The sequence below is a fragment of the Dreissena polymorpha genome, chromosome 12 (assembly GCF_020536995.1).
Source record: "Dreissena polymorpha isolate Duluth1 chromosome 12, UMN_Dpol_1.0, whole genome shotgun sequence".
NCBI classification, from domain to species: Eukaryota; Metazoa; Mollusca; class Bivalvia; order Myida; family Dreissenidae; genus Dreissena; species Dreissena polymorpha.
This window is the reverse complement of record NC_068366.1, coordinates 73,138,203-73,273,426: the sequence shown is the minus strand read 5'-3', so window position 1 is coordinate 73,273,426 and position 135,224 is coordinate 73,138,203. Positions and strand designations below refer to the sequence as shown.

At 35.0% G+C, this 135,224-nt stretch overlaps 1 protein-coding gene and 1 long non-coding RNA gene across 4 annotated transcripts; both read right to left on the bottom strand.

The window, feature by feature from the left end:
* Window positions 1-4,300: 4,300 nt before the first annotated feature.
* Window positions 4,301-10,847, bottom strand: LOC127853973 (uncharacterized). The gene is made up of 4 exons (XR_008036815.1): window positions 10,680-10,847; window positions 8,004-8,159; window positions 7,590-7,649; window positions 4,301-4,818 (listed from the first exon to the last, which is right to left on the bottom strand). It is a non-coding gene; the product is annotated as an uncharacterized LOC127853973 (long non-coding RNA).
* Window positions 10,848-59,645: 48,798 nt separating this feature from the next.
* LOC127853972 (uncharacterized) lies at window positions 59,646-101,844 on the bottom strand. 3 transcript variants are annotated; one of them, XM_052388865.1, is made up of 4 exons: window positions 101,748-101,844; window positions 67,874-68,030; window positions 61,459-61,666; window positions 59,646-60,337 (listed from the first exon to the last, which is right to left on the bottom strand). In XM_052388865.1, exons 1-4 carry the CDS (start codon window positions 101,760-101,762, stop codon window positions 60,292-60,294), a joined length of 426 nt encoding a protein of 141 aa, XP_052244825.1. In that variant the 5' UTR covers window positions 101,763-101,844; the 3' UTR covers window positions 59,646-60,291. The 3 variants fall into 3 exon arrangements, with proteins under 3 accessions (XP_052244825.1, XP_052244827.1, XP_052244826.1); XM_052388867.1 differs by lacking the exon at window positions 101,748-101,844 and adding an exon at window positions 84,395-84,499; XM_052388866.1 differs by lacking the exon at window positions 101,748-101,844 and adding an exon at window positions 84,198-84,455.
* Between the last annotated feature and the right edge of the window lie 33,380 nt (window positions 101,845-135,224).

Genomic DNA, 135,224 nt, shown 5'->3' with positions numbered 1-135,224 from the left:
TGCGTTTTCACAAAATTAAATTTTCAAAGCAAGTCGCAATATTTAGCTTACCAGGATCAGATTTCTTTTTTATGTCCCCCACTATAGTAGTGGGGGACATATTGTTTTTGCCCTGTCTGTCTGTTGGTCTGTTGGTCTGTCTGTCTGTTTGCGCCAACTTTAACATTTTGCAATAACTTTTGCTATATTGAAGATAGCAACTTGATATTTTGCATGCATGTGTATCTCATGGAGCTGCACATTTTGAGTGGTGAAAGGTCAAGGTCATCCTTCAAGGTCAGAGGTCAATTATATGTGGCCAAAATCGCTCATTTTATGAATACTTTTGCAATATTGAAGAAAGCAACTTGATATTTGGCATGCATGTGCATCTCATGGAGCTGCTCATTTTGAGTGGTGAAAGGTCAAGGTCATTCTTCAAGGTCAGAGGTCAAATATATGTGGCCCAAATCGCTTATTTTATGAATACTTTTGCAATATTGAAGATAGCAACTTGATATTTGGCATGCATGTGTATCTCATGGAGCTGCACATTTTGAGTGGTGAAAGGTCAAGGTCAATGTCTTCCTTCACAAGGTCAAGGTCATCCTACAATGTCAAACATCATATAGGGGGACATTGTGTTTCACAAACACATCTTGTAATTTATAAAAACTTGTATACAATATATTTTGCTAGATAAAATATAGAAAATTACTCCCAATATTGTGCTATTTATATAGATATTAAGTCTATGTTTTTTGTTCCATTATTTATGCGTGAAAAACGCATGGGTAATAATACACGTTTTATAAAATCGTTACCATGCGCTATTTATAGGAATACGTGACAGACCAATTTGCTTACAGCGCAATAATTTATATGGTAACGTACATCGACCAAATTATAGAATCCTAAGTCTAAATTCTATTCAAGTACGTGTTCATCCATAGACCTGGAAATCTATTAATTGGGACTTAGGATTCTACAATTTGGTCGATGTACGTTACCATATAAATTATTGCGCTGTAAGCAAATTGGTCTGTCACGTACACCAACTTTGCAGGGACTTGTGTTAGTCTTAAGTCCAGGATCTCTTAGACACATGGGCAATATGAACATTAAATACTAGATAAAAAGTGAAGCCGGATGCATTTTCACGTACAGTGACTTTGTTTCAATTAACAAACGACACTAACATAAGTACGTGTAGATGAGACAAACAGTTTCATGGTGATTAAGTCACGTGGCTGACATGTGTTCTACCGGCACATATAAGTTGATGGTTTGAAAACTCTTGTATGAAACTGTTGGCAACTGAAACATTGGCACTAAACGTTTAGATAAAAAAAAAGAAGTCTAACGTGCATTAATGGTCACGTGCATGTGAAGAATTCAGACGGCACGTCACTATCAGCGTGGTGGTTGTCTGTGTTCTATACAAGAACCTGATAGTCAATTGTTCGAGAAAAATCTTGATTCGGACTTTTGGCTACTCAACTATGGGCGCAGGCCATGAACTTAATAAAAGCGACAAAGTGATATGCATTGGATGTGTTACCTATATCTAAAAAAAATTTGAAGTGGTATTTTAGCCAATTATGGAGACTCGGACGAATCAGTTGAATATTTTATTCCAATTTAAAGAGACATGCTTCAATAACGGTATATTACTTCAATCGGATACATTGGTAACTTCATTTACATGCAAGCTTCGTGCTTACATACCAAGCTAATTTGCGTTACTATGTGTGTGGCGCTCTAGAAAGCGAATGGTACATGAAAATCCACATCAAACATAATATAAGACACGCCTAAATGCCACGCCAGTTAAAACACAATACAATCAAATTGACGTGCAATAAAAGTGGAATGAGCATCCAAAAATGGTAAAGCCTGTTCAATACTATTACAAGGTTGATGAGACAAAATACTACCATAATTGCGATTAAAAATTAGTGACGTGATTAGGAATACCTGACGCGACCCGAGATGCATATTACTACTCGGATTTTGTAAATTAAGTAGTTAATATTTCTATAAATAGCGCATGGTAACGATTTTATAAAACGTGTATTATTACCCATGCGTTTTTCACGCATAAATAATGGAACAAAAAACATAGACTTAATATCTATATAAATAGCCCAATATTGGGAGTATTTTTCTATATTTTATCTAGCAAAATATTGTATACAAGTTTTTATAAATTTAAAAAAAATCTGATCCGTGTAGGCTAAATATTGCGACTTGCTTTGAAGATTTAATTTTGTGAAAACGCATAACAAATCTATGTTTCCTCAATATATAAAGATAATTTTTCAAAACCACTTTAAATCGTGGTTAAATACCTAAACGTCAATGCATTAGCAACCCTGAATATTAAAATGATATTACATACAATTTAAGGGTTAACTTAATGTATGCAAGTACAATATGTAAATTCTCTCGCAACCCTGGTCATAAGACTTAAAGGAAATTTATTTAAATACTAACAAAAAAACTGACCATTGTGATTGAAGTCGGCCCAAAGAACCTCGTCGGGTAATCTAGATCAAACCTAAAGGTTTTAGTAAATTTTACTTCAACTTTTCATTTTTAACATGACTCACAAAGGTGTGTGACATTTATTGTTAATGTTGCGACATCTATCGGCAGTTGAAATTTGTGACATATATCATCAGTTGGATTTGCGACATTTATCGTTCCTTGCGACATTTATCGTCAACGTTGCGACAAATCTCGTAACCTGCGACATATAACGGCGATGCGACATTTAACGGCGCTACATGCATTTCAATTCAAAATATGCCGTTCGCTCGCTTTTCTGGCAGAACAAAGGTTTAACACGAAACTCCTGTGCATTTCAATTCAAAATATGCCGTCCACTCGCTTTTCTGGCAGAACAAAGATTTAACACGAAACTCATGTGCATTTCAATTCAAAATATGCCGTTTGCTCGCTCTTCTGGCAGAACAAAGATTTAACAAGAAACTCATGTGCTTTTCAATTCAAAATATGCCGTTCGCTCGCTTTTCTGGCTGAACAAAGATTTACCAAGAAACATGCTTTGCATCAGATGCTGTTGCTTTGTTTGACTATCCAAGCATGTATCAAGCAGTCGATTGATATGTTGCGGGCATGCACGTGCAGGTTCTTTAGTTCACCTGCAACATATGTGTAAAGCAGTTGTGTATATTGTGTAATTCTAAGGCTTGCATGTGGCAATACAATGTATATGCTGCCTAATCAAAACGCGTGTAAATTGTGTGTGACATGTTTGTAACAAGGACCGTTTATATATCGCATACTCTTAATTGCGTGGGAAAACAAGATTGAAAAAAGTGTATGGCTGTATCGGAATTTTACGTCACTCTAAAAGCGACCTTCTTATGACAAAATTGACATAAACCGGAAATATCATATTATGCGTCTATTTCTTGATGTAGGTTTTGTTGACGTTGCGTAATTAAAATATATAGCAATCGAAGTATATTGATTTTATTTCATTCACAATAATCATGTGATAAAATCTGGGATCATGTGCAGAAAATTGATCTGGCAAATACTGCTTTTTGAATTGTCGTTATCAAATGTTGGCAGATTTGTTTCAGCCTCTTGAGCTGTTGCAAGTAGTTAAATCTCAGTTATTGAATTGAGTTTGTCGTAAGTTGATAAAATTAAATATTATATATGGTAGTTTACGCCATGTAGAAACCAGCATAAACTATGCACATAATTTAATAAACCCAAACACAAACGTGTTGTTTTAATCGGTTGTTTTTTCCGCATAATACCAGGTTAACAAGAGCGTCCAACACAACCGGGAAATATTCGCATATGTTTGAAAATATTGTTTAAACTTTTGCAGTAGATACAGTGAAATGTGGTCGTAAATTGTAGAATGAAGTGTTTACATCAATGTCTAAAATAGGATATTTATCTTTATATATTTATTTATATATTTCAATATCTGTTGACCTCAAAGTTATGTGTAAATATTAACTTAAGTCAATAGGAAAATCACAGATGTATGAGCATGTTACTAACAAATCGTAGCCATACTTTTTATCAGATGTATTCGTGCAACTCAAACTATGTAATTGATGATCAAGCAAAAATGGATTAACTGTGTATGTACTTGTCACACTTTTTCGCACGTGGTTATGCGCATACTAAACGTACAAGTACAGCGCATTAAGTACACATTTAATGTGAGAATGTTAACCGATAGCGTGTGGTGTATTTTAAATTTCATTTATGATTTTTTATAAACATTAGTTGATACAACAAATAAAGAACAAACTTACATACATTTAAATACAGAATCAAGATAGTCTTAAAGTTGCATTATTGTAGTTCCCATTATTGACTACGGCAATGCAGAAAAGCATCAAAAATTTACAACTCTTACAAGGGATAATGTAAATCAAAGTAGAATGACAAAGTGAAAAAAATCATACAAGTACTTGTGAAAAACACATTTGTATGGCTATAAATAATGCCTTTTTTAATTTTCATTGTCTAAATGAATACAACGTCTACAAAAAATTGACCATATATAATGTTTACATGAGTAAAAATTATACAATTTGAGATACTTGTCACGTTAATACATGTTTTCGTATTCTAATAAAAGTGAACATCGGCGTAGATTGTTATTTTTCAGTTAACAAAATACATAACAAGGGCTGTTTGTAAAACATGCACGCCCCATATGCAAAACAATTCCGGTGTAATTCAGATGTGGTAGCTATTCGCATTTAACCACATTCAACATCTTCGTCAATTCGAGCCTGGGAGAGGCTCAAACACCTGCACGGTTTGCTTCCATGTCACCTATATAAAAATATATTATAAAAGGCATGTTATTTTGTTATAAATACATGTAAATAAATGTTAGAATTTTTATAACTAAATGGAAAAAGAAGAAAAGGATTGATTTCTTTAATTTGATTTATCTAACTATGCTGATGAATTTACATTACAGTATACATGCTGTGGTTAATTAACTCTTCCAGTGCTGGAACCGAATTGTGAAGGCCTTTGCAAACAGTTTGGATCCAGAAGAGACGCCACAAAACGTGGCGTCTCATCAGGATCCAAACTGTTTGCTATTCTGACGGTATTCTTTGAAAAAATCGAAGAAAATGCTAATTTAAGAAATTAAGCAGACGACATTTTAGCAGACGACAAATTTCCCAGCATGCAAAGGGTTAAGAGTGGTCATATGTAAATAAACGAAAATGATTTAATACATTAATAGAAAAGGTTTTGCATTACGTCTTGTGTTAGTTTCCCTAAAAGAACACACGTCTCAATTTGATTGTTCTGATGTCAGCGATAGTTTAAGGTTCATAAATGACACTTACGTATCCAATATAAACATGATTGAATTTATTAGTTGTTTTTATCAACTGGTTATAGTAGTGATTATTAAACGCGGCCGAATTATGGGAAAACCTGAGCGGTCGGGCGGGTTGATGGGTTGGCGAGCTGGCAGACGGGTGGACCGCGGATAATATTTGACTGGACCATGATTTTGTACAGCACAGATGAATTTTGATATAAAGGAATATTAAGGATGCAGACAAATAATCAAGTGATAAATGCTTATTTACAACCGCTAGTCCTCTATTTTAGCAGACGTATACTCTAGGTAGTACAATTTGGTTGATGTCGAGCTTAACAAATAACAACTGTTTAGAACTGTCTTCCAAAAGAATTAAAGCATATAGTATTCAGCATGTTTAATAAATAATGCTTGATTATATTTGTTGTTGTTTTTTTTTTTGTTAATGACTTACAATTTACTTTAAAGGGGCATTTTCACGTTTTGATAAATTGACAAAATTAAAAAAGAAGTTGTTTTAGAATAGCAAATTTTCGTTTTGGTTATGATATTTGTGAGAAAACAGTAATACTGAACATTTACCATGGTCCAATATAGCCATTATATGCACGTTTTGACGATTTAAAAACCTGAAAATTATAAAGCGTTGCAACGCCAATCGATTGAATAATTTGAAAAGTTCTGTTGTTATATATTTTTGAAACTACGAGGATAACTTATATAAAGTATAAAATACATCCTTCATTGTATGAGCACTGGTGGCCGAGTGGTCTAAATGGTAGACTTTTACTCCAGGAATCCATGGATCAGTGGTTGGAGCCCTGTTGAGGCTTACCTTTACCTTTATTTTCTTCTTTTTTTAAATTTTATTCTTGATTTTTAACTGGAGCTTTTTAGATCCAATGTTTACATTTATCAATATAAAGCATTTAATGACAAACTTCAATACATACTAAAATCTGTGAAAAGGTCCCTTAGTGTAAACTTCTAGTGTAATTCTAATTCCACTGCTCATGTAAACAAACACTCACCAATTTCTTATTATCTAGTGGTACACCAATGGGTTAAATGAAACATTGTACAAATCCTTATTTTTGGTAGGTACACCTGTTATGTCTGAACATGTCATATACAAATACATGCTAATGAAAATCAGTATTCATTACCATATTAAATGGTTTAGTAATGGGTCATGTTACTAATCAAATCAGGCTGAATATATCCAAACAGACTTACAGCAGGAAATCATTAGTATTGATGTTTAACTATGTTTTATGATTAATCAATAACTTGGCAGTATACATTCTTAATAAATTATTCAATAAAAGCCGTTATAATTTACCTATATTAACATTATCAGAAAAATAAGACAGAAAGAAATTCAACATTTTAGGTCATAGAACAACGGTCACAAATCGTCGCTGTCGTTCTCAAACCTCGTAGCTCCAAAATTTTCAAAATATTTTTTTCGTCTTTTCCGAATATATGAAGTCTGGCGCGTGTTTTGTGCTATATCTCGTAGCTCTACGCCAATCAGAGCCCTTGAAAAAGCCACGTGACGAAATGTTGTAGAATGATTGTTGGCTTTTTTTCCCGGCGAAAAGTCGTAGCGACGCCATTTCACCTACAGGTACGTCGTTTCGTTTGGACAAATTTGACAAAAACGTTTTTATAATTTTGTTTATTTGCAACTACGAGGTTTCCTATCAGGACGAATTGTCGTACCTCATAAAAATGACAAAACTGTGGTGACAAAATATCGTAGCTCCCATGTCTGACTGTCAGTATGACTTATCAGTATGACTTACGCGTCTACGGCTTATACCGTATTTTGCAGCTTCATTTGTTTGGTATTTTTACAGAATTTCAATTTCTAAAACATCGTTATAAAAAAATGAGACGGTTTTTTCCCTCTCCTGAAAAGTTGGCATTTTGTAGCTACGAGGTTTGAGAACGACAGCGACGAAATTAAGCTTAATGATCAAAACATAGCCTTTAGCTAATTAAGAACTTTGAACCATTTTTACATTATTTAAAACACACACACTCATACCACGTCCCTTTGTTGAAGGTAAAGTTGAAGGTTTAAGTCAAAGGCACAACAGAGTAACCAATTGAGACGTTTTCATTTCTAAACGTGATTTTGTAAACTGAAGGGCGTACTTTTACAACAAAGACATTCTTGTTTATATGTTATAGACCTAAACATCGTCGTGATCATCGCGAAACAGTTTTATGCAACTTTCTTTTTACGTACCCGATCATTTATGATTCTGTACAGCAGGATATCCATGCGGTAGTTCGTACCTGCAACGACCTGTAACGCCATTTAGAATTCATTAACCAATTGTTATTAATAATACCAATAATTGATATTAATTATGTATTATTTATTATAATAATCATCATATTATCATCAAATTATACATATTTGTTATGCACAATGTTAAATGTTAACCCGTAATTACCGACCTATTTTTAGACTTAATCAACGACAACGAATAACAATATAAGTTTATTTCAATGCCGCTTATATCATACTTATATTGTATTTTACATTTTAATATGTAGTTAGAGTAGGCAAAAACCTTATACAATTGCAGTTTACAGTTCTTGACCGCACCAACGGTTACCATATTATATGCGCAGATAAGAAATAATACTTAAGTACCTGCGATTCAGCCTTTACTACTCGGTCCATGAAAAGATCTGGCCATAATGTATGAGCTGCTTTCGTCGCCATTTTTACGATTGTTGGATCCTCTGGGTTTTGGGGGGGTCCAACCACCGGGCTTAGATTTAGTTGAAGCCATTGTTTTTCAGGTTTCTGGAAATGTAATTAACCGATTACACATTACAACGCACGAAAATGAAACTTGTGTCGTGCAACTTAAAAAAAATATCACGTATTACTAAATCTTAACTTAACCAATCTCGTACTTCTTTCCCTCATAAGAAGTGTTCACAACGTGTGCGTTTATTTATTTATTTTTCAAAGAGATGTGTGGGTTGGACTTCTAATACCCGGATTTGTATGTACAATACATGATCCATAAAGTCGTTTGTAAAGGTACTCAAATGAATGTGAATTTTCTTCTTATTTCTACTTAGAATTAAAAAAAGGCATAAACCAAATACAACGTGGGATAAAGAGTTATTATGTTTTAGAAATAACTTGTTATTAGTTAGTTTTATTTTGACACTGATACACAAATCATGATAAGATACAAACAAATAGATACATACTAACAAATGCTGATGAATGACTAGCTAAGTAATACATGGCAAAATATAACAAATATAAGTTCAAATAAATAAATATTACCATGAAATGCTAACCATCACCAGGGATAACACACACAAGTGAAAATGATTTCACTTATTTCCATTGTGGTCCCAGACATTGGCAGCATTGCACAGAAAGTCATGTTACTTGTATCAATGGTAATTACCATGTAAGCACAAAAGTACTAGTTCAGTTAGGAATGCTTAATTGGATCACATTAATTTCCGTTTTATCAATTTCATCGTTAAGCTGTACAGAAAATTGTTGTGATATATGTTTTATCTTAGTTCATATGGACATGTGTTATAGGCCAATGGTAACTTGTCTTACATAAAAGACTATCGGCAGGTTACAGGAATTTATCAAGTTTCTTAAGTTTTATTTTTTTCTTTATTTACATCACGATACACGCGTTACTGGAATGTTGCAATATGTTTCAAACTAAATTAAGAACCACATTGTGTGTCTCTCAGGGAGACGTAGAATACTCATTTATTTGCTAAATGTATATGTTGAAAACGTTTGTAATCGTCATGAATTCCAGCAAAAAAAATCATAATTATTGCTATATCCAAAGCTTATTATAAATGAAATCGTTCTGTACATTCAAGCATGTTCATCACAAACGGATATACCTAAACTAATCATATTATTGTCGACATTTTGTTTAAAATTAGCCCGATGTATCTTAATTAATGAACAGTAAGGCGTTTGACATTTATAAAAAAAACGGATTCCGCCAAAATTAGCAACTATGGGTTATCTCATCTAATATTTAAATTTAACGAGGACATTTTTACATAACGATTACAAAACAATGGTTATTTTCAATCAAGGAACGTGTCACTTGATTGGCATGGTAAGAACTAACTTAGAAGTGGTCATAACCATGCTGATGTCATTTGGGTTTATGAGCAGTGAATTCACTACAAACTGCAAACTGCAAAAAACAAAAACACAAACCATGCTTTCTAGCCCTCAAAATGGCTCACTTTATGTAGTCATCTTACAAAACCAATTATGGAAAGCATTTATATTGAGAAAATCAAAATAGGGTTTTTTATGAGAAGTATGACATTTCTCTTTTGTATCGATATATATTAAAAGGGAAATATCAGTTCATTTTCAAAACACAATAATATTCATCTCGTTTTCAATTTGTATTCGTTGCATATCTACATGTTATCATATATCCAATTTGACCAAACTTTTCAAACAGGAATGAGGATCGGCAATTTTAACATTTAAAATGCAGTTGATTTAATATTGAATAAAGTAATTGTAGAGCAAATTTACATGTTTAATTTATCTCGCACTGCTGACTGCATGGGAAAAAAGTCATAAGCATAATTCGGTAAACATATCTTTCAAATATTAGTTATTTATATATTACGGCCATCATGTGCTACAAACAAAGCAATGAACTATTATAGGTCAAAGTGTCTTACAATTGTTAATTTAAATCATGTCTGCTAAGACTCATCTAACGAAATATGCCCTTTTCTAAAAACGCAAGATCTCCTAATTTTTACAATTTATTTAATTATACGTTTCCCCATCCCGTATATTTTATCTATAGTACTATTGACCCACAAAGACGGAATATCCAACATTAATACATACAAATAGTGAATGATTCACCAACTATGCACCTTCAAGTTTGAACTTGTTTCATGTATATATAATACTTCAACATTTTTAAATGCAGAGACGCGATGTGCACTGCCTTGTGACATCATGCGCATTGTCTTGTGTATTTCTATTATCATATGCACAGACAATTTACCCCTCAGCTATGTCATATAAAATCAAGGTTAAATGCAATAATATGTCACAGATATACTGTAATAATATAATACAGGTGTAAAATATACGTATGTAGCGTCACGGCTAACATAAATAATTGTGAATTCCCGAGGGTATTAAAGAGAGTAAATCATTAATAAAGTGTCGAAATATTCGTCAAACACTTATCAAATAAAATAAGCGTTTTTTTTATCTACGATATCAATTAATTAAGCACAAATAAATAGCAAGCAAAAACATAAAGTATCAAGTCACCTTAAAAGTCAGAAGTTCTTGTCAGTCGATGAACAAATCCAAAGTCACTTTCTTGTTTTTATAGCTAAGCTATGGCTGAGAAGAAGGCGTTTTTAATTCTGCGGATGTGCGCAGACACTTTCTGTTCGGATGTACGCACTCTCTTGAATTTGAATTGTTATTGTAGCCATGACCTAAGTTTGGATTATATCTGTGCCCGACTAAGATCATGATTGTTAGCTACTGCAAAACAAAAAATAATGAACTAGTTTTCAAAACCTCTGATCTAGATTCACAGTTTAGTGTCCCCTCATTAATGTTTCTTAGTCAAAAACTATTTTTGAAAAAATGATGTGAAGTTATAAAACAAACATAGCGTTGGCATGAGTTGCTTTACATCCAGATACAGGACAACAAAAAGTGGTTTGATTGCACACAGATACAGAAAAAGTAAAAAGTAGTTGGATTCTTGAAACAATCGGGCATCTGACAATCTGAAAAATATAAAAAGGAAAATGTTGCATATTATTATTTTCCGAACTTTGTTTTACTTTTTAAATTGTTAATTGTGTTCGTTATCTGCTTGATTATCAAGTTAAATTATGTTATTATGGAAATGTATCATACCTAAAAATATATCACACAATAACTGGTGTTTATCGCATAACAATGTTTGCTTATGTTGTTAATGCTGTTAAAGAAAGGAGGCTTACTTTACAAACATATTATATACACACAATAACTATTAAATTATCATGTATACAGTGCATATAGAACAGTTATTGTGTGTTTATTAAGAGTTATTTTGAAGGCATTTAATAAATTGATTAAAATATGAGCTAAAGCGGCCCATACTATACGCCGAATTTTTAATGTGATCCTCCATAATTACATTTGTTCAAGCTCCCAGTATGCAAAAGATATTAAACGTATACTGCGACTCAGGAAGTTGGGCAAAAGACACCAAACACTGGTAAACAGCCCTTAATTGTCAGAGTAATGCAGCATATCAAAGATTGTACAAACAAGGGACAAGAGGGATGGCTTTAAAGGCTTAATATGTCCGTAGGGATAAAGCATATACATTAGCAGTGCAATGCGGTATGGTGATGGATCCGTGTCAGTCCACTCGATTTGTTTAAAATGGGTTATGTTCGTTTAGTGGGCATGTTTACATGGTCCCGTTAAATAAACATATGCTTGACCACGAAAGATTCAGCTCCCTGTGCGGATGAAATCAATACCAATAAGATTAAATAATTGATTTAGTGTTTGCTAGTACCAGCAGTTTGAGTTTAAGCATGTCAACGCGTGTCTATTAAGTTGTTGATGAAAATTAAGAAGATGGAAACATATGGAGTTCAACGATTAGTTTATGGAAATGACAGATCATGTATAAGTCAAAACAAGTATGAATATAATGGTAGCCTGAGAAGCAGACAAAAACAGTAAGCAAAGTCAATATAAGTACATTGTTAAATGTTTATTTTGTGGTAATTACGGTAGGACATATACGGCATCTAAAGCACGATGACGTCAGTATTGTCTGCTATGAGCAGTTTACCTTTGCCAGGATCAGAGGAGATGGCTGAGAAGAAGGCTTTTTAATCGTCATCGGGGTCTGTTTCGTCAAAGCACGTTTGTTTATCTGGTTCTGACGCAAGAGCGATGTCCTTGGACATCTATCATTGTCTGACTCCACAGCTGCTATAGAAGGCGTTTCCTTCTTCGGTCTTTATGTGGCCCTCGCCTGATTTTACTTCCTGCATTCTGGAATGATGTCGCGTGGTGGCCTTCAAGGAGACAACCGGCACCTTAACTAAAAACTGACGCAGAGTCACTTGATGTAGTTGGATTAGCAAGTTGAAAGGTTGGATGGAAATCCGTTCAATATAATGTTCAATGCATGTTGGCATTGCGGGACCGTCTGCAAAATTAGCGTGATGGCAACTTTGTCTCCCCCTGCTGGATGAGGGTGCTTGTCTGCTTCAGATATTCAGGGCCAAAGTGTTGTAATCCTATTACCAAATGATCAAATCAATTAATGTTATTTACTAACACACACTGATTGGTATGGCTAAAAAGTTTGAACACATATAATTGTTAAGTAAATTTTCATTACAAAGAATAACATTTATGTTTTTATTGCACATCAAACAAATGTGCTGTACTAACGTTTGATCCTGACGTACATGTGCAAAGACACCGGGGATGAATGCATTTTATCACGTGAAAGCAAAAGTCAACGCCGGTTTGTTTTTATTTCATATGATCGAAATTTCAGTTTAACAAAAGCCTATGACACAGTTTAATAAATAAACTTTAATTTCATATGATTTGATTGTCTTGACTCCTTCCACTTTCCGAAAACACTTCGACACAAAATTCTGAAATGCAATGCAAACGCTGTTTGTTTATGTGGTTTTGATGATTTAAAAAAAACAACAAATATTGGTTTAACGACTGAATAAGTATAATTTTACTCTTCATTTTAATATATTTAATAACAATTATGAAAAACATAGCGGTAAAATTTGAAAAATATGTTATTATTTTGTTTTGTTTTGCGAACGAAAGTTGGTATTTCTTGAGCAATAAGAAATGGCAAATGCAGGTTTCGAGAATATTCAACAATGATGAAACGCACACTGTCCACATGTTTGGAAGTCTTCAAAATGATGTTAAGTTTATAAAGACGAAAACAATAACTATACAAAACAAAATGTTACTAAAAACAATCCTAATCGTTTTTTTTTCAAGTTTGCTTGTCACCAAAGACGTATCTTAGGTGACACAAAATACGTTGCTTTATTGTTATAGTGCTCTATCTCCACTTTTTTTCAAAAATGAGTTTTTAATATCGCTGTGTTTGTGAGAACGAGATCTTTAATATGACGTAATCGGATTCAAGATTCAGTCGTCACCGAAGAAGTTTTTCGATTCCATTTTGCTGTATCTCCTACTGTTTGATTCCTGTTTGCTCTATCTCCCACATTTTTACAAACGGGTGAATGCTGTACTGCACCATCTCCGGGACTTAGACCAAAGTAGAATTCACACTCAGATTAGCCTATCAATTGCCAGAATATATCTCCATACATAAAATTGCAAATTACATTAACATATGATTTACTAAAGTAAATATTTAATTATATGCATATTCTCCGTTTGCTGATAAACACCGCGGCATATTTTGTCCACATACGTGCATAAATAAGTAAGAAAATAAAGGTTAAACTTTTACACGCGTTTTTCTACGAAACATGAAAATGGTTGTTAGAGCACTAAAGCAATCAAGCGACGACATCTAAACAACAAGCAGTGAACGACCGTTCTCATTTTACACCTCATTATAATGTTATCCGAAGTGTCAAAGACTTTTGTAGCAATAGTTCGCACTCGTTGCTGAATATATAAGCATTGGATGCAAAGCTCTGTCACAACAAATCCTCATTTCTGTCGACTTCATACACAAAATATCATATATTAAACTAATATGTAATCAACATTTTTTTAGGATTTATCATATGCATTATTGTTTTTTTTTATCTGTGATAAAAAGTTTATTTGTGTCCGTCAAAATACGAATGGAGTTATTTTTACAAATATTGTGTCACGTCCAATCACTTGTGTTTCTTATGCTTTTGGTGTGGTCATTTTAACTTAAAAAAATTTAATTTTAGAAATATATTTTAACAAATGGTTATACTTTTATAACAGAAACCGCTCGTGTGTGAAATTTATGGAAAGACATTTAAATCGGAGTGGGGTTTAAAGCTTCGTGATACGCGCCACAGAGGGACTGGGCGATTCGCCTGTTGTAGAAATACATTTTACACAACACAGGCATTCCACAGACATAGGTTTGTATTTTTCAAGTACAACGCTAGGTTCTAACGGTTTACAAATGAAAATGCAAGTCAACATACTAGGTCAATGCATTCTTAGCGAAAAGATTTTTTGATAACCTAGTTACAAAGCACAGTAGTAAGAGCGATACAATTTTGCAGAGCTAGTGAAAGCGATATAATTTTGTAGTAATAGTAAGCGCAATATAATTTTGCAGCACTAGTAAGCGTGATATAATAGTGCAGCGCTAGTAAGCGTGATATAATAGTGCAGTGCTAGTAAGCGTGATATAATAGTGCAGCGCTAGTAAGCGTGATATAATAGTGCAGTGCTAGTGAGCGTGATATAATAGTGCAGCGCTAGTAAGCGTGATATAATAGTGCAGTGCTAGTAAGCGTGATATAATAGTGCAGCGCTAGTAAGCGTGATATAATAGTGCAGCGCTAGTAAGCGTGATATAATAGTGCAGCGCTAGTAAGCGTGATATAATAGTGCAGCGCTAGTAAGCGTGATATAATAGTGCAGTGCTAGTGAGCGTGATATAATAGTGCAGTGCTAGTAAGAGTGATATAATAGTGCAGTGCTAGTAAGCGTGATATAATAGTGCAGCGCTAGTAAGCGTGATATAATAGTGCAGCGCTAGTAAGCGTGATATAATAGTGCAGCGCTAGTAAGCGTGATATAATAGTGCAGTGCTAGTGAGCGTGATATAATAGTGCAGTGCTAGTAAGCGTGATATAATAGTGCAGTGCTAGTGAGCGTGATATAATAGTGCAGTGCTAGTAAGCGTGATATAATAGTGCAGCGCTAGTAAGCGTGATATAATAGTGCAGTGCTAGTGAGCGTGATATAATAGTGCAGCGCTAGTAAGCGTGATATAATAGTGCAGTGCTAGTGAGCGTGATATAATAGTGCAGTGCTAGTAAGCGTGATATAATAGTGCAGCGCTAGTAAGCGTGATATAATAGTGCAGTGCTAGTGAGCGTGATATAATAGTGCAGTGCTAGTAAGCGTGATATAATAGTGCAGTGCTAGTAAGCGTGATATAATTGTGCAGCGCTAGTAAGCGTGATATAATAGTGCAGCGCTAGTAAGCGTGATATAATAGTGCAGCGCTAGTAAGCGTGATATAATAGTGCAGTGCTAGTGAGCGTGATATAATAGTGCAGTGCTAGTAAGCGTGATATAATAGTGCAGTGCTAGTGAGCGTGATATAATAGTGCAGTGCTAGTAAGCGTGATATAATAGTGCAGCGCTAGTAAGCGTGATATAATAGTGCAGTGCTAGTGAGCGTGATATAATAGTGCAGCGCTAGTAAGCGTGATATAATAGTGCAGTGCTAGTGAGCGTGATATAATAGTGCAGTGCTAGTAAGCGTGATATAATAGTGCAGTGCTAGTAAGCGTGACATAATTTCGCAGGGCCAGTAAGCGCTAGTAATCGCGATATAATTTTGCAATGCTAGTAAGCGCTATATAATTTTGCCTTGCTAGTGAACGCAATATAATTTTGCAGCGCTGATAAGAGCGATATAATTTTGCAGCGCTAGTAAGCTCGATATAATTTAACAATGCTAGTAAGCGCGTTATAATTTCGCAGAGCTTGTGAGCACGATATTATTTTACAATTCTAGTGAGTGCTTTATAATTTCTCAGAGCTAGTTAGCGCGATATAATTTTACAATGCTAGTAAATGTGATATAATTTTGCAATACTAGTTAGCGTGATATAATTTTGAAGCGCTCGTAAGCATGACATTGGAGTTCGTTGTGCATAAAAGTAAATTAATGCAATAAATGCATTTGTATATACAAATAGTGCCAAGCGCGCCTGGTTACAGCTAAAAACGCAAAATATAAAAAACTAAATAGGAGCGTTTTCCTTGCCAATTGCAATAGGCTTTAAGATTTAAATTAAGATAATTGGACAGAAAACTTTAGGGGATATATTGAACTAATAAATAATACTAAAATAGCGTCATTACAACTTTACCGGCATTTACAGCATAGTAGGCGATGCAACAACCGTGGTTCGTGACCTTCTTTTTTACCAACATTACGGATCTCTTAATCACGATTGTTTGTCCGGATTTACGCACACAATATACTTTATAATAATTGCTTTTTTGTTTGCTAAATAAAATCAAAGCGAGAAGAAAGTTACCTTAGAACAACAAAGGTCTATAGAACACGAGGTACTTAAGTGGTTAGGATCTTGTTGTACTGATGTTGCGAAATAAAAGTGCATCCTATTAGTTACCGATGTCAAGAAGCACTTATAGTAGCAACAGGATTCGAATTGATTGATATCTGTGTTAACATCGAGTTTGTTTGTTTGGTACTTACAAACAAGATCATGTTTACAAAGCTAAAAAACAAACACTTATGAAAGCTCTGATATCTGGGGTCGTATTCCAGAAGAATCTTAAATAAAATTTTATTCGTATCCTTAAATTGGGAATTTTTCGTAAGTGTTTTATTTCCTATTGCAATAGTTTGGCATCAAGAATTACAACAAAATAACATAATTGTGTCAATGTTATTTTAGGAATAGCAAAGTAAACATGTGATTTCTTATCTAGTAAAGAAATTAAAAAAACATTGTAACTTTGACCTTAAGTGAAATTATTTAAGAAAAGACGTAATATGTTTCTGCAATACCACCCCTGATCTCCCAAAAAAGGACTCATAATCATCTGCATATGAGTTTGTTTTTTATATATAACTATTTTATAATAAACATCGATTAAGAGATATGGTGCGTAGGAAGGGGCTTTAATGACTAAGTTTATATTATACAAGCACCATTTCCTTTCTTAGATACTTTGCGTTGAGCGTGCGAAGGTAGGGATCCAAATTGCATCTTTCTGCTTGTATTTGCTGCCGTATGTCTATGCCGTATCTAGTCAGTCTGTGCTGTATCACACGGTTAAAGGGACCTTTTAAAAGATTTTGGAATGTTTTGTAAATTGTAATTAAATGCTTTAAATTGGTAACTGTAAACATCGGAAATAAAGAGTTCCAGTGTAAAACAAAAGAAATTTAATTAAAGAAAAAAGTAATCCACACCCATGCTCGAACCACTGGAGTAAAAGTCTAGCGCTTAAACAACTCGGCCATCTGTGCTAACGTAGTACCAAATGCATTTTATACTTTATTTAAGCAATCCTAGTAATGTCACAAAATATAACAATAACAACAGAACTTTCCAAATTATACAACCGTTTCGCGTTTTTAACGCTTTATAATTTGCATGTTTTTAAATCGTCACAAAATGCATATAATTTAGAGCACGGTAAATGTTTAGTATTATTGATTCGTTGCAAAAACTAACTATAACGTAAATGTGCAAATCTGAACCATTTTTTTCTATTTTGTTAATTAATCGAAATGTAAAACGGCCCCTTCAAGAGATGGTTCACTTTCCTTGGGTAAGGGATAACGTACTATAATAATGATTCTCTTCTGCTGAATGTAAGATGGATAATATCTAATAACTAATTTTGCAGTTGGAAGTTCTTACTTTCGATATTCGAGATTCAATATAACTTGTTAATCAATTTCAGCTGACTGAGCCTTTTTAGTGTAATTTTAGTGCACGAAAGTCACCATACATGGTTTGATACGCGGGTGTAAATCAGTTCAAATCCTGGTGATTTTAATAATTGTCATATACTCCGGAAATTATCCTTACTAAATAAATAAAGATAAAAGAGTATGTGATCTTGTGAAGTGGCATTTATTTTTATCTTACTTCCGAAATTACGCGGGGTGTACATGACACTTAAGAGTGAAGTAAACTAGATCTCGAATACAGTCCGTAGGACACGGAGAGCCTCACATCAACTTTTGTCAAATAAAATATTATTTGGGTGCACGGATTTACGTACTGGTTGATATTTCTGTATAGTTTCGTCTCTCTTACATCAATACTTTTCGAATAAAAAATTTGGAAAAAAGGACAAAGTCAGTTTAGCTTGTACCAACTCATTTAGCAAAAAATGTATCAAAATAATTTTTTCAACGAGGATTACGTGACGTTGTTCATGCACAATGTCATACCCTTAGCCAGGGTGGATGCGTTGGTTGGCACCTGTTCCGCTCCACAAACAGAACTTCCCACAATGTTTTAATTATGTCAAACTTGACACTAGGAAATGTTTTACTTTTAAACAGTCCTTATAATAAATTTAAAACGTAATAACATATGATCAGGTGGGCGTTGACGTTAAATGATCATAAACTGTAACGGATCTTAAGCATAATGGGCAAATAAGTCCATCTTTTTCTTCAACGCCCTGGTATACATTGTTAATGACTTTGAGACCATATACCAATAGTTTGTGGTTATATGGTCTTTATTAAGCCTTAATTGGTATATGTTTCTGAAATTCGTTTAGAAAAAGATAACTAATGTGTTAAACTTTGTTTACAAAATAAAAGTGACCAGTTATACATTTTGATTTCTGTTTAGTATAATATTGATGCAGATTAGAGAAAACCCAGTTTTGTTAATCAGTGTTTGTTTTATTGTTGTACATTATACTTTAAGCACGTTTATAGCAATGATAGGCCATGGTATCAGGCAAACAATTGTTTAGACAAAAAGTCAAATATTTCCTTTTAATTTGCTTGATTAATGAATGATGGAATTTTGGGATGGTAAAATACACCAATTTAATCGAGATTCCATGCTTCCAATAAATAATGATATTTAATACCGTTCTTATTGTTGATTTTACATTCTATACATTTGTTGTTGCATATGTAAACAAAATGTGTGCGCGCATACTAGTGTCGGGTCGAACACCGTACAAAATAATGTATTTCCGTGACTGAACGAAAAAGGTGGTTTTTGAAAAACGGTAGTGCGGAATGCATGTATGTTATATCATATTCATGTCGATAAGTCACTTTATATAAAAATGCTCAGTCTCTAAATACAAATGATAAGTCACCATAATGCAGGATTTCACGTTTCATTTTCAAAATTTTCTAGGGGGAGGACCTAAAAAAACGATTGCAGGAGGGGCACACCACTCCCGAACCTACCCCCTTCGCCACTTCGTTGCTCAATAACAATCGTTGATGGGAAATTTCGACCCCCCCCCCCCCCCAACCCTTTTCAAAACACTGGCTACGGGCCTGAATATCGTTTGCTCGCTTTACTTGTCGAACAAAGGCTAAACACGAAACTCATATTCATTTAAATTCAAAATAGAAATCGTGTTGAAGTAATGTTGCATGTATTCGATAATCTGACACCTCTAACAGATTGATAACATTAACAGCTTATAAAAGAGGAGCAATCTTTGAAATTGCGTATTTATGTGAAGACGTATCGTGAGTACAGGTGCGCGCCCAAAAATTATTTATTTTAATGTTCATCCTTTTTAAAAAAATTTCATCGAGGCCCCCCATACAACTGTTGGGTCGGCGCATTTTGGGAGAGTCGCTCGTGTTATTCTAAACAAACAATTTTTAAGGATGGCCTTATGTTTAAAGTGTATCACTTGTTTACAGTTTTCCACAGTTTATGTCATTACGTTTATCGCAAATATGTACATCTTATACAAGAACAAATTACAGTCCGTCTCACAGTATGTCACGGTACCATAGTTGGGCGGATTGTTGAATAGCTGTCCAAGCAGTCCGGTAAGTTCACGCAATAGAAAACAAACTTGTTAGCGGGATGGCATGAGTTTGTTTAACGGACTGCATGCACACTTTTACTACTCGTCAAAAATGGCTCCAATTGTGGGACCATGGTATACTTATTTCTTTACATAATCCCCTTGGGTTCGAAGGGTCGGTTATAGTCGGGCTCGAGTCCCTGACTGGCCGCACACTTTTCAAGTCCCGGCAAATAATGTCCCTTAAATATGCTTTAGAAATTATTACCATCCCAGTTGAACTTAAATCGCAAAAAAAAAATTGCAGGCAGTTTGGCCAAACTTCTTTTCATTACTTTCATTTCTCGATACGCGCTAGTTCCCACTTAAATAAGGACGTTTGTTGTCAGAAATCGTCAACATTTTTTGCAACATATCTATTTTTATAAGTAAAATGCAGCAAAACTGATCTTAATATCAACATGGCATGCAAAAACAATTTAGGAATGGCAACGCGAATTAGAGTCGGTCGTGTTTGTGGAAACAAACAACTTTGTGTTGGTCTAACTGTTAAATTTAGGATTGAGAACAAAGAAAACTCTCTGTTAGGTGATGCAAACGTTTATTATATTTCGTCTTAATATGTTACAGTATATTTTATAAACATAACACAGTGCCACACGGCTCACGGCATACATCGCCGATGTACGAAACAATTAACTTATCATAGTTTTTGTGGAAAAAGCTTTATATGCACCAACACAACTTAAATACGTTTGATTTAGCTAAAGATGTTCTTCTTAATTAGTCCATGTACGTTAGGCCAAAAAAATAAAGAGTTTGTTTCAACTGGCATCTACAAAAACAGAGAAGTAAGGTCGGCCGAACTTTTTTTCGTTTACTTTTTTGCTATAAACACGTTGTTTTTTTGCGGATATCTAGGAATGTTTAAAATATTCTCGAAAACTCCGACCTGAAATACACAATATGTCTTCACAAACATCAGGGTCGGTCGATTTATCGGAAACATACAACTTTTTTACTACTTAACATACGCGCATTAAAAGTGCAAACTCTGTTTAACTTGTAGTCCACACAACAGCGAAGCACATTTCATTTTGTACATATGTGTCGTGTTCTGATAAAACTGGGCTTAATTCATGTGCGTAAAGTGTCGTCCCAGATGATCCTGTGCAGTCCGCACAGGTTAATCAGGGACGACACTTTCCGCCTAAACTTGTTTTTCGGTAAGGAGGGACTTCCTTGAAACTAAAAATACCATAAAAGCGGATAGTGTCGTCCCTGATTAGCCTGTGCGGACTGCACAGGATAATCTGGGACGACACTTTACGCATATGCATTAAGCCAAGTTTTATCAGAACAAGACACATATAATGATTATGCAATGACCATGCGTAGACTTGATTAAAGTATATATATATGGTTAAACAGAAGGACGTCTGTGTGGTTTTCGTTGGGTTGTCTAAAGTGAGTATTTAATAGTCTCTGTCCATTCCTCGCAGAATTTGGACAAGCTCCGAAAGGTCAGTCCCCTCTACATAGTCATCTGTTGAATTGGAAAAGGAAAGCAACATCCCGAGATATGATAAAAAGAGAAATGATTATTCACTTTCAGTGATATTTTATTAGATGACCGAATTGCAGATGAAAGAAAAGAAAAGGAAACTACGGTTTGGTTATCCTCTCCATCGAGTTTGAATATCCTCCCTTGCGGTTAGACATTCATTTCTTTAGGCTAGTCGGCACGCACACTTAACATATAAGTTTATCAATCCTTTTAACTTATACTAAGTTGTATTTATTTAAGGTTTTATAATTCTCGCGTATTGCTGTATTGATTGTTTTTAAGATTAAGTAAGGAAAGATGGAAGCAACGCAAAAGAAAAGGGCTCTTCGAACCTGTGGCTGTCGTTTCGAATTGCCTGTCTGGGTGTCTTAGGCTTTGTCTAGGATTGTTCCGCAGGACCATATAGTCCAATGTCCTCTTCCAAAGTGCATAATCCTACACTAAGGAGGTGTTGCAAGTAACAAAAAATGCAATTCGATTGATAAAAGAATCGGTACATACGAACTGCAGTTACAGATGCAATGATCATAAGTGTGGACATTATCAACCTCTTCAAATGTAGGAACAGTACCTATATGTCAACGACACACATACATCAAAAACGGAAACGCATTAAAGGGGCCAATTCACGTTTTGGTAAATAGACAACATTAAAAAAGGGTTGTTTCAGAATCGCACATTTTCGTTTTAGTTATGATGTTTGTGAGGAAACAGTAATACTGAACATTTACCATGCTCTACAATAGCCATTATATGCATCCTTTTACGATTTAAAAACCTGAAAATTATAAAGCGTTGCAACGCGAAATGATTGAATAATTTGAAGAGTTCTGTTGCTGTCGTTATATTTTGTGAAACTACGAGGTTTGCTTATATAAAGTAAAAATACATCTCACATTGTATGAGCACTGATTGCCGAGTGGTCTAAATGGTAGACTTATCAGCTGGACTCCAGGGGTCAGTGGTTCGAGCCCTGTTGAAGGTTACTTTATTATTCTTTTTTAAATTTTATTCTTGATTTTTTACTGGAACTTTTTAGATCCAATGTTAACATTTATCAATATAAAGCATTTAATGACAAACTTCAATACATGCCAAAATCTGTGAAATGGCCCCTTTAACCAATTCAGACGTAGTATTTAACAGCCAAGTGGAGTTTGGGCTCGCTGAATATTCCGGATGTTTTTGCGACCAACGGCGTACACATACCAGAGTTCGGAAACGCGATGTAGACAGGTGCGCTTTAAGATGTTTCACATAAATAAATGTTGAAAATACTATTTTAGACCGCTAAAGATTTGAGTCTCTGAATAACTTCAATCATTGCATCTTCAGAAATTAAGTGGATAGATTTGGTAGAATAAATTGATAAAATGAAATTCTTGATGCAGGATAAAATAAGTACCGTTATATAATTAAATCGCCTTTAAAGATAAATTGGGAAAAAAAACAATATACAAATGTTATAAATAATATTTGCTGTTGGTTATCACTCAAAACGAGGGTAATGAGCTAAACGGGACAGTCCTTTGTGTATGCACTGTGAATAGTGTCGTGCTTTGTAATTATTTTCGAAACGAAGATACGTATTTAAAGGTTGTTTGAAATATGTGATTGTATGCTGGTGGTGATGCTTTGGTTCACTACTCGGAAATGTGTCAATCAGATGTGTGAAATGCGTCTTTGTGATGTTGCTTTGATTGCTTTTGTTAACTAGCAGATCATGTGTCAAGCTGTCGATTGATGTGTTTGCGTGCATGCAGGTGCATGCTCTTTGGTTCACCAGCAACATATATGTAAAGCAGTTGTCTATAATGTTTGATTCTATGGCTTGCATGTGGCAATAAAATGTATATGCCGCCTAATCAAAACGCGTGTAAATTGTGTGTGACATGTTTGTGACAATTATCGTATATATATATATATATATATATATATATATATATATATATATATATATATATATATATATATATATATATATATATATATATATATATATATATTGCATACTCTTAATTGGATGGGAAAACGAGATTGAAAAAATGGTAGGGCTGTCTCGGAATTTTACGTCACTCTAAAAGCGACCTTCTTATGAAAAAATTGACATAAACCGGAAATATCGTATTATGCGTCTATTTCTTGATGTAATTTTTTGACGCTACGTAATTAAAATATTAAGCAATGGAAGTATATTGTTCTTATTTCATTCACACTAATCCATGTGATAAAAACTGGGATCATGTGCAGAAAATTGATCTGTCAAATACTGCTTTTTTAATTGTCGTTGTCAAATGTTGGTAGAGTTGTTTCAGCCTGTTGAGCTGTTGCAAGTAGTTAAACCCGCGTTATTGAATTGTGTTCGTCGTAAGTTGATAAAATTAAATATATGGTAGTTTACGCCATGTAGAAACCAGCATAAGCTATGCACATAATTTAATAAACCCAAAATCGTTTTTTTTTCGCATAAGACTAGGTTCACTAGAGCTTCCAACACAACGAGGAAATATTATTATGAATAGTAGTATAGTTTTCGGCATCGATTGTTTAATTCGCATATGTTTGCAAATATGTTTGAAACTTTTGCAGTAGATACAGTGAGATGTGGTTGCAAATTGCAAACTGAAGTGTTTACATAAATGTCTCAAAATATGATATTACGTAGAAAACTGTACATGACTTGGTCTTTCGTTCTTGTCCATTTTCGGAACATGTAAATCAATTTATGTATGTATGCATACTTTGTATGTAATACGATTGTTCTTGAAATAAAATATGTTAAAGCTTAAAATATGATATTTATTTATATCTATTTATATTTTTATTTGAATATCTGTTTACCTCAAAGTTATGTGTAAATATTAACTTAAGACAATAGGGAAGTCACAGATAGATGTGCATGTTACTAGCAAATCGTAACCACACACTTTTGCAGATGTATTCGTGCAACTCCTCAAACTATGCGATTGTTGATCAAGCAAAAATGGATTAACTGTGTATGTACTCGTCACACTTTTTAGACACGTGGTTATGCGCATACTTAACTTACAAGTTCATCGCATTAAGTACACATTTAATGTGTAGAAAATACCATCGGATTTTCATGTGAGAATGTTACCGATAGCGTGTGGCGTATTTTAAATATGATTTATGATTTTTATAAACATAAGTTGATACAACAAATAAAAAACTTAGGTTTGATAACGAACACGTCAATGCTGGTCATTTATTCAAACTGACATTCACTTAAATACAGGAATCAAGATAGTCTAAAAGTTGCATTATAAAATAAAGTACAGTAAAAATGCATATTTTGTTATTGTAGTTCCAATATATGGCAATGCATAAAAGCATCCTAAATGTACCACGCTTACAAGGAATAATGTAAATCAAAGAAGAATGAAAAGTGAAAAAGAAAGAATTGCATACATGTTACGTGTGAAAATCACATTTCGTTTTTGTCTATATAAATATATGTTTGATTCCATTTACAAATAAAACATGAATGCTCGTGTAACATCCAGTAAGGCCTATTTATGCAGTTGAACTGTCCGTCAGTCCGTCCGTCCGTCCCTTCAAAAACTTTAACATTGGCCATAACTTTTGCTTTTTTGAAGATAGCAACTTGATATTTGGCATGCATGTGTATCTCATGAAGCTGCACATTTTAAGTGGTGAAAGGTCAAAGTCATCCTTCAAGGTCAAAAATAAAAAAATACAATCCAAGGAAAGTTATAAGCTTTAAAAGGAGATAATTTCTAAACCTTCCAAATGATATATTGAAATGTTATTTCAAAGAAGCGCAATAGGGGGCATTGTGTTTCTGACAAATACATCTCATGTTATAATTATCATTCAAACAGAAATTATGTGTACTCTTGTCTAAATGAATACAACGTCTACAATGAATTGACAATATAAACTGTTTACAGAATTAAAATTTATACAATTTAAGATACTTGTCACTGTAGCGCCGTTAAATGTCGCATCACCGTTATATGTCGCAGGATACACGATTTGTCGCAACGTTGACGATAAATGTCGAGTGAACGATAAATGTCGCAAATCCTACTGACGATATATGTCGCATCGTTAACGATAAATGTCGCACAAATTTCAACTGCCGATATATGTCGCAACATTAACGATAAATGTCGCACACCTTTGTGAGTCATCTTAAAAATGATAAGTTGAAGTAAAATTGACTAAAACCTGTAGGTTTGATCTAGATTACCCGACGAGGTTCTTTGGGCCGACTTCAATCACAATGGTCAGTTTTTTGTTAGTATTTTAATAAATTTCCTTTAAGTCTTATGACCAGGGTTGCGAGAGAATTTACATATTGTACTTGTATACATTAAGTTAACCCTTAAATTGTATGTAATGTCATTTTAATATTCAGGGTTGCTAATGCATTGACGTTTAGGTATTTAACCACGATCTTAAGTGGTTTTGAAAAATTATCTTTATATCTTGAGGAAATATAGATTTGTTATGAGTTTTCACAAAATTAAATCTTCAAAGCAAGTCGCAATATTTAGCCTACCAGGATCAGATTTTTTTAAATATATAAAAACTTGTATACAATATATTTTGCTAGATAAAATATAGAAAATTACTCCCAATATTGAACTATTTATGTAGATATTAAGTCTATGTTTTTGTTGTTCCATTATTTATGCGTGAAAAACGCATGGGTAATAATGCACGTTTTATAAAATCGTTACCATGCGCTATTTATAGAAATATTTACTACTTAATTTACAAAATCCGAGTAGTAATATGCATCTCGGGTCGCGTCAGGTATTCCTAATTACGTCGCTAATTTCGAATCGCAATTATGGTAGTTTTTTGTCTTTTCAACCTTGTAATAGTATTGAACAGGCTTTACCATTTTTGGATGCTCATTCCACTTTTATTTCACGTCAATTTGATTGTATTGTGTTTTAACTGGCGTGGCATTTAGGCGTGTCTTATATTATGTTTGATAGGTGGATTTTCATGTACCATTCGCTTTCTAGAGCGCCACACACATAGTAACGCAAATTAGCTTGGTATGTAAGCATGACGCTTGTATGTAAGTGAAGTTACCAATGTATCCGATTGAAGTAATATACCGTTATTGAAGCATGTCTCTTTAAATTGGAAAAAAATATTCAACTGATTCGTCCGAGTCTCCATATTTGGCTAAAATACCACTTAAAAAAATTTGATACAGGTAACACATCCAATGCATGTCACTTTGTCGCTTTTATTTAGTTCATGTCCTGAGCCCATAGTTGAGTAGCCAAAAGTCCGAATCAAGATTTTTCTCGAACAAGTGACTATCAGGTTCTTGTATAGAACACAGACAACCACCACGCTGATAGTGACGTGCCGTCTGAATTCTTCACATGCACTTGACCATTAATGCACTTTCGACTTCTTTTTTTTTTAAATTTAAACGTTTAGTGCCAATGGTTCAGTTGCCAACAGTTTCATACAAGAGTTTTCAAACCATCAACTTATATGTGCCGGTAGAACACATGTCAGCCACGTGACTTAATCACCATGAAACTGTTTGTCTCATCTACACGTACTTATGTTAGTGTTGTTTGTTAATTGAAACAAAGTCACTGTACGTGAAAAGGCATCCGGCTTCACTTTTTATCTAGTATTTAATGTTCATATTGCCCATGTGTCTTAGAGATCCTGGACTTAAGACTAACACAAGTCCCTGCAAAGTTGGTGTACGTGACAGACCAATTTGCTCACAGCGCAATAATTTATATGGTAACGTACATCGACCAAATTGTAGAATCCTAAGTCCCAATTAATAGATATCCCGGTGTATGGATGAACACGTACTTGAATAGAACACGAACAACTATAAAGCTGATATAGGCACACGCCATCTGAATTCGTCACGTCTACATGATCATTAATCCAATTTAGCGTTTTCATTGTTTTTGTTAACGTATAGTGACCATTTTTAAATGGCCAAAAGAAGCAACTGAGCGTTTCAAGACTATGGCCCCTTATTTGATTGCTTGTGTTCGTCACAACTCAAGTTCCTTACCAGCGAGCGTTAACTACTTTACTTCCCACGGCTACTAGCGATAACCACTGCCATCACAAGAACATCCTTCCAGATCTGACAGGATTTTTTTTTTAGTATTTATTATGAAAAGTAGTATTATTTACTTTTACAATTTGAAAATAGTTCAATACAAAGAAAAAACTTAATTCAAAGAAAAGTAAAAATAACAACTGGTTAGTCGTTGATACTGTAAGACGCAATTATTGTACCATGTTGCTCGGCTATCATCACGTAGCTGGCTTTAACGGCAAGATTTGATATACATTTATGCTCGGAACCTGTCAAATCTCCGCGTGGAGGTAGAATATGCGGGGCTAATATCTGCAGTTCTTAATTTGGATCAAATTAGCTTTGGTTTGATTTTTTCGAAAAATAAACGTTTCATATGTGACAATTACGTGAAGAAGATAATACATGAATACACGTGATTTCAAGTTAAACGTGGTAAAAATACCTAGGTAAAATAAGTAATTAAATTAAACGCCATAACATATATCATATTTCATTATTTTGCAAGTAGTTTGTATTTACCAGGGATATTATTTTAATCAATGTGAGAAAATAGTATAATTTTTACCAGGAACCTTGAAAGTGTTCTAGATTTGGGATACCTATAATATGCGGTTAAGGTCGGCCTTGAGTTGAAGAAATGCAAACTATATTTTCGGTAATCTCACTAGTCAGTAATTATATCTGGTTTGTGCATTGAACTTCACTTTATGGCATGTTAATTGGTTCGGGATAGGTGGGTTTGTTAGGAGAGAATGTTACACAATATGTTTTTTTCTGTTGATATTTTTGGATTTCAGGTATTTTGTAACCTTTTAGGCGCTGTGCATGTCACTATTATTACGATAGCAACTTTAAATGCTTATACATGTAATAAAATAACCACACATTTACCATATTTATTTGAAAGCTTTTATAAATGACGCATGCGTGTCTGAATTAATCAGCTTTAAAGTCAGCAATACTTCAGGTCATCAAAATGTAAGTTATGTATTTTATTGTATGTTTAATATGTTCTTTGGGTAAAAATACTGTGGGAAAGAAAACACATTTGTGTATTGCCTTTTTGCAAATGTGAATATTCCTGAAATCATTCTAAGTTAATAGAACATTTAACAGTATTTATCACTGCTCCTATATGTACATGCATATAAATGTATGTCCTTATCAACAGATATTTTTTTTCGAACGGTTAATAATGTATTTGCGATTTTAAAGTAACGTGACACAAATGATTACCATGATGAGACAAAACACATGTGCCTTAAGCTCCTATGGTCAAAATGAAACATAAAGATCAAAGCGAAAGAATGGCAATTCTACAAGAGAATTTAATCCCGTGACGAGTCCGAGTTCAATTCCAAAGGGATCGGGAATCTAATAAAACAAAATTACTGTGTACGGGGGATGATCTTTGACACTGTAACTCACCAAATACTTTTATATTCACGAAAGTAAAGGAAATAACTAACAGAAGGCTCAGTTCACTGATAAACGGTGATGAGGTATTTTTGGATAGATTGATACTCTGCAGCGAGTCAGTGAATCGGCGATATAGAATACCACTGCCTGTATGTTAAGCAATAATTGAAGGCAACGATATTGAACAAATAAAAAGATCATATCAGTCTTCAGTCAGTTCATTAGTATGCCAGTACAAACTACGGCATATGCCAGTGCGTCTGCAAAATAGTAATAAATTAACTGTACGTTAAAAAAACAATGAAAACGCTAAATTGGATTAATGATCATGTAGACGTGACGAATTCAGATGGCGTGTGCCTATATCAGCTTTATAGTTGCTTGTGTTCTATTCAAGTACGTGTTCATCAATAGACCGGGAAATCTATTAATTGGGACTAAGGATTGTATAATTTGGTCGATGTACGTTACCATATAAATTATTGCGCTGTAAGCAAATTGGTCTGTCACGTACACCAACTTTGCAGGGACTTGTGTTAGTCTTAAGTCCAGGATCTCTAAGACACATGGGCAATATGAACATTAAATACTAGATAAAAAGTGAAGCCGGATGCCTTTTCACGTACAGTGACTTTGTTTCAATTAACAAACAACACTAACATAAGTACGTGTAGATGAGACAAACAGTTTCATGGTGATTAAATCACGTGGCTGACATGTGTTCTACCGGCACATATAAGTTGATGGTTTGAAAACTCTTGTATGAAACTGTTGGCAACTGAAACATTGGCACTAAACGTTAAGCTTTAAAAAAATAGAAGTCTAACGTTCATTAATGTTCACGTGCATGTGGAGATTTCAGACGGTACGTCACTATCAGCGTGGTGGTTGTTTGTTTTCTCTACAAGAACCTGATTGTCAATTTTTCGAGAAAAATCTTGATTCGGACCTTTAGCTACTCAACTATGGGCGCAGGACATGAACTAAATAAAAGCGACAAAGTGACATGCATCGGATGTGTTACCTGTATCTAAATTTTTAAAAGTGGTATTTTAGCCAAATATGGAGACTCGGACGAATCAGTTGAATAATTTTGTCCAATTTAAAGAGACATGCTTCAATAACGGTATATTACTTCAATCGGATACATTGGTAACTTCACTTACATACAAGCGCCATGCTTACATACCAAGCTAATTTGCGTAACTATGTGTGTGGCGCTCTAGAAAGCGAATGGTACATGAAAATCCACCTCAATCCACATCAAACATAATATAAGACACGCCTAAATGCCACGCCAGTTAAAACACAATACAATCAAATTGACGTGCAATAAAAGAGGAATGAGCATTCAAAAATGGTAAAGCCTGTTCAATACTATTACAAGGTTGATGAGACAAAATACTACCATAATTGCGATTCGAAATTAGTGACGTGATTAGGAATACCTGACGCGACCCGAGATGCATATTACTACTCGGATTTTGTAAATTAAGTAGTTAATATTCCTATAAATAGCGCATGGTAACGATTTTATAAAACGTGTATTATTACCCATGCGTTTTTCACGCATAAATAATGGAACAAAAAACATAGACTTAATATCTATATAAATAGCACAATATTGGGAGTAATTTTCTATATTTTATCTAGCAAAATATTTTGTATACAAGTTTTTATAAATTAAAAAGAAATCTGATCCTGGTAAGCTAAATATTGCGACTTGCTTTTAAGATTTAATTTTGTGACAACGCATAACAAATCTATATTTCCTCAAGATATAAAGATAATTTTTCAAAACCACTTTAAATCGTAATTACCTAAACGTCAATGCATGAGCAACCCTGAATATTAAAATGACATTGCATACAATTTAAGGGTTAACCTAATGTATGCAAGTAAAATATGTAAATTCTCTCGCAACCCTGGTCATAAGACTTAAAGGAAATTTATTTAAATACTAACAAAAAACTGACCATTGTGATGGAAGTCAGCCCAAAGAACTTCGTCGGGTAATCTAGATCAAACCTAAAGGTTTTAGTCAATTTTACTTCAACTTTTCATTTTTAACATGACTCACAAAGGTGTGCGACATTTATCGTTAATGTTGCGACATATATCGGCAGTTGAAATTTGTGCGACATTTATCGTTAACGTTGCGACATATATCATCAGTTGGATTTGCGACTTTTATCGTTCCTTTCGACATTTATCGTCAACGTTGCGACAAATCTCGTAGCCTGCGACATATAACGGCGATGCGACATTTAACGGCGCTACAAAGCTTTCTTTGATACCTTACATGGGATTTCCATTTTAAACAGCTGTGTAAAGATCAATTTAAACTATGAACTCCTGAATTGTTTATAAATATGTCTAATAAAATATTATTAAGTTGAGATGATTTGTTTGACTCATATTAAATTAGAGATGTCTATTGTAACACAATAGTGTTTTATTTGACAGTTCATAGCGGTCACTACAAATAGTTCTTTTTATTTTGTTGCCTCCGCTTGTGTGAAAGCCTGGGGTAATGTCTTTAAAATCAATGACTTTTGCATAGTGTGGAAGGTTTGCTTATGATATCTCCCTGGAAACAATATTTCCATATTGCAACATTTCATTTGATACCTGGAACACAGATTCTTTGGAATAATTTTTTTTTATGATGATCCATTGAGTCGCGTTCTGAGAAAACTGGGCTTTATTCATGTGCGTAAAGTGTCATCCCAGATTAGTCTTGAATTCCGCACAGGCTAATCAGGGACGACACTTTCCGCCTAAACTTGATTTTCGGTAAAGGGGGACTTACTTGAAACTAAAAATACCTTAAAAGAGGAAAGTGTCGTCCCTGATTAGCCTGTGCAGACTGCTCAGGCTAATCTGGGATGACACTTTACGCTTATGCATTAAGCCCAGTTTTCTCAGAACACGACTCCATTATGTTCATTTTGCGAACACAAAGTGAGGACAATGTAGAATGTGTATCCTGGGAATGTCAGATATCCAAAACACGCAATCTATCATTTTATTTAAATGACACTTTTTTCTAATTTGATATTCAACCAAATCTGATAGAGCGATAAATAATATAAGCTGTTCATTAAAATATAAATTTAAAAATTTAAGTTTAAATTTAATGCCTTCACTTTACATCACAGGGTCTATTCTACACATGTGCACCTTTTTGAAAAAAACTCTCTTTCTTCAACAGTTGAAATTTTATTTCCTGCCAAGCATTTCCCATTACCGACCTCATGAAATTATCAGAAGATGCATTTTCTTGACACTCTTTAGCTATCACAGGGGTGCTAGAGGAACCAAATATATTATACATAGGGTCTGTTTGAAGTTTCTCTAAGCTGGTTTTAAATGCGATTGGAAATACTTGATTGAACCTTAGATTTTCAATATTATCAGAATGGCGTTTGTCACTTGAAGAATGTGGACTCTTTTTAAAGTCACCATCTGCAATAAAAACGAAACTTGCATTCATATGAAACGTATTTGTGACAAATGAGTTAAAGTAGAACTGTCATTGTGTATATCATTATTTTATGTAATAATGCATTTTCACATTTCGTTGAACCATTGCAATACTGTTATATTGTTTGTATATAACAACTATTATAACCATAGGAGTCATTCTATTTTAATGAAATATTGTGATCCATTGTTACATAATTATAATACAATTTTCATATTCTAAAAGCGTATTTGATGAGCATCATATGTAATATGTATTAGTTTAGAAACATACATATCAATTTTGACTGAGTACAACATTCGGATCATGTGTATCATTTAAGTATATGATTTGTGTTACTAATTATGATTTGCTGTTAATTCTGGCTATGAAAGAGTCATGAACCTTATTTTCCTATCTTGTTGTTCATTTAATCATGTATAACTGTATCTAAATCTAAGCAAATATTGAATATCGTTCGTTCAAGAAGATTGTACCTCTGTAACTTATAGCCTTTTCATTTTGCCAGAGCTTGCATTTTCAATGCAGCAATTATTACTATTTTCAAATGTAAAATACCTTTGAGATTTTTGTCGTGTTTTTTCATGACATGACCACGGAACCCAGAAATACTTTTAAACTCTTTCGAACAATCTGGGCACACATATACAGATTCCTTTACTACTGTAGTATGCAGCGCTTCTTCATCTTCAGTATATTCACCTAAAATTTCGTCTAGGTCTAAGTCGTCATCCCACGAAAAAAATCGTTCTTGTTCCTTGCCGTGTTAAATATGTTCAAGCGTAAGGTACAACTGTTTTCGAAAACTAAGAATAAAATACTCTGTGATCGTATTAAAAATTGTTAGGATGGATGTACAGAGACCAATCTTTGACCACAAATGTGTGGAATCTGACACCAATATGCATGTGAATCCCTGTCATGGCCTGTGTATCTCAACCCGAGACAGCAGGGCCACATCGGTGCTTCTCAACCAAAGACAGCTGCCGAGCAGGCGACTGACTGTCGTGTAATCAATTGTTACCTCTTCCGTAAGAAAGATATATAAAATAACACAAATAAAATTCGTTTTAAGTGGTATATATTTTTCAATATAACAGGCGTGAAAAGCGTTACAAACATCATTACGGGTCAACTCTGTCTAATGAGTTTGCTGTAAATTGGGTGTGTTTTTGTGGCTAATTTCAATTTATGTTTCTTTAACATCAATTACTTTTTAGTAATTGACAAAACGCCATTTAAACTTTTATTGTGTTATCGTGCTTTTATTTTGTTCAGGTTTTAAAACAAATGCAATAACATTCGATAATTGTTTTTAACCCGGACATAACAGCAAAAGTCGGGTTATTTCGTTGCTATTTACACAATTTATACAATATCTCAACAAGCCGACGAGATAATGTAATGTCTTTCAAATAAATGAGACTTCAAATGTTCGTTTCTTTTATTTGAAAATTCGTGCAACGCAAATATCTCAAAAATGAGTATAACCAGGTATGTGTATAAACGGTATCCGCAACTCCATGCATAAATCCAATAACGGCGAAAATATGCTGTCGTGGCTGATATCCAGTCAGATAAATAGAGAATAATACGGGCAAAAGCCCGCGAAGCGGGCGTTGACCGTTCATACATATCAGGGCCGTACCCAGGATTTTTTTACTGGGGGGGGGGGGGGGGGGGCAACCGGGTAGGGTTTGGGAGGGGTCCCCCCTCCATATATATATACTTTTTTAATTTGGCACTTTGCAAGGTGAATTTAAATGCTTATAAAAAACGTATTTTGTGATATGAATTAATGGAATATAACAAGTAAATCAGCACATTTCGGAAGTCTTAAACTTAAAACATTGGTGTGAATTCACAACAATATTAAAAGCTTTAGATTTCCGAAACTTACAGGTTTAAACTGACAATTATCCACATCAACTCTCGTATTGCTTCCACCATATTTTTCACAAATCAATAACGTCACAGGTTTTTTTAATCTGATTTTTTGGGAAAGACCTTGTCATTTTTTAGGAATAAAATGCGCGAAACGTCTAATATTTGGGGGAAATAATGAAAGTCTTAAATAATCAATTTAACATATTTGACTGTTTTCAAACAAATTCAAGGAAAGAGATGATTTAATTATACAATATTTTTCTACACTGGAGTGGATCAGGTTAACTTATATAATGAGATCAATTTGTTGTTTCAATTTTCATTTTATTTACCAATGAGCCATTAATAGGTTGATATTACTCAATTCTCGGTACTCAATTATTTTAAATACTGAATTCTGCCAAATTCTTATCTGTTGCTCGGCAAATTTATGAATTTGTTTTTCTTTTAAACAAACATGTTAACTATCTCATCGTAGTCTTTTTCAGTGATTTCCTTTCAAAAATTATAAATACTCAGTTTTAATACCTTTGTCAGTGTTTTTGTTCCGGTTCAAATTCAGGGCCCTATTCTCAATGCAAAAAGTATATATATATAAAAAATCCCCAAAAAAGGTATTAAAAAAACTTTTAGAAGGGAAAAATACGTCTAGTGCCTTCTCAAAAAAGAAAAAACTTGCGACGGCAATTATCAGACCATAGTCTACGAACTCCTATAGCAGTTGCTTCCATTCACTGCACGTATCAAAATACATGTTACATCAACCATCGATAGATGAAGTATTCATGATCACAATGGGGGACTGATCGGGGATGTGTGTACAAGGCGATACGAAAACATTGCCTAGAGGCTTATCTCGATTGGCGAGCGTTAATCCCCTTGTTTATCAGGGACAAAAAACAGAGCTGCTCTTTTGTTTTGAGGGAAAGTATACTGTGGGCCCTTGCACGAGAGAAAAATTTGCAGTGGGCCGATTATTAAAAAAAATCATAGTTCGACAGCCAGCTGGAAGGGCCCGGGCCCCTGGGCCCATGGCCTGGGTACGGGCCTGCATATGAAAATATAGACATATAATTACATAAGAATACCACATAGGGATGGGTCTCAAAAAATATTGCCACGCGACATATATTTTTGCGATCTATTTATGACCTTGAACAAATAAAAAACACTTTGAAATATGCTAAATTACATGTAAATACATACCTCAGGAAAAATTATATCAATGACATCATAATTGGGTGTACGGAAGAAACCCCCTTCGGGAGAAACCCCCTTCACAAAAAACGGCATAGCGGAATTAATCCAGAATTAAGTCATTACTCAATTATCTCCCCTTTATACTTATCTTCAGTGGGTATAAGCCGAAGACTGGTTCACTACACATAGTGACAGTCTTTACCAAACACAATTTTCGTGAACATAACCCGTCTTAAATATATTGCCGAATCTAAGATTTCTGTCGAATTTATTTGCTTTGATCTTTTCAATATCTTATTGTTATTACAGTGGAACCCCTCTAAACCGGACACCCCCGGGACCGAGAGGAAATTCCGGTTAAGAGAGGATTCCAATTTAGAGGGGACACTGAATATTTAAACATTTTACTTTCAGAAGGTAAATCACATAGTCCAATTTGAGGAAAAAACACTTTAGGCAAATTGTAATAGTTTATTTACATATAACATTCATTCACCCTTCATCACATTATAAAAATACATGTCACTTAATCTGTTATTTTGAAAGCTAAAACATAAATCAAACAGTGCATCCTGAAAAACAAACAATGGTATATGTATGCATTTGTTAGTTTAATTTAGTTCCGTTTTACACTGAAAAACATGTCAAGAACGACCTGCTTTTTCAAACATCTACCACGCATTATAGTCTTCTCCACCTTGTAAATCATAGCCTGAATGGCTTTCTACATCAAAAACAAAACACACTAAAGAACTCTTTGTTTGTTATCAGTAATTATAATCAGTATTAACACCTCTATTGATTGATATGTACATCACAGGACAAGTATCTTTAAATTGTTTTGCTATATTTACAGTTTGCAAATTTTTCGACCACCTTTATCAATTTCACGCGTCTTTAATCCGCTATTCACAACTTGTTGACACTAGGTCTGAGGTGCGATAAACCAACCCTGAGCGGTTTAGAGAGGTACAATTACGTATGGAATAACCTAATTTTGATCCAAAGAATGACCTGTATTCGGAATTGAGGGGATTCCGGCCTTGAGGAGATATTTTACGCATGGTTTTATAGTAAAAAATTTGGGACCGGACAATTTGTCCGGTTTAGAGAGGATTCCGGTATAGAGAGGATCCGGTTTAGAGGGTTTCTACTGTATTATCCTGACAAATCACAACGCTTGTTAAAAAATATTTTTTTTAAGCATTATAGTTGGCATCTCTATTCTTCCAGTATTCTCGCGGTATTTCAATAACGACACCCTACTGTTTATTTGTCAGAATTCGTGACGCATTTTCCATTCGCTCTCAGAAAGAAGTTTTACGTGTGATCATGAGCAATATTCTGGTCAGTTGTCGTTGTTATCCATCAGAAACACATTTATTCACAAAATTTTAAGATATTCCGATCTAACTTTTTAGTCTTTTAGCTTTAAGTTTAAACGTATTTACACCTCGTCTGCTCGCACTTTACCGATATTCCGAAAGGTTACATATCACTATAATAAGTTTAGGCCTTAAACCACAAAATCCGATACCGTTGGATTTTCGTACCACAATCTTACGTAATAAATCTTTCAGATTCGAAATCAACAAAGAACATTTATAAATAGTCTGCATTATTGATCAAATTTTAAGATATCTGTTGTTTTTCCGTTTTTAAAAGCTGTTCTGCCAAAGCAAGAGCTGGGCATCACACAACCCATTCTATCCAGCAAAACTGACAGTTTTGGTTTACAGAAATCAACAAAGGAGGGATTCCTGAACTATCAAAATTTCCAAGCTAAACACACAGTTATTATCTGTGGTGATCTTTATTGGTTCTGTTGGTTTACTTGGATGGAACATGCGTGAACTTTTATAGAACTTTGAAAAGTCTATATCTGTCTTCCTATAAACAAAAATCAGCTATGGTATAATAAGATCAGATGTGCAAACAATGTCAAAGGGTTGTTAAATTAACAATTTGAAGGCAATTATGCTAAAAAATATGAAAGTTCCCATGCAAATTTAGTCTGTCTGTCGACAAGTGTCTGCCAATAAATGTCAAACTAGTAATACAAATCTTACCACAAGTATGTAAAAGCACTAAGTACCTGTTGTGATCATTTTTAGTAAGATAGTGTAATTCTAAACAGTAGCAAATAGCTTGTTTAGTAAATGCCTAATGCAATTAATATGATTTCCTTTCTATTGTGTTATTAATAAATTGGTAAATATTCTTGTACTGTAGGTTGATGACAGTGTTTTAGTATTACTTATTTTGTAACTATTATTTTATGTGCAAATAAATGATGTGAAGTGTTTTGTATCTCCACACAATACCAAATACCTTTTTATATATGTACTGTGTTATGTGTTATTTGAATGTTTAAATAAAAAATATGGATGATATAAAATGATGCATTCTAATATTTGCATTCAAATTGTCACTATAGAGCTAAGTGTATGCAGTTTAGACTGTGATTTTAGAATTGCTACAAAATGGCTAGTTTTTTAGTGGCGACAAAATTAAAACCATTCGACAATAGTTTGCGAAAGAAAATTAGAAACCTGCAAGATACCTGTATTTATTAAATATTTAAATTGCGAAACAAGTATGTTGTTATGCTGTTACACATAATTATACATTGATAATAAATAAGAAGACAATTAGCGTTGTTAATGTTTCCCAACAGTAGAAATCATTCTTCTGATGAAGTCAGTGGTATACAGACGAAAGCTCCAGGCATGGCTTTCAATACGTAGTGTGTGTTATTTGACAGTCTAAAACTTATCGGATTAAAAAAAAATCCTGTCAAATTTGTCAATTAAAATTGATTTGACACATCACATGATTTTGATTATGTTAAATCAGTGTACTGTATGCTAAATGCAACTGCTTTAGCAAGCTGTCAAGTTGAATTGAGACATTTGATGAAACAAACTGTTTCCTGGGTAGGACCTGTACTTAGTGTCTATATGACGTACCATGACGTCGAAAGTCTACAAGACCTTCTAGGTAGAACGAGAAATATACTTCGATGTACAATTTTCACCGACCCTTGAGTGTTAGCCAATCAGAAGACACCTTACATCTGTTGCTTTTAGAGATATTTGACATTGAACATTATTATTATTATTTATACCAAATTATGCAACTATCGACCGCTTACTCGTAGATATTGTGCGTATTTATTAAACATTATTATTTTTATAATTTATTTTTTTTTTTTTTTTTTTTTTTTTTTTTTTTTTTTTTTTTTTTTTTTTTTTTTTTTTTTTTTTTTTTTGAATTTATAGCGTTTATTCACCTCCATACATTTACGTTACAAAGTGTATCGTTAGTTTACATGTTATTTTGTTAGTATACATTAATATAGGATTTTAACAATTGAACGAGGTAAATAAAATCTATGCATTTCATTATATAGACACAATCATACAGTTCACACACACACACGCACACACAGACACATACACAAATGAATGCCATGTTATGATACAAAAAGGAAAAGTATTTGGACTTCAGAAAAACATAATCTTTAATCAAACATTTGGATTTCAGACAATTAAAAACATTTATCAAACGACCATGGTATTACATATTTTAAGCAAACAACGCAATTTACAATAACACTATTCTATTGATCTACAAAAAGTTTTACAATTGACCAATTAAGTAGTTCCTTTTCTTTAAATTTAGTATTAAATTGAATCTCCCATGCTACGCACAGATAATTATTCAGCCCTCTTACTGAAGGTAATGTACCCTTTCTCTTGCATACAAAGATATACTTTTTAATTTCAAGAATAAGAATATTAATATCAGTCATGTTAATACTTGTACAACCAAATAACATTGTTTGACATGAAATATCAGTACATTTTTGCACATTATGGGATCTTAAAAAATCTACAACATAATTAACAATTCTCTTTGTGAAAATGCAGTCCCAGAATAAATGTAATAGGGTTTCTTCATTTTCATTACAGAAGGAACATAAATTGTCATGAACAATGTTCATTTTAAATAACAAAGATTTGGTTCCTAGGATTCTGTGAACAATTCTTGTCTGGAACCACTGAGTGTATGTGTCTTTAGATATAATAAAAACAAGTGCGTGCACTTTTGTCCATTCAACGTTATTAAAAAGTGTATTCCATTTTAAATGGCAAGTTGGTATATCTGTATTATTGCTAAAACAGTTATAAACAAGTTTGTTTTGTTTATACCCTAATACTATGTTATTCAAGTAAAAAGATATAAATGCACATTGTGTATTTGGCTTTTTTATAAATTGAAGTCCTGATAATCTGATAAATGCATTCACAGTTCTAATTAAACCTTCATAAAAAAGGAAGTTTATTTTAACGCCAATGAGATTTTCTAATACAGATTGTTTTAGAAATTCTCCAGAAGTGCACATTATATCTCTTACATATCTAATTCCCCTGTCATACATATTTGTATTATATATAATATTCATACCTATCTTAAAATTGTGGTTATAAAATAACGGCATATCAAGAATATCTTCACACTTACTGACATTTTGTTTATTAATATACTCAATGTAACATGTAAGGACATCTCTCCAAAAACAATTTTTTAAACTTATCATAATTTTTTCTATGTAATTTTTTCCTAAATTAAACATTTTTTTCACATCAAACATAGAATATACTAGTTGGAAACATTTTCCGTTACTTGATACAATTTTCCTTAACCATGTCATTTTCATAGTTTTTTCAAAAGCATATATATCAGTCATGGCAACTCCTCCATCATTATATGATTTAATAGCAATAGTTTGTTTAATTTTTGATGGTCCATCCCATATAAAATTGGAAAAAAGGCTATTTATTTGTTTTAAAACTTTTTCTCCTGGGCTAGGGAGAGATATAAACAGGTGTGTAAAAAGGGGAAGTAGTAGTGATTTAACAACAGTTATCTTTCCTAGGGGTGTTAAAGTTCTCCTTTTCCAAAAATTTATGATATTGCGCAGCTTTTCAACTTTACTCGAGAAGTTTATTTCTATCATTTTCTTTAAATCAACATCAAATAATATTCCTAAAACTTTAAAGTTTGTTGTGCCCCAGACTAGTTTATATTTAGTTTTTATCGAGTGTATGCTATACTTTTTGGAGCCAATCCATATAAGATTTGTTTTGTCATAATTTATTTTTAATCCGGAACATAATGCAAAGTTATTTAAAAGATCAAGGGTAGCATTTAGGGAAACATCGGTGCCATCCAGTAAGAGAGATGTATCATCAGCAAACTGAGAAATTTTATATTCAATATTGTCTATCACTATACCTTTAATTGCATTACAATGTCTTATTTTAATTGCCAAAATTTCAGCACAAAGAATAAAAACATAAGAACTAATTGGATCTCCTTGTCGGCAGCCTCTTTCAATTGTAATAAATTCTGATAAAAAACCATTAATTTGAATTGCCGTCAAGGTATTATGTAGGAAAAGTGAAATCCATTTTTTCATTGTTGTACCAAAATTAAAATAATCTAATGTTTTTTCTATAAAATCGAACTCAAGGGTATCGAACGCCTTTTCAAAGTCTATGGTCATCAATAGTCCAGGGATATTGTTATCTTCTGTATATTTCATAATGTCATATAAAAGTCTGGTATTCTCACCAATATATCTGCCTTTAATAAATCCTGTCTGGTCTTTAGAAATAAGGGTATCAAGGATAGTTTTTAATCTGTTAGCAATAGTCCCAGATGCAAGCTTGTAAATTACATTTAAAAGCGTTAGTGGCCTTAGGTTTTTCAGAAAATGTCTGGGTTTATTATCTTTAGGTATACATGTGATTATACCTTGTTTTTGAGTAACTGACATGGTTCCAGAGGTAAAACCATAGTTGAGGCTTCTCACTATGAAGTGACCTAAATCTTTCCAAAATACTTTGAAAAATTCTGCTGTAAAACCATCTGATCCTGGGCTTTTGTCATGTTTCATGTTTTTTAAAGTAATTGATATTTCCTTAAGTGTTAGAAGACCTTCTAACGATTGGGATTGTTCAGTGTTTAATTTAATTGTGTTTATGCCTTTAAGGTCATCCTGTATATTGTAAGAGTCATTAATAACAGTCTTTGTATACAATGTTTTGTAAAATTTGGCAGTTTCTTTTAAAATACTATGATTGTCGAAAAGCCGTTGACCTTCATCGTTTTCAATAAAAGGGATGTTTTTACTAGATGCATAATGTGTTTCTAAATTACAAAAATATTTTGAGGGTTTTTCGCCTTCATCAATCCATTTTGCCTTGGCTCTAATAAAAGCGCCTTTCATTTTAATATTCCGTATGCCTGAGAGTTCGTGATGCAATAGATTGAGCTCTTCAATGTTTTCATTAGTTAATTGTTTTTCAATGTCTTCAATTGCTTTTAAAATATAATATTCTCTTTCTTTTCTCTTTTTGGATTTGAAGCTTGAATATGATATGGTTTTACCTCTGATTTCCATTAATAAAGTTTCTAAAAACAGTTGATCATTTATGGTAAACTGTATTAAATCATTTTCTATAGTATTAAGATATTCAATGTTATACACAGGTAAGACATATTGCTGCTTAATTTCTTCGATTTTTTGTTTCATACATTGAATATATTCTAGGTCATGAAGTAACGAATTATTAAATTTCCACAGTCCCTTTCCATGTTCTAGTTTGCTGAAATTCAATTCCAAAGTAATAGGGGAGTGATCTGATTTGTAACTTGCATGTATTTCCGATTTCCTGATAAACTGACTAAAATCATTAGTTGTTAAAAAGAAGTCCAGTCTGGCTTGTTGGACAGTGTTAGGCTTTCGCCAAGTGAAACATTTTGCATCACCGTTTATGGCTCTAAAAGTGTCTACTAGGTTTTTATCATTGATTACAGAAGATAACAATTCCCTTGACTTCTTATTATTATTCAATGTTTTATAGTTGGCATAATCAATGTTGACATCAAGAACTAAATTAAAATCTCCACATAAAATATAAGACTCATTTCCTATGGTCTCTATTACATTAAACAGTTTACTATAAAACAAAGGAGTATCATTATTTGGTCCATAAAGAGTACACAAAGTAAATCTATGGTCATCTATTGTTAAGTCAAGAATTAATAAATTTCCCTTTGTATCTTTTTCTTGATTGTGCACTTTAACATTCAGATTTGCCAAACATTTATTAAATAAAATGCATACTCCTCTTGAATTAGAAGTGCCAAAACTAAAATAGCATTCACCATCCCAATTTGAGTAGATTTGTTTTTCCATTGAAGAAGTGAAATGGCAATCCTGTAAACAATATATATGGGCATTTAGACTTTTCAGATATTTAAAAACATCAGCTCTTTTCGAAACATCATTAAGACCACGACAGTTGTATGATACAATCTTTAAATTACTCATTTTCAATACAAAAGAGTACAGTTTTGTTAACATACCATAGACAACACAAGCCATTATCAATTACCGCAGTCAATACATAATACATAATCTCATTCAATACACAATACAAAGTCGCAGTCAATGCACAATACATGGTCGCAGTCAATGTACAATACAATTTATCTTCGTCCAAACAAACAAAAAGGCAATAAAAATATGATAAAGTTCTGAAAACTTTCCTTAACCTAACACACAGCATGGCAAACATAAACATATTAACAGAAAAGGATAAAGAGAATGACAAGAAAAGTGAGAAATAAAACATATTCAGTGTACAAACGGTGCACGAAAAATTGCCCTAAATATAAAACAGTAATGTTCGGTACATCAGGTAAAAAAAAAAACATGCTATAGATAAATATTCAATTTCTCAAACTGATCATTCAATTGTCTACCCACTAATTGTCTAATCCAATATTATTATAGGCAGCAATATTTAGACAACACACAAAAAGTCATAGCAAACATCGATAAATTATACAGTTATGTAGGCTGAGCAATAGTTCAATTAATTGGAGCAAACACGGGGTGTTTGTATCAACAAAGAGCTTAAATAGTTATTGTGTTTATTTAGATCTTTTCATTTTGTGGGTCGTCTCCAAAGCTTGTGCAGACGATGCAAATTGTAAAAACACTACAACAAGCGATATAACAAACAATTTCAACACGGCAACATGTTTTTTTTCCCATTATCTTTATGTGTTAGTAATATCTACTAATCTCATTTAGTATATTGTATGTTATGTCTTAAAAATCTATATTTTTTTGAATGAGTATTATTTTCTATGGTAGAAAACATGTTATATAAATTACCCTAAAGAAAGACATTTCACATCGATATCATTCTGTAGAGTACAGTTGTTCACGGAATCCACGAGAAAAACGTTATTACGTCAACTGTATATTGATAGAAAGAGTGGTCTTTAGTTTATGATATATGGATTAAAAGTACGTTTGCGTAAATACCTCTGCGTTCCACGAGGAAGACTAAACAAAAACACTATTGGTCATCTTACTATCTAGTGTTAACAAGAGTTAATGAATTACACATGTCTGTTCATTGTTAAAATGCTATTTAACACAGCAAAAACAAAAATAAATTAATACTGCGAGTATATTTTTCACAAACACTTTCAAATAAAAATAAGTGTTAACATCCCATTAATATGTTAACAATTTCCAAAAATAACAATGATAATGGCCTTATTAATATTATCACATTAACTTCTTAATTTGGAACATCCACATTGTTATGGATGGACAATCAACAGGTGGACGGACATCTTATGAGATTAAAGACGGTAAAAATCTAGCATGATAGTTATGGATGGACAATCAACAGGTGGACGGACATCTTATGAGATTAAAGACGGTAAAAATCTAGCATGATAGTAACCACATTAATCTAGCCATCAAATTAGTAATTTATGTATCAAATAATGTAGCAAAGAGCGATAAATAGGTTAAATAAAATCAGTCTAATCCCCAGCAAATTAGTTAATCACATTATGTGATATGATAAACTTTGATATTGTACACATACGGAGTATGATCGGAAACTTATGCAACATAGTATAATAAATATTTAGATTGAGAAAAAAAACAAAACGTTTATGTTATATACAAAGAGTTTGTAACTAAAAAGGCAAAAAAAAACCTTTTGTGTACAATGTTAATCTAGAGTATGTGTATACGGTATATAAAAAGACAAACAATGCTTTAGACTATTTGATGTCTTTTTCACGGCAATCGACAAAAAAGTACACAGTGAGAAGTGGTTTACATACCGGTTAAAAATGTGCAGTACAAAATCTACAGTTTGTAGAGTTTCCATGATTGTCACACCACTAATCACTGACTCCCGTCATCGGCTTCCTGTTTCTGTTCCGGAAAGCACTGATAGTATTGTCGATATTGTCGAAAATGTCAAACTTTATGCGTTCCTCAGAGTTGGTTTGACCGAAGACTGAACCATTGAAAAACCATGCGCTCTTTATGTCTGGGTGTAAAAATAGCCTACTGATAAGCCCTTGGTTCCGCTGGGTAACATCATCGACTAGCCTGAATCCTTTCGCCTTCATCGGTGTTCGTTTTCTCATTATTGACGATTTTGCATTGTTGTTTCGCAATTTCAGGAGTATTGGTCGAATGTTGCCCTTCTTGGTTGGAATTCGGTGGATTGCTATAATATCCTCTGGCTTCAGTTCGACATCTGCGGTTGTCTTTAGAATGGAAGAAATGGTTTGGATAAGACTGGTTTCTGATTCTTGGGGTGATTCTTCGATATTCATGATTTTCACATTGTTCTTTCTAGAATATTGTTCATTGTAATTAGCCAGCTTAAGTGCATCTCTGCTGGTGTCATAATTTTTGTCGACTTGTGTTTGCAGCTCACTTATTGCTTTTGTGCTACTGCTCTTGAGTTCATCCATTTTTTGTTTTAGTTGTTCATTTTCAAATTCAAGGCCTGCTATTTGTTCTTTGAATTCCTTTGTTATATTCTTCGTTTCAGTTTCGATACGTTTTATCATTGTTTCTTCTATTTTCCCCATAATTGTGGTGACTGTGTTCATAATAAGTTCTTCTATTTCTCCCTTTTTTAACATGCTTTTGAGATCATCCCTCAAATGGCATATTCCCTCTGTCATGACTTCTAGTTGGGTGTGAATACTTGACAACTCTTCCATGCTGTTATTGTTGCTGTTATTAGAGTCAGCACGCTGTTTCTTTGTTGCTGGCTTAGTTTGAGGCTTTTGTCCTTTGAAATTTAATTGAGCTTGATCCGATTTACCGTTAGCACTCATGATGAGGTATACAATTGCACAGGTAAATGCTAATTGAATGTACAGTTATTTTGCTAATCCAATATATCTAAGGTGTCCAGGGATCTTCTCAATGCACTTAAAAATCCATGTTTTTTACACATCAAGATACAGATTTTCACTAAATATCACTATTTATATCCACTTTTTGAAGAAACTAATTCATCCCATGCGTTCCAGATATATTCACCTAATGTTTAGCACCAAACATTACTATTTACTATCACTATTTCTTATAAAAAGAGCAATTTGAACAGGAGCTGAAATCAGCCAAACATTACTGATCAAAGCGACCTTGACCCTTTACTTTGACCACTTTAAATTGCACTTTTATAATTTATACCAAATTATGCGACTTTCGACCGCTAACTCATAGATATTGTGCGTATTTATTGACCTGGCGTGGCGGAATTAACCTCTGACTTAAGCAAGTTATGGTTATCACAAAATACGACCAACGGGGAGGTTATTATACATTATTTATCCCGTTAATTTTTGGTAACTGTTTGGTTACCGTTGGGAATTTTCTTCACAGTAATGCACTGGACGGTCGTGATACTCCGCCCCGCATGTTCAATAAATACTCTCAATATGCTGAATAATTTTAATTTTAAAAGGTAACAATTGAATCTTCTTCAAATTTATATATAATATATTTCAATGCATTAAATTCTTGATTGGCTGTTCAGAAAATGTGTACGTCGAAGTACAAACATGTATGTCGAAGTACAAATTGTACTTTGACGTACAAATATATACTTCGAAGTGTACTTTATATGTGTATGTCGACGTACAATTATTGTACTTCGACTTACATTTCTCTTTTTACCTTGTAGGTCTTCTTGACTTTCAACCCAAATGGTACGCCATAGTAAATCTTTATGGTTATCTTAAGAATTCACCCACTCAAGGGATCAATACAGAGACCCCCCCAGTGACTAAGCCAGTTAGCAGACACCCCATCCACTATACCACAGCCACCGAACCAGCTTTAAATTCCTGTGGCTAGAAAAAAAATAAGATGCTAAATCTTTAAGCTAGGAACATGTAACTCGTTTTAAGATTGATTTTTTTGGATTCATTACTTCATTATTGCAACATTTATCCTGTCACATTTGTTTATATCTAATAATAATATCGTTAATTGGATCACCTGTGATCACCGCGGATGCTGCGCAACCACCGTAAACACCTGTCTGCGAGGGTCATTCACGCGTTTTAAATGTACATGTACAAAAGAAAATCATATACTACATGTATATATTATAATATATGTATGGGCACACGTATGCGTACTTAAATTTTTACAGTAAATAACGTCGGAAACGTTAATAAAGCGTTTAAATGATCAATTACTATTAACTCTTAATGGCAATGCCAAATATTTCGCGAGATATTTCAACTTTAGATGAAATTCACAACAAAACTTTTAATGGAAATCAAATGATCTCAATGTTGTACCCGCTACACATTTTTTATTTAAAAATAAATACACCCACGCCAATTTTCGCGCGCATTTTATCAGGACAAAGAAATTCATTTATTTCATCTAGAAGTTGTAACCGAAAATAGCTGTACCCGGCGCGTGCAAACCGTGTAAGGTGATTTTCGCATGTTTGAATACAACTGTCTTGATTGGGCGCTTATTTCATCAAATCTTTAAATAGGATCATATGCCGAAATTCATTTGATACTTTCGAAAATTGCGAACGTTTTATGTTTATGACATTCTTGAGCACTCTTATTGTCTATATTACCCTCACATAATTTGCTTTAAAAAACTTGTTTGATTTGCAGACGTTTCAACTTAAAAAAATATGTTTGGAATACATTTAGCAACTCGTCTGTCAACATTTCTTAACTCCCACTTGCAAAATCACTGTAATGCAATGGTACCAAACGCTGTGAATTATCAAGACGTGGCTGCTTTCCACAGAAAATTGATTGAAATGAGAGTATTTCAGAATGAAAGTCTTGAAATAAGCTGACAGGACTATTTTTTTCTCCTGGAGCTACACAAAGCACCTGGTTAAATTCTCTGAAATCGAAGGGCTGTAGACATGTGTCTAAATTGCCAAATAATCGATCATTAAAACTATCATCTTCTGTCCAGGAATCTGAGTGATTGTCATTATCAACTGTATCAATATCATCCTTTCCTTGCTGGCACATAGAATCCGGAGGGATAAAATTTTCTTGTGGCTGCTCAAGCCAAGTTTCATTTACAACAATTCATTCATTTCTACAAATGCTGCTATTTGCAACTAACCATTTTGCAGCCTCAAATACTTTATTGGGCCTAATATTTTCAAATAATACATGGTGTTTGTAAGCCAATTTACGCTTCAACTTTATCATTATAGTGTCACGTTCACTCATTATTCTAGGCAGTGACTTAGTTGTGCTGTTTACATCAGCAGGGACATTTACAATATTTCCCTCGGGTTTAACTGACCATCCCCTTTGCATTTTACGGAGCTGCATAAATGGCAATCTTGGAGAAACCAATCTTTCTTCCAAATTTGATAATTTCAACTCATTTGGTTTAACAGGAAATGCCAAGCCATTGTGTTTGCAAAAAGGAGGTGTTTTACCTTTGCATATAATTTTATAGCAACCATTGCAATTCCACTCAACATGATAAACACTTTTACAATCTGACAGGTAAGGGCAAACTTTCTCCAAATTACTTTATATTTTTTTGCAGTTTTTCATAGAATACCTAAAAAAGGTTTGAGAGCTGCTTGAACAGACATAATCAGGCCCTTCACTTACAAGATAGTGAAACTTTGAAGCAAGATCTACAAACTTATCCGGAACAAATCTATCATCTATGCAACCCGTGAATGACTTTCCTTTCATGTTTTCCATTAAATAAGGCCATTTCTGCCCAACACTTGAATTTGCCTGCTTTCGTTTAGAATTTTTCTTAAAACTCTTTTGATTGTCCAGTATATGCACTGCATTTGACTTTGGCTGATAGCGGACAGTTAAAATGAAGGAGTGCATATCATATTGTACAGACCTGGGGCATTGTCCACAAGAAGAAACCAAATTCTCAATAAAAGTGCACACATTTTTTAAAGAATGCATCTCTCCTAGAACAGAAGTTTCATCGTGACAACAAAGACCATCTTCATTTCTACCATGACTATCGAACACATAAAAACATGTTTTTTTCTTTCATACTGAATAGCAATAGCAAACCCACCAAAAACTAAAATTACGTCATTGCAACTTGCAAAACTTTTTGTGAATGCAACGTCTAGTGAAAATAAACCGGCTTCTTCTAAGTTAATATCACCCAAGCATCTGATAACCCCAGACATCACACCTTTATGCTGAACATACACATTTTTACCCCTATAGACAATTCTGTCAGGTAAATTTGTGGATTCACAAAGCCAGAAACAGTCTGTTCAGTGTTCACTGGCATGTATAAGCTACTACCATCCTGAATGATATGATTAAGATCGTCAGTATTAATCTGACTAGCAGGCTTTTACATTTTTTACATAAACTAAGAAAATCATACAGCATGGAACACACTGTTTACCCCTTGCATCGCAAGGCAAGCGTTCATCACTTTGACAGTACTCAGCATGTGTAAACAGCAAGTAAGCCATGTTGATACTTGACATGAGCACACTCCAAACAATAATGATGACAAAAATTGGGATTTCTAATGTTTGTTATTATTATACTTCAGCCTCATGCTGGATCATTAAACTTCATGGTATATCACAAACTATATAGATAACGCAATCTAACAGTCCATGCAAGTAATTACGTGTATCCTGTAAATTTAATATTACAAATCCAGGCCCAACAGAGTGAATATGCCATTATTGGTTCATTTCCTAGTATATAGATATACTGATCATTAACAAGTATTTAACTTAAGTCAGTGCCAGTAAAACAACATTTTAAAGCAATTCCAGCAACGAAATATTGCAACTCCAGCCTCAACAGTGTGGATATGCCATTATTCTATCACATTCGAGTATTCAGATATATGGATCTGTAACCAGTGTTCAACTCCAAGTTAATACCAGTATAAGCTCCAAGTCAGTTTCAGTCAGTGATAAACATTAAAGTGAATTAAATATAACAACTACAGCCACAACAGTTTGGGTATGCCATTATGGTTCCAACTCAAAGCATATAGATATGTGGACCAGTTATCAGCGTTAAACTCAAGTCAATGCCAGTAAAATATCAACATTATGAAAGCAACTCCAGCAATGAAATATTGCAACTCCAGTCTCAACAGTGTGGATATGCCATTATGGTTTCAACTCTGAGTATTCAGACATATTGATCTTTAAACAGTGTTCAACTCCAAGTCAGTTCCGTTGAATGATCAAAATTTCGAAAGCAACTCCAGTGAATTAAATGTAACAACTCCAGTTTCAACAGTGTGGGTATGTCATTACGGTTTCAACTCCGAGTAAATAGATAAATAGATCATTAACCAGTGTTCAACTTCATTGTTCAACTCCAAGTCAGTCCCAGGAAATAATCAAAATTTCGAAAGCAATTCCAGTGAATTAAATATAACAACTCCAGTCTCAAAAATGTGGGTATGCTATTATGGTTTCAACTCCAAATATCTTTATGGATCAGTAATCCGTGTTCAACTCCAAGTAGGTGCCACTTAATATCAAGATAGGGAAGCTTGCCTTTAACTTATTATTTCAGTCTGAATAAAATTTCTTTGATACCAACATTTAATCTGTCTCCACTGATTAAAGTCAATTACAACTAAAACTCCTATAAACAAATGGAATAAATCTCAATGAAAAAAAACCCAAATACATCTACATAAAACAAATACAAATTCAAAACAAAATCTCAATAAAACGATCACTCACATAACATCAATAACAAATCAACATACAAATAATCTTGACCAACACAACGCCAAAATCTAATTTCAAAACAAGCCAGCAAGTGCATTTGCACAACAACGTTAACTAGCCCTGTAGTGCTATATTACGTTTACAAAGCATACCATACATGTATTACATTATCGTCAGTTTTCAACAGATCAATGTAAAATATGAATGTACTCACTTTTAAAGTGCGTTCTTCAGACAACAATCCGGAACTTGCTTAAAGCTGACTGTTCTGTTCAACTAAACCGAATGTTTTGACAGTCGGTGCGCGATCAAACGTCCCTCTTTTTTTCAAACCAATTTATGCATGAACAACAAATACATACTTTAAACATAAACCCATACGTTCACAAGCAATTCATAATAACAAATTACACCATGCATTTATCAAACAGTCTGGACAAAGTTTATCAAAACAAAAAGTTACAAATGAAAACATGTTAACCATGAAAATAAAATAGCATGACGCTAGTACGTGCACTTTTCTCAAACACTTCCCATTAATCGTTTACTTGACATTAATGGGAAAACAAACTGGCTGTTATTCAATTCCATTTTATAAGCCATTTGACACCCGAAGGATGATAGACATGTCAGAATAATTGAAATTTAATAGCATTCGCTGGGTAAGCTCCGGCGGTCTAGCAAACCGGGACTGGACTCATGGACTGGACTGGACTCGTGGACTGGACTCATGGACTGGACTGGACTCGTTGGCTGGACTGCAGCACATCTTTGTAAACAATGTTGCCTTATTGAAAATTATAAAGTTATTATTCCCTTACTGGTCTGTGATCAGAGAGGATTTAAGGTTTACCCTCTGTTTGTGGGTGGATGTTCGGATCCATTTGTTTGTGTGACCGTTGAGTTTAGGTTTATGTTTTTATACTGGACTTCAGATAAACATTAATTTATGGTAATGTATAAGACAAAATATCTGAATAAGACATTACTTGATCAGTTTAACAGAATGCTCCGAATAATGATTTATAAACGAATGAAATGTTATAGCACTTGTAATTGAAAACAATCTATACAGTGATTTATCATTATAATTTTTTTTCTGAAAATAAAAAATGTAATGTAAATGAAGATTTTATGTGTCATGTTTATGTTGCCCAAATATACTAGATGAACTCAAGTGTGCTCTAGTTTTCTAAGAAAAAAAGTCGAATTATTGTCGTAAATTACTCTTCTGTGTATGCTCTGCGACGGTCAAGTTTTCCGTGCGAATCATTTTCTCTAATTACCCAGTCTCACTATCGTAGCTTCGTAGGCTCAAACCGGGGCTCAGATGTTAATGCCCAGGTGAATGCCGGCAAAGTTCTGGTTAAGCTACAGTATATCGAAAAATCAGTGCTCAGCCAGGACGCTTCCGGATCTCACAAAGACTCAAGCTTGGTGTAACCGGCGACAACCGGGACGATACGGGGCTAATGCGATAGATCTGCCGGGGTCTTATGCCGAAATAGTCCCAGCAAATGCCAGCATAGAAACGGTATATGGGACTGCACCGGAAAATATTTGATAATGCTTAGAATATCAACGAATCATATCGAAGTGCCACGCAAACTTAACACTTAAATACAATTTATAGTGGTTTTCTAAAGGAGCATAATTTTAATAAAATACATTTCAGAGTTATCTTCTCTTGCCTCCGGGTTGGGGTTGTGATCTGCGCAAGTGCAAAACAATATGGAAATGGACTTTGAAAGCATTAAAACACCAACGCACTTGTGTAAGAGAGTGCGCCATATTCTTTATATAGTTGAGCTCGAAATATTTCCACTGATATCGAAACTGTGCATGCTTTCCCAGACCCAGTTACTATAGTATTTATGCTGATATCTCAAAGGGAGTTGTCTATTAAATGTTTCCTCGTGGTGAATCAGAATGTTCCATGACCTGAGGACAAAAACACATGTCCCTAAATCATGTTATTTCAGGACAACCCATCCTGCTTCCTGATCCTGAAAATTTAGGGTCATCTCCGAAGAATAGTAGGCAGTTAATGCCCGAATTCACCCCTGATACTGAAGATAATACGACATGTGTTATGACATAATGTTTTTGACTAACTTTTGCTGAACAATTAATATAAAATGAACAGGTTTATGTTTTAAAGCGAGAATATACGATTTTGTCAAATATTTATAAATTTACATATACATGCGTAAACAACGTATCAAACATATTTTTCAATATAAATTAAAATAAAACTTAAGAAGAACATGTGTCAAAAAATGCGAAATAAGCCAGATATTTTATTCTGAAATCGAAAATGTCTGTACAGTCGAATTCGCCAGCATGTAAAGCATGCATGCACGATGTAAATCTAAATTTAGTTTAAAGTGATATTATGTGCATCTTTTAGTTTATAGGTGTCTATCGCAACCGTTATTTATTTTTGGTGTTTTCACTTCATATACGTTATAAGTCATGTCTCACATTGTACTACAAATAAACATTCCACGTGACACACTTGAAGTACCAGTGTGATTTCAAATCTAACGTGACAAAATTCGATTCCGAATGTCCCATTTGTTATTCAAATCTAAAAACAGACAATATTTAAAACACTGAATAATAACTTTATTTGACGTTAAATTTATGTATTTTTATTATGAATCAAATAAATAATTTGCACTTTTACACATAGACATCATTTTCCTCTAAGATTACTGTTTTTCCTTGCTCTTCTGCAAGTTACTGGTAATTTCTCGAAATTGCATATTTAATCAACAGCAATCATTTTTTATAATATCTTTAATTACATCTGAATACATAATGCTAGTAGAAGTGTCAATTTACTAAATTAACAAACTTTGAATATTAAATTTACACCAATATTTGTCTGCATTTCTTTGGAAACTCGAAACAAGTTTTGCATAATTTGATGAGATGAAAGTACACCATAATAATGTTGTTTCTGCACTCAGTCACATTGAATACCCAGTGGTGATAATCGTTCCCTGTCCACAGGTTTCAAATGAGGTTTAAGATCTGCCGGACAAAATAACAAGCTTGGAAGGAAATATGAATCTTTGTTCTGAATGCAGTTCTCATTGAAATGAAAATACACGTTACTTGCAGGACTTTCCATCTGGATGCCATCTTTAAAGAACGCTCGCTTCATTTTCGATATTATTATCATATCACCAGGTGCTTGTGGACACTCATTATTTGTCTTTAGATGATCTTGACATCCAAAACACTTAGACACGTTTGCATTACAAAATTGCATTAAAAATACAGTATATGATCCACAACTTTGTGATGGAACGGAAGGCTTTGGAGGAAGTTCAGAATGATCATCATCCATGTATGAAAGAGGTTAAGGTTTTGATTTTGAAGCTCCCTTGCGTCTTGAAGTACTCTTTGTATTTTTATTACCTCATTTAGCTGGTAAATTATGGGTATTCATTGTCAGAAGGTTCATACCAGGTTGATTAATTCTTTGGAGTAGCCCAGGTTTACTTTCTGCCGCAACAAGGATGTGAGCGAATATTTTCCATCTTAAACACTTTTCGTCACACACTAAATTTCCATTTGACTGTTCAATTGTCACTGCATGTGGCGAAGTGGGGTCTGATAAACTCACTACAAAGTACTGGTTGTCATTACAGCCTGGAGTACATACAATAGATCTTTCAACTTGTTATATTTTGGATGCGTTGTCATATATTTTCTGCACTATTTTGAATTGTATTTTTGTTATTCCGCACTGAGATATTGCAATTGACAGGGATTTTTGAATGAGACTATTTGATGATTTTGATGATTGTTGTGTGTTGTTTCGAGTGAACACTATTCAATTACATGCTAATTTGGCGTTAATTCAAACAACAGTTTGAAATCATTAAATTTCTCAGGCATTTTTCGGACCCTGAACGGTCTGTCATTTTCCAGCGAATGAAACATTAGTTTGACAATTTTCACTGGTAGAATTGTTTACATTTGAGTCTGTTTGAATCAAATATTGACATACGATATATTTCGATGATGAAGAAATAAACCCTAATTAGCCATGTGAGGACACATTATGGTGTTCGTTCCCCTAGTATAATTTGTATCTACTTATGCTAATGTATGGTTTTACTATTATAACACACATTTCATGCGGTGAATATGCGACTAACAAGTGAAAACAAGTTTGATATCAACACAAGCCATTCAAATGTATAAAGAGTGTGTCCTGATGCACGGGTCCAGATGTTTATGCACTTTTTACCATCCTATTTATTTTATAGAAATAACTTAGACAAAATAACAAAAACGTGGCCCTTTTGTTGACGTTCAGAAAGCATAGTAAGTATGATGAAAATGGTGATGAAAACTGAATATAAACATAATTTGCAACAATCATTTTAAATGAATATTGTTTGAATATCGAATATCTATCTTACTAAAAATATAATTTCATTATGGAAATTTCCTGTACAAAACTTTTGATTTTTGACACCATATACAAATCTAAATATACAATAACATAATTGATGAAAATAAATTTAGAATAATTCTGCGAGCAATACTTTTTACTCACGAATAAGATAGTCATAAAGACAGCCCTTTTGACCCGTACTTTGTTGTTTATGCATTACTTGTTACCTAGCAGTTCACACGGTGTCAACAACTCTGACCTAAACATAGGTATAGAGCACTAATGCGATTTTTCGACATAGCTGTTTTACCCAGCTTTTCACCTTAAATGACGTTTACATAACGCCAGCAGACACGCATGAATGCATTCGAATATTTCAAAGGCTGATTCGAGATGAAACCACTGAACTTTGGCGACATCAGTTGTGTCTGGGGTCAGCGCAAAGGATGTATCACTATTCAGTGTAATGAATTCCGGACTGCTCTCTTTATGTTCAAATGACACAAATTGTGGCCCAGTTACAATTACGCGACAAACTCCATCTCACTGAATTTCAGAATCAGTACTCGTTCACTAAATCGTCAGGAGAATATATAAATAACTTTCGATAAGCACAGTTTTGCTTTCAATATGAGCAAACAAACAAATAGTATAGTGTCACGATAGGAGGAAAATCGTTTAATTATCCACCCATAAATGGTTGCCGTACTCGGTCAGCACGTCTAGAAATCGTTCCTAAACGCCTGGATAGGCTGCTTTTATTTGCAAGTTTGCTATTTTAAATACAATTTTGTATCGAAAAGCAAATCAGGAGATGCATAATATAACCATAACACATTGGGTGATTTTATTGCGAACAGCATTGCCAGCAGACTGCGCAAATGCACAAGTCGGGCTTAACATACGCTTGCCGAAACGCATAAGACCCATTTTTGCATGACGCGGCTATGAAATTGTGATTAAAACGTGTCGAAAGAAAACTGCGTGTAAATCAAATATTAACTTACGATATTTTTCGATGGTAAAGAAATACACGCATAATAAGGCAAGTGAGGACACATATGATGTGCACTCTCGGTGTATAATTGTTATGTACTTACACTAACACGTGGTACTTCCGTAGTATAATTTGTATCTACTTACACAAATGTGTGGTTTCACAATGATAGATTGATAACACACATTTCATGCGGTGAATAATGTGACTAACAAGTTAACATACACAATAGTTAAACTTTTTGTTTTCAATTTAATTTTAGAAACGTAAATTGCAAACTTTATTTAAAAGTCAGTATTTACGCTGACTACCTTTTAAAAAGATATTTCTTGTTATATTTAGATGTTTATTATATTGGCTTTTAGCGGTTATAGAGCATTTTTGTTGTTTTCTATAATATACCTGTATTAATTGGTGAGAAACATAAATTGCAAACTTTATTTCAAAGTCTAGCGATTAAATAGCATTTTTGTTGTTGTCTATAGTATACCTGTAGTAATTGGTGAACTCATGTTTAACGTTTTATTAATTGAGAACTGTGAATGTAAACACTTTTACTATTGCATGGTTAGCATCCGTGAATACAAAAGATCGCCGCTATCTGTTGAGAACAAATGAATGTTTCCCAGGCATATCAAATTTCACCTCAATGAAGCAACATGCACTATGAACGAGATTACACCACATTCCACTATAGGCTACTATTCCGTCTGTCCGCATCCGCATATCCGCATCCGCAAAAAATAGAACAAGTTTAAATGCACTGCGCTTATTCCATTCATCCGCATCCGCATACCCGCACGCGCAAAAGGCGTTTGCAAAAGAACGTTCACGTGAGCATTCTAATGCGGATGCGGACGAGATACGAACGGCATTTAGCACGATCAGGGAAGCTGTCATCTCAAAAATCAACTGAAAAACTAATCGATTTCGTGAAAAATTACCCATAATTATATAACCAACGCAGTTCTGCATATCGGGCCTCTGATGTTACTTCAAATGTTTGGAAAAGCATAGCCAAGACACAAGAAGAAGATGTTTCATGTATTTATCATTTGTATTCTTTTACAGAAAGAATGATGATTTGTACTATATATCCACTTAAATTCACGCTTGTCCTTCATAATAATTACCTACATTATAATTTTCAGTTTCAACTATATATTTTATTTTATGCTTTCCGGTGGTTTATAGAGAAATATCAGTGAATTAAAACTCATAATTTCACTGTATCAAAAATGAAAATTATCAGTGAAAATTATCGATAATTTTCACTGTTTATATTAAATGACGTCATCTTTTTGACGAAATGACGTCATTTTCCCAGCGAAATTATTTAGTTAAACCCTTTAACAATGTATATAAACTGTGAAAAAAAGCATAAAATAAAAAGAAAATTTGTTGGGTTCGGTGGATTATCGAATATTAATTCACTCGTGATCATATAAAATATATATTTTCACTCGTGGCTGTGCGACTCGTGAAAATATTATTTTCTATATTTTCTATGATCACTCGTGAATTAAAATCGATAATCCACCGAATCCAACAAATATCCTCTATTTTATCCCAAAAAAGAAAGATACGCTCGACGTATGCGGATAAATGGAATATAGCGTCCGTATTACGATTTTGCGGATACGGATGCGGATACGGATAGATGGAATACTAGCCTTATTTGTTTATCAACATCTATTAATGGCCTCAGACGGCCACTGAAGTTGTTTGCTGTTGTCGTTCTTGATTAGCTTGTGCGCATTATTCTTATTTGATTATCCTATTATTTCTTCCTTATTTCCAGTAATAATGATCAAACATCGCACTTTTGGACGATTTTGAGTTTCCGTAATTGACATAAACAAAATCTCCAATTTTTGGAAAAACCCATTTCTGATCTAAAAATATCGATAGTATAAACCTCAATTTGATATCGATCGTTGTGAACAGCTCGTATGAAACTTCTTTGATTGAACGAAAGTCCGAATGTATGTTGGGAAAGTAACTAATAACTGATATTTTTTTTTAAGTGATTGCGGCAAACTACCGATTGAAAATACATTTTTTATTTCAACAATGGAAACTGTTAAAGCAGACGCCATGCTGATTTAAGATAAACATAATACCACATAATTTGATTGGTTAGCGTGGTCAGCTGAAAGAGAGCAGAATTACGAGTTTTTGCGAATATTGCCGATCGCCTGGTGGAATGGTCTATAGGTCAGAATACACTAAATAGTTTCCCTATATAATTCAATGTGAAAGCGACAACTTTAGGCCAAAATAAGTGCAACATTTGGCACATAGAGACCCCGATAACCATACCTTTTCTTAAAGGCCATTCTAAGCGGAATCGATTTATGCAATAAAAAAGATATGTCATATTCAATGCAAGAAAGAACTTGACACAAATCAAAATCGACTGTTTTTGCAACTTTTTTTTCGGCCGTTTCTTAGTGGAGTGTAACCTTTTTTAGTGCGATGGTTTACTATAGTCTTCAAGTTTATCATATTTCAGGGATTCAGTAGTGAACACCTATTCATGCCCTACCATTATCTCCGAAAGATAACACCCGAATACTAGATTAAAGTGTAAAACATGCCTTCCTGTCAACTATGGTATTTTTTTTTAGAGAGTACAGCCCTTCATGAAACGGTTATTTAGTGTACTGTAACCTATATCAGCTTGTAAGTATTCGTCGTCTGCAGTGCAGACAGGCAGCGGTAATCGTTCCTAGCAAAGTGAGTTGCGGTTCTTACGCGTACTTAAGCCTTCTAACCACATACTGATTTGCAAAATATGCTCTGTAAATTTAGTCGGCCGCTAACGGGACCAACTAAAAATACATCCCCGCATAGCATGAGCACCGATGGCCGAATGGTCTAAGCGGATGACTTTTATTCCAGGACTCCAGGGGTCAGTGGTTCGAGCCCAGTTGAGGGTTACTTTTTTTTTACTTTTTAAGTTGTATTCCTGTTGTTGCTTTTTTACTGGAGATATATATGTCAAATGTTTAAATTTATGTTATTGTGTTACTATGCCATACCTCTTTCTTAACGAATGTACCACATGAAATATATCGAATACCACCATGTACGCATACAATTCTTGTTTCATAGCAGGGAATTGAGGCATTAATTCACAGTCCTGAATGTGAGTGAATGCTTACGAAGATCTGCATCGCGTTAAGCCGACAGTTTTCTTGAAAAAATGCAAATATCTATTTAATCACATTTCATCTTTCTGCGTAACTGCTAGTTTCCTGACACTATAACAACGCTGCCATGCACGCAACGGTGAACAATAGAAGCAAACACAGACTTTATAGATTTTAATCTTTTCATTCATTGTAGATAAAATAGAACATAACTCTTTGATTTATCAAAACGCTCGATTCCTTTGTTAATTTCTCAAAAGCATGATCATTGTTATTGTCATGTAATCACGTGTGTAAAACAATTAAACGATGGTTAAACATATACCTTTGCCCTTCCGGCTATTTAAACATGTTAACATTTATGTACCATTGAAATACTATAAGATAAGCGTCGCAAGAATGTTCTTATTTATTGAGCGAAATACTTTGAGAGGTTTTTTATATATCATCTTCGCTTTCTCCGAGACTAATATTTTTTTTAATTCCAAATGAAATTAAGTTCTTTTAACATTAAGACATAAGAATGTGTAATAAATCATATATTATCCATCTTGCCGCGTATTTATTTGACCTGTAACAAGCGTGATGGCATTTACCGGTACGAACATGTATACATAGAGTCATGGTTGTATTGATAGTCCTGATTGACCTTTTTGGAAAGCTAAGAAAAAAATAGACTTAAAACCCACCCGACACAAATTTACATGTACAACAAATCTGAGCGTATGTTATTTTGATAATTGCTGTCAAAAAAAGCAGGTTTGATGCTGTGTTGAATCAATAATAACGGCATGGAAAGGCGATGTCATTGGTCCGCCAGGGTGACAACTGTACTGTCCGTACGTCCGCGTCTGAAAAAGAAAACAGAAAAGGATTATGAAGAAAATAAACTTAACGTGTGGGGTCATAATACAGAATAGATACTTCGGACCTCCATGTCAGTCCGAAAGCGTTTTATTTCTATTCACTCCAGAATACGAGGAGGAGGTCTTAAACTGAGGATGCTAATTGTGTTACAGTCAATAGTTGGGTCTTGCAGTGAGGGTGGTGGTGATTTTAGACATAATAAGTTTCTTCGCATGATGGGGTGGTGGTGTTTTAGGTCGGGGGTAATGCGGGTCTGACTGCAATTGGATTTTGGTGCTTTAGGCAATACGAGTGTCTTAAATTGAGGGGGCTGGCGGTGTTTAGACAATATGAGGGTCTTACACTGAGAGTTGTTGCTGTTTTAGGCAACATCGGATTCTCAAACTGCGTGTAATGGTTAGGTTTAGGAAATTGATAATTAGGTTCATAAGGATGGTGGTTGAGTTAAGTCAATATGAGGGTCTTAAAGTGAGGGCTGTGGTGATTTTGTAGGCTACGTAAGGGTCTAAAACTTAGGATGACGTTATTGTTGACGGCAATATAAGGATCTTAAAGTGAGGATAGCAATGTTACTGTACAATATAATGTTCCTAAATGTATGGTGGTGGTTGTGTTTTAACTTTAAGGCAATTTGTGGGTCTCACTGTGGTGGGGGTGTTTTATGCAATCAGTGGCTCCCAAACTGAGGGTGATTGTGGTGTTTTAATCAATGTGTTGTTCGGGGTAAATACAAGGAGATATACCGCTAAAAATATCTCCTTGTATTAGATGATATTGGTAGAGCACGATTGTTACGCAGATAATATTATGTTGAGCATTGAAAAAAATACAGAGAAACACAGTTGTTTGTGCTATTACATGCAGGAACTCTTTCCAGTACCTTGTGAAACCTATTGTTAAATTATATTACGTTCGCGTTCAAGTTTAACCGCGCAATCTAACGATGAATGGTTTCTGTCAGCTATTAACAGTTTTCAAACTTTAATCTAATATAATACATTAAAGAGTATTATGAATATTTAAGCCCGTTTGTTTTAAATTGCACAACTACTGACTGATGCAAAACAAGCTTCCAAAATGGTTCTAGAAGATGCCAGCAATTTACCGTTGACATCGGAATACTCCGGTTATAACCGTTTCTATGCATACTCGTCCGCTTGCAAATGGCCACCGCGATGACGTCATTGATGATATGTCGGACTTTCCGTTGACGTTTATGAAGTCTTCGAGGGTAGGCGTGTCCTCCGTGTCCTGATCGGACTCGTCCATGAACAGTGCTTGCAGTTGGTCATTGCTGTTGGGGACCGAAGACACTGGAAATAAATATTACTTTTTTCCCTAGATGTATACATGAACGAAAGGTTAGAACTAAACAGTATATTTCAAGTTCTGAAAAGACTGCATATAAACAGCACTTAGTCTATATGCAAGAAAGAAAATTTTAATTAATCAATAAATTGCAAGTTCCGAAGACAATGCAACTAAACAGACTCTTGTATACATGCAGACGTGACACTTTACTATATTGCACATGTGCAATAACTGCAGACACTTAAAATAAGCAGTTTTTTCTATATGCAGACGTGACGATCTGCCGTACATTGTGGACTAATGTAAACAAACTGGCTTTTGTCTAGATGCAAGAAAGTCAATAAACTAATTTTAGAGGCTATACAGCAGAACACGACAGTAAATTGATTCAACATCATGTTGACAACATGTTGTTACTTTGTAATACAGATTCATGTTTGAATTAAAGTCATTTTGTGACAATTAATTTTTCATCTATACGAATTCGTATTTCCGACGGAAGTTCAACGGGGTAGTTTCCATAATTGGGATTATACCTCATTGATACCATACACGGGGCTTTGTCGTTCTACTACTACACTGTATTATTATCCAAATCAGGGAACTAGATGAACTCGAATTAGACGAAACGGAATCTAGCTTTCAACACAAAATATCAGCTCATTGGTATGAAGAAGAGTCTCGTCCGATACAGTGCAAATTGTTCTGCTTATTGGCTTAACCAAATATCAAACTGGCATCGAATTGAGATGTTTAGCATAGCCATTTCTTACCAAGGCCCTCACCTGCGGAACAAGAATCTTCTTTATATTTTTCTGTCGACAAGAATCGCCATATACATGCAAGTTTATTGAAATGGCATTATCCAGAATCTATAGCAAATTATTTCACAGCCATTACATAATATGGGATCACCATTCCTGACGCATTTAATGACTTATTATCGACCATGCATTAGCGGTTTTGGTCTCTGTACATACACACAGATGATATATATTGACATTCGAAAGAGTTTCGACAACCATTTATATTTCTGTAACTATAATAAAAAAGCAACGTGTTCCAAACGAAACGTGTATTTCCACATAAACTGCCGTTTGTTTGTTTTGTGTGTACTAATAAGATTTTTTATATATTTTCAATGCCTTCGACAATAATGTGAACATCACAACTATATTTTTTGCATTCACACAATAAGGGCAGTAAATTGTATTAGGCTCGACCTGCGAAAATGGATCATTTGACATATGCATTCGCATAGTCTGGTCACGAGCTACCAGGTCCGCTATAAAGTCACGAAATGTTTCGCGAACTCATTAGCGGACAAGGTAGACATGACCAGACTGTTTAAGCTGGTCTATTGCTACATTGGCATTTTTGCACGATGTGTGTCATATTTATTTGTCTGTTGGTTTCCTGAATTTAAATCGAAATTAAAGAGAAAATAATGAGTGTACAGTAGTCTGAGATGAGATTTGGATTTTTATCATGGTCGAATTTACCACATGAAGATCCGGTGTTCTTATCTTGGTATAGATGTCCAAATCGACTTGATACTTTATTAGCAATAATGAAATGCTTTAATAAGTTCTTATAATCATACCAGGTTCATGCACGTTTGTGACATTTGCATCTACTTAATTGTCTTCAAAAACTTATCTATGCGTTAATGCATTAACACCATTGTCATCTTTATGTTATTGAGCTATAAGAATACGATGTTGCTCCGATGTTGACCTACGTGGTCACTGTACGTCTGTAAGTAAATCAGCTTAAATTGACATTAACGCATTTCAAGATTGACGCATGTTTTCAATTATATATTGCATATAAAACTCGTTTCCGATGTTATTAAATATTGTTCCACAATATAAATAAATAAATACATATTGTTAACACTATTCTTTTGACGAAGTCGTTTAGAAAGAGCAAATACGACCATGCGTATGCAAACGTGTATTTTCCATAGTTTACAGCCATCAATCAACTCGCGAGCGCCAACTCATCAATCTGATAGCGCTTAAACAATGCTTTACAGATAGTTCAATGGGGAACATATCACAAGTTATCTCGAACTAGTCTTGGTTGGTGCAAACAATACTTATTTCGAAATTGCACGTGCGTGCCTGTGCATGAACTTGTCTGTTTTCGTTAAATATTCATTTTTAAGTTAAAAGTATATCCTCCAATATGGGTGTCTTAAACCGCTACAGTTTCAGATATCATTTTCATCTTACTTAAATGAACTTGTTCACCAATCGATCGGAAGAAAGGTACTATAAAAAGGATATCATTCATTCCAAAAGAAAGTAGAATTGTGTTAAAACAAGCTTCCTATATTGATACTCTTCAATTGGAATAGAGTGGAAAAAACGTTAAACGAGAATTTTGTAAAAACGTGTGATAGTATCATAGCGTAAAACATGTCAATTTGTTAGGCCCGAATGGCCCAATGGTAGTGCGTTAATTTATTTTCCAAAAGAACATACAATTTACGTATCCCGGTGAAAATAAATAAAAATCTTCTCTTTATATCTTGTCATTATTATGGATTATTCTAAATATAATAATTGTGTAGGTTCATAAATTTAATGACATGAGGACAAAACGAAAGTCTGTACCTTTACATGCACCATTTTTGCGGAATTCGCTCTCTTACTGCCTTCATTTATAGCCAAACATCATAAAAACTGACAATTCGTCTGATACATTACTAGATTTTCGGATATAATATTGAATCTATTATTTTTCAAGAAGTAAGCATGCTTTAGACGATTCTTGCAATAACTGATGAAATTATTTAAAGGCGATTTCTACAATAAGTATGAGTATTCAATCTGGATAATGCAGCAAAAATTTGCATTTTGTTGACGCTACCGGTTGTCAAATATCATGCATCGTATCATTATTATGTCCTTTAATGTGGCTATAAATCCATGATTTGAATAATGTGTATCGTATTCACGTAGTGCGTTAGGACGTCAGTCGAATAAAACATTTACATGTACATACGCATTTTTACCAAAGAAAGCAAGTATTTAGCGACGATTGTTGGCAATATGGGGCACTATTTAAGGTAAATATATTGTCATAATTACAAGCTTTCATAATTCATTGCGCGAATCGACTGTAAGAAAAAAGTTGTGTTAAAAAAAAAGCAAATTACATCCACCATTGTAACAACCAGGGGCGTAGCTAGCATTTTTTTAGCTGTAGGCCGGATATGATACATAAAAACAGGGGTCCCCCGGAAAATTGTTAAATCCTATTACACTATGATAAATAATAACACATGTGGTGAGATTTGAAGAACATCTAGACAAATAATTACTTAAGAAAATATAAGACTTTGGCCTGTTTTTCCTTGATATTTTTATATTTTATATCAATGTCAGAGATTTAAATTTTACTTTATTATCTTTATATCAGAGAATTAAATTTTAAATCAATATGGAACAGAGAAACATTTAATTTATTGAATGACAGAATCAATTGTCTGAGGATTATGTCAATATGAAATTGTAGATTTCTAACACCTCACAACCTCCGTGTCAACATTTTATGCGTTTTTTGAAGTTGAAGCATTTTGATTGTTTTCATGTTTCAAAAAAAAATGTAGGCCCGGGCCTGCTGTGCCTAATAGCAGCTACGCAACTGACAACTCATTTATGTAAGTTCGTTCGACATTATAGTAGAAATGTGTCCACACCTTTTTGAAAAGCCAACAGTTCATTAGCGATCATATTAAAGGGCAAAGCATTCATTAGATTCTTCGGCGTTGGAGATGATACGCTGTGTGCATTTGTTTAAAACGAATCCATAATTAATGGTTCTGAGTACCGGATAAACACCCGACGTAAACGACATCGGGTTTATCAGGGAGTCTATTAATATTCACAGGAGGCTTAGTGGACAAGACATGCAAAGTAAAAACTGTAATGGTTTGTTTCAAATCAATGCTTTTGTTGTTCGCATTGTCGTCTGCTTAACACTCCTACAGGAAGTCGGGTGACATAGATCAATTAGGCAGCGAATAATTTAAAATGTTTCTAAGTGGTATCTTTCAGAACCGACTTCGTTACGGTCACTTTGCATGCGATTTCTCTGGAACATCCGGGTTTTAGACTGGGATAACACGTTAAATTGTCATTGGCAGCAAATTCAAAGCTAGTTTCCAATCTAAATGTAACCAATGTAGCGTTTTGCATTGCGTTATATATACAATTGACAGATTTTTTCTAGACGTACCATCCCCATTTTAGCATTTAAGTTATTTTAATGATCTGTAGTCGAAACATTATGAATCTGTTTCCTGGTTATTTTTATAAGCTCGTTGTTCCAAATGGGTATCTGTAGACATGAAAACGTTTACTATCTAACCAAATTAATAATATAGCACACACTATCAGTGGTAATGCCCTCCATAAAACAGTTACCACGATTTTGTTTTTGGAAAATTCGTTCACATTTTATAACAAAACAATATTTATTATTCAAAATTTGGTTCTACATAACACCATTTGCGTGATAAAGCTCTCATGAAACTAGTGGATTCATGATAAAAAGGGTTTGTAGACTCACGAAAGGCATTTGACGAAGTGGAACATGCAATTTCACAAAGATGAATGAAAATGACATGGAATGAAAGAACGGAATGTTATGTTAATGGAGTTACACTGTGGACTGTTCTCTATGGTATTCCATGGACATAAACGCATGACACAATTGAGCTTTTTTAAAGTAATTAGCGCCTGTAAACATTTAGCTCTCTCAAAACTTAACTGCATTCAAACTTTGCAAAGAAAATGTTACTTTGTAACTTCGTAAGATAAACACAACTATTGTTATGTACCGTTTAAGCAGTAAACAATTTCGGATTAATATAAGTCTACGCTATTCTACAACCAACTTTGAAGTCACCCAAAGATCGGATTTACAACAAAAAACATTAAGTGCATTTCTTTGTTTGCTCAATGACAAAATTCCCACGCATTTGTTTATATAAAGGCAATTTCTTATTATAGTGTACATAAAAAAAATATTATCGTTTTCATACGATATCAAAATCATTATTTTGACGACCATTATGATGACTACCATGTACCACTTTAATCACTGTTGTTTATATTGCCAACATCAACTATCGAACTAACTCAATAATTTCCATGCCAATGTATGGCTAACTCCTGATGGAAACCCGCTTCAGTGTTCACACTAAAGTGTTGTCAGAAGAACACAATACATTTTTATTTCATTTATGTTTTGTTCAAGTAGCCACTGATATAATTAGCTAAATAGTAAATTTTATGAATGAAATATTATATCAACAATGTGTAACTTCAGATTCACGAGCATGATAATACACAATGCTAGATGTGTTTTTTTCATAATTTCTTCGTAATTGCGAACGGTGTCACATATGATGCCTATACTCGTCATTCGATATCAAACGTGGGTCGAAGTGGGCGGTTAGTATGTATAGTGGTCAACGCCGTTGCTAACATTAATGTCATATAAACGCAGGTAACGTTGCAAATGTCTTATTTTCAAAAATTTTGTACGACGTATGGAAGGAATGCTAAAAGGAAAAGTCATATCTTTCCAGTAACATAGCAAACAATAGAGATAGGTAGTCGCGTAAAATTTGGTTTCGTTATTTTTTATGATTCCTAATTTTAAAAGAATGTACATTTACATTCATTAATCTAAGGGAAAAACACATAACATTGTAACATTCTTTTAAAGAATTTATGTCAATATTAGTTTAATTTCGCCAATATAATCGAACGTAGCAAAAATGCTCAAAACTTATTACCTTTTTTAGTGCAATTAGTAAACATATTGAACAGTAAACCTGAAATACCAAACAAAACCTTAGGGTTTGGGCAAACAAATAAGTTTGGTCGGGTACGTGGAAACAAACAACTCTTTTAACGCCTAAATAATCAGCTAGTTTTTTTTCATAGATATAGATGTCCTTACAACCCGTTTAGCGTGTCGCTAAAACTTTTTTACCTCCAAAATTAATTCCCAAAATGTAACGATGTTTTTTTTTAATAAAAAGTTGTAACACCTATGTTTTAGATTGTTTTGCCCGTTGACAATTCATCCTACTCCTCCTACTACTGCTTCCACTGCTACTGCTGCTACTGCTGCTACAGCTATTACTACAGCTGCTATTATTCGTTCCACAGAATCAATATACTCACGAGTGCCGGACTGTAAGGCAGATATTATGTTGCTCGGGCCGCTGAAGCGCTTTCCAAAGCGTCCCTGCGGGCGCCACTGGGGAGCGCCGTCTCCCGCAGACCACGTGACCAGGAAGATGCAGGCGAAAATGGATAGCGTCTCGGCAACTTTCATTATCTGAAAAAATATAATAAAACTATAGCATATGACGCGCTTCTATTAAGTCGCCCACTTATACGAAGAAAACTTTACATCTCTAAAGAAATAAGAAATGCAAGCGATGCTACGATATATATAAATAGTGATAGAACTGTATACATTTGTCTCTTTTGGAAGTTGGATACAACATAATAAATGCCACATACAATAGTAGCAGAATGAGCGAGTACCGGATAATTCCTTCAGTGCAAAAACATGTATACACCGCTCGATTATGTGCGAGTATGCTTACAAAACATATGCAAACAAATCATTTTCTAACCATATTACCAGTCCCATCTCGCTGTCAATGGTAAATTGCGTAACTATGCTTAAACTATTAATAATTATACACTTCAGACAAAGATTCTCGGTTATTTTGCATATACAATCGTATATGTCAATTTAATACAAGCGGGTAATAAAAAATACTTTCGAAAGTGATCGTGACTGACGACATTAACTTTTCAAGGCAATGTGACATCTTGGGTTTTATTAGATGTCTGATTGTATTTTGACTGTCACATACATATGAATAGTCGTTTTCTTTGCTTTTCAACCTTGATTTAAACTGAAGCCGAAATATAATTTGCAATGTAGAATTAGTCTCTAATTTGATAGTTGACCTGGTGCATGCGGAAGTGGGTCCTATACTATTTGCGAGAAGCGTAACTTTAGACCAGCCTGCGCATCCATACAGTCTCGTGTTGAGCCGCCATGTACGAGACAACGAAACCTTGCGTGGTTTTAAAGAAGACATGGTTCCTATTAACTGACAGCAAATTGCGCAGGCTGGTGTGGAGTAACGCTCGTCGCATCCGATATAAGACCCATTTCGCACGACGTACGCGGCTCATATATTAAAGAGACCGTCAAACAGATTGACCAAAAAGAGAAAAGTTTTAAAATACCGTATTGTTTTACAATTATTAGTTGATATTAATTAAAATATCATGACTGGTATATTACATTACTTGAAAAAGCTGTTAAGTTTTCAGATTTCCTGTATATTCGGTTAAAACTTTACTGGGTATGAATACCAGGTAACTACCAGTTAACTATACATAACGCAAGTAGATTGATCATCATCGTCACGTGGTAAACCGAGAATGCAAAATGTACATGCGTGGTGAATTGTATATATTTAAGTAAGTTAGTAAGGTTTATTTGCCATACGCCCACCGGCCCTTGCATAAACATAAAAACATACAAAATGCATATAGGTATAAAATCAATGTGAACACATATATAATTCAACAGTTGTACAGCAAAACAAGTGTTTAAGTTAACAACATCATTTTACGTCTTTCGAAGCCATAGTAAATATACATGGCAATATTTCGTATAATGTTGTCATCACGCGAGGCCATAGCATTATTAAATGTGTTGATTGTTGGCTGATTGTAAAACCGGGAAGGAATATACGTTTCTCGGAGATCTTCATAGCAAGAACATACAAGTAAGAAATGATATTCGTTTTCGATAGAAGTCTTGCACAAGCGACATAACCTTTCGTTTCGTTCTATATTTATGTATCGCCCATGTTCAATCATAAGTTGAAATTCAAAATCTATTTTAAAACCGGTATAGCTTATCAATTTTGAAGTATCATTGCAAGATTGTGACCATGACTGTTTAAGTATATCTTTCAAACGTTGAAAATAATAGAACAAAAATACGTTTTCATTTACAACACCTTGTTCATTCCATACATACCCAAATCCTACAGAAATTAAATGTTCACGTAGTGACGAGACCCAATTTGTATGACCTAAACCATCATACACTTTTAACATTTCATAACATTTTTTTACATTTTTAGTATTTGGCGCGTTTAACAAACGCAACCAGAATTAAATGACACGTTTACATGTACAAATATATACAGGATATCTTCCACAATCGCCAAGTACAGCCATATTACATGTATGTAATGGTGCTGACATAAATCTCTTGCAAGCATATATATGGACACGTTCGACCACATCAAAGGATTTTAGTCCCCAAAGCTATGAATCATGGAATAAGATAGGCATAACATTGACATCAATTAGCTTAACAAATAACAGTTATATTTCATTGGCATATATTCGTACAAAGAAGATATCAGCGAAACAATTACACGTTTTGCTTTAATAGCCATATTTTTTTACATTTTATACATGGGCATGGTTGATGAAAAATATACGCCTACATAATTGAACCCATTAACACATTCTAACTTTTCATCGGCATAATACCAATTTTCCCTTTAGGATAACCTTTCCCCGTTTTTAAATACAACTACTTCAGTTTTTTTTAACATTAACTTCTAGTTTATATTCAATGCAAAATTCGTGTAAATAATTTAATTGTTGTTGTAATTGTAGGTCGCCGTGGTGTAATGGATATGGTGTCCGCCTAGCGACCGGGAGGTTACGGGTTCTTTAGATCTCCCCAAAAGACACCAAGTACTGGTTCTAGGCCCAGGAAACGGACTCGAGAGCATTTATATAAGCCTTAGGCTTTCGATGCAATCGAGCTAAAATAAATAGGTTTAAACTAACTAATTGTTGTTGTAGTCCAAAAATAGTATCAGATGCTAACGCTACATCGTCAGCGAATAACAACATACATATTTCGATATCACATGGTGTTAGTTGTGTACCCCTTATGTGCTTGCTTTTAAGATATTCATATAAATCATTTAAAAACAGACAAAATAATGTCGGACTTAAATTACAACCATGCCGTAGACCCATAGGACAGTGGATTATGTCACTTAAAGTATGATTAGACTTCACTTGAGTTTTCACTTCTGTATATATACCCTTTATGGCGTTTAACAATTTTCCAGTGATGTTATTTGTTAATAGCGTGTGGTATAATTTCCCCCTGTCGACATGATCAAATGCCTTTTTAAAATCAACAAAAGCAACATATAAAGTTTTACCTTTTCTACACAAATATTTGTTGATTATTGAGTAAAGAACAAATGCGTTATCAATCGTTAAATACCCTTTTCTAAAAATGGCTTGTGAATCTGTTATGTGCCCATATGCTTCAACATAGAACGTTAATCTTTTGTTAAGTATATAAATATATATTTAACTGAAGATATCTATAAGGGTTATACCCCTGTAGTTGTCAGGGTTATTTGTGGGTCCTTTTTTATGTAACGGTATCATTACAGAGCACGCCCATTTTGGAGGGAAGTAACCTGTACTAAAGATCTTATTCAATACAATATTATCAAAAGGTAGAATAATATCAATAATGTATATGAAATGTTTAGCTAGTAAAACGTTAGAATTAGCTTTAGAAGGGTTTAAGCATTTTACTGCCTCTAACATTTCTTTATCTGAGATAGGAGAATTGAATAATTCATCCTGACATTCGTCAATATTAATATTTTCTCCGACAATATTAACATCAAACATTGTGTTCTCTGTTTCAGGAGTATGACTATTAAAACGTGTGTTAAAATGGTCAAACCATTGTTCACAAGATATAGTTGTTTTATTTATCTCCTTTTTTGCAGCTTTTTAATGTTCATCCAAAAAGCTTTCTGATCGCAAACTGAGTTAGAAAGTGTATTTATCACTTTTGTTTTGCATTCATAACGTTTCTTAGTACACATAGTGCGATAAGCTGTTTTGAATGACATATACGTATTTAAATTAGTAACACTTTTATAACGCCGAAAATTTCGCAGAGCCCTATTGACTTTAGTTTTATAATTCTTACAGTCCCGGTCAAACCAAGTTGATTTGGTAAACCGTTGTTAACAACGCTTTCGTCTGGATACTGAATGCTCATTACAATTTATTAAGACGTCTTCAAATTTTGTCACAATTTCGTCAATTGTCGTGCATGTGTTTTCAAAAGTAAATGAAATTCCATTATCATCTATTAACGACTGTAAATTGTCTTTATAAATGGCAATATTGTCGGTACTATAGTCGAATATGGTTACAATATGTTCATGGTTTTGGTTTGAAGTTTCAGATTCATATGCGTTTGTCTTTAATTTTAACACAATAGGTAAATGGTCAGATGAGCAATCATTGCCAACAAACAGATCCTGTACAATATCAAATATTTCAGAACTACCGACAAAATAGTCAATGACGCTGCAACCGTTGGAGCTAACGAATGTATAACTACCTTTATCTTTATCGTCCCCACATCGACCATTGAAAAATTTACAATTCATAAGCTTTACATAGATTAAGAAAATTTCGAAACGTAGTTATTTACATGGAAATCACTAGATATACGTTCACGCATACGAGGGTTAATACAAAATATTTCTTCTAAATCATGAAATATTTTCAAATTTGGGTTAATATCAATAAAATCAGGTTCTTGTCCTGTTCTGGGATTCAAATCACCAGCTAGCAAAATGTGGTGTTCTGCGTAATTAATATTGCAAAACAAATTTTCGATAATTGCTATACCCTTGACACCACTTACGTCATAAGCAGGGGAAGAATCGGGCGCTATATAAATTGCAATTAATAAAATATTTTTGGATGTATTAAAAAGACGTTTATCAATAATGAAAACCAATCCTGCTTCGAATGAACGATACACGTGAGACACAAAGGCACAAAAACAATTTTTAATTCCTACTAGTACACCACCAATATTTCGACCACCTCGCCTGATAATTTTAGATGGTGAACAATACCATACAGTAACACGCTAATTCGTTAATTTGCTTAATTTCATCGTCATTGGACTCCAACGACGTTTCTAACAAAATTATAATATCATTTTGAGATATAAATGTAAAATATAATGGGTCAACTAGTTTCGATCTCAGTTCTGCAATGTTCCATGACAGTATAGAAATATCAGAACATCGAGGGCCTTGGTCACAACCCTAGTCTACATTTGAAGGAATGTCACTGCTATAACTCGGATCTGTCGTTTGTCGATTGTTTGTGGTGTCGCTGCGGTTTTGAACCTTACGCCTAGCCTGTAAGGTGACCCTGTTTTCCACTGACTCTTGCCTTTGATAGAGAACACCATTCTTGAAGTACGCATTTATACCCCGTTGATGCAGCTCACGATCCTTTGAGCGTTGAAACTGAGTGAGTTCACTGGATATGCGTATACCTTTAACACTCAGTTGATCGCGTATCGTAAACAGTGATGCCTTTATATCAAACGTTTTAAATTTAACTAGCACCATCCGGAGGGGGGGGGGGGGTGTTCGGGCTGAATTTAGAGAATCATTTGGGCATGCGACATTATATATGTCAGAAGCAAATTTCAATTTGGTTTCTTCGTTTGTTTCATTTTCATCGTCTTGAAGGCCAAAATTCGAATACTGTTTCTTATTTCGGCACCTTATATGTTTTAAAGGCGCTTGGTGATATCGCGCAGGTCAGAGCTATCCCTATCAAGCATATGTGCTACTTCCTCATACTCGGTTCGCAGGTTTTGATGCTCAATGTCAATATCATCAAATTTTGTCTCCAAAGATTAATTATGTTTACCCATGGAATTCTGTCTTGCTTCTATATTGTTGATTTTACAGTTCATATCGTTTAACTCCTGCTTTACCCATTGCATATCGTTTCGCACAGCCTTGATTTCAGCCCTTATATATTTTATATATAAAATGATAAATCTACTTGCGTTATTCATAGAGTGTATATCGTTATGTCACCTATTTTCGCGATGTACTTTCGATTTCACATCGCGAAATTTTATTACCGAATATACTGATATATGAACTTTTTTCAAGTTATGTAATATACCAGTCTTGATATTTTAATCACTATAAACTAATAAATGTAAAAAATACGGCATTTTAGAACTTTTCTTTTTCGACAATCTGGTTGACGGTCCCTTTAAAGCTTGTTAACACGTTTGTGTAGTTAGACAATGGATACATCAACATATCACTACAACATGAGTAAATGAACATTAAAGTGCATGGTATTGTTCTTTATTTTCGTAATCATGAAAATGCTGCTGTACATGACGGAATAATGTAAACATCCCCGTTATGCAAATAGTGTCCTATTATCAGGATCAATCCGTACGCGGAAACACGGCTCGTAAAGCACTCTGTAAACCGTTAATTCATTCTCATCATTTGATAACAATCGCTAATAGTCGATTTTATTATAAGAACTCGGGTTAAACAGGTCATAAGCAGTCACCATGATAAGGCAAAAACTGCGCATATGAATGTTGTTCAATATACAGGTTAATAAAGCATACATGTACTTTTTGCTCCTGATTGATATGACTTCAAGTGAGTATTATTGTAACGTTTTGCGGTAATAACACTTCACCGTGCTCGTTTTTTTTATTCCAAATGGGAACTATGGCAACTACCCCCCCCCCCGGTTTCCAATCTAAGTTCCACCCTTATCAGTACAGATAAACACACTTTCATTAGTGTAATGGTCGTGATATTTGAAGAGTAAAAAGCACCTTTGTTTGTCATGTTTGCGTACCTGACACAATTGTACTAAAAGACACGTTCGCAGTTCCTTAAATGTGTTTTTCTAGAGTTTTAAATGATACATTATGGAAAAGCCGAAGTACGAGATTGTCACATAAGTGTTTTGCAAAGTATTCTTGTATTTCCGTTTTAGCTTTTATGAACGAGTTTCATATACACTTGCAAAGAGAGCGCGGCAGAAACGAAGTCCACCCCCGTTTAAAATTCTATAAAAGAATGTGGTATGATAACCGACATAAACTTTCTCGTTACATGCGTCGATCTGATCTTATATTATGAAGCGTGTCATTTGAATACATCTTAGTAGAATATCTGCGAACAATTGATTCTTGGACGATGAATGCATGATTGCGCATGAATGTCACAAGTCGACCTTTGAGGTCGACAGACGATACTAAACGTGACTCAGGATACGATGCTCAACAATTTACAAGGACGATCGACAATTTTAAACGAACGCAGCATATGAACATTTGATTGTCGTTTTGTCAGGCTTGTATTTAACGAGAAAAGTTCCATTCAAAGATTTTGGGCAGTTCTAAATGTTCGATGGTTGTTCAGTGTGGTGCATCGTATCGTTTGTCGCGTTGAATATCATGTGAATATACATGTATTTGAATATCGTGTGATTACCGTTGCATATCGTGTGAATATCATGCGAATATCGACATTCAATATGCAAGCAACACCATACAATAGATCTTTTTCACAATAAGCCAACTTGGTAAGAGGGCGAAGTCACGTGTCTCTCAGAATTCCAGAACGAGGCTGAACGTTTATCCATTTCTAATAGTTCCACGCAACGCTGCATAGGATTTCAACCATTCACTATTTTGAACATACGGCGACGTAATGATATTGTCAACACAAGATGACATTGTCAAAATTAGCGGTAATTCATGTATATACTTCCTGTTTTACGTGTCAATCCATTAAATAAATGTAATTGGTTAAAGTACTTGTGTTGTTTGAACACATTTTGCCACTCTTCGTTTGAGCATTTTTATCGCGTTGTTTAATCAAAGATCGATCAGTAATCTTGTTTATTGGTAGATCTGTGTTATTATTGCCATTGTATTCAGCACAAACCCATTATCGCGTTGTGATCAGATACTGCACCGACAAATTCTAAAAAAAAAAACTTGTCATAAAGCACATGTAGCAGATGCCTGTCTATTCAACACAATTTATAACTACATATCTTATCCGGATAGTAGTATTGCATAATCATTTGTATGACTATTGTAACGCCAATATTCAAATTGAAAGTAATTTGTCCATACAGATTGTCAGCAACTAAATACTGTATAGATAGAATCCCGGACAATCGCTTCCACGGACAATCGCTCCACGCTAATTTTGAAATTTTCGCTGCTACGTTGTTTTAACAAACCGGACAGTCGCTCCTACATTATTTTGACAAAACGTACAGTCGCTCCTACATTATTTTGACAACCCTAACCATCTTTCCTACAAAATGTTGACAACCCGCAATTTAATTGCCGTTATAGCTATGATGTGAACAATCTGTTATGTGTGGGATACATGAACAAAACCAACGAATGATAACTATCAAAACAACCGCATGCAATCTCTGATTAAAAACAGCAAGTATCCAAGCAGTGAATACACCAACAAAGTAGTCCGTCAGATGCGCAAGAGGGCGAGAACCCGCAAGTTCTTGTACGTTTCATCGTTGCAAACAACAACGATGAAACACACACACACGTACATACATAACATAAAGCATCCACAAGAATTGAATATCCTGCAACAAAAGAAACCTAGAAAATTGTCATTTGTTATATATAGGATCTGGCACGATTTGTCATATCATACCATATTTTATTAAACGAGTTCAGGAATTTTGTTAGTAAGCGAGCCGTTGGCGAGCTAACTAACGAATTTCCTGGACGAGTTTAATAAAATATGGCATGAAATGACAACGAGTGTTAGATTTTTTTATCACATGCATTTAAATGAGCAAATTGAATAGATATTTACGCAAACATAATGATAAATCCCGAATGCTGTTTACATTTCGTGAAGTCATTTGACGTTGCAACGTCATTTCAGCAAAATAACAAAATGCGATTGGTCAATAAACGAAAACTAAGCTAATGAAAACGCTTTAAAATGTTGTATTACACATGTGTAATATAAGAAAATATGTTATGGTTATATAACATGGGAAACAGGGTATGGCAAGTGATAAATTGTTTTATGTCAGCGTGACAACGGGCGGTTGAGAAACAGTTTCCACGTGATCTAACCGCCAGCTGAACCTAACCGTTTTGGTATGGACATTGCGATGTAATAAAATGACATAAAAATGGGCATCACTTAACAATCTCTCGGCTTACAAATTTCCATTTGAATTGATCAGTGAAAATTATACACTCAATAAACACGAATTACGTTTCCACTCGTGAACAAAACTGGGCAAGTTGTTCCCATGTGTATGAGATATGTGACGCCATACAATCAAAACTTTATTTCTGAAGAATTAAATATTCTCTTGAGTATTGTTTTGGCGAAATGTATGAATATTGCTTTATCTTATTTTGAACAGGACATCTGAGAAAAACTTGTCAAGAATTGGTCAGAACATTTCGAGTGTTTAATTCAACTTAAGCCATTGAAATCAGTAACAGTTAGGTTCTGAAATTCTGGTTTTCAAACCTAGATTTGAACCTTTAATCATTTGTATAGTTGTCAACTTATTACAAATGTACATGTATGTACTGGGAAATGAACACATTAATCAAATCAATGCATTTTAAGGACACACTTCAAAATTATATCTGCAAGAAAAATACACTAAAAACTTAACATTTAAAATATAGAATAAACCACAACAATATAAACTGAAGTGAAAAACAAAAACATTCAAATGTGACGCCGCCCCTTATTTAATTACTCTACCATAAACACACATCAATCGTGAAATGTGTCAACATCTATTTTGTGTAATTTTGGTGTCGTTCCCCCTTTATATATATATATATAAATATAACTTTAAAATATTTGTACTCAATAGTTAGTTATATATATATAGTTGTTTCATAAGCTGCGAAAAAAGAAAACAAACACAACAACGCATCGTTACCGTGTCATTTTTATTTGAAACCTTATAAAAAGCGTGCGAAACGTCAGCGAGCTAAATACGGTTTGTGTAACGGGAGATACACATTCAAGAATTGGACGAAAGTTTGATTATATTGCGTATGATCGTAGTTTAATTAATCTCGATTTTATAGACATTTACAATCCTATGTCAAGGGCAACTTCTGATTTGAATTCAAACCGCTTCGGGGACGCAATGTTAGATTTATGTACGGCTGAAAATCTTCGAGTTGTTAATGGTAGATTACATAACGATAAGAATATTGAAAGAATAACGTATTTTACACACAAAGGACAACGATTAGCTGACTATCTATTAACACGGTCAATATTGTGCACTTTGAAATAAGATATTTCAATTTTGAATTTTCAAATGAGAATATAATCTTAAAACTGGAACAACTAGCAAAAAATATACGTTAGGACCAAAAACATTTGTTAAATGGAATTCTATTCACATGAAATCGTTTATTTCCGAATTATCGAGCGATATTGTAAATATTGAGTCAAGTCTAATACGCTGGATAGAAAATAACGATGAAAAAGAGGACCTGGTTTCAATTTTTAGCTCGGCGTTTTAGTTTTCGGAGAAAACCCGAGGTATTGTCATAGCCAGCTCGTCGTCCGCCGTCCGACTTCCGCCGTCTGACGTCCGCCGTCCGCGTCGTGCTAAAACCTTAACATTGGCTCTAAAATCAAAGTGCTTCCACCTACAACTTTGAAACTTCATTGGTAGATGCACCTTGATGAGTTCTACACGCCACACCCATTTTGGGGTCACTAGGTCAAAGGTCAAGGTCACTGTGACCTCTAAAAACTAAAAAATAAAAATATGACAAGTTTTTATTGATTCAAAACTGCACCCGTAGCCGAGCGTGGCACCCGTTATGCGCTGCTCCTGTTACTCAGTATATTACGTCTAAAGGTAATCCGTATTTTGCACGCACTATTAACGCCGTTTGAAATGAATTCGATTCACACGACACATATAAACACAAATGGTATAATGCGGAGTGTGAAAGAAAACGTAAAGAATATAAGGAAGCTTAAACAAATATAACACAATTAATAACGAGATCAATCACAAGCCAGTATTTGAAAAAAAGGAAGCATACAAATATTGTTGTCGTTAATGCAAGTCTGGTTTTAATCGTACGTTAGGACGCAAGATGAACAATATGAATTTTGTAGGAAAATGTTAAAAAAATATCGAGAACCCGAACGGAGAAACAATCGATTTAAATAATGCGTTGAACACTTTAATAACCTGGCGAAAAATGAAGGTAGTTAAATAACGAGAACAGTATAAATTGTGTTCGCAATTTTGACAGTTACCATAACTCTGACAGTTCTTATCCGATAGGCACAATATCATTGGAAGAAATTATCATGGCCACGAAACGATCAGGTAATACAAAGTCGTGTTCTTCGGACATCATTCTTTACGAATATTTCAAAGAAAGTGCCCATGTATTAGGTAACGCATTGGAACTGCTATTTAATCATATTCTCAAGTCTGGGAAATTCCCACACAGCTGGTCAACGGGTCTGATTATTCCCCTATATAAAAAGGCGATCCGTCTATACCAAATAATTATCGATGTATAACCCTTGTGAGTTGTTTTGCAAAGTTATTCACTAATATACAAAGCAAACGCTTACAAAATTTGGCTACTGCTAATGAAATTTTAACAGACGCACAATTCAGTTTCAAGCCGGGCTAAAGTACAGTAGACGCATTATTTGTCCTTCTATCATTGACTGCAAGGCCTTATAAACAATAAACAAAAACTATTTTGCTGCTTTGGCGATTATTTAAAGGCATATGACTTAACGGATCGTATCTCTGGTTTAAGCTCATTTAGTCTGGTATCGATGGTTTATTGTTGTCCGTGTTCGATCTTTGTGTAATTTTAATAGATTAAATTGGGTTTTAAACATATGAATAGTAGTCTACAATGTTTTGAATCCGACATCGTTTTGTTACAAGGTGAGATATGTTCGCCGATAATGTTTTCAGTATTCTTAAATGATAATGAGTTGCACCTACAAGCCGATGTAAATGCGGGCATAATCATTGATCAATTATCAACATATTTTATATTATTCACCGATGACGCAGTATTTATCTCTAAATCCGCTGATGGATTACAATCTTCCCTGAACAATTTGCTTGATTGCACGAAGTTGAATATAACTGTCAATGTCTTTCATAAAGGCAGATTAAAACAGAGATATAATTGGGTTTAAAACAACAAGTCTCTTGAAATCGTGAAGAATTTAAATTATCTAGGATTAGTTATGTCAAGCAGCGGCGCGTTTAAACATGCCACAAATATTGTGCCTGCCAAAACGCTCTGGACGATGAATTCACTATTTACGATTACACATGCTTTGAAAGTACATGTTAAAATCATGTTTAATCTGTTTAACGCCTATGTTGCCTCGATTCTTAATAATGGAATCGATGTGTGTGGATTTACTAAAGCTGAACATATTGAACGAGTCCAACTCTGCAAATGGCTTTTAAATGTGAAAGCTTCTACAAATTTAAATGCTAAGAATGCTAAGTAGGTAGATACCCGATGTATATATATCGATATTTACGAGTAGTTAAATATTTCTTAAAATTGTTTAATGAAAAATCGTTCAACTGTATTTTAAGCAATAATATTCGTAGACAATTTAAAGAAGCATGTGATTACCCTCAAGGCATGGGCTCAAACCTTCGAAAAGGTCTGCATGAGACAGCTTTTAATGATGTGTGGATATATCCAATATCTGTTAATGTAATACTACCGGTATTATCGAGTAGTCAGTTGAGATACAATCGTTACACCGTTAGTAACTGTCGACGAATGGGATATACACCCTCAGCAATGTAATACCATATCGCTCCCATATGGTATGAAATTACTGAGGGTGTATATCCCATACACCGTCAGTTACTAACGGTGTAACTAATATTATCTTCTCATGTTCTATTTATAGAAACTGGTAGGCACCAAAACATTCCAAGAAATGAAAGAATTTGTAAATTATGTACACTTAATAAAATTGAAGATGAGTACCATTTTGTTTTGATATGCCCCTTCGTATGATAATTTTAGAAACAGAAATATACCTGATGTTTACGGAAGAAGACCAAGTATATTTATATTTTTACAATTATTGAATGAGACTAGAAATTCTATACTGATCAATACGTTTTGCTAATTTCAATATTCAAGCATTTAAACTAAGAGCCGAACTCATATAGATATTTTGTTACCAGAATTGGAATTGTGTATACATTTGTATGTTATCTAACTGCATAATGTTTTCTCAATCAATTACGGATTTTAACATCAATTTAAGTTTAGTTTTTTTTTATAATAAAGAGCCTTCTCTTATATAATACATTATCACAAAAATTATATATTAGTAAACATGCATAAACAAAATTGTTGTTAGTTTGACGCATGAGTTTTTATGTGTTTTTAATATTGCTATATTGTTATATTGACGATTAGCTGTATATGCTTTAGTCGTAAATAAAGTGTTCTGTGCAGTAACCATCATAACACGAATATTAAATGCCTACTCTGTTATGTATGAAGGTGATTCCATATCTAAGACGCCAACATGCAAATGTGGGATAAAACACAGCTATTTCAGGTGATCTCATCTGTATTATATAATATGAGCTATATCATATATATCATCGCGCTTGATATTGAAACTGAACTTAAATCATTCCAACAAGGTTTTCTTCATCTTGATGACGGATGGCTATACCAACGATTTGTTCTCAATATCATTGTCCTTAATAATTTCCGTTTTATTAAAGCAAACAATAAAACAATGAATAGTTGCTGGAATGAATAATGGACTCATGCATTTTTTATATCAAATATTGGCGAGAGGATTTTTTTCGATTGTTTGACACTTAATGTTTCCGTGGTCAAATAAATAATTAACGACTCTTTTTTTGAGTCTATCAATCAAATGTTATTCAAAACCATGTTAATATTCCTTGCACGCATTTGACTCTATTTTCATGTAAAGTCGACTCGCATCGAATTTCATTGTGTGACAGTTTGCTCCCATTTTATTCTATAAACAAAGCAATAATATTATTTTGCAACGAACAACTCAGTGAAAGATAACGTATGCATATTTTGTTCAGAATATCATTTGTCTCATTTCCCCCACCTTATCCGCAGGGAAATGACCAACACCACGTTGCATAACCGCCCGAATCTTATCCCAGCCCGTGCTCACTTCATCAACATTTTAGATCCCTAATCACACGTTAATTCCTCGCATTACAGGCGGGTCCCAGTTGGGTAGATAGCCCATTAGAAACATCATCGTTAAATCAGAGTTGAATTCTTAATAAAGCAAAAGCGTACAAAAGCATCCCACACGTGGGCATTCGGCGATGATTAGGAGTCGCCTCTATGCAGATTTGGCAGTGAATATAATCTGGGAAGTTTCTTTAAATAAACGCATCCTACTCTCCTGGTGCTTGATTTCCACAAATGCGTTTTTATAAGGACGTTGTGATGGCGCATACTCAATGCATCGACTCTGTATTAAGTATTTAAATATGACTTGATATTTTGTCACATCAACGTGTTTTCAATATTAACTACTCTTGGTAATATTATTTCAGGTAAATATTTATCAATAATATATAATGTTGAACTGACTGATAACAAAATTTACGTTTGGCTTCATCTTGTATTATGGAGCAACATTGGTAATAAATGAACACCAAGACGGTAATTAAATTGCAGAAGCATTTGTTATCCTTTAATTTCAATAGCGATACTATGTTGTTGACTTTCCATAAAACGTACGCTCGGTGCGAAGCTCGGTTCCCGTTGAACCCGTTTAAACTTTAAAAAGCAAATGACTTACATTTGCCTTTCTAAAGCGGTGGCTTTATTTTTATTATATTTGTTATATATTCTATGTTGGTCATTATTTTTCGCAAACCATATTTTCAACGGGTGTAAGAATAATTGAATCAAGCTCTGGGAAAACGAGGCTTGATACATTTGCTTAAAGTGTCGTCCCAAATGAGCCTGTGAATTCCGCAATAAATACAACTGGATTTTCGATAAGAAAATACTTCCATCAAAACGAATCATACCATACCAGCGGACAGTCTTTCAAGCATGGGCTAACCTGGGACGACACTTTAAACATATGCATTTGACCTCGTTTTCCCATAGCAGGGCTCGTATTATAAGAATGTTCGCGCGTGTATCAAATCGGATCTCATTCTTCACACGTCACAGTTTTATCCTTTACATTTGGTGTTGATTTATTATCGAGTTTGATATTTGATTGGCAACACATTAATATTTTTCATAGATGAAGCTGTTTGTGCTACAACGTACTTTAATATTCGTTATATCATATTTTTCTCATCTCCTGATTTGAAAGATAAATCTCCATGGTCATCATGGCCATGATTGTTGACTGTTTAACACTCTATATTCAGATTTGTGACCAACGAAGGGACTTCTTGGGCTATACTATTCCCATCATTAAGTATTGAAGGAATTATTATTATGATGATGATGATGATTATTATTATTATTATTATTATTATTATTATTATTATTATTATTATTATTATTATTATTATTACTTTGTTCTTCACACTGATACATCCAACGACACAGACACAAGTGTACGCTGTTGAATAAATACGATTATATGAGGCAAATAAGTGTCAGCAGTGTTTTGCGTTTTGCATTTTCTGTGTTTGCAGTGTGTCATTTGACACTTAATTGAAAAAATGACTTCAGAATTGTGTGTAAAGTGTCTTCCCAGTTTATCTGGTGCTATCCACACAGACATATCAGGGACGACACTTTCTGCCTTGACTGGATTGACTGGAGAAGAGATCTCCTTAAAATAAGCAGAAAGTGTCGTCCATTAGCCTGTAATGACTACGATGAAGGAACACACGTTCAAATGTTTAACTTAAAAAAATAAACCCATGAAACTTAAAAAAAGAAACACGCCTGCGCCAAGGTTCGAACTTGCAGTATCCATACCAAAAACTCGGCTATGGTAATCAACAATTTTGCATGCATATTTGGGCAAGTATTCAAAGTTCATAAAGAAAGTCTTAACTTACGTTGTACAAGTGCAAACTTCAGATCAAATTATATTTATGACATCCCATGTTTCCTGCTTACAATGCTCATACGGGGCATTTTAACTGAAGTTGTATGAAGAGTTCGGATCAAATTATATTTGGGCACACCTTTTTTGCTAATAAAGAAATGCAAATATTAATATTAAATCAATATTTACATTTTTTTAAGTATTAAATGTAAATGTTTATGAAAACATATACTTTCTTAAGTTTATGTTGTCATGTAGGAATAAGGAATTTCGGAAACAGTTCCTACGGTGTGTTAAGAATACAGGCCATGGACGCGGACGAAGTTTAAGAACACAGGTATAAAGTAAATCCTATTATTGTTATATGTACAAATGTACAAATTACAAAGAAAAATAATAATAAAAGTGTCATTAAAATCACTAACCTTTCTTAGGCAGAGGAATATATCACAGGTAAAGGCAACTGCACAAGTATACACACACCACAACTCTTTCTTAATGTCAATCTCAACCGTTTGAATTATATAAATTAAACTGCTTTTATTTTACATATACTTCCTTGACGCACTTTCTTTTACTCTTATGTTTTTAAGTTACTATCGAAGTATAGAATATTACTCACTTGTTAAGCGTGCTATCTCGTGTGAAATATATAGAAGACTGTAAACAGAGACTACGCGCGGCCGTTGACGATTTCAAAATGAGCGACGTAGCAACAGACTGCGAGTTCTGGGATCACTTTCATTGAGGAAGGCGATATAATTATATGGTGATTCGTGGAACATTATTGTTTGGTCCATAACACGTTTCACAGTTGAAGACAAAGGGTCAATATTTCTCATAGGGTTATTTTCAGATCGAAAAAGAACCCACACATTTCGGCCATACTACGGAAACAGATTACAACACTTTCGCTGTATTCTGTAAATAGCCGTATTATTTAATAACGTATATTTGCAGCGTTATGTGTCGTATGGGTTTATAAACGATTGTATTGTGCGAATGTGACTCAACCATCCCTGCACGAAAAAAGATTTGTTAAGCTTATTCAATGAAATAATAACAGAATACCGCCCTCCTTCATGATTTGTATGTTGTGTACTTGTGTAACTATTACATTTTATCACATGCCAGTGTGTGTATCGGAGTTTATTTACAGGTCCTACTGGCCTCTTCACGAGGTCTTTGTAGCCCGACCTGCATCACATGCCATACCTTGTTTCCATGTAATATAATATTATACAAGATAAGTATTGATGCAAAGCATCAAAGGGCGTCGGGAATTTCAGTGTAAAAGGCACTCAATGAAGTTACATGGAACGATTTTTTTCTACTATAAATATTAATATATTGGCCGATTATTTTAAACAAAATAGAAAAAGATACTGGTATAACCATTATCTATGATTTTGTGTTATAACCCCCAAATAACCATTATTTATGATGTTGTGTTATAACCCCCAAATAACTATTATCTATGATTTTGTGTTGTAACTCCCAAATATTTCATAGTTCATTTTATTTACATTGGTTTCCTTTTTTTACTGGTATCCGTGTGCAGTTTTCATTAATGGAACAGAACTGTGTAGGTTTAAAAAAATCTGCTTCATCTTGTAAGCGTAATTTCATATTTTTATCAACTTCAAGGGGTGATGATTCTGAAATAATTCTTACGTTTCTCATTTACGATAGGGGTTGAGTACTCATTGATATGAAAATACTGTAAAAGTTTGGAAAAAAAATGAATGAAAACTGTAAATTGTATAATGAAGCTGCATTTTACCTTACTTCGAAATTCAGTAAAAGATCATAATAGATTTATTGCTCCGATATTCATCATTTTCAATAGGGTTCGAGTAATACTGATATAAAAACACTTAACAAGTTTGGAAAGATTCAGACGAAAGTTATGAAATCTTTTAAACAAGTGCTAATTGTTTATTTTGTCAAATTTAATAGAAAAAAAAATATGGACTTATTGTCCCGATGTTTCTCATTTTAAATGAGGTAAAAATGCTCATTGATATAAAGACACTGTAAGTTTGGAAAGAATCTGATGAAAAATGTTGACATAATCACCTAACCAAGCAGTTTTTCACTTTTATTTTTAAATTCAAAGAGACATAATTCTGGACTTATGGTCGATATTGCTCATATAGAGTTTGGGTTGGCTCCTCATTGATAAAAAAAACCTGTGAAGGTTTGGGAACAATCGGATGAAAATTTTGGACTTCGAACAAGGATTTCAAAATTTCTCAACTTCTAAGGAAGATAACTATGGACGTAATTGTCGGATAATGCTAAAGGGCCCAAACCACCTGGATAGAAATACGTGTCGCGCTTCGCGCTCTATATGTGGTTCTTAAAAAAAATCCGAGGAGTGCTTGACTCAAGGGAAACGGGTTGCTGGGACACAGCTCCCCCTTGATAAGCGGCAGCTTCCTTTATCGCAGCTTATTGTTACAATCAATAATACGTGTCGCGCTACGCGCTCTATATGTGGTATGGTATGGTAGACAACCATAAAAATTCATGGATAATAGATGTGTTGTTTGCACTTATTTGTTAATATAAAAGCTCGTGTATTTTTTATAAGATATTTAAGTGATGTAAGAAATGTTAATTAACTTTGTCACCACGTTGCATCCATTAATTTTAATAAAAATGTCCAATTGTAGTAAAAATGGATTTTAAAATGTCTACATAAAATAAAGCTTTATTATATTTATTAACCTGACTGAAAAAATTGTCAGCCGCCGAACTGTTCCGTTCGTGCCGGGACCCAGGATTGAACCGGGGGCCTTTAGATGACTGATGCGTTAACAACTTCAGTCTAACGCTCTCCCAACTGAGCTATTCTGGCTGACATTCACTTATGTACTGCTATTTGGTGAAGTTGTGTATAGCGATCGTTATTATATGTCTATTAATAAACTAATACATTGTACGTTTTCGTACCACTACGTCTTCCAATAAACTTGCTTGCGCGATAGGTCGTCAAATATCGTACTACATTGATTCTCCACTAAATAAGCAAATTAGAAAAACCTCAAAATAAATATATTTTGATTATGTTTTGTTTTTATAAAAAACATCATTTGTTTTTATACAAAACCAGAAAGTTTCGCGTATTTGCCCAGTCCCTGTGATTTTTCCCCTGTGATCAGTTGTGGATCAGTTATTTATTAAAACAATTAGCTTTGCATTATTGGCAATAAATGTTGTAATAATTGTAATAGGCACAAATGCAGTACTTATTTACACTTATTTACACAAAAAATCACCACTATGCAAGATATTCTTAAAACAAAAATATATACATTGATCTGTAAAATAACTTCTCTTCCCATAAGCGAAAAATAAATGCATAACATACTAGTCGCCGCCCTCCAGGGCGACGCCAATAACAATTACATAATATTTTTATCTTAAACATATGTAATATACATTTTAAGCGTTTATATTGGCTTAGTGTTCGTTTATTGACCAATCGCATTTTGTTATTTGCTGAAATGACGTTGCAGCGTCAAATGACGTCAAGAAATGTAAATAACATTCGGGATTTACATTATGTTTGCGTAAATATTTATTTAAATTGCTCATTTAAAAGCATGTGATATAAAAAAGCTGACACTCGTTGTCATATCATACAATATTTTATTAAACTCGTCCAGGAAATTTGTTAGTAAGCTCGACAAAGGCTCGCTTACTGAAAAAATTCCTGAACTCGTTTAATAAAATATGGTATGATATGACAACTCGTGTCAGATCTTATATGTGTGTGTATGTTGTCTACTTGTGTGTCTATTACATTGTGTGTGTCTCACTGTTATCATATATAAATTCCAAGCTTTATATCTTTCTTTTAATACTATCATTTGACCCATTGTTTTTCTTAAATTTTCATATCTATTGCAAATGACAAACCAATTGCAGAGTATATTGGTTTTTTTACTAGTTCTGTGTTAGCTCCAATAACTGAAGGCCTATCGTCGAATATTACATTATATTGCGAATACATGAGCATCAGAGCTGCATGTAAAGAGATCTTTTCTAAAGGTTTAATCAACTCTGATTTCTATTCCGAAGGCATATTAGCTCCAATCGCCATTTATTGGCAATTTAAAAGTCAGTTTCAAACATATTAAGCGATTGCAATATCGGTAACTGAACAAAAAAATACTGATATTTATTTTTTTACAGGTTTGAAAACTGTTTTCACATGAAACAGAATCCCCTTTGTGGCGGGAAAATTTGTTGTAATGTACAAGACTTTATCCATTAAAGGAAAACAAAAGATTTACGACCACTTGACAGCGGCAAAACAATTGTATTAAGGATGGCAAAATGGGTACGTTTAAGGCATACTCATACAATTAACATTTAATAGTTATGCAATAATAACTGTCTGTTTGAGTTCTAAACTGATTCTTGACATTAAAAACGGACAACCACAAAATATAACTAGGTACATGTCATCGTCGATGTCTATCGAATTCTTTAAATAATATCGCGGATATTCGAACCATTGTCAACCATTACTCTTCTGCTTGAACAGATATTTGACCATTTCGGGATGGTGACTATATCAATCTGTCTTTTTATCATCGTCTGATGAAGATTTGTTTTATTTAAAGTACACTGTCCGAATACCGATGAAGTCATAGCAAATATCAGTTGTTCTACTGATTTTTGCCCAAAATTTAAAGCACGGACGCAAAATAAACGTATTTTTAATTTTTATTTTCGATATATTCAGATGCGAGAGGAAAGTGCAGTATTAAATAAACGTGTTTTGTTCATATTATTTGATCACTCAAAGCTTTATTATTTTTTATCTGCTTACCCAGTTTTTGTCCTTTTGATTTTGTGAGTGATTGTTAAAAGCAACCCATGGCTTGTGTCCCAATATGTGGTTTCTACCGCCAGACGTGGATTGTAAAATAAGGGCAGGGCATATATTTTTTTTTAAAGTTCTGTCAATCTATGAGCTCTTGTGTTTGTATTTGCTCTATACCACCTATCCAATTATTTATGTTCTTTAATTAAAACATTAGGATGACGTGTCATAATCATATGCAGTGGTTGCTGGACGAAATAAATCTGCAAAAATATGTGTAACAGGATGATTCAGAGCAACTTAATACACAATTATATTTGCATTTGAGCTTCACGCTTTCATTTTTGAAAAATGTTACACAATTAATAAAAAATAAAGATTCTGTGGAAAACGATCGAAACACTGAGGGAATAAAAGTAACATATTTTATTTCATGTAACATTTTTTTCCGGGTACGGCACATCCGACGATTTTCTAAATGTTGTGAGGCCTAAGTTACATAAAAAATCAACCCAGCTTCAGTCAGAGCTATGTGTTTTAAAGATGCTTATAATGACATACATGTTGTAATGTGCAAAAATTACATAGCTAACAATGCAAGGTGCGGCACCGTAAATTTGCACAAAAACGGGTAATGGAATTAAACCAATTTGGTACTCTCTCCCTGCTTGAAACAAATAAAGCATGTCATTGGGTGTGAATTTTGCCAATCACTTACAGACGATGTAGTCTTGTTATGGTCATTATGTGTGACCAAGTTGACAATGCCTGCTACAGAATGCCATTGATTGACTTGATAATTGTCGTACGCGTGTACGCATCGTTATCGTAACTGTTTATCATCATAGTATTAATTGCTAATATTCTCAATTATACAAAGGCTAACCTCAATATGAGATACAAATAAATCATTGCATAAATTATTTTTGTGATAATGTACATAATAGTCATGGTTGTAAATTGCTTGATTTGTGTAAGTCAACATGTACACGTATTGTTAATGGTAGAATAGGTGACAGTAATAAACATACATTTTATGGTCATAACGGGACATCCATGATTGATTACGTCTTAGCTAGTGAACGAAATTGTTCATGTATTGTTGATTATACAATAGGCGAATTTAATGAATGGAGCGATCATGCCCCGTTACATTTGTCTCTTCGTTGTAATAACTTTTCACCCAAACACGAGAAATTTACTGATGTAAAATACAAATGGGACAGTTCCATCAAAGATCGATTTCGAACAGAAATCATAGCTAAGTTACCTGTTTTTAATGATATTGTACGTAATGTTGATTATTTGAATAGATTGTCAGTAAATAATGCCATAACCGAGTTTACTGATACTATCCGCAGTGTAGAGGACCCACTATTTTCACATACATATACGTTTAGTAATAAACCGAAGTACATGTTCGAAGAATACGGTAGTTTAACTAATGCTGACTGGTTTGATAGTGATAGTGAGTCTGCCCGTCGTTTATATATTGATGCCTTAAAGTGTTTTAATTTAAATAAATCAGACGCTAGTAGATCAATGCTTTTTCATTATAAGAAACTTTATAAAAATTAAATACGGAAAAAGAAGGGATGTGCATACCGTACAAAAATGTCTGATATTGAAAACTTAAAGAAAAAAAAACCTCGCGTTTTTTTGAATTTTTTTAAATCAAAGAATAAACTTACCAGCCATAACATTTCATTGGAAGATTTTTAATTATTTTTTGAAAACCTTAGCAACAGTACTTTTAATTGCAATAATACCGAGGCAGAGCATTTTTGTTCCAGCTATAATTTTAGTAAAGATATTGTTGTGTTTCCAGAGTTAGACCAGCCTATTAGTGTTGATGAAGTTATATGTGCAATTAAAAAACTAAAGAGAAATAAGTCAACGGGTATTGATTTTATATTAAACGAATATTTTATAGAATGTAGCGATATATTGTGTAACCATTTATGTGATATTTTTAATTGTATACTACAATCTGGGTTTTTCCCTGAAAAATGGACACATGGAATATTAATCCCATTACACAAAAAGGGCTCTGTAAACGATATTAATAATTACAGAGGAATTACACTTGTGAGCTGTTTCTCAAAACTATTTACTACAATAATCAATAAGCGCATCAATGTTTGTGTGAGAATAATAATAGTATTTCGGATGCACAGTTCGGATTTCGTAAGGGTTATTCAACAATCGATGCTTTATACATATTAATGTCTATTGTACAAAAATATATTAATGACAATAAAAGGCTCTATGTAATATATGTAGACATGATGAAATGTTTTGATAGTATATATAGAAATGCATTGTGGTTAAAATTGTATAAAACTGGCATTAGAGGTAAAATATTGCAAATTGTTAAAGACATGTATGAAAATGTTAAATCGTGTGTTAAGTCATGTTCTACTTATTCTGACTACTTCCGTTACTCGGTTGGTCTACGTCAAGGGGAAGTTATGTCCCCTTTGCTATTTTCTCTGTTTGTAGAGGACCTAGAGATGTTTTTACAACATAATATAGAGTCTGGATTAACTATTGACGATGTTTTACTTATATTACTCCTTTTTCGCCGATGATATGGCCATATTGGGTAAAAATCCTGAAGAAGTACAAAACCATTTGGATAATCTGCTTGTTTATTGTAATACTTGGGGCCTTAAAGTAAACACTTCAAAAACTAAAATTATGGTTTTCCGTAAAAGGGGCCGCCTACGCCAAAATGAGGCATGGACATACGATGGCCAAATCATCGAAACAGTTGATAAGTTTAATTATTTAAGTACTGTTATACATTATAAAGGTAGTTTCACATTCAACCAAGAACATTTAGTAGGTAAAGCCCTTAAGGCTATGAATACTTTGCTATACAAGTGTAAAATGTATGATCTAAAACCTAAAACCCTTTGCCAGTTATTTGATGCATTTGTTGGTTCTATTCTTAACTATGCCTTCGAAATATGGGGTTTTACAAAGTCTAAAGAAATAGAACGTATCCATTTAAAGTTCTGTAAACGAATGCTACAAGTAAGACTCAACAGGTGTAACGCATGTGTTTACGGAGAGTTGGGTAGATACCCACTTTACATAAATCGTTTTATAAGAATGTTAAAATATTGGTTTAAAATTAGATTGAGTGATAATATTATTCTCCATACTGTGTATAATATGAATGTTGAAGAGTGTCATAAAGGAAACATCAATTGGGTCTCACATATTAAACAGTTGTTAAACGATTATGGTTATGGATATGTTTTGAATAACCCTAGCTCTGTGTGTGTTAATTCGTTTATATGCCAGTTTAGAAATAGACTTATAGATACATTTAAACAGGAATGGTTTGGTACATTAAGTAACAGTCCTGTATTAGACATGTACAGAGTTTTTAAACCTACAATTGTATACGAATCTTACTTGGATTTGTTACCAAGTAGTTTGCGTACCCAATTTGTTAAGTTAAGAATTTCTGTACACTCACGGAGAATCCAAACTGGGAGGTATGGGCGTAATAATATTCCTCGCAACGAAAGATACTGTGTTTGTTGCAATAGTAGATATATTGAAGATGAGTTTCACTTTGTTTGTATTTGTCCATGTTTTAGTGTTTTACGACAAAACTACCTTAAAAGGTATTTATATATTAATCCATCTGTGTTTAAGTATCACCAATTACTGACTTCATCCGATAAAAACGTACTTGTCAAGTTGTGTAAATACATAAAAGAAGCATTTGTAATTCGCAATTCATTTATCAATAATACCATATAACCGGTATCACCTACAAATCTTTCTGTCATTATATGTTTAGAAAATGTACTATATGCATTTTCTTCATTTGTATTTTTTGTGTGTTATATATATATATTTGTTTTCAACTTAAATGTAATCAAAACGTGACATATTTATTTTATACTGTTTGTAGTAAGACGATGTACTTATGTATAAGTCTAAATAAAATGTCTGTTCTGTTCTGTTCTGTATCATAATTTAATTGTTGATTACTGGACACATATGTTTTTTCATTTAGTATTAACAAAAGAAAATACGATCCAAAGCCTAATTGATATGTGTGAAGTAAGAGGTAACGTACATCTTATCTTGAATGGTAAAGTATGATGGTGTTTATTATAATTTACAGTTTTGATGTATCAATATTTATACTCCGATAAAGTGCATACTTGATGCAAAGGCACATTAGATTAACCTTGTGGCCCTTGTCATAATATATGAAACACCACTTAAATTAATTTACAATTCCAGAAAAGTTGATAAGTATTCTGGAAGAGTGGCTTGTCTAAAAGAGGGACCTAGGCGATTCACTTAAGGGTATATGTTGTCTTAATGATGAAACAACTCAAAGAAGATTTTACTTCTTATGACGAAAATGTTTCTTTTCATGCTTGTTTAAAAATAACATCTCAGACATATTTTCTAAACAAAATATGGCAGAAATCGATTTTCATCCGCATCTTAAAATGCTTAAACAAAAGGGCAAAATGCCCTAGGTAACTCACTTGAAAACCGAAGGAACTAAACTGTTCTAAGCAGCCATTCTGACATTTGTGTAATCATTTTAATAATAAGCCGAGCTGTCGTTAAAACAAATTTTCGCAGCAAGTTGTATGATGAGTGGAATACAAATATGAAGTAAAGAATGTTGAAAAAACAAGAGCCAAAAGCCCAGGGTCGCACTCTTGAGAATTCAAATAACTTTAGTGTTCTGAGCAGCCTTTGTGATGTTCCCGTAACCATGTCATAAATCAGCCGAGAACTCGTTAAAAACAAATTTTCTGCGGAAGTGCCATGATGTTTGGATAAAACAATGACTTCAAGAGTGTTCACAAGGTTAAAGTATACCATCAAAACTACCTCAATACCTCGTGTTGGTGTTTTAAGCTTAATAACAGCCAGTCATTGCCTATTTAGACCACAGAAAAAAGATGTTAACACACTTGGCAGTGACTATCGTTAAAGTTACTAAACAAAAAACTACCATCTGGGTATATGGTTTCAGAGAAAAAGATATTGTGAAGTATTCAATACTTTCATGATTGAATAAAGAAAACAACCAGGATTGTGCAATGTTCAACCACAAGAGCATGGTATGAACAAACATGCTAGGGACCACTTAACAATGTTGCATATCAATACCAAACCTCTGTGCCTGGCGGTTTAAAAGACTTTGTAACTGTTAGCTATGCACATATAAGGTAAGTAAGTTTTCACAGATTGAGGGCAATCTTGACCCTATCGTCTTATAACTTCTACAAACTGTGTATGGCCGACCACTGTATGATGTAACATGACATATCAAACGTCTTTCTGTTGAAATTTCATTTGAGACTGTTCACTATATACATTTAAGGAAAGCCAGTCAAAGAGAGGGAAGAGCCAGTTAACAAAACCTCTTGGCTGCCGAAGAGAATCTGTTTTCAAATTTATACGATATGTCTATAACGGAAACAATACCACTACGTCGGGCTCAATTTTGATCCAAGTGGCATGATTTGAACAAACGTGGTAAAAGGCCACAATACAATGATAAATTGCATATGCAAAACCTCTTGGTCTTAACGTTTCAGGCGAGGATTTTCTTTATACTCGTACTATGGAAGCAAGTTAAAGCCAGGAAAGGTTAAATTTTGGCACCGGATGCTTAATTTACACAAAATTGGCAGCGAACAACTATTCGATGTAAATGCCAAATATTAAACACGTGGGTCATCTTGTTAAAGAATACAATTTCCCTGTTTCGCAGTATGTAATTTCCAAAAAAATATTTAACCATCTTGAGATATCAGTCGATATGAAGGGTAAATCGACCAACTTCGGCATATAGCGATACTGAATTTGTTTACATTTTTACGTTCAATAGTCTTTTTCAAAAGTTACGGTGAACGCGTTCAATATTTTCCGCTTTGATGGATTTCCAAAACTTCGCAGTTATAGTTTTAAATTGATGATACATATGCGTCAAATAATTTAAACATGATATTTATAGGCACGTTCATATCTTTTGTTAGGTTGAAAAAAGAATGCATTGCGTTTAATGCTGTGATAGTTATTTGGGTCTGTAATGTCGCCACGGTTATATATTGGTATGATAACTCCGGACGCACAGCTGCGTGGAAACACGTTTTATTTATTATGTAATTTAATAATATTTCTGACGGCTTTGAAATCACATGTATTTTGTCTGTAAAGTATGTTTATAATGGATTGTCCTGAGCATGCGCTTTATTGTTTTTCAATCTTGTGTTGCCTTAATTATTTCTTCTATTGATATAGGATTATCTAGCTCGAGGTACGACGGTTGTCTGTTTTTCCTATTTTCAAATTCATTTAAGAAAGTTTCGGCGTCAAACGAATTTAAATGTACACTGCCTTCGTCGGCTTATCTACTGAAATAATCATGAAATTCGTTTAACGTTATCGTGTCTGAGATTTGCGATGTAGGGTCACCCAATGAATCATTCCTGTGAACTTTTGTTAAATGTGTCACGAGCTTTAGGAGTGGAAGTCGTTAGTAGAAATGTTGTTGCACGCACCTGACTCAAGCACGCAAAGACGACCAGAGGACGTCGGAGTTCATGGTTTCTTAAATCTCCGCCTGCGCATTATTGTTCTCAATGGTATTATACAGCTTGTATACACTTGTGAAAAATAACAATAGTTATAATAGAAAAATTTGAAAAAGCTAAAACCATTGATGTGAAAAAAGAGATTTATGTCAATAGCGATGCTGATTAAAAAGACAAACGTTGTAAAACGATCGTATACTAAACGAAAATAAATACAACACAAAGGTACACGAACTATATTTTGAATGTATCAAAATTTGTTGGATCGAGTTATCCAAGAACGGAACTTTTCTAACCGGGGCTAATCATATATTATAAAGTACTAAATAAAGACAAATTCTTAAAGATCCGTAAATGCTCATAATTAACGAATACTTCGAAATTCAATGTTAACCCATCAACAAATCACTGTGCCTTATAGCAATAGCATAAATTTCAAATCTAGATTTTGTCTGGTTATATTGATTTAACGAGACATACTGATCGTTGTAATTATGTTGCACTATGTGTTTATAATCATATGAATAATTGCATTCGCTTTACAGCTAATAAAGGGCTATAATAAAAAGAAGACATAATTATAAAATACTTATGCATTACCTCCCTTTATCTATTCCTACATAACATTTATATAATTGAACTCACCGAAAAGGTTTCTATAATAGTGTAGCGCGACAATCTTGTTTGTTTTCGACTTTTAGGTGACTTTTGATAACATGTGATGTAAGACGACTCTGATACGACGTATGAAAACGCGTGGCTTGCTGAGCCTTTCACACGCCACATTGGAGAAAGTGTTACTTTACGTTAGATTTAACATCACAAAAATAATCGTTATTTAATAAATTAACACACGCAGTCAGCAAACTGTCGTCTAAACAGAGGGGGTAATCACTTGACAGTCAAGATTGCGACGTACATGCCGAGACAGGTATTTTTTCGCTGTGTATTACTTTTGTTAAACTTTTAAATGACGTTCACTTTCCAGCCATTTCAGTAAGAAGGTGATAAGCGTTTATATTCTCTTTGTATCTCGACTTTAAAGGGGCCTTTTCACGTTTGGGTAAATGAACAAAATTGAAAAAAGTTCTTTCAGATTCGCAAACTTTCGTTTTAGTTCTGGTATTTGTGAGGAAACAGTAATGCTGAACATTAACCATGCTCTAAAATAGCCATTATAAATTATGCAACTTTTGACGATTTGAAAACCCGAAAATTATAACGCGTTGCAACCCGAAACGAATTAATAATTTGGAGAGTTCTGTTGATGTCGTTATATTATGTTTAACTACGAGGATTGCTTATATAAAGTATAAAATACATCTGTCATTGTATCAGGAAGGATGGCCGAGTGGTCTAAGTGGTAGAGTTTTTACTCCAGAACTCCAGGGGTCAGTGGTTCGAGCCCTGCTGAGGGTTACCTTTTTTCTTTTTTTAATTTATTCTTGACTTTTTTACTGGAGCTTTTTATGCCCAATGTTCACATTTTTCAATATAAAGCATTTAATGACAAACTTCAAAACATGCCAAAATCTGTGAAACGGCCCCTTAAAAAATTGTTTAGCCGAAGCTGTAATTGTGTGATCCCGTTAAGACATTTCGTAGAAAGTAAAGTCGAAATATAGAGCGAATATTAATACGAAATAAACGCTATGAACTTACTTGCTGATGAAAGTAAGCACCATTTGAAAAACTTAATAAAAGAAATACAGGGTATAAAATGTCGGACAAGATCTGTCTCGGTATGAACCACGCCATATTGACTATCACGTGATTACCCCCTCTTTAAACGAGCTCTAGTTTTCTAATGTGCGAAATGTAAACGCATAACAAAAACAGAAATGTGCAATCATACGGATTATAAATCACCACAACCAGTGGAATTATTTACAAATGAGATTGTCACAGACTTTTAAAAACCCTGAAAGGATGCTTTTGATATAATGAAATACTGACGATTACTTCTAAAAAAGTTGTTATGATCAACTATGGAATACAAACATACAAGAGGCGTAATTTGATTTTTTAGCGCTCTTTGCGTTGTGGGTCTGCACGAAGTTTACGTGCGAAGCATCAGAGTGAATTAAATTATATTATTATTTTATATCCTAAGTATGGCCTTGTGTAGCAAGGACGAAACCGATCAAAAGCATGACATATCGCAAAATTTGTTGAAAATTAATGGTTGCAATTAGCATCGTAAACAGAATTATGTAGTATCCCTTATTCTCATAGTATCGGTCCTCCTCGTAGTATCGTGACTTTAACAAAAAACTCTCAAGATGTGCTGGGAATTTATTTTTTATTTTTAGAATTTTAAATTTATTTGATGGTTATCCGTAGCTATAACGTCGATCATTCTCATTTCCGGTGTTCATTGGAAAGTAGGTGATGTATATTCCAGGGTGATGCTATGATATTTAAATTACTTTACACATAATGATGTTTAGTTTGTTTATGGTTTATACATAGCTTTATCCATTGCTTTGTATGCCGCTTGTTTTTTTAAAGTGAAAATATTTTAACAACAACATGACTAAGAGTTTCGCTTCTCTATTAAGATACTATTTATAGAACAAGCACATGCGCATAGTAACAAACCTTAGCAACGAATCAGAAGGGCCGATATTATGAGAAACATTGAACATGATACAGATTACTACAGGGAGCTATGTTTAGCCAGTTTTATTTTCAAAACTATTCCGATGTAAAATGACTTTTTCATGCTATGTCCAACAATACAAATTCAACTATAGATTGACAAATAACACGTGCTTTTTTATGTCCCCCAGTCTCTACTGGGAGGACATATTGTTTTTGTCCTGTTTGTTTGTTGGTTGGTTTGTTTGCGTCAAACTTTAACATTGGCCATAACTTTTGCAATATTGAAGATAGCAACTTGATATTTGGCATGCATGTGCATCTCATGTAGCTTCACATTTTGAGTGGTGAACGGGCAAGTTCATCCTTCAAGGTCAAAGGTCAAATATATGGGGTGGACATAGTGTTTCACAAACACATCTTGTTTGTTTTTGTTTTTCTCTTCCAAAATTCGTATGTTTTCATTTAGAGGGCCTATACAACGGACAGACAAGCTACAATAAGATGTGTTACTCTGATGCAAACACAACGGGAATACCTACTAACAATGATTGACACTTTCTTAATCACAAAAGATTATTGTCGTTTGTAGATATTAAGATAAGATTTCAAAGTTATGCATATGAACATGATCGATATTTTTAACATTTAGCTGTTCATATTGGATTGTTGAAATCCCACGTGTTTTTTTTTACAATGACGTTTCCTGTTTTCTGTCCGGAACTATTCTTTATTTAAGTATATGATTTGTGCTATTTGCGTGTTTCCTCACTAGATCTGCGCATGTCAACCCTCGTTCATCAAAACTTTTCAACCCTAGTACCTACAATGATTTTTGTTCTCGTCTTTTTAACGACATTCATGCAAAACATAATTCAGAGAAGGCTAGAAGCACGATAATCTCAACTTACGGCGGGCCTAAAAATGCGTTAACGGCCAGAGACATAATACTGTTAACATGTGCGGCGTTAACAACTGCTATCAGTAAGGGTATTGTGCATAGGTATAAGAAATTAATGAAATTCACGCAGGTGCAGGCGCCGTTGATAGAAAAATGACAACATTTCACAGTAAAAGTTGAAAGCTATGCTATCAAAACGTAACCTTTGCTAAAATGTACACAGCCATAATCAGGGGTATTTTTCAGTATTTTTTTCCGTTTCCGAAGTTCATTGAAGTATACTTAATAGTACCCGGGTTCTTTAAAGTAACTGAGCCGACAATTACCGATCGAGCCATACTGGCGACATGTGTTCAATACTGCGTACTTCAGAGGTACCTGAGATTGGTCTCGATGTTTCATGCGATTTTTTTTATAATGTCTCAGTGGTTTGGTTGGTTATGCAGATACTGGAAAGTGAGATTTAATAAATTGTTCGCAGTACTCCGGTCATTGACAGTACAAATGAATGGTCTATATATTGACCCGTATAATTAGTTATAAGACTGTAAACGAGCTTGGAAATACAATATAAAATGCATTTTAAGAACATATTTTAGAGAGATAAAATTTGTATTTAATGTAAAATCTGGTGCGATATTCTCAAAAGCTCGATTTTCGCGGTTTGCCTTTTAATGTCGACGTGAATTCTGGCTGGAAATTTAACTTACCTCGATAAACACAGTTCATATTTGAATTTTGTCATATATAGCATGATATTCGCATCCGACCGACGTTTCGAATTTTGATTCTCGATGCCAGCGCTGGCGCGGTATTAGAACTTGCTTGATATTCGCGGTTCGAGTTTTCATTCGGTATATCTGATATTTTAACCAAAACAATAAATAAATCTCATCCTCAAAATATAGCGATTGTTGAAAATTTCTATCAAACGTAGAAATCTTGCTTTTTAAATCTATCCCCCCTATGCGATTTGCTAGATTTGCTGTATAATAAATAAGGACAGCGCGCTGTCAATATTTTATGTTTTCGTACCCCACGTACGTTTTGTGGAGTAAACCCATACAAGCTAAACGCGAAAACGAGGTCCACTTTGTATTAAAGTCCTCCTCATAACTCACGGATGATGGCTGGAAAGGCATTTAACTGTGAGTGTATGAGAACGCACTATGAAAACGCATTAGAGCAATCGATGTGTGATCCGATTGATTGGGAATAAATGGAATCTATCACGAAGTGGTTTCCGCTTTATCAAAAACAATACCGCTGGTGTGGTTGAAAATTAAAATTTTGAAGCTTGCGTGTGGCTTGAAATATATGCCATTTTTCTTTGACGATCAGTTATGTTTTCGAAGTGTTTAGTTGCATTTTTACGAGCAGATTCAAAAATGCGAACGCGGACAGATTTTGTGCCTGTTTTTTTAAATAAATAATATTAATTTCTTTGAGCTAGTTTGAGGACGAAACTGGATTCATTAAGAAGAGACTTCCTGTAAACGAACAATTCCATAAAAGCGGAAAGTGGGACGAAACTTGACGAACGTTCATTCGGCCCGGTTGAACAGTGCGTGGCTTTTAAATGCTTTTTCTGTATACCTTTAATACATGAAATAACGATATTGTCCGTACATTTGAAAAAATTATGTCAAGTGTTAAAAAAGTATTTTATCACACTGTGAGTGAGTCACAGTTCTGAGTGCTTTAACAGCTTAAAAGGTTTAATTGTTGTGCTTTTGTTGTTTTTCTTTTCAATGAGTAATACAATTACATGTTCAAAACATTATACAAATAGCTATATCACATGGTATCTCACAGTATATACATTACTTTTACAGTCTTAACGAAATTTTTAAGTGTCAGTTTCACTGACTAATTTCATCCGTGCTTCACTTCTAAATTTACCACACTAGTTGTACGCTGATGTCATATAATGCTATTCGATAAATAGGAACAACCGTTGTCTATTTAGACATTGTTTTCAAACTTCCTTTTGGTTTAACTTTACTGTAAGTTATGGTATCTGAAGTCGCCAATATTTTTCGTTTTGTTTTAATTAAAATACATGTGATGAACATCATGACACACGGGGCACTTTGTGGGTAAGGCAAAGTTTTGTAAACAAAGTTGGTGACCAAGCTTTGACATAAGAAATCCAAAATGGCTCTATGTAGCATAGGAGTCAGACTCTGGAAACACGTGCTTCATGAATGTGTGTAAGGTGTCGTCCCATATTAGCCTGTGCAGTCCGCAAAGGATCGTACCGTATTAGCCTGTGCAGTCCGCAAAAAAGACGGGTGCTTCATGAATGTGCGTAAAGTGTCGTACCACATTAGACAGTGCAGTCCGCAAAGTCTCGTCCCATATTAGCCTGTGCAGTCTGCAAAGGCTAATCCCATATTAGCCTGTGTAGTCCGCAAAGGCACATCAGGGACAACGCATTTCCGCCTCAACTGGAATTTCGCTAAAAACTTACAGGAATAATACAAACTATGCGGATGCAAAGGACTATAATGGACGGCACTTGAAACACATGCATAAACCCGTGTTACCAGAGTGTGGATGCATAGGCTTATGTTGTAAGTAGCACAGAGCGCGGCTCATATTCAGAAATACAGGTCATGTCCTACAAATGGAAAATCAGTCAAAGAACGATTCCAAAAACAATACGACTACAAATTATTGTTTTCCATCGATCAATAAAAGAAATGTACTAACTAAGTTTTACTATGGTCGGTTCCATTTCGCGTAATAGATCGGACGAGTTGGAACAAGCAGTTTACGTATTTCGACCGATTAGGGGTTACTTTTTGGTACATCCTTTTTGTTATACCTGAATACAATCGACTTTCCTTGCCAGTCGGTAAATTTTATCATTGACCTAAGTCCCTTCAAACGTACTGCTTAAGTATTTAAATACAATACTGCATTTAATTCTTTGAAGCATTACCCATCCGTTATTCGATTTCAGTATCGATTAAATATAAAATAATTTTGACTATCTCTATGAATTTGTAAGCATCACACAGATAAAAATATGTACCTTTAAATAATCCATTGTGTATGTATCTTCTTTTGCAGCGTTTAACCGTTGTTGATTATCAAATTATTATAGCTATGAATTTTTATATAAACCACAGATATTAGTACTGAAATTAAGTCAACTAAAATTTTCACTAAAGGCCGGCTATATAAACTGTCTCGCCCCTCCCCAGCTCGTACCAAAGGTTCGGCAGTGTTATAACACTGGATTGAAAATAAATTAACGTCAAAGTTAAAAGCCGGTTTCCGTTCCCTGGAACATATTTACAATATCCGGTCGATCAAGTGAGTTTTACGAGTGCACGTGGGGTTCGGCTGAACTAGTGACTATACAGAGAAATTATCATCCCGTCTGGTGAAATATTTCTACATCGCATGCGCAAAGCTAAATATACGCCGAAGTTCAATCCAGGAAAATAATGTATTTAGAGCTTTAAAGCGGTAATAAAATTGCTCCTTAAAAGTTCTGTCGCATCGAATCAGGATTTTCCATCGTGACAAGTTTTCTGTATCGGCGGACCGGATGTGATGCATTATGGATACATTTTACCTCCGATCAACTCGAGCGACAAATAGATTAATTAAATTTATTGCCACCGAGAACATGACGGCAAAAAGATAAAAGCAAGGAAGCTGCAATAATCCTGTTCTCTTGTATTTGCTGTATTGTGTTTGGTTTAATTATGGAAACTGGTGTTTTCTTTTGTATACGGTTTGTTTGTGTCAGTAACCCGCACTTCCGGTATTACCTTCCACCACGAGCTTTTAGTTCTGTTATGGAAAGATGCCTTCTATTAATAGTGCGAGTCGTGAGTCCATTCTTAACCATCCTAATTCTAGATTACGGCATTCATTACTGGCACGTGCTGGGACGGGCTCTTATTTGTTTAAACGACCTAGTACATCAATACGCGGGCGTAGGCACAGACCAAGTAACTTACAAAGGTACGCAAATATATTTAAATTTAAATATCATAAACATATTTATGGCATTTTCTACGTTGCCTTTGTTACAAAATACCAGGGTTTACAGCATACCGGTACGACATCTTAAATTAGTTTGATTTGTAAGGCATTTCAAACATATTTCAATATTTTCTACTTAACTGAGGGGTGGTTGATCCGAAAACTCCAGCTATCTTACGGTGCGATTAATTGCAACAGATCCTTATAATGCCATAAAATCTGCAATAAACGCTTAATATTCTTCAAGGATTACTATATATATCTTTATTATTATTATTATTATTATTATTATTATTATTATTATTATTATTATTATTATTATTATTATTTATAAATTGTATCAGTTTGAGAATATAGCGTATTTAATACGGTGCTTTGGAATATATTCTTGGATTGCTTAATATCATAACACTTTGAATTGGTAAACAAAGTACTATTTTAGCAGTACCGGTATATATTATACATGTAACATTGGTATATATTACGTTTTGGGGTAGTATTATATTGTTAAATCATGCTACAACTTTGAACACATTACTCATTTGAAAACGATCATGTTGTAAAGTCTTCAGTTGTCGTAAGTGATTCTTTTCATAATATATAATAACTTAGCTTTTTCTCATATCTCATTCATAAAAGCAAATCAATTAAAGAGCAATTATTAACAACAATGTTAAAAATATTATGTAATGTAATGTAATAACAAGCACTTCTTTTAACTTAAAACATAACGGGGGCGAATAACCAACTATTTGCTCTTAATAAATAAATTAAGAACTTAGCCTCGAGTCCGTCAGAGAATGTGTAAGGTTATTTAGCCACCACATCAGATACAGTCCAATAATTGAACGCATATGGCTCGTGGATGTTAACATGACATTCTTTCTTGACAATATTTTTGGATTTTAATTATTCCTCTACGATTATTGGCGTCGCTCTGGAGGGCGGCGACTTGTATGTTATGCATTTTTTTCGCTTATAGGAGGAGAAGTTATTTAACGGATCAATGTATATATTTTGTTTTAAGAATATCTTGCAAAGTGGTGATTTTGTGTGTAAATTAGTTTAAATAAGTACTGCATTCGTGTCTATTACATTTATTACAACATTTATTGCCATTAATGCAACGCTAATTGTTTTTATTAATAACTGATCCACAACTGATCACAGGGAAAACATCACAGGGACTGGGCAAATACGCGAAACTTTCTGGTTTTGTATAAAAACAAGTGATGTTTTGTATAAAAAACAAAACATAGTCAAAATATACTTATTTTGTGGTTTTCCTAATTTGCTTATTTAGTGAAGAATCAATGTAGTACGATATTTGACGACCTATCGCGCAAGCAAGTTTATTGGAAGGCGTAGTGGTACGAAAAGGGTTTTCCACAGGCCATTTAACTGTCCCTCGCCGGGACGCTTGAATTTCGAAATCAGAGTCCCCGGGACGCTTGAAATTTTCCAATCAGTGTATTTTTTACAGTAAAAGAAAATGGTGAATGTCAAGAAAATCAAGGTTTCTTTATCAGTGTATCAATATTCCCTGTTTTAAAAGAGCACTTGGTACCTACTTTCGCATGTAATCGCCATAAACACCACATGGGGTCATAGATAATCCACTGATAGGAGATAGCATGACGCGCGTATCGATTATTCTAGCCACATTACACAGTCATTTATGCTGGCAAGGGTGTATCACAGGAAACTCTCAGGTAACTTTCCAGTCGTCAAACTGTGATGTTCATCGTCCAATCGGTTACGCGAATGCTTATGAGGGCGGGGTTAACTATCGATAATTATTTTGATTGACGTCGGGCGCGAAGTACGAAGAACAGTACATTAAAGACGGTTTCGGGCATCATCATCACACCTTTTTCCTGTAAACAAAGTTTAATCATGACACATAATTAATACGAGAAATTAATTGCAAGTGGTAAGCAATTACTTACTTGTAGCGAGTAAGTTGTGCAAATAACTCCCGGTAACAATTATGCGATAACAATTTAATTCCAGTACATGTTTATTTCATCATGTCCATTTATAGAACTGATTAACCTCGTTTTTCTGACATTTATTAGACACGTAATGCGCTTTAACAAATAATCGTTGAATTAATTACGCACAACTGTAAATGTTTCGTTCGATTTTCAAATGAGCATTAACAATTTGTAATCCGAAACACGCTTCCGAATTTTAATGCTAACGCGACATTAACAAATTGTAGCGTCAAATAACCAGTGTATTATTCTTTGTCTCAATAAAAAGCGCGCGAAAAATATGCAGACATGTAGAACGTCGCATGGAAAGTGTGGATGTATTTTGTGCTGTATAAAAACATGAACATCATGTCAGGCGATTTACGCGTATTCTGTGGAAAAAAACGCCCTGATTTGACGATATTTCATCACATCTTTAAATAGTAACACATGCCAAAATTTATTTGATACTTTAGAAAATATGGCGATTTTTTTTAAAGTTCTTGAGCACTTTTATCGTAAATATTTACCAAAATTTGCTTTAAAACTGGAATATACGGGATTATCGGGTAATGAGTAGCGACTGGAAAAGTGCTAAGTATGCAGTAATAGGTAGAAGGTATGGTTGATACGGATTTATTAAGGCATTGATCGAGATGGGATTATGCGTATCTTTGCGGGAAATCGTAAAATATAAATAAAGCGTAAAATATAAATATTCACTTAAAATTTATTTGATACAATAGAAAAACGACAAGGTTTGTGATTAAAGAATTAATTGAGAGCTTTTATCGTCAGTATTTACCAGAAAGTGATTTATAAAATCGGAATAAACGGGATTATCGGGTATTAAATAGAAACTTGAAAAGAAGTATGTATGCAGTAATAGAGTCGGGTTGAAACGGATATATTGGGGACTCGTTCGAGTCGGGATTTTACTATCAATGCGGAAAAGTTTTAAAACAATTAAACAATTTATTATATATTTTTAAATGACTGGGTGATTTTCTAAAAGAGTCAAAGCGCACCAAAATGACGTCTTTTGACGCTGTTTTTATTTGAGTTATAACGCACCACAGAACGTCAATTGACACGTTAAATTAAAAAATCAACTATCAACCCCGGGGCGCCTTACAAAAATCCTGTGGAAAGCACAAAAAAGTTTATAGACATATAATAACGATCGCTATATAAACTTCACCAAATAGCAGTACATAAGTTAATGTCAGCCGGAAAAGCTCAGTTGGGAGAGCGTTAAACTGAAGTTGTTTACGCAACAGTCATCTAAAAGCCCATGGTTCAATCCCGGGTTACGGCACGAACGGAACCGTTCGGCGGCTGACAATTTTTTCAGTCAGGTTAATAAATATAATAAAGCTTTATTTTATGTAGACATTTTAAAATCCATTTTACTTCAATTGGACATTTTTATTAAAATTAATGGATGCAACGTAGTGACAACGTAAATTCAAATTTCTAACATCACTTAAATATCTTATAAAAAATACACGTGTTTTTATATTAACAAATAAATGCAAACAACACATCCATTATCCATGTATTTTTATGGTTGTCTATCATAGGCCTATCCTACCACATATAGAGCGCGAAGCGCGACACGTATTATTGATTGTAACAATGAGTTGCGATAAAGGAAGCAGCCGCTTATCAAGGAGGAGCTGTGTCCCAGCAACCCGTTTCCCTAGAGTCAAGCACTCCTCGACGTTTTGTTGTTAAGAACCACATATAGAGCGCGAAGCGCGACACGTATTACTATCCAGGTGGTATGGGCCCTTTAGCATTATCCGACCATTACGTCCATAGTTATCTTCCTTAGAATTTGAGAAATTTTGAAATCCTTGTTCGAAGTCCAAAATTTTCATCCGATTGTTCCCAAATTTTCGCAGGTTTATTTTTATCAATGAGGACCCAACCCAAACTCTATATGAGCAATATCGGACCATAAGTCCAGAATTATGTCTATTTTAATTTAAAAATAAAAGTGAAAAACTGCTTGGTAAGGTGAATATGTCAACCTTTTTCATCAGATTCTTTCCAAACTTACAGCGTCTTCATATCAATGAGCATTTTTACCTCATTTAAAATGAGAAACATCGGGACGATAAGTCCAGATTTTTTTTCTATTAAATTTGACAAAATAAACAACTTCCACTTGTTTGAAAATGATGAATATCGGAGCAATAAATCTATTATTATCTTTTACTGAATTTCAAAGTATTGTGAAATGCAGCTTATTTTATGCCATTTACAGTTTTCATTCATTTTTTTTCAAACTTTTACAGTGTTTTCATATCAATGAGTACTCAACCCCTATCGTAAATGAGCAACGGAAGAATAAGTTCAGAACTATCACCCCTTGAAGTTACGAAAAATATTAAATTACGCTTACAAGATGAAGCAGATTTTTTAAAACCTACACAGTTCTGTTCCATTAATAAAAACTGCACACGGATACAAGTATAAAAAGGAAACCAATGTAAATAAAATGTACTATGAAATAGTTGGGAGTTACAACACAAAATCATAGATAATGGTTATTTGGGGGTTATAACACAACATCATAAATTATGGTTATTTGGGGGTTATAACACAAAATCATAGATAATGGTTATACCAGTATCTTTTCCTATTTTGTTTAAAATAATCGACCAAAATATTAATATTTACAGTAGAAAAAAATCGTTCCATGTAACTTCATTGAGTGCCTTTTACACCGAAATTCCCAACGCCCTTTGATGCTTTGCATCAATACTTATCTTGTTTCTATTGAAATAAAACACCTGACCTCGTTAGTGTGTTCCTTTTCTTGATCACATGCTGATAATAATGACGCAATTATTGGTTATATCATACTCATAGACACGTGTCCGTACTTTAAAAACCTACCCGAGCAATGCGTCGATGTCCGGATTTTGCAACCACTTACCCGTTCATGTGTGAGAACTTCAGAACATATCGGGTCCGCGACAGCACTGGAGCAACGTTGCTGATCAAACGGCTCTATAAATAGGGATTGTTGATTTGCCAATTCTTGCTTGAGGATGACGCAATAGTATTCTGATGTATATTAACATATTTATAGCCGTGATTAGTAATCATGTGACGTTAAAGTGAACATTTCGTTGCACTTGACGGTTGGCTGTGACTTGTTCTAATATAAACATGAATATATATTATTTTTTTATTCGGCGTATATCCTGCCTTCAAAAAAGGAAGACAATTTAAAGGTTGTAAAAACAGTCGAAACCCGATGGTTCGAACTCTCTTGGCTCGAATTTCCAGTTGGCTCGAACTCTCATCGAAGCACCAATTTTGTATTGCTATATATTTATATAAATTTTTGTCGGATTGCTCGAATTTGCTTGGCTCGAATTATCGGATGGCTCGCACTGTTTTCACAGTCCCGCCACAGTTTCACACGTTCTTTTGTTCGGTTGGCTCGAACTTGCTTCGGGTCGCATAAAATGTTAATCAATTAGGCCCCTTTGATTAAAGGCACGCAATAATGTATGTCGCACCGGTTTCAAACATGACATTTACTCAATCGTTAATTGATTTGAGTAAGAGATGAAATTCTGAATAAAATCTGGCGTTGTTTCAAGACGCATGATTATTATGGCTGGAAGGCCTAAATCGCTTCTTGGTGAGCAAGCTAGAGATGGCCCCGGTACCCAATCCGGATGGATATCGAGATCATCAAGTACAAAAAGGGTGAGCTGTAGGAAATACAGGGACAGAGAGAAACTTAAAAAGAGACATATGAAGCCATTTTTGTAGTAGAAAGTTGCAAAAATAGAAAATTGCCGAAGAATTAGGAATGCATGTTTTGTTACTAAGTGCGCTGTTTCATGTACCTGTATATGTACTACGTAAAAACCTGCTGATATAATTTACCATATGATATTTGTTTGATTGAATATGTAACTGTTTTAACATGTTGTTTAATACAAATATACATTATATATTTTGTTCTTATTTATTCAAAAGCAGTAAGTAGTACGGAGTTAAGGCAGTATGAATACTTTTTAACTGGAGGTGCAAATGTATTGCTAACTTATGTTAGTTAACAAAAGTATTGTAACGAGCCGAGCGGTTCTTCTTTTTCTTTTCCTTATTTTAATGTGATAGCGGGCCTACTCTTGGTGTCAAACCAACTTTTCTTTCATTAAGTTGTATTTAAACATTTTAAATAAAATGGACTCTTTTAAAATAAACTGAAGATAATAGCCTGAGTCATTTAATGACTCTCAAATAATAAGTATAATAAACAACCAAATAAAGTTCAACAAATTTTTATTCTAACAAACTTGCATCAATAGTACATCAATTCATTCAACAATTTATCATATATAATACAATTCTCAAACTCACATTTACAATGCTCAATCAGTCTTAAAACTGTACGATAAAATATCCCTATACCCTAAACTCTATTATATGCAAAAATATGTAAAATGTTTCTAACTTACTTTAAATGAAAATGCCTAAAAATAATATTTATGAGAGAAAAATTTATTAATGAGAATGTGCCTTTAATTCCAACAAAATCAGAGTCCCTGACTGTGAATTTAACAGGGTTTTAAATACTAAGGCTCCGAGCAGGTCCGAGCCTTGCGCGGTCATAACATTAATCCGAGCAATAACTCAACCGCGCACCATCCGCGCATCTTCCGAGCGTAGCCGATCACCTCAAAAATAAACATAGTTACCGCCTTAAGTTTAAACAATAAAAACTTTATTAAAATGACTGGGAATGTTTCTTTAAGTATAATAATACGGTTTAGAAGATATAAATACACATGACTGTAATTATTTGATAAAAATCAAACCTCCGCATGATGAAGAAATGTACTGTGAAAATGCAAGATAAAACCGTCTGCTGAAAGTTTTACAGAGGTCGTCAATGTACACTACCCATAATTCAACAAAAGGTCAAAAGTCACTTCCTTTAAATATGGCGTCTATCCAAACGTGTGATTGTAATCACCAACAAAAATGGATTTTACACGGATATGAACCATACAAACGGTAAATTAAGCATAATAGATATTGATAATAAGATGTTTAGTTTTGAATGCAATAAGAAATTACACTTGACATAGAGTCAAAATGTAAAACATGGTACTCGTGACCTATTTAATAAAAATGTCAACATGGGGTCATGACATTACCCCCTCTTTAACATTAAAGGTCCCTCTTTTATGCCTAAAAACATTTAAACTCATGGTTACACACACACACATGTATAACAATCTTTAAACTTTAACAACAAAGTTCAACAACTTTAAAATATTTACAAAATGTCAGCACCAATTTTGTGCACATAAAGAACTAGATTTTCATTTGAGCATCTTTAAATTCACAATACAATTACAATACTTATTATCTTCTAGATAGAAAAGAGATCACTTAATTAATAGCACAGGATCCAACTACATAAAATATTAGTGTAGTATATAGAAATGTCTGTGATAAAATCTAACAAAGTTAAGTTTTATTTATATTTATGAATTACTGTGATACTATTTAATTATTTTACACTAACAGCACTGTGATAAATGTTCATTTACATTATTTTACAATTTTCTCATTTCCGGTGCAATGGACTGCGATCCCGGCGGTGGTAGTGGTTGCTGTTCTCCTTGTGCCACTGTGGCCACCTGTTTTCTTTATGGCCCTGATGGCGACCGCGCTCCCTGATTCATTCTTCTACTCTCCGCTGTGGGGCCTCTGTCTGCATTGTAGACTGTGTCACGGGAACGGCATGAGGCATCTGGACAGGCTGTGCACGCATAGATGTGATGGCTCCCGCAAGATTGACCATGGTCATGGCCCACTGCTGGTTTGTGTGTGCCCTGTGTCTCGAGCTGGCCTTTAATACCTTGCAGCATGCCCTTAATACTTTCCATCTCCTTCATTATTTGACGACAGCCTTCGCATGAAGTCTTGCTTGAAGAGGATGATGACGATGAGGAGGAGGCATATGATTTGTTCCCCTTCAGCTGTCTGCACTCCTCGATAGTTGGTAGGCTGTCCAGGATTGCTGGTGATGGTGCTGCGTGGTGTACTAATGATGGCGTACTCGCCTTTGGCCTTGGTGTTTCCAGCCTTGCTGCTGATGTTTCAGGGGTGTAAGGTCCTGGCATACATGGCTGTGCCTCTATCATGTTGTCCAGAAAGTCCAATCCGTCTGGGAATGTGATTTCCACTGCCCGTGACAGCGTGTCTTCAGCCACTGGAGCAACATCCCTAGGTCCCACGGTGTATGGGTTCGGGTTCTTTATTAGAAAGCTTTCACTATCCTCGACCCCCTTCTCTCGTAGCAACATCCTGTGCCGAGGAAAATTGTTGGCATGCCGCTGCAGATCCTCAAACTGGTAGCAGCGAAACAGGCACAGCTTGCAATGGAAAGGCACCTGATCCAGTGAAAGGTGCTGGCGTAGAAAATGGTCCATGATCCGGTACCGGGGACCAACTCTCTCCTCACCAGTCACATGGTAGCAGCGTAAACACTGATACCGTTTCCTGTCGCTCCAGCCATGGCCTGACTTTGTCTGCTCTCCCATGATTCTAAAACAGAAAATTTAATTTACTTTTACCAACGCGTACTAGCGTTTTGCATTAAATCTGTTACATATACGGTATCTGGACGGAATACTTGCTCGCTCTTTAAGTCCTTTCTCTTCTCTCTCTCTCTCTCTGTACTCCTTGCAATTTTTTCACCCCGTTAGCACCAGCAAACATCCTGTCGACTACTCCTTATAATATTAATGCCCAAACTGTAAATTACTCTCATACTGCTCTCCGCCATACTATTCTTTTCCCCAAACATATACAATTACCCTATTTATCTCGCCAAACATCATTGTATCACAGGATTCTTGTTTTTCTACTTTTCACGAGTGCCTTCATAACAGCTTCACATTAATTATATTTTGAGGTACTGGTCCCATATATGCAAATTATAACATCTGATTGAGCATTGTTTACAGCAGTGAAACACATTATTAATGGCGCAATAACAAAGTATAGTTGCAGCAAATACATATACACATCAAAATATGAAGTGATATTTCCATTACAAACTGGCATTTATTAACATCTTCATGTGATTGTGAAGAAACTTCATCGTACATGACATCCATAAAATAGGAAGTTGAACATCAAAACAAAAAAACTTGTACTTTACATCGCATCTGTAAACTTGCATGAAATTTGTAGAACCAATATCTAGCAATCATCTATATACAGTACAAAATGTCAAGTATTTGAACATCAAATTGTTATGAAATTTCAAAATCACACTATTCCTTATTCATCTTGAGTTTTCTTCTTTCAGTTTGCAGCCACTTTTGTGCGTTGGTGCCCTCATACGGCTTCAACTTGTTGTGATTGACTACTTTTTCTTTTCCATGGCGATCCAACTGTATTCTGAAGTTGACGTTGGACAGCAACTGCTTTACAACAAAAGGGCCTTCGTAAGACATCTCCTGTTTATGTGTAATCCCAGGTTTCCTTGACTCTTCAAGAAGCCATATAAAGTCTCCAGGCTCGTATGAATGCACACATTGTCTTTTGTCATATATTTCTCTCTGTCTCTTTGTTGCTACAGATAAATGTTCCCTTGCCACCTGGTGTGCGTGGTGCATCTTTTCTTTAAGTGCTGCAACATAGTCAACATGCGACGTGGTTTCTTCGCTCTTGTGGTTCCTTCTGAATACCAGCTCTGACGGGAGTCTCACTTCTCTTCCCATCATCAAAAGGTTTGGTGTCATGCCAGTTGATTCATGGAGTGTCGACCGGTAGGCTGCAGCTAGACATCCTAAGTTTTTGTCCCACTGGTCCTGCTCACCACAGAGGTATGCCTTGATCATTCTTACCAGGGTTCTTTTGAACCTTTCTGCCTGTCCGTTGCACTTGGGGTTCTTAGGGCTGGTTCGTATCTTCTTTATCTCAGGAATTTTGCATAACTCTCTGAAAACTGAACTTTCGTAGTTCCGCCCCTGGTCGCTAAGTATTGATAACGGACATCCCCACCTAGCAATGAAACCATTGAGAATCCTTGATGCACAAGTTTCTGCTGTTTGATCAGGAACAGCTAAAATTTCTACATACTTAGAGAAGTGATCTTTCAACACAAGAATATATCGGTTTCCCTGACTTGTCTGTGGAAAAGGACCCAGATAGTCTGTTGCTATAATATCCATTGGAGCGCCTACTTTAATTGTACCAAGAGGTGCTCCGGGTGTCTTGGGTGGTTTCTTGTCTGATGCACACGTATCACAATGACGGACATATAGCTCAATATCCCCTTTCATCCCATACCAATAGAAATTCTGTTTAATGTGTTCACATGTTTTCTTAACTCCAAAGTGCCCTGCTATTATTGAATAATGGTTCTCAAATAAGACTTCCTTCCTGAGACTGTGCGGTACTATAAACTGCCAAAATTCCCCAGTTTTGTTCTGCTTTATGAATGTTTTATACAGTAATCCATCTCTAACTTCCAATGTGTCCCACAGTAACGAATATTGTCTTGATACAGGGCTCTTTGATAGCAACTCTTCACTTGTGATTTTGGTGTCTTTACTTTTCGCTTGAAGTATAGGTCCAATGTCAGTATCTTCGTTTTGTAATTGAGTTAATTGTTTTGTTGACCGCCCTCCTATTGATGCGAAAGACAAAACTTGAGAAATTATTCTCTCCCTTTTACTTGTATCGTCTGGTGCTTTAGAGGTACTTGGTAGGTTATCTCGGTCATTGTTGACTGCTCTAACTGTATTGGACTCTTTGGAATCATTGTTTGGTATCAGTGTACTCTCTTTTCCTAAGATCTTTGCATACACTCCCGATGCAATCATGTTGTGTGAGCGCCGGATACACTTACTGCATGGTCCACATTTTAAAATCTCATTAGTGTCCTGCTCCGGACATGTACAATCTTTCGGGTTTTCACACCTAGACAAAGCATCACAGTGTCCCTGTTTCTTTCCGGGTCTATACTCTAGCTATCTTGTCTCGAGGTTCTTTGAGTTTGAACAACTATGTTAAAGCTTGATGGTCACTCCTAACCATGAAATGTCGGCCTAGTAGATACTGCCTGTAATATTCTACAAAAAAACGTATGGCTAATAATTCTTTTTCTGTAATGCAGTAGTTTTTCTCGGCTTTGTTTAAGGCTCTACTTGCATACGCTATCACTCTTTCTCTGTCTCCTTGTACTTGATGTAAGACTGCCCCAATTCCAAGGTCACTGGCATCTACATCTAGTCGAAATTCTCCGCCATCGTTCATTGGGTACCCCATGATTTCTGGGCTGATCTCTCTTGAGTTCTTCAAATGACTGCTGATACCTGTCATCCCACTTGAACTTCTTGTCTTTCTTTGTCAATTCCGTCATCGGCTTAACTTTGCTTGCACAATCTTTCACAAACCTCCTGTAGTATGAACCCATGGCTGTGAACTGCCTTACTTCTTTTGCATTCTTTGGTACTGGCCATTCTACTATTTTTGCAATGTTTGCAGGGTTTGGCCGAATTCCCTCTTTTGAAACAATGTGTCCCAAGAATACCACTTCCTCTTTCAACATCTCACATGTGTCTGGGCGCAGCTTGAGTCCTGCTGCCTCTATTCTCAAGAACTTGTTGAATTCTTTCCATATGTTGCCTGAAGTCAGAGCCAAACACGATAATATCATCAATATAGATCAGACAGGTTTCCCATTGCAATCCTTGTAATGCTAACTCCATAGTTCTTTGAAAAGTACTAGCCGCTGAGTTTAGACCAAATGGCAGTCGGAGCATTTCAAATTGTCCATACTTGCACACAAAGGCACTCTTTGGGATGTCCTCTTCCTTAAGTGGGATTTGGAAATATCCACTTGTGAGGTCAAAAGTACTAAATAAAGTGGCATTTGCAACTGCATCTAAGCAATATAGAACCCGGGGGATAGGGAAACCATCTGGTTTGACTAGTTCATTGACCTTTCTGTAGTCCACGCACGGTCGTACTTCCCCGTTTTTCTTCTTGACAAGTACTATTGGACTTGCCCATGTAGATGTGCTTTCTCTGATGACAGTCTTGTCTAGAAGCTCTTGTATAGATTTCTTTTCAGCATCAGCAAATGCCATTGGCATGCGTCTTGGTTGCTGTCTTACAGATGCTGCATTTCCTGTATTGATTGAATGTTCTGTTAGGTGGGCTACACCAAGGTCAAGGTCATCTCTGGAGAAACTATCTTTGAAGCGTCAAAGTAGTTTTGCAATTTCTAACTTTTCTTCAGGACTCCTATTTTTACATGCATTTTCATACATACTTTGTAAGTGGCTTAGCACCTCAAAGCTCTTCTTGGTGTTCATCTCTGTGGCTCTTGTTATTGTAGGTTCATCTTGTTTGATAGTAACTCTTCGTACGCTTATAAAGTTGCCTTCCTCGTCAATATGCTCTTTTTCTACTACTGTCCCTTTAATATGGTCTATCTTTTCTGCTTGCCCTATAATGGTGTCTTGTTTTATCGACGAACTTATAAGAAAAGGGTTCAATATCCTGATTTTGCATGTCGGTGCAGTATTGATGTCAACCAAAACAGATGCCATGTGCATAGGGTATGTCTCTTTGAAATGATCTGTTGCTTCTATAATGAATTCTGTGTCTTGCATGAGGTCGTCGCTTTCTAATCTGTCTACCATGACATCTAGTATGGCCTCGCTCTGTCCTGGTATGGTATAATTATCTGCAGCTCGAACTTTTCTGATTTCTTCTTTCAGGCCCACTTGAATACATGGTATTTCTTTCCCTTGAAAAAGAATCACTCCTCTTGACAGTAATAGGTCTGCTGGCCCTCCTTCATTATTTTGTAAGATGTCTATTCCTAGCAATGCATCATCTTCTATTTCTGCTACTATTATTTCTCTTGTCAAGCTGATGTCCCCCAACATAATGTTGAAGTTTGCTTTTCCATACTCTTTTAATCTAGTTCCCCCTGCCCCTGTTAAACAAGCTGTTTTTCTTAATTTCGGCCTTTTTTTGGGATCGATCTTGTTGTAAATTTTGTCAGAAATTATTGTTCTTGTAGCTCCTGTGTCGGCCGTAAAGGTCAAATTCATCCTTTGTATACTGCCTTTGACATATACCCCACTACTATCAGGCTTTCTTCTTCTAATTATTTGCTCTTCTTTCTTTTGTTGATCTAGGCCATTTTCTTCTATTGGGACCTCCCACCCGGCCGTTTGGTTGGGTCCTTTGTAGTTTAAAGGTTGTTGAAAAGTCTGCGCATTTGGGTTCAATGGCTGATTGCTTTGTTTCGGGTTTGGGTAGAGGTTATTTCCGTTGTAAGGGCCAAAACTGTGGTATAATGGTCTGTTTACTTGCTGGTGTTTATTGGGACACTCTCTTGCAAAGTGGTTCTCTCCGTTGCAGTTGTAACATCTCACAAAGCTTCTGAGGTTGTCATCTTTTGTCGATTTATTATTTACCGTCTCCACCTTCTTGCTTAGTGCTTCTATTTTCTGTATCAAAGCTTGTATCACATCTTCATTGACCTCTGTTTTGGTCTGAGCCTGATTGACACTTGTTTTATTACTGTTTGATTCTCTTTTCTCTTGGTTTCAGTCTTTTCACGACGCTTGAATTGTCTCGTATTTGGCACCCTGAATGCATACTCAACTGTATCGGAATCGCTTTCATTTTCACTGTCTGCTTTATCTGTCTCTGTGCCACCTGTCCTGCGCACGGGACGTTGTCTCCGATTAGAGCCTACTTGATGACGCTTCCTAGTTTGAATGTAGTTAACAACGTGATAAACTGCCTCATCGATATCCCTGGGCTCTTTCACATACTCTACTTCCCACCTTACCTCTTCATCTCGCAGTCCGTCAAGGAACCTTCTTACCAAATCTTCTTTTCTTGTTGCTCCATCCCGACGCTTGTGCGCTCGATCATACAGCCTCTTGAGTTCAGCGGCGTATTCTTCTGCTGTTTCATTTTGTTTTTGGTCTCTTTGACTAAATTTGGCTGCAAAGGTCCTCGGATTTTCTATTATTCTGAATCTATTGTTGATTTCCCTAACTAGTTCATCATAATTATCTAAGGTCTCTCTGTGTAGTTGTGTGAAAACAAATTCCCTTGCTGATCCTTGTAGTTTTGGTAGAAGATGGTCTAGCTTTTCTTCATCATTCCAACCTTGTCTATTTGCAATAGTTTCAAATCGGTTGAACCATACTTTCCATTCATCCTTCCCATTGAAAGGTGGGACTTAAGTGCTGTTATTACATTTATGATTGGAGTAGCTAATGCTTGACCTAGGTAACATTTTGTGCTGTATGGCAGGTTCTCCTGCAAAATTATTGTTTCTATGAAGAGAGGGGAGATCATTGTGTTGCTGAATGTTGCTATTTTGTACAAGAACTGTACTTTCATTTTGCCTTTGAATGTTTGATATCATCTTATTGACTCCTTCTAGTGTTTCAACCATTTGGCCTTGCATGTGTACTAATTTTCCAAACGCTGCCTTTAACAATTGATCATCCTGTTCAGTAGGTTCTTGTTCTTCATGGACTTGGTTCTCATCTTGATGACTAGTTGGTCTTTCCCTTTGCTGTAATTCATCCCTGAAGAAAACTTCATTTTCTTGATCTGTGTCAGTATCTGACATTTTCGTTTAAGGTGTGAATTCGATCACTGGAATTAAGATGTTACTTTATCCCCGCAGCTGCCACCATAAATATGTAACGAGCCGAGCGGTTCTTCTTTTAATTCTCCTTATTTTAATGTGATAGCGGGCCTACTCTTGGTGTCAAACCAACTTTTCTTTCATTAAATTGTATTTAAACATTTTAAATAAAATGGACTCTTTTAAAATAAACTGAAGATAATAGCCTGAGTCATTTAATGACTCTCAAATAAGAAGTATAATAAACAACCAAATAAAGTTCAACAAATTTTTATTCTAACTAACTTGCATCAAAAGTACATCAATTCATTCAACAATTTATCATAAATAATACAATTCTCAAACTCACATTTACAATGCTCAATCAGTCTTAAAACTGTACGATAAAATATCCCTATACCCTAAACTCTATTATATGCAAAAATATGTAAAATGTTTCTAACTTACTTTAAATGAAAATGCCTAAAAATAATATTTATAAGAGAAAAAATTATTAATGAGAATGTGCCTTTAATTCCAAAAAAATCAGAGTCCCTGACTGTGAATTTAACAGGGTTTAAATACTAACGCTCCGAGCAGGTCCGAGCCTTGCGCGGTCATAACATTAATCCGAGCAATAACTCAACCGCGCACCATCCGCGCATCTTCCGAGCGTAACCGATCACCTCAAAAATAAACAGTTACCGCCTTAAGTTTAAACAATAAAAACTTTATTAAAATGACTGGAAATGTTTCTTTAAGTATAATAATAAGGTTGAGAAGATATAAATACACATGACTGTAATTATTTGATAAAAATCAAACCTCCGCATGATGAAAAAATGTACTGTGAAAATGCAAGATAAAACCGTCTGCTGAAAGTTTTACAGAGGTCGTCAATGTACACTACCCATAATTCAACAAAAGGTCAAAAGTCACTTCCTTTAAATATGGCGTCTATCCAAACATGTGATTGTAATCACCAACAAAAATGGATTTTACACGGATATGAACCATACAAATGGTAAATTAAGCATAGTAGATATTGATAATAAGATGTTTAGTTTTGAATGCAATAAGAAATTTCACTTGGCATAGAGTTAAAATGTAAAACATGGTCATAAAAACAAACATGTACTCGTGACCTATTTAATAAAAATGTCAACATGGGGTCATGACAGTATATTAGAAATGGGATGGCTCGAATTCCGGATGGCTCGAACTATTGTTGTCGGTCCCGGCGAGTTCGAGCCATCGGGTTTCGACTGCAATTAAATTAAAAATACAGGTTTAATTATTGTTATTTTTGTTTACACTTGTAAGTCTCATATTCACCGCATGAAAAGTTTGTTATAAAGTATACGTATATTCATATATCAATAGTGATCCTAGATATAAAAAAACCCACTGCGATCCCATCAAACGTGTCCTCACATGACTTCCTGTAAATTTAATTGTTCGATATCGAAATGTCCGCTATGTTAACATATGAATAAGACAAAGTCCACATATTCAATTCACAATTTTAGTGCCGGGACACACGACAATTTGTCGTATGGCTCCAAGGCGGCAAGCGTAGCTCAAAACCAGTCTGCGCCTTAGCCGATCCTGATCTCGTTTGGCCGCATATTGGCATAGCCTCATTTTCGCATGGCACGAGCCTTTAAGAAACGAATTTTGTCTCTTGTAAACTGGACATCTATCTACTACAGTGTATATAGTTTTAATAGAAAAGAAGTCAGGCACTGGGACATGTCGGAAGCCTATTCTGGCTGACATGAAAAAAATTAAAACAAGCGGACCACCAAAGCCACACAATTATAAATACATTTATTTTCCTCGTTTCATGACACTACTTTATTTCGGTATTTTTTCACAATCCATTTCTGTTCGTAAAAATCGTATTATTTTATATCTTGAAAGCCGTACTGAGTTATCAACATAAGGTGTTTATCGATTGACCATTATGTCTCCTCCTGACGATTAACTAGTCGAGAACAGAACCTGAAATTCTGCGAGATGGAATTAAATGCGTAACTGTAACAGGGTCAACATTTTTACTATGTTTCGTAGGAACATGCAGGGAATAGTCCGGATTTTCTCAACTGTACAGTGGTAAATCCTTTTCGCTGCACGATGACGGAAGTATTCCCCGTCGGGTCCAGTGGCGCGAAATTTCCCCAATATTGTATAGGCTGTTGCGAAATGTCATTTTTGTGAATAGCTGGCTTAAACAGCTATGCCTAAAACTGTACATGTAAAGCTTGCATAATAATACATTCTAATGTTTAGTTGTTCGAACAACTGCAGTTACAAAAAGTATTCGACTGTAGCGAGTAATCACTACGATTCACTGAACAAATTAGTACATCCTGTACAATCATGTATGTGACATATTTCAGATCTTAAAGTGCATGCATTCAAAAATGAAAATTTAATGTGAAAAATATGTTAAAAGGAATAATGTGGAACGGATCCTAAGTAGAAAACCAGTCAAAAAACAAATAATGATTTAATCTTGTCGCAGAAGAGTATATTCGTGCATAATTAAAAGAGTGCACAAAACTACGTCATAGACAGATGGTATTTTCGCGGTAGTCATTAATACTGTTATGAATTATCTCCCCTTATTGTTCATAGCGCGTTTCTCTTATTATCAGCCAACTGTCTGTACTGGTATAAGACGTTTATATGGAATAAGACAGACAACTCACAGATTAATGAGAATCAAAACGTTTTGAAAGCAAATTATTCATGCAATGAATACCTGTTTTATCAAAGTTTAACTTGATTTTAAATTGACGAAATGGAGGATTTGAACACAATAACAATGTTAATGTTTTAACGTTCCTTTATGATTTGTCTCATACATGTAGTTCAGGTTTCTACGATGTTAAAATTACAATGAAATTACAAAGTGACATTGAAATTGTTATTAAAATGTTGTTGTCGCCGATTTGTATGTTTCCTTGTAATGGTGGTAAACATTCTTCATTATATTGTTACTTTTTATTTTGTATTAAGGAAGGATTCAACATTAGTGTTTTGTTAAATAGTACATTTTCGCGATTATTACAATGGTTGCATAATGATCAGACTTCTTTCTTTGAACCTTGTTTGTTATAGATATAGACTTTGCAAACTACTAGCTAATGCATCTTACTTGTTTGTGTGCTGATAAACTCGCAGCATACACCTGTCAGTGAATGGCGGGAAGTATAGATATAGGAATATCAGCCATTTGATTCCACAATTTCGTAATTACAATATGTTCTTTGTGTTTTATGTCATGTGATAGTAAGCTAACCATTGTTTTATGCATCTGTTCCTGTATGAGCTGAATGTGTGTGTATTTATATTAAAGGGGTACCATTCATCGTAAAGCGAGTAGAACATGATGCACTAGTTAATATTTAATTTATCATTACGATTTAAAAAAAACCATTGAACTCATTGAACTATTGTTAAAGGGATCTTTTCACGCTTTGGTAAATTGACAAAATTGAAAAAAGTTGTTTCAGATTCGTAAGTTTTCGTTTTAGTTATGATATTTGTGAGGAAACAGTAATACTGAACATTTACCATGCTCTAATATAGCCATTATATGCATCTTTTGACGATTTTAAAACCTAAAAATTATAAAGCGTTGCAACGCGAAACGATTGAATAATTTAGAGAGTTGTGTTTTTGTCGTTAAATTTTGTGAAACTACGAAGATTGCTTATATAACGTATAAAATACGTCAAGAAAGTGTACTCGGCGGAATAGCTCAGTAGGCTAAAGCGTTTTTACTTCAGGAGTCTGGCAGGACTCCAGGGGTCACTGGTTCGAAACCTGCTCCGGGCAATGTTCTTTTCCTTTTTTATTTTTTTTCTTCATTTTTTACTGGAGCTTTTACGATCCAATGTTTACATTTATCAATATAAAGCATTTAATGAATAAGTTAAAAAAATGCCAAAATCTGTGAAAAGGCCCCTTTAATGGTAGTGAGAAGTATAACCAAACTGTTGGCGTTAAAATTGTATCCCATGTCATTATACGTATATGTATTTCAAAATGTGCTGTGAGACTATAAAAATGAACATGGAGACCTAAACAGTGTTCTGCGTTCATATCCCTCCAGTTCGTAAAATTCAAATCAAGTGAGAAATTAAATAGTTTAAGCTATCAACATCGTCTAAAGCGACGTTTTCTAACAAAAACAAATGAAATTTCAACTAGACAAGTATCAGAAAAAAGTGTATTATAACATCATGAAAAACATTATTATACTTCATACACTTTACAAAGTACAATCTAAATTATAAAAATATATATACACACTGTAGTAAATGCAATATATATGATAAAACGACACGCGAAAACTTACATATAAAAGGGGGAATCTGCAATTATAAATGGCATTCCAAGAACTAACTAAAACCCAGTTGAGTCGATAAACTGTCCCTCTGTGAGAAAATCAGATGTTTTATCGAGGAACGTTACCCACAGAAACACTATACAAACAAATGCAGCATCAGACTCTTCATGGCAAAATATACACATTGTTTCCTGTCACGTGAATGCGAATAATAACTTAACATTCTATATTATAAAAGTTAATTGAAAATACAAATAAACACAATATATAGTAAGAACAAGTTCTATCGAGAGGGTGGTGAAATAAATTTAACAGTTTTATTTAGGATCGTATTTTTTATAACTAAAGCTTCTGTTATGTATTTACATATATTTGAAATTACTAATCTATCACATGAAACAAATAACTTAAGCAAATTATACACAGATGGGTTAATAACTTTATATCAAATACATGGCTAAAGTATTTTTCCTAAATCAGTGTACAATTGGCATACATTTATATACATATAAAATGTTGTTCGTCTTCTCTATCCGTGTCATTTCAGAATTAAACAATAACGTTATTTTGTGGAATATTGTTCTTGACATATCTGCTAGTTTGGATTAATTATCACCGGGTGTGCAGAGTCTTATTCGTACACAAAAATTGCAGACGTCTGGGTAGTAAGTTTTAATATTCTTCATATTCAAAAGAGGTTTTAAACTGTATAAACATCTAACAAAGGACTGATAGTAATTTTACCATACGACTCTTGTTTAAAATTGTCAACTACATTTGTAACAAAACTATTTACTTGCACAATGTCGTTTGGATTTTCAATGTGTACGTTTAATATCATCTGACTTAGTAAACACCATACTTCTGCCGCATAATTTAATGAAGACGCCACACAAGAGTCAATAATAACACCCCCGGAAGTTGCCGATAGATTTCGATGAATTTCAGTTGGGTAAGTAAATCCAATTCTATTATTGATTAAAGGCATTTTTTAAATTCAAATATATTTTGGTGTATGCAAAGGAGGTATTGTCATGTATGTTAGAAAAATGCTGGTTATTATTATTCAGGATTTATTGAGCTATGGCTATTTAAAGTCGACGATGCAGGGATTTGTCCCCTATTTAGCACTTTATTTACAAATTTCTTTAAAGGTATGCCAGTGAAAAAGTTTTTGCAAGTTATAGTTGTAGCACATACGCTGATTGGAGCTTCATTGAAGTCTATTATTATTAACAGCAGCGGGATATAGGAGTCTGTATGTTAACAAACCTTTAATGTATGTCAATGTAAAACTATGTTTAAATAAAGCGCAAAAACAACGTAAGTAACCTTTTGGAGTTTCCAATTTCAGTTGGTAACAACCTCATTTTGTAGCAATATAAAATTTGCAATGTCGCATCAATGTTATGTCAATCGATGTTTTGACATTGATCGTAATCACACCCTGTTAACCAACTTATGAATCCCCAATAGGGAAACGCTTAAAATCAAATGCTGTACATCCAGGCATTCATAAAATGACAAGACAACTTTTAAATTTGAGCCTTTATAGGTGAGTCATTTTGATTATCCACATATATGCTCTACTTGGGTACCTTTTCTCCCAAACAGCCCCATGCTATTTGAACGCAAACACATTATATATGGTTAATGTGTGACTAATATTGATAATTCTTTTGAATCCGTCCTGGAATCGCTTTCCTGGTGCTGACTATGACACTGACATAAAGAGAAATGCAAATCTTAAAAAAAGGATTTTAAAAACATATTAAGGTACCAATTGTCACAGAGCCTTTTAAACAAATAAATACTTTATTGGTTCAGTCTTACTACTGCTGTTTCTTTTAAGATACATGTAACGTTTTGATGTAACTGTTAGTTTTTAGATTAAATTACAATGAATGACTCTTGCTTGTTTGTATTTTCAAATCAACTCTGACATATTTCAGAATTTTACTATGTTGACTGACCGATATAAGCTTCACACATGTTTGTTTGAAGTAGCATGCGACAAATAGCAAATTCAATAAACTACTTCAGTGTCTGTTTATTCAAATAATAAAAAATTGCACAACATATAACAACGTGATAATAACATTTCGAATGTAAACACATCTTCATTTCAAAATCAGTTCCCTTGTTGTGAGCCATTTTCAAACCGTTTGGAAGTTAACACTATTGTTTCATTGATTATGTACGCATAAAGGGATCAAATTTGCTGGTCGCCTTTGAGCGGTTGGTGAAATCCAGACAATTTAACTGGTTTTCCTTTGGACTGTCTGCCCCGGAGCCGTGCGTCTGTATCAAAGTAATAATCCCTGAAATAAAGTGCTTACATTTAGTTCATGTATTGTTAATCACAAGAAAACAACAATGGCATAGCAAACCATCAAAACATAATTCCAAAAGTAATAATGACAGTGTCAACATCACTAATTGTATCAGAAATATAAAAGTAGACCTAAAAGTCGTCACTTCTTGTTGCATAACAATATAACTCAACCCCAAAGTAATTCACAGGAACGATATATAAGCTAACAACGACTACAACGTATGTATCCCAACAACACGTTTGTATCCCTATTATACCCCCGATACACCAACTCCAATCGAAATACGTTCTGAAAAAAATGTGACTAAAGAGGCTCGAACTGTGTGAACACGGAGTGATCGTAGTAGCATTTGACTGTCTTCGAACTTTGTGAACGGCCTGGAACGGGGTTAAACGGGAGAGATATTTCAGAACTTTGAGCCTACTCAAAATTTTCTTCCGATCGGATAAGTCGTACTCTGATCGCGTTAGAAACGTGCCAGAACGTAGTGCGATCGGACCGAAATTACTTTTACGATGCCACACCGATCAAGTCCGTTTCTAGTCTGTCCAATCCGTTCTCAGACAGACCGACCCCGTCCGCACTACGTCTCAAGTACGATCTTGTTCCGTGTAAATAAATAAAAACTAAAAGATAAGTTTTTATAACGTTTGCAGTAGGTTCCAAGTACGTTGTACCCGTTCAATGCAGTTGTTACAACGTTCAAATCGTAAATACAATACGTTCAGACAATGTGCATATAAATAGAGGTCATTGTCTCAAAATTCATCATTTGTGATATTAAGTTGGAAAATGGACAATCTTGGAGCTGTTAATTTTTTTAATGTTGGCTTCGTGCAATTTATGTTAGAAGCAGAGCAGCAATATAATGTTTTGTTGGGCCGAGAAAGAAGGCGGAGACGACATAGAACCTGTTGGGTGAGAAATTGGTTAAAACAAGAGAGAAGAATAGCCGTAGGCCATTATCATCAGCTGATGGAAAAGCTCCGCTTAGACGACCAAGAGTTTTTTTACAACTTCTTGAGAATCACCCCGCCAATATTTGACGAGCTTTCGGAACGAATCACCCCACTAATAGAGAAAAGTGACACCAATTACAGAAAGGCTTTGGAACCAGAAATGAAGCTCGCAATCACTCTCCGTCATCTGGCAACAGAAGATAGCTATGCCACCCTTCAATATGATTTCCGGGTAGGCAGAACCATGATAGGCTTAGTAGTGAGAGAAGTATGCGATGCACATGTGGCGTAGCTGAAACATGACGTTATTGATTGTCCTGATGATAGTGGCGCTTGGGAACGCGTTGCCGAGGATGACGTAATGTTTCTCATGTATGTGGAGCTCTGGATGGGAAACATGTTGCTATCAGAAAGCCTCCAAAGACGGGGACCATGTACCATAACTACAAAGGCTTTTTCTCAACCGTCCTTATGAATTTTTTTACAGACTATAAGTTAATGTGGATAGATGTTGGTGGTTTAAGAAGCCAGTCCGATGCTCAAATCTACAACCAGTCAGAACTGAAAGAATGTATGGAAGACAGCTCTATTGGACTTCTCTCTCCGTCACCCTTGCCAAACGATGACCAGGATTTCATATACTTTCTGCTAGGAGATACAGTAATGCATTGGTACAAATGTACGTCTGATCGGCTCAAAGCGTGAAACATAAATGAGAACTGGCAGGGACGTAGTCGGTTTTATAATCACCGTGCAGAACGTGGCTGAAAGTACGTCCTAAACGTACTAAGCGAGAACTGCCTTTGAACGAATTACCACTGCACAACGAATAAAGAAGAACTGCGTACGACCGTGATCGAACTGGCTGAGGACGGGCTTGGTCTGACAGGAAACGGTATAACAACGGGGACAATCGGAAAATTGACCCGATTTGAACTCGATAAAGACGGACTGGCAACGGGATATTGTAACGTGTCTACCGTTCCTTCGGGATATATATATATAATGGCTTTTCCTCGGGCTTTCCTTAGCCGTGTGATTTGATAAACAAATAATATAATTTGCCTCTATACAAGTCGGTTCCGTATGCCCTGTGCGACTTGGATTGCTTTGATCACTTGGGTTGACTTGGGTCGACTCGGGTTGACTTGGGTCGACTCGGGTTGACTTGGGTTGACTTGGGTCGACTTGGGTCGACTTGGGTCGACTTGGGTCGACTTGGGTTGACTTGGGTCGACTTGGGTCGACTTGGGTCGACTCGGGTCGACTCGGGTTGTCTTGGGTCGACTTGGGTCGTCTTGAGTTGACTTGCAATGGGTGACTTGGGTCACCCCGGGTGTCTTACACCTATAGCAACGAGTCTGCAGTGTCTCCCCTCTGCGTTACGCAAGGGAGACAATCAATGTCCCCCCTCTGCGTTTATGCAAGGAAGACAAACGGTCAGTGTCTCCCCTCTGCTTTACGCAAGGGAGACAATCAATGTCCCCCCTCTGCGTTTATGCAAGGAAGACAATCGGTCAGTGTTGTACAAGCGACACTCAGTAGCTTGACAGTTTCAGGCTGACCTACGAGACCAGAAACGTGCACTGTCTTATATCACCAATGAAAACCTGTGACCCGGACAAAGGTATGAGTCTCTATTGAAGCTACCCAGCAAGCTATGGTGTAGTGCGCAAAGTTGCTTGGGTCACTTCTACTCAAAAGGCATCCAAAGTCCCAGATAATTTCAATGGTATAAGGTCTCTAATTAATGCAACGTATTTAACGTTGTGAACTGTTCGACGATCGAACGCAGACTGCTCGCTCCCGTGTGTGTATTTGAGATTTATTTACAGGTCGTCCAGCGTCTTCTCGACTACAGATGTATCGACCTGCCCCTGTGACCCTTCAGGGGAGAAAATAAGGTCATATTATACATCATAGCACGATGGCCAATGAGACCTTAATGTGACTAGATGCTCTTTTTTTTTTTTTTTTTTTTTTTTTAATGGATTATGTAGTGATTTGCCTTTTATCAAAATGGTTTTTGCAGTATTCCTATTATCTCTAGATTATCATTATCCTTATTGGCATTAATGTTAATTCCTTATAGTTTGTGTGTGGTTTTTGTGCTCTCCGCCCCAAGAGGTGTTAGTGGGGGTTCGAGCGGGATACAGAGGGCGCCCCGATTCCAGAGGCGCCCCTGGTTCTTTTAAGTGCCCGGTGTACAGCACCGATACACTGCACCCCCGTTTAACGTCCCTCGCGGAGGACTTGTTAGTACATAAACATAGATTAGTACAGATATAACTCTATTGCCCTGTGTCTTGTTGTAAATTCACATGGGCTCTCTCTGTTGTGCTGGTGGATATTGTCAGGTGTTTAATGGTGTTGCAAGGGTCAGAATAGTTTTGAAGTTTAATATAGTAGAAAAGGGGCTGCGTTTGTGTGGTTGGACCGAGATGACTGGTTGGTTGTTGGTGGTACAGGGAGGACAATATCTGGTTCTACACTTTCGTTCTTTGGGAGAAAATTTTCACGCGCCTTTATTTGTTTTTGAGAGAGAGAGAGAGAGAGAGAGCGCACGTTCTTCTTCCTGTTTATATTGCTAGTGGTTACACAGATGGTAATTATATGTATTAGTGCATTTTGTTCAGGAGAGAATAGATCTGGGATGTTAATGCTGACCATCCCTCTAATTCGATCTGATCCTCATAGTGACAAGGGTAATACGTGCAGGTTAGCAATACAAGGTTTGCAATTCAACGTCAAACGTAACAAGGCACAGGCATGCAAGGAAAAAACTTACACTACTCTACAAGAAAACATCACCTACGCTACAGTAGGGGAAACAACAACAACAAATACCGTCACCATTCTCTTTTTATTTTTATTTTTGTCATGTTGGGTATGTCATGTCAACGGGGCCAGAGTGCACGGATGTCATGTCAACGGAGCCAGAGTGCACGGGCGAGAGATATCTCTTCAGGCGCGCCCTCTGGCCCAGCTGACACGCTCTACTCAACATGTTTAAGTCTTGTACATATGGGAAAAATGTTAACTAATCGCATTTAATTACAACAATATTTACACCTATAGGGGTTGCACTGTGGGTAAATTTGCCCACGTGCGCACTTACTGCGTCTTCCGATCCTGCGTGGAAGTATGTTGTCTGTGTGCTTTTCCCCTACCTTCGTCGTTGTTGCTGATTACAGCTTAAGAGAAGGAAAGCGAGGGTCTCGCGGAACCCTGGGTTTTGTTACCTAGAGCGCTATTTGGTTGTAAAAGAAGGCTTAGAGCTTATCCATAGTGGTCGAAAGGGGCCAAGTGACATATGTATTGGGGGGGGGGGGACGTACCCTTCCGTCGTTTTAGTATTATTAGTCTTTATCTATTTATTTATTGGTGTAATTTTCCTATATATCATAAAGCGCAGACGAGGAAACCGCGAACGTTCGTTATAGACAGCTCCCTCATCTTTGCCTTGTTTATAGTATTGTTTATTTATGTATTGACGTCAACAAGGTGTTATTGGACACTGCATTGTAATGTACTACCAATCCAAAGTACATTTGGACCCCAAATACAAATATAGGTTCTCGGCGTGCACATTACATGCAGTGTTTCTATATCTATTTATTTATTGATGCAATTTTCCTCTTGTCATAAGTACATAAGATAGTCATTATTAATTGGAATCTTTAAAATTACATATATCATGGATTGTTTTACGGTACAGTTTTAGAACCAAATTAATTAATAATAGTATATAAGTTCGAGCCGGGCCCAGACGAGTGGCCATATGGACAACACCGGAGTGACCATCGTCCGAGACCCACCCGTCATTAGTACATAAAGTTGCCATTATTGATCTGAGTTTTTATTTATTTATTTATTTATTTTAATTTTTCCTATAGGGCCGGGATAATATGGTAAGGTTCAGTTCGGGCCCAGACGAGTGGCCATATGGTGCCCACCGAAGTGACCATCGTCCGAGTCCCGCCCGTCATTAGTACATAAGATTGCTATTATTAATTTGAATAAATGAAGCAGTATATAACTGACGGTATGTGTTGTTATTTCTATCTACCGCTAATAGTCCGACGGAATATTATATTTTATCTAAGTAGCCCGTGTCGCGCAAAAATTTAAACACGTGCAGTCGCACAACAGGAGCGATTCCGCTTGGAGGCATCAACAGTGAGTCGCGATTAATGATAAGTGGGTTTTTGAAGGCCGCTATTACCCCTGCACTTAGTTCTAGTCTCTGTTCAGCGTGTTTAGGGCATATAAAGAAAAGATGTTCAAACGTGTTATGAATGTTGCACTGGGGGCAGAGGACAGTTTTGTAATAGTCGCCGTGCAATCTGGTCACCCTTAGGCGCATGCGCGAGTAAGCCCTGTCCTCCCTTTTAATGGGACTATAGATGTTAATCTTATGGCTAGGGTTGGTTAATATCGGTAAATTATGATCGGCGCAGTAAATTGACCATTTGTGATCCTGTTCATTATACCCTTTTTGGTTAATGATTGCAATTAGTTCGCGCGCGCTAGGCTTTAAATCAGAGGGTAGACCTTCATGGGAACCTATTCTGGCAAGTTGGTCAGCGTGTTCGTTACCCGGAATGCCTACGTGACTCGGGATCCATACGAATTGGAGAGTGATATTGTTGTTTGCTAGTTTTGTGATTCCCTTTAATGTTGCACATATAAGGTCGGGACGCGTTTTCGATGATCCTGCATTAAGTGCTTGTAAGGCGCTGAGAGAGTCGGTTAATATCGCGTAGTTTGAGCGTTCGTGGGTTTCAAGTTCATTAAGCCACTTTATGGCGCTGTTTATTATAGCTAGTTCGCAACCAAATATAGACAGTTCTTTATTGTATTTTACCTTGCACTCATGTATAATGACATTTTTGGGTTGATACACTACAAAAGCCGCGCCTGCTATTTCAAGTTCCTCATTTTTGCTACCGTCAGTGAAAATCTGGGTGTAATCCCCATATTTATCTGTTACATAGTTTTGAGCTATAGAGCCACTGTTTGGGTCGTAGTCGGATTTTTTAATTAATGTTGTCAGATGTAAGTCAATATTTGGTTTTGATAGATTTCTTAAGCTAAAGTAAGTAGGTTCCTGAGTTTTAATGTCAATAGTCTCATAATAATTTCCTAGCTCGAGCACGTTCTGCGCGTACGGGAGACCACTCTTCTTTTTCCTTTTTTGGTAGGCCGGGTCTTCAGTAACACTAAGGTTAATTGGGAGGTGTGGTCCCATAGATAGCGTGCGCGCGCGGTATTTTAGTTGGTTAATTTGCCTTTGTTGACCCAGTTCTATCATTCCACATTCAGCGTGCAACAGAACGGTGCTTGTAGATTTACGTGTACCAGTTATAATTTTAAGTGCCGTATTTTGGATTACTTGTAATTTATTGAGTAATGTTTCACTGGCTGAATTGTACGCAATGCTTCCGTAGTTTATTTTTGCCCAGATAGTGGCTTTATAGATACGCATAAGGGCTTTTTTATCCGTACCCCAGTTGTTTCTTTGGATGCATTTTAGAAAGTTGAGGTCCTTTTGGCAGCGTACAACTAGTTTAAGGATGTGGTCTTTCCATGTTAAATATTTGTCAAATGTCATACCCAAAAAAGTAATGTTGTCAAGAAGCGGAAGAGGAGCACCACATAGAGTAAGTTGTGGGGGGTTAGGGGTTTTCTTAGATCGAGTTGCTTTACGTGCATTGGCCGCTACTTTTTGTGCACTGGCAGGGAATAAGATTGCTTGGGTTTTTGTGGGATTTATTTGGAAGCCATACGATGCGCTCCAGTTTTCTATTGCAGTTAGGGCTTTTTGGATTTTAGTAATTGCTAGATTCGGTGATTTAGATGTGGTCCATATTGCACTATCGTCTACAAAAAGTGATAAATTGATTAGATCAGTGTTATTTTGTGAATTATGTGCCTTAATTTCTCTGTCTAGGGTGTTCATAGTCACGGAAAATAATATTGGAGATAGGACACTACCTTGGGGACAGCCGTTTATAGTCTCAACTGATTCTGATGTCGCGTCATGCAGTCTCACTTTTATTTTACGCGTTGTAAGAAAAGCTGCAAGCCAGTTGAGCATTTTACCCTCTATTCCTAAAGTATTAAGTGTTTTAATGGCGTTTTCGTTCCATAGTTTATCGAATGCGGCTGTGAGGTCTAAAAATACGGCTGCTACGGTTTGACCAAGATTTTGGGCTCTTTTAATATCAGCTTCAAGGCGTACTAAATGATCTTCGCAAGAGTGGTTAGATCTACAGCCCGATTGGACTTCTGAAATTTTGTTATGTTTTTCTAGATACGCGCATAGTCTCGGTTTTATTATTTTCTGCATTAGTTTGGTGAACGTAGAGGTTAAAGAGATCGGCCGATATGAGGCTGGAGAGTCTTTAGGCTTATTGATTTTAAGGATCGGAATTATTGTGGCCTCGTGCCATTCATCAGGAAGAGTACCTTCAGACCATGATTTATTATAAAGGGCAAGTAATTCTTGTTTCCCCGAGAGTGGAAGTTGTTTAAGTATCTTATAATGGATGTAATCGTCGCCCGGCGCGCCGTTTTTGCATGTAAGGAGAGCTGATTCGAGCTCGAACAGGCTAAAAGGAGCATTGTACTTGTGAGTTTTTTCCTCGGTAAGAGATTGTAACCAGACAGGAAATTCATTTTTTGTTTTAATTTTCTTTGCAATAAACGTTTCAGAGTATCCTTCGTCACTGCTTACTTTTTGATAATGTTTTACCAGGGCAGAAGCTTTATCAGCGTTAGATACAAGAACTTCGTTGTTAACCCGAAAGATAGGTGTATTAGTAGGGGGTCTGCCTTGCATGCGCTTAACTTGATCCCATAGTTCTTTGCTAGTTGTTTTATGTGAGAGATTATTACAGAATTCGTTCCAGCTTTCTAATTTTGCCTTTTTTAATACTTGTTTAGCACTTTTGCGGGCTTCCCTATATTTGTCATACTTAGGTCCGGTTCTGATTCGGATACATTTTCTCCTACATTTTTCACGATATTTAATGGCGTCTGTGCATTCTTGATTCCACCATGGTACAGACCGTTTGAGTTTTTTAGGTGTTTTGCTTACAGGGATTGAGTTATCAAGCGCAGTTTTAAGTTTTGTTATATAGGATTTAAAGTAAGAGTTGGTGTCAGTATTATCTACATAAGGAAGGAACTCATTATTACACTGAGTTTTAAAGTTGTTCCATTGTTCAGGTGTGGCTTTGTGTATTTTCCATTTGTGTTGTGTGGACGGAAGGGTATTCTCTATTCTTGTCTTAATGTTTATTATGATTGGAAGATGGTCACTTCCAAACGAGTCGTCAATGACATTGAAATCGCTTATAGCTTGAAGATGGGCTGAGGTAAGAGCTAGATCGATCGCGCTGTCGGGTTGATCTTCGCGATCAGACAATCTCGTTATTTGACCGTCGTTAAGGAAGTTTATGCTGTTATTGTTAATTAATTTAAAGAGATTTTCAGAGTTATCGTCGCATCGTGGATCACCCTCGGGGTTCCAGCAGGGGTGTTTTAGATTGAAATCGCCAACAATAATATTATTCTTTCTATGTTCAACTGAATGGAATATTTTTGCATAATTTTTACACGTATTATCTTTAGTTTGAGCATATACGCATTGAATGCGGAATGATTGGTGCTTAGTCAAGTACAGTGTGAGGGCACACGATTCAATAGGGCAATCTTGATCAATGTTTATTTTAGTAAATGAAATGCCCGATTTTACATATATTGCTACCCCCAGTGCCTATAAGTTTTTCTCTTTGTTCACCTCTCACAGGTTCTTGATATCCTTTTAAATGTACTTGTCTGTGATTACTTTTGTAGTTCGTTTCCTGGAGACATACTACATGCACTTCGTTGTTATTAACATAATTTTGAAGCTCGTACATTTTTGCATTTGAGTTATGAGTAACCCCTCGGGCGTTCCACGACATAATTGTAAGACTGTTTATATTATGAGTATGAACTGTCGCAGACATTTGGGGTTTGGTGTGTTAAATTGACCTAACGTACGGGCTTAAGGCTACTGGATTAACTTAATATATTCCGTACGCGTGGCGAAAGAAGACCGGAAACGGCGGTGCAATCGCGTGTCCTTTGCGGAGGCTATGGCGCATGATCGGGGTCGAGCTGTTACGGGCCATGCGTAGCCGGTTTCTATGTATAATGAAGGGAGAATACGCGGGGTGGTCGGATATCCTGTGTCGTTGCTGATGATGGCGTTGTTGCCTAGGTTGTTGTTGTTGCCTTGTTTGTTGCGGTGATGGTATAGGATTGAGCATTTTTTTAGGGTGATCTGAAGTTTGTGAGCTGGAGGGTAGCTTATGCTGCTGTTGTTGCTGATGGCGGAATGTATGTTCAACATTGTTTGTGGCTACATTATTTGTGGTTGATGTTGATGCCGGTTGTTCGGGCGGAGTAGGAGTGGTATGCTCAATATTATATTGCGCCTCATTTTCGGGGAATTTGTATTTGAGTATGGACAAAATTTCTGTTTCAGATTTACCAACTAACTGTTTAGCTATTTGGGCAAGATTGGGTCGCTTATTTATAGCTTGAAGGTTATTGATGTATTGATTGGTAACCTTTAAGTTTTTGCTGTTGATAGTAGATTGGTATTTGAGATAGATCGGACACCCCTTATACGCCGCGCTGTGCCCGCCGCCACAGTTTGCGCATTTCCTAGCGTGCCTGGTATTGCACGACGCGTGCGAATGATTCCCCGCGCAATGTGGGCACTTCGCGTTATTGTTACAAACATTGGACGCATGGCCGAACATCTGGCATTTAAAGCATCGAAGAGTTGCTAGGAGCGCGGGCTTAACGTTGTGGCCTAGTATATTTGTTGGGGCGTTTTCCGTCTTGTGACCGTAATGACATTGTTTTTAAGACCACTATGGACTGCTTCTACATTGGATTTGTTTTTTATATCGTTTTTTAATTTGTCTATATCCGCGTTTTTGGGAACCTGGATGACACCCCTTGCAAGTTTAGTTTGAGCAATTAGCTTGAAGTCAAATCTATCAAAGGAGAAATGTTTAGCTTGGTTGAGTGCGTCGTCCCTAATTTTGAAGAGGAGACCAGCTTTGGACTCTTTTAGGGGTCTTACTCTCTCAGAGCCTAGCAGTTTGATAAAGGCTTCCCCTATTGCATTAGCCTTCTCTCGCGGGAAGATCACCGCGACAGTGGTAAGGCAAAAGGTAAGCCATATTGCCGGGGCATGTTTATGGGTTTGGGAGCATGATGGCCCGTTGGCAGGGGGAGTAGTCTGCTTCGTGGTCGATGGGGTTTTGGTCATATTGTCATTAATTGTCTGGGGAGTCACGGTTACAGGGACGACTGGGGTTATTGAGGTGTCATCGGTAATACGCGTCGCTGAATACGGAGCGCCAGACTCGGAGTCAATTGAGATGTCCCCGGGGCGGAACATTGCGCGCTTGATTTTAGGGGTTTCCGTCATTGAGGTTTCCTTACTGGAGAACGACCTCTTCATTCTCCTGAGAACTTTCTTAAATGTCCCGGACATAGTAATGATAGGAAGTGCGGTAGGGTTTGATTTAGAATAATACGTGTACGGTAGTCGTTTTTCTTAAGTTTATCTTAATTATTATTTCCCTTGTAAAATCTCAGTCTTGTTTTCCTTAAGCTGTTTGTATGTAATGGAAAGAAGCAATTGGGTACTTATGTTTGCGATTTCGCCGCTCGCGCAGTGTTCGGATTTAAGTTGATTGAGGAAAATTCTTTGTTCTTTACTTGCGAGTAGTTAATTATCTATCAATTATTTGCGGTTTGATAGGGACTTCGCGAGTAGTCTAATAGGTCTATTGAGAACTAAATAGGGCCCTTTTGATCTGTTACTTAGTACAGCGGTAATTAGTAGTAAACAGATGGTCCCTGTTTTCGCGTTCTAGTTAGTTTATTTTCAGTTATTAGCGGTTTGATGAATGATTCGCGAGTAGTCGAATAGTAAATGGTATCTACTTCTAATTGGTCTTAGCCTAATAGGGGTCTTTGGGCGCTTAATTGGTAGTCCGATAATTGGTAGTAAACAGAGGGTCCCTGTTTTCGCGACAATTGCAAATTGCAAGTGCTAATTGTTACGCGATCTCTAATCTTAATGAGCGTAGGTTTTTATACTGTAGAGGGTCTTTTTGCATTACACTTAAAGCGCT

What these genes read in the sequence shown, in the direction of transcription:
- LOC127853972 (XM_052388865.1), bottom strand. An exon ending in TGCCTTACAGTCCGGCACTC is followed by an intron (nt 61,667 to 67,873) that starts GTGAGTATATTG and finishes ATTTATTTCCAG; the next exon opens with TGTCTTCGGTCCCCAACAGC. An exon ending in GGAGTATTCCGATGTCAACG is followed by an intron (nt 60,338 to 61,458) that starts GTAAATTGCTGG and finishes TTTCTTTTTCAG; the next exon opens with ACGCGGACGTACGGACAGTA.